The sequence below is a fragment of the Canis lupus genome, chromosome 15 (assembly GCF_011100685.1).
Source record: "Canis lupus familiaris isolate Mischka breed German Shepherd chromosome 15, alternate assembly UU_Cfam_GSD_1.0, whole genome shotgun sequence".
In the NCBI taxonomy this organism is placed as follows: domain Eukaryota; kingdom Metazoa; phylum Chordata; class Mammalia; order Carnivora; family Canidae; genus Canis; species Canis lupus.
Genome location: NC_049236.1, coordinates 4,818,825 through 4,957,850, shown reverse-complemented (window position 1 = coordinate 4,957,850; position 139,026 = coordinate 4,818,825). Strand labels below are relative to the sequence as shown.

The 139,026-nt window shown below is 54.8% G+C and overlaps 4 protein-coding genes and 2 long non-coding RNA genes across 7 annotated transcripts; 3 read left to right on the top strand and 3 right to left on the bottom strand.

Annotated features, from left to right (window-relative positions):
* Window positions 1–5,931: 5,931 nt before the first annotated feature.
* Window positions 5,932–18,509, bottom strand: RSPO1 (R-spondin 1). Its single transcript, NM_001130838.1, has 5 exons — window positions 18,416–18,509; window positions 9,465–9,656; window positions 7,304–7,453; window positions 6,837–7,025; window positions 5,932–6,098 (listed from the first exon to the last, which is right to left on the bottom strand). The coding sequence occupies exons 1-5, from the start codon at window positions 18,507–18,509 to the stop codon at window positions 5,932–5,934; spliced, it is 792 nt and encodes a 263-aa protein (NP_001124310.1).
* Window positions 18,510–58,624: 40,115 nt separating this feature from the next.
* Window positions 58,625–61,097, top strand: LOC111098954. Its single transcript, XR_005369893.1, has 3 exons — window positions 58,625–58,891; window positions 59,477–59,684; window positions 60,573–61,097. It is a non-coding gene; the product is annotated as an uncharacterized LOC111098954 (long non-coding RNA).
* A 3,748-nt stretch (window positions 61,098–64,845) lies between these two features.
* On the bottom strand, window positions 64,846–71,033 carry C15H1orf109 (chromosome 15 C1orf109 homolog). Its single transcript, XM_038557852.1, has 4 exons — window positions 70,470–71,033; window positions 68,469–68,648; window positions 66,559–66,677; window positions 64,846–66,365 (listed from the first exon to the last, which is right to left on the bottom strand). Exons 1-4 carry the CDS (start codon window positions 70,742–70,744, stop codon window positions 66,328–66,330), a joined length of 612 nt encoding a protein of 203 aa, XP_038413780.1. The 5' UTR covers window positions 70,745–71,033; the 3' UTR covers window positions 64,846–66,327.
* Window positions 71,034–71,181: 148 nt separating this feature from the next.
* On the top strand, window positions 71,182–84,117 carry CDCA8 (cell division cycle associated 8). The gene is made up of 10 exons (XM_038557851.1): window positions 71,182–71,536; window positions 71,620–71,748; window positions 73,724–73,764; window positions 76,934–77,006; window positions 78,042–78,118; window positions 79,411–79,475; window positions 80,284–80,379; window positions 81,473–81,599; window positions 82,210–82,296; window positions 82,856–84,117. The coding sequence occupies exons 1-10, from the start codon at window positions 71,440–71,442 to the stop codon at window positions 82,898–82,900; spliced, it is 837 nt and encodes a 278-aa protein (XP_038413779.1). The 5' UTR covers window positions 71,182–71,439; the 3' UTR covers window positions 82,901–84,117.
* Window positions 84,118–89,062: 4,945 nt separating this feature from the next.
* Window positions 89,063–130,480, bottom strand: EPHA10 (EPH receptor A10). Of its 2 annotated transcripts, none has more exons than XM_038557849.1 (17): window positions 130,333–130,480; window positions 128,265–128,329; window positions 126,857–127,535; window positions 119,987–120,142; window positions 118,959–119,309; window positions 105,732–105,865; window positions 103,132–103,303; window positions 99,213–99,321; window positions 95,628–95,689; window positions 95,388–95,513; window positions 94,544–94,729; window positions 94,051–94,112; window positions 93,632–93,835; window positions 93,296–93,445; window positions 92,902–93,095; window positions 91,764–91,919; window positions 89,063–91,642 (listed from the first exon to the last, which is right to left on the bottom strand). In XM_038557849.1, exons 1-17 carry the CDS (start codon window positions 130,436–130,438, stop codon window positions 91,528–91,530), a joined length of 3,027 nt encoding a protein of 1,008 aa, XP_038413777.1. In that variant the 5' UTR covers window positions 130,439–130,480; the 3' UTR covers window positions 89,063–91,527. The 2 variants fall into 2 exon arrangements, with proteins under 2 accessions (XP_038413777.1, XP_038413778.1); XM_038557850.1 differs by having other exon boundaries at window positions 103,132–103,210.
* Window positions 130,481–130,714: 234 nt separating this feature from the next.
* Window positions 130,715–135,777, top strand: LOC106559786. Its single transcript, XR_005369892.1, has 3 exons — window positions 130,715–131,665; window positions 133,692–133,825; window positions 135,581–135,777. It is a non-coding gene; the product is annotated as an uncharacterized LOC106559786 (long non-coding RNA).
* The last annotated feature ends 3,249 nt before the right edge of the window (window positions 135,778–139,026 follow it).

The window sequence follows — 139,026 nt, the reverse complement described above, 5'->3', positions numbered from 1 at the left end:
GGGGCCTTGGAACTGCCAAAATGCCTCCCATTTTATGGATAGGCCTGGCTCGACCTGAAGACATTCCAAGTATTTAATCAGCAGCCCATGGTACATATTGGGTTGCAGAGGGAGCCCTCAGAAGCCAGGCTTTTCGGCCAGAGGAAGGAGCTGGCCTTCTCCTTGGGCCAGGCTGATGCTCAACAGATGGAAAAAGCACATCCCCAATCACCATAATCAATAATCAAAGGCTGGAAGCTGGTGTGGCCTGGCCTGAGGGGCCCTCAGGGGGCTTGGCTCTACCCTCTTTCCCACACCAGCCCGAGTCTGGCCAGGAATCCATCTCACCCACCTCCCTGCACCAAGCTCCGGGAGAGCGAACAGGCGAGGGAGGAGCCATATTTCACATACTTTCTCTTTCAAAATGTAGCTCAGTTTCGCAATTTCCTACTTAAGTTCTGGAAGGGCTCGAGGATAGGACCCAAGCCACCTTCCCTAGCCACTGGCCCGGGTCTCTTACCCTTCTCACCACCAACCTGGAAGGCTAGGGGTGCCAGAGAAAGGGGTTTCGTGGCTCGCCTGCCATCCCCATCAGCGGCTGCACGTCCAGGGTGTCTGTGATGCTGAAGGAGCTTCAACCAACCCTCCAGCCAAAACCTGTTTATTCTTCACCCCATGTGGGTTCTTTCCCTTGGGAGAGCCAGGAGGTACACCACACCAAAGCGGGTGCACCCAGCTCTGGTATGCTCGGCCTCAGCAACCCTAGAGGCAACTAGTCTTTAGATCTCCTCTATTCCCCCTAGAACAAGGCTTTGGCTCCTGCTCACTTTTCCTGGCCAGACAGTACTCCTCCAACCCCTTCGCAACGGATCTCTTTAGTCCTCCAACATGGAACTTGCGCTCACTGGTTGCTTTTCCCTTTCCTTACCACCTTTCACTAGGGTTTTCACCTGCTGCCTATTTCAGTCTGGTCTGGACTACAACTGGAGGCGTCAAGGCATAAAAGCCAGTACCTCAATTACTGGCCCCGGGTCAAAGACTTGAAACAGGGCCCGGGAAGCTGACCGTTTTCCTAAATTCCCTCTCAAGTGCTTCTAAACCCAACCAAACCAAACAAACCAGAGAGGAGGAGAACCACTTAAAAAAAAAAAAAAAAAAAAACAGAAAACAACTCCATCACTCAAAATACTGAAGTGGAAAACAAATCCATTCTCTAGAGACGTGGGCTGACACATACCAGGGCTGGCACCGGGTCAGGTGGCCAGACATGTATTAGTCTGGGCACATCCTCGACCCTGTAGAGGGAAGAGCTAACACTTCCCAAATGACAGTGTGGACACACCTAACAGCCACAAGGAAATCAGGCGCTGTTTTTGCCTGAACCCGGGAGAGGGTTAGGAACCTTGCCAGGATTCCTCTCTCCAGCACCTGCTCGCTCTGAAAGCCACCAGGTGTCAGGACGTCTGGCCAGTCCTCACGGTCTCCAGCCTCAGGTGGGCTGCTCCTAGGGCCATGCGCAGGTAACTGCTCCCCGTCGTGAAACCCACACACCCCACCACCAGCTCAGAAAACCACTCTTAGTCTTGAAAGGGTAAGAGTGAGACAGGTGTGAGAGGCATCCAGGAGGACCTGGGGTCCCGCCTGGGAGAACCCAGCATATTGGTATCAGGAGAATTCCCTCCCACCAGGAATTCTGCAGGTGTGGAAGCTCAGGACCCAGGGACACCCACATTATATTCCCTTCCATAGCGGCCGAGAGCTTCAGGAGCAGCTGTAGGGAGGCCACATCCAAGGGGGGATGCAGAGGAGCGGGATGCCTCAGGGCACCACCAGGGTGACACCAAGGTGACATACAGGAGGGTTCAGACCATTCCATGCTGCTAAGATCCCAATTTTTGTTTTTATGTTGTTTTCCAGGAAAGCTAAAGGCAATGCACCCCAAATGTTGGATGCGCACGCGGTGATCTGGGAATCTAAGGCAGATTCGGAGTCTTCAGGTCTAGGAGGGGAGTGGGATTCCGCAGGTTTCGGCTCCGGGGTTGCTGACCCACGGCCCCACGCTGAGGGCCGAGGACCAAGGGGATCTGGGACATTAGGACAAAGCTGAGCTGGAGACAGCTGGGACACGGACAGGTCAGGGGAGAGGCAGAGGAGCAGAGAGAAACAGCGGGGTGCCCACCTAGACTCAGAGGCCAAGGCAGGAAAAGGGAAAGACACGGTGACCCAAAGGGGGGACAGAGGACTGAGCCAGAGATGCAGGGAGGGGCAGAGGCAGAGACCCAACCCAGAGACGGAAGACGGAGAAGCAGAGAGATGTCAAAGACAGCGCCGGGGTCAGAGACGGGAGGCCCGGGGCAGCTGGACCCCCCAGCCCCCCACCCCCCATCCCAGGCCCCAGCTCAGGCTCCAAGTCCTGGCCGGCGGTGAGGGGGCTCTCCGGCATGGGTGGGAAGAGCCCCACGCGTGTCAGGGGCACACACCTGAGATCCCCCACCTGCCACGCCCCAGCCCTCCCTCCCCTGCTCCAGCCTCTCTTGCATGGCTCCCGTCGGGCCCTTCCCTGGGCTGGGAACCTCCCGGCACTAATCTCCCCCTTTGCTCTCCCTCGGATTCAACCTCTTTCTCTAAACTGGACACTTCCCGGGGGGCTTAAACATTTTCAAGCCTTTTCCACCTTAGAGAGAGAGAGAAGAAAAGAGAAAAAAGGCCCTCTCCGGCCCCTGTCTCTTTCCAGTGCCATCGGGCTGCTTGGCTTTTCTCAGCTGAACTTCCCGAAGCAACTGTGGCCCCGATCCCTGTCCCCTTGAGTGGCTGCGAGTGGCTCCTGCCGAGGCTGCCAGGGCACAGGTGTTGTAAGTCCCACGGGCGTCTCCCCGCTGGAGCCCCTCAGGTCCTCGCTCATCACCTCTCTCCTGCTTCGAGGCTCCCTGGCTCCCTCTTGTCTGCTGCCGTCCTGCACCCCCTGCCCATTGATCCCCATTACACGACCTTTCATGCCTGCAGGGCCACCCCGCTGAGTCCTGAGCCCCCCCCCAACCTGTTCTCTTCTGAACCCACAGCCTTAACGACCTTCTCTAACACCCAGTTCCTGCTCCAGCTCAGACCTGCCCTGCGCACGCTACCTCTGCATCTGCATCGACGCGCCATCGCCTCGCCACGGTCCCCGGGACGTCCCAAAGTCTCCTCGCGCTCCACATGAACCAAACCTTGTCCTTCCAGACTGGTCTTCCTCACCCGCTCCCCGCCTCAGAACACTACACCATCACCCTGCAGGTGTTCCAGCCAGAAACGGGGGGGGGGGGGGGGGGGGACTCTGTCCTTGACGCCTCCTCTCCCTCTCTCCCCATCTTCCACATCCCGGTTATCCCCCAACTCTGCCAACTTTATTCTCCGAATGCCTTTTGTGTTTATCCACTTCTCTCCGTTTTCACTCCAATCCGTGTCTCCAACACTTCTCACCTGGATGACAGCAACAGCCCCCTATGCAGCTTCTCTCCAACGTGTTTTGTACACAACAGCCACCAGGATCTTTGCATGATACAAATCTGGCCCTGTTGGCTTGCTGCTTAAAAGCCTTTAGCAGTTTCCCCTGGCTCTGAGAATAAAGACCCAACTCCGGGAGACCTTTCTAGAATCATCTCCCCTCTCTTGCCCTCCAGGCCTTCCAGCTGCATTGGCCTTCTTTCAGTTTCTTAAATACCGTGCTCCTTTCTGCCACAGGACATTTGCATGTGCAATGCTCACTATACAGAACTCTTCTGTCCAACACAGTCACCACTAGCCATGTGTAGCCGGTGAGTGCTTGAAACACAGCTGGTACGACCGAAGAACCGAATCGTTAATGTTACCTAATTTCAGTTATTAAATTTAGAATTTAAGGGGTGCCTGGATGGCTCAGTCAGTGAAGCGTCTGCCATCGGCTCAGGTCATGATCCCAGGGTCCTGGAGTCAAGTCCTGCATCTGCATCAGGGTCTCTGCTCAAAGGAGAACCTGCTCCTCCCTCTCCCTCTGCCTGCTGTTTGGCCTACTTGTGCTCATGCTCTCACTCTCTCTCTGTCAAATAAATAAATAAAATATTTAAAAATAAATAAATAAAATGTAACACATAGTCAATTCAATCGTTGGAAAACTGTGAACTATTCCTGAAGCAGGAATTCAGTGTGTGGAAAGCAAACTTTTCAGTTTGTATGAAATCTAAATATGAGCATTTCCGGTGACAATTTCGTATCCAAATTAAGATATGCTCTGAAGCATAAAAATACCTGGAATGTAACTAAAGAGCTAGGGAAAAAAATAAAAAGGAGTGTAATAGATGTTGTTAATAATTTTTTATATTGATTGCATGTTAAAAAGATAACATTTTAGCACACATGTGGTTTAATGAAAGCTATAATTAAAATTTACTTCACCTGTTTCTTCTTACCTGTTAAATGTAACTAGAAAAAAATTTTAAATTACATAAGTGGCTCATCTGGTATTTCTATCAGACAGCACTTGTCTAGAACATCGTTCCCTCTGTCTTGACTCCTACTCATCCTTCAGAGCTCGGCTCAAGTGCCACCTCCTCTGAAAAGGTTCCCTGAGATAAAGCCTTATTTTGGTTCACTTTTATAGCTCTGTGTATGTGCCAGGGGTTGCCTGGCCTTCCCCCCCTACCCCCACCCGTTTGCAGCGACACATTTATTGGAACGATCACCTGATTCATGCCTGTCACCTCTACCAACTTCTAATTCCACGACAGCAAGGTCTTTGCCTGGCTCCCCCTGGCAAACCACGCAGCCCAGGGCCTGGTGCACGTGTGGCCACCAGTGGACACTTCAGATGTGGCACAAAGGGTCATGCTATCTGTTGTCCTGCCTTTGGATCCAGTGGCCCCCAACCATCCCAGACAGCCTGAGTGCCCCGTTCCCCTACGGCACCACCATAGAGCTCTAGGATTCGGAGTCTGCCTCTCGTGGATGGGACGTCCTCCTCTACAGCCCACCAGATCCCCCCTGTGGCAGGCTGGCCAGGATCTTCGTTCCACCCGCAGTGCTTCTTAAACTGGATCATGCACGTCAGTCACCTGGGACCTTTGCTACAATGCAGCCTCGGGCTCATCAGGTCTGGGATGGGACCCACGACCCGCCCTCCTAACAAGCTGCCCGGTGATAACGGTGATGCTGGCCACCGACCACACTCAGAGCAGCGAGGCTGTAGAGGAGCTGGTAGTCACCCTCAGAGTATCCCTGAGGTTTCCTTCCCGCGCCAGGCCCTCCGTCCAGGAGGCCACGGGGAGAGGGAGGCCCCTGGCAACTCAGCCCTGTGCCTTCCCGCACCCGCGTACCCCGCCAATCCCTGCGCCCCCTGTAAAGGAATGTGGTGCCTGTGGCTACTGTCGTCGTTTGGTTTTGTTTTTAATTTGAAATAAACCTGTAAGCAGTTTTCAGAGTCGGGGCAGCCCTGATACGGATCATGGGTGTGTAACAATACTCTCCAATGATAAAGTCACACAGCTGGAAACGCTGAACAGTCCTCAAGCTTTGGTTCCTGTAGCCACTCTGGGCCGATCCTATCAGCTCCTCCAGAAGCCTCCACTCTATTTGGGCTCGGACGCTGGGAAACCAGGCTCTCTGGTGTGTCCCTTGGGAGCATCGCAACCCAAGCTCGTGCCGCTGGGCCCTCGGCCAGGCGAGGGTGACCCCTCCACCTCCCCACCCTGTTCACACGGTGATGTCCGAGAGATAGAAGCGTCTTCCGTGGCCTGGATGGTGTGTCTGTGTGTCTGTGCACGCGCGCTTGTATGTTGGCTGCATGTTGGGACATGGGTCCTGTGTGTGTGTGTGTCTGTGTGTCCGTATACGTATGGAGAGTGTGTGCACGCTTCACCCCCAGCGCTCCAGTTCCGTAAAGCTTCCATCACACAGAGCAGCGCTGGACTCCTTCCGCGGGGCCTGCAGGTGCGAACGTCCCTAGGTGGGCCCCGCGGGCGTGACCGGCCCCGCTGTCCCCTGGTGCTGCGGCTGGTGCTGGCCCTTGCGTCTCCGGGAGCCGGCGCCCGCCTCCTTGCCCTCCTTCCGGCTGGGGTTCCTGTTGGCGCTCTCACGGCGGCCCTGGCCCCCTTTCCTCCTCTTCTGCCCTGCAACCCCAAGAGCAGGAAGAGTCAACAAAGGATGTCCTGCAGCTAGTGAGGAGGCCCCAGGCATGGCCCAGGGCTCTAGGAGCGGGTGGAGAGAAAGCCGGGAGGGGGACAGGAGGGGGGCTGGAGCCACTGCCCTTACACAGTCTCAGGGTCCCCTGCCAGGCCTCTTCTGACCAGCAGCCACTTCAGAGGACCCTGCAACATGGGCATGGAGACGGGGGTCCCAGGAGCCTCTCTCCCTCTGTCTCTCGATGAACCAGACACCCTCCTCTTCCCGTGTCTTCTTCAGACCTTGGATCCCAATGGGCCAGGATGTTCGGTGCAGCTCTCAGGACAAGCAAGTCCCCTGCCCCGCTCCACTGCCTCTGGGGGCAGCAGCCACATCATTGCCAGCTACAGGCTGTGTGACCTTGGTCACATGGCTACACCTCTCTGGGTCTCAGCACCCCCTTCCGTGGCCCCCTGTGACTTCTGAGGATCCTCCCAATGCCAACATCTGCTGGTTCAGAAGACATGGGGAAACCCTGGGACATGGACACTGAGGCTTCAGCTGCCATCACACCGGGTCCTGGGGCTGTTGTCTGCCAGCGTCTGGCACTGGATCCCCCCGCACGGCACCCTGTGCCAGGGTCCCCATGTGGCCCTTTCCCGGGGGCCTGGCAGGAGGCAAAAGTGGTCAGACCTCCACGGCTGGCCCTGACCCCCAGCCCTGGGGAGGCAGAGGCCGCAGCTCACCCTCGGGACAGGGTGTCCTCCGCACCGTGCACTTGCGGGTCTCCTTGGTGTCGGAGCAGACAGCGTGGTCCCCACCAGGGGCATGGAGCACCCTGCGTGTCCGCTCCTCGGAGCCCCTCCGGAAGCCACAGAGCCTCTTCTTCTTGGAGCACGGCCCCCACAGGGACCACTCACTCATTTCACATTGTGCTGGCAGGAAGGGGGGGAGGAGGGAGAGAAAAAGGGAGGAGGGGGTCACAGCTGAGCACCCCAGAATACCCCAAGGGGGCCTCTGCCACCTGCCCTCTGGCTGAGCCTGATGCTGGAGGCAGTGTCAGTCCAGGGGCAGAAAAGCTCGGAGACAAACCCCACAGGGTGGTCAGGGGAGGGGGAGCGGGTGGGGGCTAAGCTTTCCCTGCACAGCCCCCAGCCCAGGCTCTCCCCGCCCCTCCCCGGCCCCCTCAGCCCGCAGCTCCCCACAAACTCACCAGGACTGCTGCACTCCATGGTGCCGTTGGCCACTGCGGAGCCCTCGGGACAGGCCGGATAGCAGCGGCCCTTGTGCAGGTACAAGCTCTCCTTGCACTTGGTGCAGAAGTTGTGGCTGAAGCAGGCCTCACAGTGCTCAATCTTGCACTCTGAGGAGAGAGCCGGATTGGGGGCCTCTGGCTCATCCCAGTCCCCAATGCCCCCCAACCCAGAGGGCAGCCCCACACACACCCCGACCTCGAGGGCAGAACCATGGCCTGGACCTGCCATGGCTGCAGAAGAGTCCTGGGAGGGAGGGAGACAAGGACAGGCTGGGTAGAGGAGGCCCGAGTGACCACACTTCAGGGCTGGCTGGGACAGTCAGCTCACTCCTCCCCAAACCCAGTCAAGGCCCTGGAACCACCTTGCGAGACCCCGGGGAGCTGGTTTCAGGGGAGGAGGGGGGTGGGACCCTCTGGGATTCATGGGGGTGAGAGAGAAGGGTCCCAGTGCGTCCTGGCACCCCAGAGGGCCACCTAATCAGATTTGAACTGAGGGATGCAATGACCCCCGCTCGAGGCTGTGTGGTTTCTGCTCCCCCATTGCTGGGCATCTGCAACACCCCAAACCCCAGTTCCCCTCCTGCCCTGTGAAAAGAATCTGCTCCGAGCGGGGAGGAGAAATCCCAGGGCAAATTCCTCACCCTCTGCAAGGCCCAGTTCCAGGAACCACCTTGGTTGGACTCCTGGGTCCCTCCCTGAGCCCCTCCCGCCAGCTCTCCCCGCTCTGGGGAAGTGGGGGGAGGGAGGGTCACAGGGCCCCCGGCTGGAGGCAGGCAGAGTCTTTCACAACCTCTCCCTTCCCAGACCGTGGGCAGGGCTGACTTCCTCCCAGGCTCTGGCACCTGAAGCTTGGGCTGCCAGTTTCCCGGGAGCTGGTGCAGCCAGGAACTCCTACCCCAAATACCCTGAGGACCGAGAGGGCAGCCCCAGGGTCCCCCCTCCATCCATCACAAGCTCCCCACCCCACTGCACCCTACCCCTCCTCTGTGCCCCCTGGGCTCTGCGGCTTCGCCTCCTCCACTCCCTCCTCTCTTGCTTGGATCCCCGGGTTTGGTTGCAGGTGACACACAGTAAGAATGGCCACTACTGTGCGTCCAGCGCGGGACACTCAGGGCTTTCCATATGCCTCTGGCGACCGCCCTAGGGGTGAAAACGAGCACCCTCATTTTAAAGATGATATTGTGCGAGGCTGCAACACGCCCACCCAATGTTATATAAAGAATAAGAAGCAGAGTTGAGATTAGAACCCAGGGCCGATCGCGGGTCAGCCATTTCCCCTGCAGGCCTCCCTGTTATTAGCCCCCCAAAAAGGAACACCTGTCACTTAGGTCCCATCTCCCTCCGAAGGCCATTGGGAGGCTCAACTGAAATGCATCTCATCTCCAAGGCTTCTGCACCAACGGGAGGGGCACTGGCATTGTTCACCCGAGTGTGTTCCCTGTCTGTTCCCCCAGAATGTCACAGGGAGCCTAACCTAACAGAGGTGGGACTGCGCGTGCCCTGGGCACAGGCACCGCAGCTGTCGTGGGGTGCGAAGCCCGGGCCGCAAGAAGCCTTGGGCGCGGGGTGGGGAGCGGACGGGCTGACAGTTCCCCGCAGTCAGTGGAGCCGGTCGGTCCCCGAGCAGAAGTGTGATGGGACAGGACACATGTCTCGGGAGCATCTTTCTGGCTGCAGTGCAGAGGGAGGGTGGAAGGGACCCACGTGAGTGTTGAACAGAGAAGCAGCCTACTGGGACGGTCCCCGAGAGGGGCGCCGGGAGCCCCGGCGAGACGATGGCAAGTGAGGATGGGAAGGAGGCAGCAGGTGCGCTGTGGGAGATGACACGAGTGACAGGCTGGCTCTCAGGTCAATGGCCCGGGTGGCCCGGGACACTGCGGGTGGGAGCAGGTCTGGAGGGAGGAGGTAGGGTCCCTCTACGGCCACAGTGGGGTGGAGAGGTGGATGGACTCTCGGGCCTGTCTGGCTCGCAGCTGGATACTTGAATCAGGAGCCTCGTCTCCCATCCTCGGTGTCCCCTCTACTCTTCTTGCCGCCACCAATGGGTCAAAGCACTCTCCCCTGGTGTCCACAGCCTTCTCTGCCACCCCGTCCCCCCAACACGCACACACACACTTACTGATGCACTTGTTCATGTCGGGGTTGCGGGCATCGAAGTATCCAGGCGGGCAGGAAGGCAAGCAGACGCCCACCTGGCGAATGTCGTTCCTCTCCAGCAGGATGAACAGCTTGGGCGAGCACTTGAGGCAGCCGTTGACCTCAGAGCAGAGCTCACAACCTTTGGCACAGGCCTGGCTCCCCTCAGCACTGACTGCAAGAGTGGGACAGGGGTAAGAGGGCGGCTATTGGGGAGCCCTCCGTCCTTCCCGGGCTCCCACCAGGGTGGGGAGTGGGTAGACTGGAGTTTCTTCCTACAAGACTAACGTGAACGTGCTTCTCAGAAAGCACAGGCCAGGATGGCAGCTCCCTGCAAGGCTGGCTGCTTTACAAACCTCCCAGCATCATCTCTCAGGGGGACTAGCGCCAGGGGGGCCTGACGCATGCATCCCCATGCCTCCCCAGGTCCAGGCTCAGCAGAGACCCACTCTCCGGGCTTGCTCTTTCCAGGAACCTCCCCATCCCTCCCCAGAGGAAGAAAAATTCAGCCTCAAATGTGGACGGAGGGGATTTTTTTTTTAACCTGGAGAAAGTTTTAAGGTCAAGAAGGACAATGGGTTAAACGATCTGAAAAATAAGTCATCTTCTCAGAGACTAGAAAACAATGCAAGAACTTATGTCTAGAACAGTGGCCTCAACAAGAGATGATTTGGCTCCCAGGGGATGTTTGACGATGTCCAGAGACATTTCTGATTGTCACACTGGGGAGGGGGGTAGGCGACGCACCAGGGGTGCCACTAAACATCCTACAAGGCCCAGGGTCGCAGGGGGAGGTGGGGGGGTGCCCACAACAAGTTGTCTGGTTCAAAATGTCAGTGATGCTGAGGTTGGGAAATGCTGGCCATCCTGGGGGCAGTGTGATCTCTAAGTCCAGCATGAGCTCTCAAACCTTTGATGTCACTCCCTTACCTACTCCTGTAGCAACACCCCCCGAGCCCCTCCAAGTACCCTGTGCCGCGTGAGTGCTGGGGACACGGAGGGAGGCTCGCCTGACCACCCCAAGCTGACCTCTCAGTGGTGCAGACAGACCTGCAAACAAATGTTGACAACCGCAAGGCCTAGCGAGAGTGAACCCAAAAAAGAAGAGGGAAGGACGGGAACCTGGGGGGCTCAGTGGTTGAGCATCTGCCTTCGGCTCAGGGTGTGACCCCAGGGTCCTGGGATTGAGTCCCACATCTGGCTCCCCGCTGGGAGCCTGCTTCTCCCTCAGCCTGGGTCTCTGCCTCTGTGTGTGTGTTTCTTATGAATAAATAAAGTCTTTAAAAGAAGAAGAAAAAAAAAGAGAGGGAAGGAGTCATAGAGGAGGTGCCATTTGGGCCAACTCTTGAAGAATTAGTAGAGATTGGTCCATCAGGAAGTTGAGATAAGGGTCCTCCAGGAGCAAGGACCACAGAGGTAGGAAAGAACCCAAAGGAAATTGCAGATGATTTGGGTGCAGGAGGGGAGTGGCGGGGAGTGGTGAAAGATAATCATGCTAAGGAACTCAAACCCGATCCTGCCAGGCAGCGTGTCCCAAAGAGCACTCCGGGGGACACGCTCTCCCCTAGATGTTCACTGGAGGCTGTAGAGAACAGGCCAGGGCGTCAGGCAAGACTGTGAACCACCGGGTCTGAGGGGTCTAAACAAGATTCTTTACTGTAGGGCTTCTTTGACCCTTTATTATGCTCCTGTGCACAGTGACTCCCTCAGAGGGGGAATGGAGGAACCTTTATTTTCCAAGCATTTTGACCAAAGAACGGCTGTTTTGCAGATTTTTCCCCAGAACTTTTCTCAGAACTGATTAGACAGTAGGAAGAAGCTATGGGCACAGTGCAGGATCCGAGCTGATTTACACATTGGGAGGTTCCTGGATGGAGACCAGAGACTCAAGGACCATTTGAAAGGAAGCTGACCAGGGCGCCCGGGTGGCTCGGTCAGGCAGGCCTTTGGCTCAGGTCATGGTCCCAGGATCCTGGGATCGAGTCCTGCTCAGCAGGGAGCCTGCTTCTCCCTCTCCCTCTCCCCCTCCCCCTGCTCGTGTTCTCTCTCTCTCTCAAATAAATAAACAAAATATTAAAAAAAAAAAAAAAAAGGAAAGGAAGAAAGCTAACTAGATCATCCAGGAGGAAAATATGAGAATGTCATCAAAAAATTCTGCGCAGCTGGATATGGACAGCAAAAGATTTGAGAGAAGTGTAGGCGATATAGTGACAGTCCGGAGGCCGAGGTGACCGGCAGGAGGGAGCAGCCTGGGCTGAGAGCTAGGGTATGTGGGGGAACAGTGGGCCGGTCCCTAAACGAGGCCCACCCCACGGGAAGAGAAGCACGTGGAGAAGGGAACGCAGAGTGGTGGTGAGCTGCGTGGGAGCAAGCACGCGGAGAGGAGCTGGAGATGCAGGCTGGGGACAGAGCGCCGGGGGCGGGGGGATCAGAAGAGATGGCAGGAGATGGTGCAACGTAGTGGGCCCCGACCTCAGGCTTCCAAGTCGGGGGACCTGGAGCCAAATCCCCAGCCCGTGACCCCAGGGGAGCAAAACACAGGGTCTCACGTGCCTCCCTTCCCACCACTGGAAACGGACAGTGAGGATGTCCACTCTGGGGGGGGCCTGCTTGGAGGAGCATCTGCCGCGGGGGTTACCCTGATTCCAGAACAGGAGAGAATGTGTCAGAGTTAAGGTGAGCAGAAGGGGCGTCCAGGGGGCTCAGGGGTTGAGCATCTGCCTTCAGGGTGTGACCCCAGGGTCCTGGGATTGAGTCCTGCATTGGGCTCCTCGCAGGAAACCTGCTTCTACCTCTGCCTGTGTCTCTGCCTCTCTCTCTCTCTCTCTCTATGTGTGTCTCTCATGAATAAATAAAATCATTTAAAAAAATTAAAAAAAAATTAAAAAGAAGCTTAGCGGAAGGGGCAATAACAAGCACAACCACGTAACACCGCTGTGACCACAGTAGTGGGTGCTGGCTCCTCCGTGTGGCACCTGACTCCGCTCCCAGGGCTCATCAAGCATTCACTTATTCAATCCTTACACCCCACAAAGCAGGTGCCATTATTAATTTGTAAGCCTCCTTTTTTTTTTTTTTTTCCTAACAGAGGAGGACATGGAGAAGTTAAATGACTTGAATGAGGCTTCGCAGCCAGCAGGTGTTCCAGGCAGAGGGAATGGAATTTAGGAAGGCCACGGGCAGGACTCCACAAGCTGATGCGGAGACTGGAAGTACAGGGAGATGGATTTTTTTTTTTTTTTTGTAAATATAGAACTGATCTGTATATAGAGCTGATGTTACTGAATCAATACATTTAAAAATTAATATTGTTCTTCGTTTAGTTCTAAGAGCAAAGATACTCAAATGTTCCATTGGCGTCATGAGGGAGCCCTTGGGTTTATTTTTCCACTTTGGGCCTTTATCTGGCTGTATTACAAATTAATAAGTTACTGTGGATTTTAGGTACTGCTTCTGCTTCAGAGATATTGTAGCCTCTATCATTCAAGGTTTTTACTGAATTCATTGCTGAAATGAATGTTCCTTTTACTCTTACCTTGGTTTCAGTAACTGAAGTGATCCCAGGGTCCCATTTACCGGCCATCTAGCTCTGTTCCCGTGCTCATTTATCCCATCCTTGTCACTTTTGTTAAAGACAGATTTGCAAAAGGCCTTCTCCGAATCCTGCCGCCCACCTCCCATCCAACTAACAGCACGTCTCTGTGCGCATTTCTCTGGATCTCTCAGTGACATAGCAAGAGAAAGCATGGAGCACTCGGGGTCTGAAATCAGCACCGGGCGTGGGGTGCTGGAGGGTGTGGAGGGAGCTGCTGGGCATGAAGCTGGGGAGGGAGGCATGGCCAAGATGAGGAAGGGTCTTGAATCTCTCCAAAGGAGTTTGGACATTGTCCTAAAGGCAGAGAAGAATTGCTGGAGGCTTTAAAATCAGAGACCTGGCCAGGATGGCTCCGTGATATGGAGAATGGGCTGTAGGGGCTGCAAGACACGGAGCTGAACCGAGAAGACGTGGAGTGGACACAGGGATGACACTCAGGTGGGAGAAGCAACAGGCCCAGGGGATGGGCTGGACACGGGGAAGGCGCAAGCCGAAGGTGACCCCGAGGTGATTCCAAGGGCTGGTGTGACAGGGTGGCCCTTGGCCCTTCCCTGGGGCCACAGGAGGAGGAGGAGGAGGAGCAGGTTTGGGTGGGGAAATGATGAGCGGTCAGCTCTTAGATGTGTTGAGGCTGTGGCTTCTGTGGGAATCCGGGGGAAGGTGCCTATTAGGCAGTAGAACCTGTGGGTCTGGAACCCAAGAGAAACTTTTTGGCTGGAGACTGTGGGTGCGGAGTCCTTAACGTGAGAACAGTCGTAAAGGCATGGGGGTCCACCAGATGGTCAGGGCAGCGGGTGGAGAGATGAGAAAAGGAACTAGGACTTCAAGGGAAGGGCAGAAATAAAGAAAGGCCACTCACAAGCATGGCGTATATGGAAGCCAAGAGAGGAGGACACTGGGCAGGGCAGGGGGGCATCACCGTGCCAATGCCACCGGGGTGTCAGGTAAGGAGGCAGGAAGGTACAGGTGTCGGCGCCCCGGGTGGGGGCAGGAGGCAGAGGGTAGTGGTCCAGGAGGAGAGGAAGGAGAGCCACTGCATTCAAGCAATCAGCTGTGGAGCAGAGGCAGGACCCCAGGGATCCATCCATGGAAGCCGTGGTCATCGGTGGTCCGGTCATGGGAGTTGGGAGTCATCCCGAGGCAGAGGCTGAGCAGCGGGTGGGGGCAACACTCACTCAGCAGGGCGAGCTGAGGGTGAGGGGCTCAGAGAGAAGCGGAAAAGGAATCCTGGGTGGGGGTGGGCTCACTGAGGGAGAGTGGGCCCAGGAACCAAGTTCAAAAGGGGAGGGGGGCAGGGACAGCTGGGGGAGGCCAGGGCCACAGGCGCTCCGGGAGGTGACTGGCTGGCTGGCTGACCCCCCACCACCAGGAACGGTGTGGTGGCTCGAGAGGGACAGGAAGTGAGTGGGAGGGGTGGAAGTGGGGGTAAAGGGAGGAGGGAGCCAGAGAGCAGAGAGGGGAGACCAGCTGTGAGCAGGGGCTGGGATCCTGAGACCCCGAGGCTGAGTGAATTGATGGAGTGAGGACCCAAAGACCCCAGGATGTGGCCTTGCGGTCCGAGGTGGGGGATCAGGGACAAGGACAGAGGGAGCTGATCCTCATGAAATGTGGGGGCTCAGGGAGGGGGAGGAGAGCCTATGAAGGGGGAGAGGGGCTCGGTGATGGGCAGGGGTCAGGTCAATGAGGAAAGGGATGCTGGTCAAGGACAGGAAACCAAGGGTGTTCTCAGCTTGGTGAGACAGATGCATGGGCAGTGGGGTGCTGACAGCCCTGGGAGGGCGGTTCTGTGTCGGAGGGGGAGGAAAGGGGGCCCCAGGGAGACGGTGGGCGTTGGGGGGTGTCCAATGATTCCAGGGGAAAAGTGAGGCTCATGCACTCAGTAGACATTCACTGCACACCTAGCACGTGCCCAGAAGTGCTGGGAGCTGGTGGCTTGGACGGATAAACCCAGGCCCACCCAGGATGCCCAAGCCAGGGCTGGCTAGTCCCTGCGCCGCGTGAGTGGATGAGCAAGGGCAGGCCCTCCCTCACCAGCCGGCGAGGTGACGGGGGAGGGCCACATCGGAGGAACAGCCTGTGCAAAGGCTCTGAGGCACCGAACACCCTAGTGCATTCACAGAATGGGAGACAGGGCTTTCTCCTGTCGGCAGGGAAGGGGCCCTGGAAGGGCAAGGCCACATTCACCGTATGAAAGATTCCTGTGCCTATGCCCGGGCGAGGCATGCAGGGGAGGCAGCCTTGGAGGCTTGCAGCCTCGCTGGGGAGGCTGGGTGGGCTGGGCGAGGTGGACGGCACCCGGAGAGGGGCCGGAGCCTGCATCCCAACCTCTTCCCCAAACCCCATCACACAGCTCTGCCTCCCCCGGTGGAGCCCAGTTCCCCAGGCCAGGAGGGCAAGGCCGGTACCCTCCGTGCCCTGGGGCTTCTCTGGCTCCTTCACCCATCCTTGCAAACTGACGTTCCTAAAACCAAAACCTAAAATCCACAGTGGCTCCCTATCGCCAGCAGGACTAAGGCCCATCAGGTCTTACTAACTTCTCCACCTAGCCTCAAAGGCCTCCGTGAGCCGATCCTGCGCGCCTCGCCTGTCAACACTACCCTCAGCCACGTACAACTATTTCTGCTTGTGGGTCTGGGCGCATCGCACGATCACACACCTCTGTGCCTCTGCCCGGGTTGGTCCTTCTGCCTGGGACCCTCTCCGCCACCTTCCCGAGCCTGGCTCACCCCTTCAAGACTCAGAACTAAAGTCGAGTCCTCTGGGAAGTCTCCTGGCGATCTCACTTGCCCACCACGTCTAGATGGGGTCGGGGCCGAGGGGAGTAAGGCCTCAGGGAAGGGATGAGGGCTTCACGGGGGCAGGGGACTGAGTAGGGCCCAGGAACCAGACCGAAGAAGCGTGTGGGCAAAAGGGACTGAGTAGTGAGTAAAAGTGGGTAGTACAAGGGGCGGGAAATCCAGGGCGGAAGGCATCAAGGAGAGGGTGAGGCCAGGGAGGAGACAGGAGGCCGACGAGGGGGCTCGGGGAGGGGACGGGGTGGCCCCGCCAGGTTCATGACTCACACCCGCAGCCTGGTTCACTCAGTTCCCCGCTCTCCGTGCAGGGGGTACCATCACCCAGGCCTGGGATCACCCATTTCTGGACTCAAGACTTCCATGTGCCTCTTGATCATAGCCCAGCCAGGGGTCCTCTGACAGCCCTCCCGACACGCAGGGACGGACAGGACGGGCGGCACGCAGAGGCCACAGGCCCCGGCTCCTCCGCTGGCTATCGCTGCCACCCCCACCAGTGGCTGCAAGCTCACCCCGCATCTTGCTCCCCTTCCTTCCCTCCCCACTCCCCGGGAACCCTAAGAGCAAAAGGTCCACACGTTGTTCGTTGTTCATGTAACAGCAACGTGCACCCCGATGTCTACACAGAGCTTGATATTTTACAAAGGGTTCCCAACCAACACCTACATGCAAACAAAACCTCACGTAGGCTTTGCTATATCCCCTTAGAGTTGCCCTTGCGGCTCTGTGGTTTCTGTTCCACGAGCACCGTCTAGCAACATCTACCCTCGTATCCCTCTCTGGATCCTTCAGTGTGGACGCTCGCTGCACCCTGAGTCGCTCCCCACGCCTCCCGCCACCCTCACACGGCTGGGGACTAGGGACGGGGCTGCGGCCGGGGGCTCTGTCGAAGGTGGACCCGTCTAACTGCTGCGTTTGGCTGCCTGTTGCGGGGACCCGGCCTCTCTGCCGCTCAGGCCAGGACTCTGTTTTGGTTTTATCAGCTCAAGAGACTTGAACCCAGGTCTCAGGCCCCCGGCTTAGGGAGGGGGTGTGTGTGGCTCTGCATGTGAGCTGGCGTGCGTCCCAAGAGCACGACTGGCCACTCTTGCTCGCTCTCTCTCTCATCTCGGAAACACAGGAGACTGGTTCTAAACCGCTAAACCGCATCTGGCCTGTGGAGTCCAAAATACGGGCCACAACAGATGAGGAGGGAGGAAAATCAAGGCGTCGCTGCTGATGAAACCTAACTGTCCCTAACTGTTTGTTAAGCCAGGGATTTTCAGCGTCACCAATTCTCCGAGCTCCTCTCCCCGGGGCCGGGTCTGCCCTTGGCCTCGGAGACCCAACAGAACTCGGCCGCCTGCGTGGCGACCTTTCCTGGTGGGGAAGCAAGAGGTGGAGGAGCCTCGGCCTGTGGGACTGACATCCCTTACAGGGGACGTTGAAAGACAGAGAGGCCTTGGGGTCTGTAGGGTAGGCCTCCTCCCTACTCACTAGCCTGTCCTTCGGGTCCCCAGAGGCCCTGGGAGTGGCCGAGCACTGGGCAGGTACATACATCCCCATCCCCCACGGCAGGAGCCAGGCCGAGGCCCCAGGGCCACGGGGGATGGGATTCTGTGGGGGCAGGTTAATCCTGAACTGCATCAAGCTCTGTTTTTAGGAAGACGGGGGGTTCGTGGGAATTGGGTCCCAGGATCGGCCAACCGGGTGTCCCTAGGCCTATCTGTACCATAAGAGAATCTCTCTTTCTTTCTTTCTTTCTTTCTTTCTTTCTTTCTTTCTTTCTTTCTTTCTTTCTTTCTTTCTTTCTTTCTTTCTTTCTTTCTTTCCTTCCTTCCTTCCTTCCTTCCTTCCTTCCTTCCTTCCTTCCTTCCTTCCTTCCTTCTTTTTTTAACTGTGAGAACCCTCCTTCCAGTGACATCTTACATGGAATTTTACGGAAAGCAGGGAAGTGCGAGGCATTCTGGTTGGCCAGGGCCATGGGGCCAGACTCCTTCGGCCCCCAGTGCAGCCCCCCGAATCCCACTGCGCAGAGTTCATAATAACGACGGGAGTGGCCAGTGTCATGAGCCTCCCAACTCCGCTGCAGGGGAAGCTGTTGCCCAAGCTGAGGGGAGTTCCTGGCCCGAGATCCCTGAGACCCTGAAGAAAAGAGCCGTGAACTCCCTGGGGCAGTGAGGAGGGGACCGAGCACCCTGGGGCCGGGGCCACAGCAGGGGCCACATCTCCATGGATACCGCACAAAGCTGGTGTTATGTCAAAGGGCATAATCCACACAACTGGATCCTCACAAGAGAGGGGTTAATCTAGAAAGCGGAGTCTACAGAGGGGAAAACAGACAAAGTGGGTAATCTCCAGAGTGGGTCATCTCAACAAATTAATCCACAAACCGGATCATCCACAGGCAGGCTAATCTACTGAGCGATCCGCACGGCTGTCAGGGGCAAAGGAGAATCTGCAACGGTCATCACGGGACGAAACCACCACCGATGGCCCTCGGGTCCCCAGGCGGCCCCCTCCCGCTCCCACGGCCAGGGGTGGTCCAGCCCCCCCTCCATTACTCACTCCGCCTCTGCCTCTTCCCCTTGATCCCCCGGCTGCCCGCAGCGAGATGCATCCAGCTCAGAACCAGGGCCACCACACACAGCCCAAGCCGCATAGTCACTTGCCAGCTCCAGGCCCCTGGTCGGAGGGGTGGTCTCTGGGTGGGGAGGGGGAGGTGGACAGCGCAGGGCTCTTGCTAACGCCTGCGGGGCTGGGTCAGCAGCAGGAGGCCCAGGCCTGGGCCATATCCCAAATCCACCATAATCTCAGCTGGGGACAGAGAGGGTGTGGGGAGTCCACTTCTTCATCAGCCCATAGGGAGGTCCAGAGAGCTTTCCCCAAAGGCACCTCGGGGTGTCACATGGGAGAACTCTTTGTCGCTTCAGCAGGGACACCTCCAAAAACCAACCTGTTGGGGGAGGAGAGAGAAAGGTTAATTCTGGGGAACCATGGGGTCCCCCCAATGTTCGCCTCCTACCCTCCCACGGGGCCTCCTACACCGAAGACCGACCGTGAGGACCCAGAGAGGTGAGTATTACAAGTTACCCACCTGACGCCCCCGTAGAAATCTGCTCCTTTTCCCAGGAATTTGGCAGAACCCCCCTAACCTGGGACTGGAGCCGGCTACCCAAGCAGCTGGAATATGATAGACACAAAAATCAAATCTGTGGGTCACTGGGAGCCAGCTGGCCCCACCCCTGCCCAATACTGGGCAGCTCTAACTGGAAGTCCTTCGTTGCATCTACCCTCCAGACCTCATGCTGCAGTCACAGCCCGTCTCTGGAAGAGGAGCTCTCTCTGCCCTTCTGTGAGTGACCCCTCAGCCCTCCCTTCCCAGTGCTGAGTCACCCCTGTGCCTTTCACCTGTGGAGCTAGGGCAGTGGCCCCCGACACGCTGGCAGACTCTGCGTGGCCCTCTGGGCTTGGCGGGAGAAAAGGAAGTAAGGCTTCCCCCGGCCACAGAAACTCTGACACAGCAGGCCCTGCGGGCCTGGCCTTTGTGAGAGGATAAAAGAGGCAGCGATGCCCGCCCTGGCCAGAGACACAGAGAATGGGGATAATCCCCCAGCCCAGCGAGAGCCAGGTCTCTGGACCCGCTGGCCGGGTGATGGGGGCAGGGGGAGCTGGTCCCTCCCCGGTGAAATGTGTCTGGAGCCCCATCTGGGAGTCCGGGCCCCAAAAGCCCCGCTTCACACTCTGGGATCACGCACTCCCGCCCCTTCTCCCAGCTGAGGCCACCCATGCACCGCCCCCAACACTTGGCTGCAGACCCCCCCCACGGGCGCCCCGGGAGAGAAGGAGGCAGGCAGGCTTCAGGAGGCCTTGTAGTGCCAGGGAGGCCTCGCCTTCCCACCCACTGCTTGGATGCCTCTGGCCCAGCCCCTCAGCCTCCCTGAACGTCAGTCTCTCCATCTATAAAATGGGGCTAAAGATGCCCGTTTCAGGGGCTTTGCTCTGAGAGTTGGCTGAGTTTCGGCTTACTAATGAGAAATCCGAAATGCTGGAGTGGCACTGCCCCTCCCACCACAGCCCAATCCCTTTCCCCTGGCCTCTGGGGGAGGCCCCAGGGAGCCCAACTGCGCGGGAGATAAATCATTAGCCCTCTAGGGAGTTCAGCACTTCCCTGCCTGGCCTCTCCCACCAGCTTTGAAGGCCAGTCACACTCAAGTGGTTAAGCTGCCCTGTGAGAAGTGTTTACATGAGGCTGACGGGTCCCACCTGGTGCTGCAGCCCAGCCGAGCAGGGCAGGGATGCCCCCAGCCACCCCCAAACGCCAGCCCCTCCAGGCCCCTCCAGTCCTCCCTGCCCAACTGCCCGAGCCTTCCGTCCTCCCCAGCCCCCACCCCACACTTCCATCGCCCCCAGTCTGCGGTGGTCTCGCTGACCTTATCAAACTGGGGTCCGCAGCCAGAGGCCGGCCGGAGAGCCTGATGGTTAAGGGCAGGAGCAGTGTGCTTGCCTTCCCATGTTGGCAGCCCTAACGTACTAACTCTCACCCTGGCCTGGATGCTTAGCTGACCAGAGCCTCAGTTTCCTTATCTGCAAGACGTTGGTTTTTTTTTTTTTGTTTTTTTTTTTTAATTTTTATTTATTTATGATAGTCACAGAGAGAGAGAGAGGCAGAGACACAGGCAGAGGGAGAAGCAGGCTCCATGCACCGGGAGCCCGATGTGGGATTCGATTCCGGGTCTCCAGGATCGCGCCCTGGGCCAAAGGCAGGCGCCAAACCGCTGCGCCACCCAGGGATCCCCTGGTTGTTTTTTATAGTTTAAATGAGCTAATACATGACACCGCTTGGGATGGCGCCCGGCCCATCATGGGGACTCACTAATAATTGCATCCTTTACGACCAAGAAGACACAATTTTGTGCCTACACGCCAATGGTTATCTAAAAAGCAATACAGGTGTTCTGTTTCGCTTTGGTATCATCTGGATACCAGCCTTAATACCGAGCACTGTTATGCAATTTCCATATTGGCATTTATCCCGGCGCGATCACTCCATATGGCAGAGTTAGCATTTAATTGAGGCATTTGTGAAACTGAGGTCTGAAGACTCTTGGCAGATACATTCCCAGGGTGCCATGAGCCCTCGCGCTGGCCAAACACCGGCGGAGGAGGCCGCACCAGACAAACGTGGTGCTAAATCTCGGGTCTATGAGAATTTGGCCTCACTGTGTGATCAGTATCAATGGGCTCCTAGAGGCGGAAAAGATCACCTTTGCATCATCTCCTGCACCGGCCCGGGTCGGTGCCTGGCACACCAGGCTGGGTGCTCAACAAATGTCAACTGCCCCTTGCCTTCCCCTCTATTCCACCCTCCTACGTCTTTGCTTTCAGCCTGGCTCTTGCCATGCTCGTCCTTCCGGTCCTGACCCACTCCCACACCAGTCACTATGGGACCCTGGTCTCAGCTGGGAAATGGACAGGAGGATCCAGGTCTAAATTTTATTGGAGCAGCTGACTCTGGCTTCCCTCACCTGTCACTGGATGGGAAGAGCTTCAGGCACTTTTAAAACATATGTAGGTATAGAATCAATTCTGAGAAGGAGCTAAGAGTTCATTATGCCCAGGGTATGAGCAACAGATAGGGGACCAGCTGGCTTTGGAGGGGGTGCCCTGGACGGCAAATATCCCATCTAATGGGAGCAGGTGCTAGTCAATTCCAGGTGACTGTCGATAGGCAGAAATAATGATTTAATATTGTCAGATCTTCTGATTTTTTTTAAAGAGAAGTTGAAAACTCAGAAGTTTGTATGAAAATCCAATTTTAAAAGATGGACATGTCTGAGACTAAGAGCTGCAGTAGCAAGCCCCAGAAGATCACAGGTCCCTGCATCCATCTCCCTCCAGCCAGTCCCTGCCCCCCTCACCCGGTCCCCCACCCCATTCAAGCACAGTGGGCACACGCAAGCGACCCTGGGCTTGGCGGCCCAGGGCAGGCAGAGCCAGCGATGGGAACAGCTGGCAGTCACCAAGGTCTCAGGCATCTGTGGGGGACAGAAGCACATTTTGTCTCTGCCAGGGTCGGGGTGCAGAGCTCCCATCCATGAGGTGCCTATCCCACCTGCCATGTGTTAGGGCCTCAGTACAATTCTAGGAAGGAAGTAGAATTATTCCCATTCTATGGGCAACCAGGGGTTAAGGGTCTCGGGGTGACACGCCTAGTCCAGTGATCCCCTAGTGGGGTTTGTTGCTCAGGACTGGGTGTCTGGAGGGGAGCTGACCTCGGAGGTGGGGAAGGAACTGGCAGCAGAGGCAGAGCTGGGGTGGGAGACCTGAGGGAGAGGCCGTGCACAGGCTAGGTGGTCTGGGAAGGGGGGGACGCAGGCTGCCAAGAGGAACCCCGCGGGTGGGTGGGGGGTGGAGCTGAGGGCGGGGATTCATGCCCCCACAAAGCTGCAGTTAACTTTCACCCTCTTGCCTGTAACACTTTCAGGATAAATTGGTACTCCGTCCGGGGCCGGATACAGACCCAAAAATGTAAACCATCCCGATAATTTCTCATTAACCCTCCCGGGGACCGGCTCCGGATGGCAGCGGGCGGGGGCCGACGTTGTGCTGGGCGAGGGGGTAGGACCAAGGACGTGCCTGCCCGACCTGTCGGGATTAGCCTGTCGCCGGAGCCAAGCCAGGTGCTGGGGTTCCCCCCCCCCCCCCCCCCGCACCCCTCCAACACCAACTGGCAGCGGCGGCGGGAAAGGCTCCTTCACGTCCCTGCAGCTCTGCCCCACGCACCCAAACTCTTCTTCCCTCCCCACTACCCTGGAGAGGCCCGGCAGGTGCAGGGGGAGGCGAGGCGGACCTGAAGTCCCTCGGACTGTCCCCTCCCAAACCCAAGAAAAGTCTCCAAGTCCAGGAGGCCAGTCTGGCCACTAAGCCCCTTCCCTCAAGTGCCCGCACCCAGAGTGGGTCTCAGACGTCCTCTGAACCCCGGGGTGGCGGTGCTGGTGCTGGTGCTGGTGCTGGTGGTGGTGGTGCTGCTGGTGGTGGTGGAGACACATCCTCCAGCTCTCCCCAGCCCAGCCCGGCCCAGCCCAGCCCAGCCCAGCGGCACCATCGTCCCTCTGGGCGCCTGACCTGGGCCAGGGAGTCGCGCCACCTCGCAGCTCACTGGGGGCCGTGGTGCCAGCAGCCTGCCACGTCGGACCTGACCGGGCTGCGGGTCTGCGGTGGGAGGGACCCGGGGTCATGGGACTGGGAATCCGAGGCGATGACACCAGGGATCCAGAGCGCGTTGGGGAGGGGGGGGGGGGATAGGGCTGATGGGCTTGGGGGAGTCCGGAACCACCAGTTGCCATCAGTTCACTCAGGGTCGGAGATCAGATGGGAGTGGGGACGGCGGCCAGGACCAGCGGACAGGCTCCCGGGTGCGCCCTCGCGCGCTCCGACCCCGCAGCAGCCCCAGGCCCCTTCCCCTCGCTGTCGGCCCCCCAGGCCCCCCGCCCTCGGCTCGGCCGGGCCCCGACGGGAGGGCCTGGGTCAGGGGGCGCTGGGGGGGACGGGGCGGCTCGGGGGCACTCACCTCGGCGCTGCGGGCCGCGGCGGGGGCAGGCCCGGGAGGGGCTTGGGCGCGCCGCTCCCCGCTCCCCGCCGCCGCAGGACTGTCCGGGCGCCCGGCTCGCCCGCGCTCCGCCCGCGCGTTCCTAAGTTGCTCAATCTGCGGGCGGCTCACGCCCTCCGGGGCAGCGCCCCACCCGGCGCATCGGTCCTCTGGGGCGGCCCGCTCCGGCCCCCGCGCGCCCGGGGTCCGCGCCCCGCTCCGCGCCCCGCGCCCGCGCTCCCCGTCGCGCTCCGCTCGCCCGAGCTCCGGGCCCGGAGAGGGGCCAGGGCTGCGCTCGCACGAGGGAGGGAATCCCCCCTCCCTTTGCAGTCCCACCCCCCGAGCCGGCCCCCCTTGCCGGGATCCGCAGCAAAAAACGGACTGGAGTGCCAGGCCCCGGAGTCCGCAGCCCCCTCCCGCAAGCCCTTGCCCGCAGCCGGGGCGCTGCGCTCGGAGCTGCGCGGGGAGCGCGGGGCTGCAGAAGCCGCTCCCGCCCTGGGGCCCTGGGGCCCTGGGCGCCCACCCCGGGGGACCCCACGCAGCCCCAGCTGCAGCTGCAGGCAGCTCGGGCGTCAGAATGGGGTCTGAGCGCCCTGCCGAACCTCAGTTTCCCCGCGGAGACTCTAGAAAGTGACCAAGGCACCGCGCTCACCAGGGCCTGGCCACACCCTCCTCCTCTGGGGGTCAAGTCTACAGAGCATCTTCCCCGTTCAAGGGAAATACAAGGCCGCAGGCTCCTGGGAATCCGGGAGAGCTGCTGCAGAAGGGTGAGGGGAATGTTGAAATGAGCCCCTAGATTCGAATCCCTGCTCCGCCGCGGCTTGCAAGCTGTGTGGCCCCACCTAAGTTCCTTAACCTCTCTGAGCCTCAGTCTGTTCTGAGGGTTCAGGGGGGAAAGGAAAGCTTCCAACAGCCTGGGAAATGGGGAGGAGTGGGGGTGGGGGCTCCGTGAATGTGTGCAGAAGCAGACACCTGCAGTGATGCGGGAGCTGTTGAAGTCAAGCCTGAGGAAGGGAGGAAGACCCTTCTCCAGGGCGGCAGACAGCTGTTCTCGAGCTTCATTTCAGATCTGGGTAAAGGGAGATGGGCTAAAACTGTAGTTCGCAGGAGTTAGTTAAGTTAGAGCAGAAAAGCTATACCAATGGGGGGGGGGGGTGGCTGGTGCGGAGAGGGGTGGTGAGTAATCAAGACAGGCTGTGGAATCTCCTGAGGAGGGGAGGCGGGAGCCCTAACTCTTGAGACAAGGGTGCGGGGTGCTTTACAGTGACAGGGGACAGATGGAGTGACCCCTGGGGTGTCCTGATGGCCGGGGAACAGGGACGCTGAGCGGCCAGAGAGTGTGGAGCCATTGGGCATCCAATGCCCAGTGTCTGGGTTCATTCAGCCGCAGCCTTGCCAAGTGTGCAGGAGGATCACAGCCACTTCCAAGTGGCTTTGGCGCCCACCCCCAACTCCCTCTGGAGCGCAGCTCCCCTCTCCCCTAGGCCCTGAGCTCTCCCTACGTCTCACCGGCCCTTGGCTCCGCTCTGCGCCTAATCAAACAACCCCGAATGCCGAAAACTCAATGTTTATTTTATTTTATTTTTTTGCACACTTGCATAACTCCCTGACAAGCCACGCCAGGCGTTGGGCTTTTTGTTTGGTTTTATTTTGTTGCATTTAGGGGAAACGAGAGAGAGAGAGAGAGAGAGAGAGAGAGAGAGAGAGAGAGAGAGAGAGAGAGAGAGAGAGAGTCACACAAACCACCCAGCCCTAGAAGATGTCTTTGGCCTGACCGTGGGCTCGGGTTTCCTGCCTGAGGAAAAGTCTGCGGGAGTTGGGGGGCCTCACCACTAGGCTGAGGAATGAGTAAGGGAAGAAAGCCACCTGGGTCAAGGAAGATAATGAATTAGAACCATGTGACAATAATAAAGGGCATTTCTTGTGCACCTACTATATGCCAAGCCCTGGGCTTTGCATCTATGTTCTGTTGCCTAATTTCGCAAGCCCCTTTACTGTCTTCCTTTTCTCCTTTTCTTATAAATGTGAATTCTGAGCCTCAGAAACATCAAGCAATTTGCTCAGAGACATATGACCTGTAAGTGGCCAGCCCGGTTCCCATTATGCTAAATGACTTGTAATTTCCCTGAGAGAGCCTGAGCTGCCCTGAGTTTGCATATGTTGTTCATTCTGCCAAGAAATGCCTTTTTCTCTGACCCTTCTCCAATCATCCTTCAAAATGCCTACAGGGAGTCTCACCCGGCCACCTTGCACATCGGGCCCTGGACCTTGTGTGGACCTGTCCTGCACTCATCACTGGCCTGTGATTGCCTGTCCTGCTGCGCTGCGAGCCTCTCATGGGTGAAAAGTGTGTCTGATTCATCCCTGCGATTCCCAGCACCATGGACGTACCTAACTGATGTGGGGTGAGCTGAAGCCCCAGGTGGTTGTGACTGTACCTTTTGTAGATCCTGATCAGCTCACTCAGATGATGTCACAGGTCATTGTCATTCCTTACCTAAACCAAGGTCACCATGAGAAGACCTAAGGTCAGTGGATCCAAGCCTGCGCAGTGGTTCCTAGAGAAGAGCTAAATTCCTTATGGTGTATGTCATCCTTTTCCAGGTGAGACCTATTCTCCCACTTGGGTTGTCATTTGACCAGTATACTTCCAGCGACAAGTAGTAGGAGACTAGCTCCAGATAGCTTAGACGGCAGGGTGGTTTGTTATCTCACGTACCAGGAAGGGCAGAGATAGGAATGATCCAGCAGCTCAGCAACCATATCGAGAATCAGAGTCTCGGGCACCTGGGTGGCTCAGCAATTGAGCGTCTGCCTTTGGCTCAGGGCATGATCCCGGGGGCCCTGGATGGAGTCCCACGTCGGGCTCCCTGCATGGAGCCTGCTTCTCCCTCTGCCTGTGTCTCTGCCTCTCTCTCCATGCATCTCTCATAAATAGATACATAAAATCTTAAAAAAAAAAAATCAGATTCTCTCCTATATTCTCATTCTACCATCCTCAATCTCCCAGCTACTGCCCTCCCGATCGCAAGGTGGCTGCAGCTGCTCTGGGCTCTGCATCTTCACCGAACAGGTCTGGCAGTCTCCTTTTTTAAAGAGTTAATTGGCATTTAAAAATGGTTAAGGTGCTAAATTCTGTTATAGATATCTGCCACAATTAAAAAAAATTTTTTTAAGAAGCTCACAGCATCACATGAATGAATGAATGTGGTGAATGAATCAATTGCAGACAAGAAGGATGCTGCGGCTAGGATTAGTGTGCACCAGTCACAATTACACGGGGAAGAGCGTTCAGAGATAAAAGCAGGGCTCTGCTGCCCTGAGGAAGGGAAAGTGGGCTTTGGGGTGGGCAAAGTGGGCTTTGGAATGATCATCACTGTCACTCAAAAAAAAAAAAAAAAAAGCTGACTTTGTTATCGTCAGTTTATCGCAGAGTCCCCTGCACCCTAGTCTCCTTGATTGTGTTATTCTCTGAGACCTTGTCATACTCTTCCATGGAGCAATATAGGATAAAGGCTGATGGCACGGACACTGGCGTTAGCCCTGAGTTCCAAGGTCATTTCTACCTCCCAGCTAGCTCAGTGCCCTTGGGAAAATCGCTTTACCTCCCTGAGGCTCAGTTCCTTTATCTGTCAAATGGGTATAGGAGCAATATCGACACCAGCCTTCTCATGGGGATAGCATAGGGCGAGGCATTCAGGGAGCATCACACGGTGCCGGGGACCACAGTACTTAGTACGAGCTGGCTCTTAAAATGAGCTAGACATTTGTCCTTTCCTTCATTAAATATTAACTGAGTATGATCTGTATCCCAGGGGCCAGGCTGGGAACAAAGGGCAGAGAAATGAACAGCACATTGTCTGTCTTCCTAGGAGCTGCAGGTCTCGGGGAGAGACGGGGCGTATAGGACGAGGAGGGTGGGCCCAGAGGCTTGATGCGCTGCAGTGCCCTTGGAGGCCCCAAGTGGTTCTGCTGTGCAGAGATTTAGGATGAGAGGGGTGGGAGCAGGGCAGTACAGGAGATCTTTCCAGAAGAGCCTTGTGTGTCAAGCCAAAGAGCAGGGACTTTACCTCGAGGGCAGCGCACAGGCCCTAGGGTTTGTGACCTGCGTGAGAGGCAGGTTCGGGGCTGCCCGGCAGCTCTGTGAGGGCTGAGATTGAAGGGGGGGATGAGAGGGGATCGTTGCAAAGAGCATGAGGCTGCTTTGCTCCCCGGTCCCCCTCAACGTCCCTTCCAGAGGGCGGCCTATGTCCCCCAGGAGCTGGGACACCAGAAGCGCACCTTCTCTGATGCTCCACCTCGTGTGGCAGAGATGGGGCTCCCCTCACACACGCCTGGGACATGCAGCCCCCATCCCGCTGGGCCTGGAAAAACCACTCATTCTTCCCCGGGAGGAGTGGGGAGCCTATGCCATTGCCTCCCTCCCCCACCCCGATCTTCCTTCCACATCCCTCACAACGCCCCCCAATCTTTCTACCTCCCTCCTCTCCTCACCTAAGGCACCTGCCGCACACCTTGTGGGGCCTGCTTCGCTCACACAGGACGTGGACAGCAGGCTCCAGGTCCTCCTCTCCATAGCATCACCCCCGGGGCCTCCTTGTCCATGTCAGAGCCACTTTCACCCCCTGGCCCGTGGGGACAGCACTGGTCTTGCCCACTCCACTCCAGCCTCCCACTCACACGGCCGATCCCTCTTGGCCTCCAACGGCTCCATCGCTGAGACCACAGACTCTAAGACCCCCAGACCCCCGCCACCACCGCCTTCTGCTCCAGACCTCTCGCTCCCTTCCTCCTAATTCAGGTCCTCGACACTTGGCCCACTCAGTAATGACTTTGGGCGCTGGCCTTGCCCCTGAGTCTCAAAAGCGTAGCAAACCCCCTGCCTCTCCCCGTGGAGCTCCGCAGGACAATCCCCCAACTCCCTGGGGTGGTGTCGCTGCAGATCCACAGCCAGGCTCCACTGGGCCTCGGCCACTGGTGTTGACCCCTCAAAGCCCCCCAAGGCCCCTCCCTCATCAAGACAGCTGGGACAAGCCAGGGGACTCCTTCGATTTCCTTCTGCTGACACTAAACTCGTGATCCCTGCTCAGAACCTCTTTCTCCCCAGATTCCCCCTTCGTGGTAAACAGCAGTGAACCTGATAAACAGGAAACTGGGGTTTGTTTTCCTGCTCACCCCTCTCCCCTCCCACACCCACTCCATTGGCAAATCCTGTTGGATCTACCTCTGGACCATCCCCAATCCGGGGTCCTGCTCACCTCGCTGCGCTGCTTACCTGGACGATGGGCAGCACCCCCAACTGTCTCCCCTGCTTCTGCTCCCCCCACCTCCCCCACCAGCCCAGGCTTCGCACAGTAGCCAGAGAAAAATCTTAAAAATTATCAGGCAGATCCCATCACTCACAACCCTGCTTAAACCTTCCAGTGATTTTCCATTGTCCTTGGAATCAAATCCAAACACCATCCCTTATAAGGCCGCATCCCTCCGGCTTCATCTGTCTCCTCTCTCGGCTCCAGCCTCACTGGGCTTCTTTCAAGTCTTTGACCACTTCCTCGTCTCAGGGCCTTTGCACAGCTCTTCAGATGGGCAGCTTCAGCATCCCTTTGTCGGAAGGGCCACCCTGACCTCTCCATCTCAGGAGCTCCCCCGTCCTTCCTGACCACGGCCTCCTTTCGGTTCTGTTGGGTCAGTGTGTTGGGTAATTATCTCCCCGCTGGCTCCCCTCCCAGCCTCGAGTTCCAAATACCCGGTGCCTGCGTGTGATAGACCCTCCTCGCCCTGCAGGACCCTCTGCTAAGGTCACCAACAAGCTCTGAGTCGCCACATTCTGCAACTCCTTTGTCTTCCTTCTTCTCCAGGTCTCTGCAACTCTTGACATCCCCCCCCTTCTTGGAATGTTTCTCTCCACCATCCTGGTTCCAGTTCCTTGTCCCTCTGCCCACCTCCCCTCCAGGCCCTAACCGTCAGCAGGTGCACGGTTACTCCTGGCCCTCTGCCCTTCCCTTCAACCATGCATAATACAGATAAAAAGCACAATAGCCAACAGTAAGAGAAGCAAATGTGATGGTCAAGTTTATACGTCAACTTGGGCAGGCCGTTACAGACATCCTTCTAGATGCTTCTGGGAAGGTAGTTTTTAGATGAGATTAACATTTGAAAAAAAAATTTTGAGTCTATGGACCCTGAGTAAAGCAGATGACCCTCCATGGTGTGGGTGGACCTCAACCAATCAGTTGAAGGCCACCAGGGAACCAAGACTGACGTCCTCTGAACATGAAAAATTCTTCCAGCAGATGCCCTTTGGACTCCTACTGCAGCCCCAGGTCTTCCTCAGATCTCCAACCCTACCCTACAGATTTTGGACTTGCTAAACCTCCACAGTCATAAGACAAGTCCTACACACACACACTCCTGGTTCTATCTCTGGGAGCTCGAATACAGTAAGTAATAACTAAATGTAACTAACACCCTCCTAAACTCCTCCCCTGGACGAGGTTACTCTCATAGGTCCAAGCCCGTTGGGCCTGAGAGTCCAGATACCCAGGTCTTAGTCTGGAGTCTGGGGGGATGATCCCATCCAAGACCCCGTCTTGCTCATGTCAATAAACAGCAGCTCCAACTGCCCAACTGTACCACGTAAACCCCCAGAGGCTTGGCTGGCATCTCCTTTACTCCCCAGGTCTGAACCATCAGCAAGCGGCTTCCCTGCCACCTCCAGAGGGTCTCCCGGATGCACATGTTGGGCGCCATGTGCTCTGCCAACACCCTGCTCCAGCCGCAGCCAAGGTCACCGCCTGCTGGTGCTGTCTCCCACCTTCCCTCCTGCCCCCCAATCCTCCCCGTGGCATCTGTGTTATGCTAAATCGAATCATAGCACTCGCTGTAGTTTCTAGGGCTGCTGTTAGAATCGCCACCAACTCAGTGGCTCCAGACACACTCATGTCTCATCCTACAGCGCTAGAGGTCAGAAGTCTGAGGTGGGTTATGGGGGCTGCGTGCCTCTTCCACCTTCCAGAGGCCACCCACATGCCGGGCTCGTGGGTCCTCCTTGCGTCCCTTTGACCTTCGCTCCAGTCATCACCTCTCCATCCTCCCCCCTCCCATGTATAAGGACCCTTGTGATTATTCGGGCCCACCTGGATGCCCCAGGAGACTGTCCCTCTCTCAAGATCCTTAACATATGTGCAGGTTTTGGGGATTCAGATACAGACATCTTGGGGGGGTGTCTAGGACAGCTCCTAAATCCTCCCAATGGGTCCTCGCTGCACGTAGAGTTAGAGGCGAACATCCTTACCCCTGCACTTCACAAACCCTCCCAGGGCCCATCCCTTACTCACCTACTCTGCCGTGGCAGCCACATCACTGTCCCCTGTGGGGGCCGGACACACTTTCCCTTCTTCCTGCAATGTTCTTCAGCTCCTCTCATCATTCAGGCCTCTGCCCAAATGTCATCTCTTCAGAGAGCCTTTCTCTAGTCCAAAGTAGATGAATTCGAATTCATCATGTTGAATTATTTTTCCTCATCGCCCTCAATCTCTGCCTGATGTTCTCTTGTCGATGATTTATTTGTTGGCTGTTCATCTCTCCCATTTGAACGCAGACATCCTCACAGCTAGGGCCCTGTCGCGCCAGGGTCACTGGCTCTGTAACTCAACTAGTATTCATGAGCCTTGGTCTCCTCATTTTCCCAATAATCATACTTTCAGTCTCATCAGCTTCTTTTTTTTAAGATTTTATTTATTTATTTATTTATTTATTTATTTATTTATTTATTTATTTATTTATTTGAAAGAGAGAAAGAAGAGAGGCAGAGGAAGAGGAAGAGAGGATCCTCAAACAGACTCCCTGCTGAGCCCAGAGCCTGATGTGGGGCTCCATCCCACCACCTCGAGATCATGACCTGAGCTGAAATCAAGAGTTGGACACTTAACCTCTTAAGCCACCCAGGCGCCACATCGTCACCTTGTTTTGAGAAGTAAATGGGGTAATGGTAGCTGCCACGTTTTGCTGCCTCTAATGAGTCAAGCCCTGCCCTGGGAACTTTACGCATAACACAGAACGTGCATGTCTTAGTTCAAGGCCATCGGCAGCGAGCCAGCTCAGGGAAAAGGAGGTTTATCGTAAGGCTGCAACCCATGATCTGCAAGCATCCAAAGAGAAGAAACAAAAATAAGAGAGTCGGGCTGCTTCCCGGGGACCAAAGAGGCTATCGTGCCCCATGGCTCCCTCTATGAGGCCGCTGGTCCATCGTCACCGATCTGTCCATGCAACTGTGCCTTCTCTTGGAAGACCAGCTCCTTCTGCGTACATGTGGCCACTCGCAGCACAACACAGCCTCAACTCCTTGCTGCCTCCCAGAGCAGCTGCCCAGGACCTGTTCTGTCTCCCAGGGCCCCCAGGCCATTCGGGGGCATCCGACTGCCCTGAAGAGAGTCCATCATCAGGCCTTGTGCCGTCACCTGTAGACGGGATGATGCGGTCCTGCGGCTGGGCTGAGTGACTGTGGATGATGGCCTCTCCTAAAGAAAGAAGAATCGTCACTAGGCAGGCACCCCCAAAACACAGCTGCCGGGACGCAGAGCACCTGTCACATTGCAGCATGCAGTGCGTCCTCTTCCAGAACTCTCCCCTTCCCACCTCCCTTCCATTAGCCGGGCCCATCGTTCCCGGGCTTCCTAATACATCTGTCTCCAGCCTGGTTCTCTTATCTTCACTCCCGTCACTACCAGAAGCTGCCCGCCTTGTCTTCAAATTCAGCTTGGAGAAAGCCACATTCCTCTTCCCCCCAAACTGGCTCGTGTCCCCAGTTCTCTAGTCCCTGACCCAGCCCGACTCTAAACCCTGCATCTCCCTTCGCCCATCTCAGGGTCTCGGAAGGAGCGCCTGCCTTCCTGCCCCCAGCCCCAGGCGCAGAGCCGGCTCCTCCTGACCCCTGGTCTTCATCACCCCAGACTGAGTGTCCACAGTGACCCATGGCTGGGGAGCGCAAGGTGGCGAAGCCCGGTGCCCTGGAGCCAGACAGGTCCGGGCTCAAGTGCCGGCGCTGCTTGTCCATTTTGTCTCTTAAACTTGACAAATTCGGTTTCCTTATGCGTAAAATGCTAATAATTATAGTTCTCGCCTTATAGGGTCATTGTGAGGACTGATACAATTCACGTAAAGCAGGCATATGCGTATTTTCTCAGTGATTGATTAGATTCTAGCAATGTGCCAGGAATACGACGATAAGTAGGACGCAGTCCCTGGATTTAAGAAACCTGAAGTTTCCTGCGTCACTCACGACAATAGCTTTTTGACTTCCTGCCGATCTGTCCATGCAATTGTGCCTTCTGGCCCTCCTGGCAATACACGAGCCGTTCATTATGCTGTATAACATTAGTTATACTTAACTGGTCCCAATTATAAGAGCAATGATGATTATTTAGAAAACATATAGGAGAATTAGAATGGCCCTTAATCCCCTCTTTGTGGTAGAACTTGGTCCTTCCGGGTGTGCTGTTTTGCTACAATTATGTCACTCATCACATACACTTTGTATCGATTGTCATTTTGCAAGTATTGGGCTAGGCCATTAAAGGTCCTTTGAAATATCATTTTGAACAGAGTCTGTAGGAGGGACGCCCGGGTGGCTCAGCGGTTGATCATCTGCCTTCGGCTCAGAATGTGATCCTGGGGGTCCCGGGATCGAGTCCCACATCGGGCTCCCCGCATGGAGCCTGGGTCTCCCTCCCTCTCTGTGTCTCTCATAAATAAATAAAATCTTAAAAAAAAAAAAAAAGAATCTGTAGGCAAAGCTATGAATGTAACGACACATACTTGCCCCTCTTCCACTGTTAGCCACTTGGGAGGGTTTTGCCCCCGTGACAAATAATGCACAACGGAGAGGTTACTCCACAGGCTCTGCCGCAGGAGGCCGGGTGTTTTATTCCTGCGATTCCCTTCATGCTCACGACAATGCTGGGAGGAGATATTATTATCCTCACTGGAAAGGTCAAGGAAACTGGGTTTGATCATCCCGGCTGCGACCCGGAGGTGCCCCAGCTGCTGATGACACACCCTAGGTTTGGATCCGCAACTGTGTGTGTGTAGACGACCACCCAGCTCCACCCTATCAGTACCATAGACGTGTCCTCCTCCTTCTCCTTCTCCTTCTCCTTCTCCTTCTCCTTCTCCTTCTTCTTCTTTCATTGCTGGCATGAGTGCTTTGAAGGCTCTCCATCCGTATTGCCAACGCACTTTCCAGCACCAGGCTGTGCCTATCACATAGCAGGTGCCTGGGACATACTGAACTGACAAAGGAAAAGGTGGCAAGTGTTTGTCTTTCTCATCATATCACCTACACTAGGTATTCTCTTTAAAGAAAAAAAACGGGCAGCCCAGGTGGCTCAGCGGTTTAGCACCGCCTTCAGCCCAGGGTGTGATCCTAGAGACCTGGGATCGAGTCCCATGTCGGGCTCCCTGCATGGAGCCTGCTTCTCCCTCTGCCTGTGTCTCTGCCTCTCTCTCTCTGTGTGTCTCTTATGAATAAATAAATAAAATCTTTAAAAAATAAAGAAAGAAAAAAATAAAGAAAAAAAAACTTAGCCAATTCGACAGTCAGAAATGCTATCACTGCTTTAACTTGCATTTCTTTGATGAAAGTCTCTTATTTCTCTCCTGTGAATTTTGTATGTGTATCCTTTCCCCATTAATCTACTGGGATCTTTGCAGAGGTTCCTCCCCCAGCCCCATTAAGTATGTTTAAGACTGTTATATGGCAAGAGTATCAATTATCTGCTTATCTTAGTCATTGCAACTATTTCCCTCCGCCTCTTACTGGCCCTTCACCTCAGATTATGGTATTTTGGTCCTGCGTGTGCATCCCTTTGCTTGGTTAGGCCGTGAGTCTCGAAAAGCAGCCACCAACTGCACCTCAAACTTTTCCTGTACCTCTCAGATCCTTGTCAGGAGCCTGAGCACAAAGCAGGTCTCTAATAAATCATTCTTCAGGGTCACATGACATGCCGTGTGCTTTGTGGACACTCTCACTTCTTTGGATCAAAGGCTCCCCGCCCAGGGAAGGGATTACCATTTCCATTTCGCTGATGAGGCACAGAGAGGCTAAGTGACCTGCCCATGAGCGTGTCGATGGTCAGTGGCCAGGCCTGGACCTGAATTCAAGCCGCCCATCCCTACATCCATGCTTCCTGGAAAGCCCAAAGCAACAACTTCAACAACTGGCAGCTGGTCCGGGCCCCCCAATCCCTTTTTCTTGCAAGTTAGACTCACAGCTTCAGCTCTGTTGTTTCTCCCAGTGTGCATGACTCGTGTGTGCGTGTGTGTTTGGCGCATGGGATGAGGGGAAGGAATGAAGCGAGGAAGAGAACTGAGCCGAGAATGGATCGTGGAATGCCAAACCAGAGAGTCAGACTTTGTCCTGTCGACGAAGGGATGCTCAGATTCTCCACCCACGTCCCCACCCCTCCCAGAAAGCAAGGGCCAGCCCCACCCAGACCCCAGGGCCCCCCAGTCCAGAGGCCTGAGACCTTGGGCATGTGAGGTAGCAGAGCTGGACCAACCTCAGGACCACCTCGTCATCAGTGCTCCTCCACTGCACAGAGGAGGGAAACGAGCCCAGCAAGAGCAGGTGACTTGCCCAAGGTCACACTGCAGCTTACAGACCGGAGGCCAGGCATCCCAACCCCGAGCCGGAGCCCCCATCTCCTACTCACTCAGCGTCTCCAAGCAAAAGCAGGGTGTCTGTAAGGAGCCGGGGTAAAGCTCTCACTCGTCTCTCACTCATTTCATTTACTCTACTCGTGTGTACGAAGCACTTACTATCTACCAACTTCTGATCTAAAACCGAACAAAACTAGACAACAATGGCAAACAAAACAGACTTGGTCCCTGCCCTTGAGGGCAATCGGGAGGAGGAGAGGGACCAGTAGTGTAGCGGGTCCAATTCAGGGGAGTGAAGCTCCCTTGGGGATGAATCGGAGGTAGGGTAGACAAGCCATTGAGGTTCCTGAAGAAAGTGACCCTCAGCTGGGACCAGAGAGCACAAGCTGGAGAGGCCAAGAGTAGAAGGGGAAGGTCTACATCGAGGGCAAGAGCCCGGGGGAGGTCCTGGGGCTGAAGGTAAGTTATCATCAGAGACCCCCAACAAGAGGCAGATGCCTGAGCGTACGCCCAAGGGGGAGCAACAAGAGATGATGCTGTAGGGGTGCCTGGGTGCCTCAGGTCACGATCCCAAGATTCTGGGATTGAGCCCCATGTTGGGCTCTCTGCTCCACGGAGAGCCTGCTTCTCCCTCTCCATCTGCTCCTCTTCTCCCACCCACCTGTGCTCTGTCTCAAATAAATAAATAAAATATTTAAGAGAGAGAGAGAGAGATGCTGGGGGGACGGGCAGGTGGCCCGAGTCTGGGTGCATGAAGGCTTATGCCTGCCCCTCCTCCTGGCAGGGGTCACCCAGAGCAGGCCACACAGCTCATTGGGTTCAGATGCTGTGGCCCCTGGACCCTGGAGAGGGGACCACAGACAGCCCTCACCCTCCCACGGAGTGAGCCCTCGGTTCAGTTCAGTCAAGCCCCCCCAGGGCAGTTCAAGGCCTGAGCAAGCTCAGGTTTGGGGGAAAAGGGTGTTGGTGGAGGCAGAGGCTGGATGGGGCAGGTGTGGGAGTTGGGGGGAGCTCCTCCGAGGAGAATGAACCTGTCCGATGTGACATGCATGTCTGGATCTGCATGCTTGTCGCTGGGGCGTTGGGGAGGGGTGTCCACCTGATGTCTGCGACAGGACTGCAGCCGTGCGGATGTGAACCTGTGTCAGTGTGTCCCTGCACATTTGCCATGGGAACCACATGTGTGTGTTTATACACATGGGAATCAATGGCTATGGGCACCGTGCTTGCACCAGCGTGCGTGTATGTGTGTGACTGTGTATGTTTGACTGCGTGCGTGCTCTCACTTAACTCTACATCTGACGTCGCCCCTCTTCATCTGGGAGTGGGGGCGAGGGTTAGGATTTGCTAAGTCCCAGCCCAAGCACCACTCCCTGGCCCTGGTGCCCGGCCCCAGCTGCCCGCTCTGTGTGGCACTCCTACCCGGTGGCACCAGGCCTAAAGCTGACCCCTCCAGGCTCCTTCGTGCAGCCTTCCCAGGACCCTGTTTAGCCTGCAAAGAGTTGGGCCTTGACGCAGAAGCAACTCAGGCTCACGTACACACACATACATACATACCCAACACACACACAGGCACGTGCACACATGCATGAGTGCAAATATCCACATGCATGCATGCCCTCTGGACGCTGGTCAGAGAGACAGAAAGAACCAGCCAGGTCACAGTGTGCCCCCCGAGGCCCCGGCCTGCGTCCTGCAGCCGGCACCCCACGTGCAGCCCATATGCAGCGGGTGCCCAGGTAAGCTGGAGCTGGGGTTGGGAGAGGCCCAGCTTTCTGGATGCAGAGCATACGTGGAAGCCCTCACAGGGACACTGAGGCACGAGAACACGTGAGGATTTCTACGCGTGTCCGTGAGACACGGCCCTGTCATCTGACACACCCGGGATGGGGGCACCCAACCCGCCCAGAATAGCCGTGGTCCCCTGGGCCTGCTTAACCGTGAAGCGGACAGAGCAAGGGCTTTGCAGCCAGACAGGCCCAGCTCTGCTGCGTGACCTCGGGAGAGCCACGTAACCTCTCTGAGCTTCAGGGGAGGATGGTCATTGTACCCACCTCACAGAGTTAGGAGCCGATCACAGGTCCAAATGTGTTTATTCCACGTGTATTTCCGAGCACCTGCCATGTGCCGGGCACCGCGATAGGCACTGGGGGTTACTGACCAAATCCCGAGAGAAATCTCAGCCCTCGTGGGGTTAGGTTCCAGTGTGTACAGAGTGACACGTGCATCGTCCCGAAGCAATGCCTGGCACACAGTGGGGACTCGATAGACGCTTCCTTCTCGCCCTTTCCTCCGACCTGCTATTATTTCCGAGGTGAGGAGCAAGGCAGGAGCCCCTCTCGCTCTGTCTCCTCCCTTGGCCATTCTTGGCTCCAGTGCACACTCCTGCAGAAGCCTTCTTCAAGGGCAGGAATGGGGTGGGAAGGGCTGTGGACCTTGCAGGTGTGCAGGAGTTAAAAGCACAGTGGTTGCCGGGGCTGCCCTTGGCCTTGGGGTGGGGAGTGGGAGAAGGGTTCTGTCCTGGCTGCCCCCAGCCCCCATGGCCGGGAGGAGAGGTCCCCATCACGGGCCTCTGGGCAGCTCCAAGCATCACCAGCACCCCTGGCCACCCAGCAGCACCCCTCTTTTCCCAGGGGCCTATGGTCCCTAGGGTTCAGGGGATCGACAGGAAAACCGTAAGAGCCAGAAAAGGCTCCTTGAGAGACATGCTGCCCCTCCTCCCCCAAGCAGGACGCTGCCCTCCTGAGGAGAAGGCCCAAATGGGAGTGGTTGCCAAAGCAGAGAATTCCCAAGGTCACAGCCTGCCCTGGAGTGGGCTCGGGTCACCTGGTTTCAGGATTGAGTCAACAAGCTTTTACTGAGCACCTACTTAGGAGCAGGTGCTTGGGTGGCCACGTCCTCAGAGGGTCCCCTCTACAAAGCCTATATCATGCCCGTCCTGCAAGGAGAGTTGGAATGTTTGGCCCCATAACACAGAGCAAGTCAGTGGCTGAGAGGATGGGACCCTGGGTCTGTTCGAACTCCAGGGACAGAGGAGAGGGGAAGGCGGAGGCCTCGGTTGGCCTAAAAGCCCAGAGTATGAGCAGGGAAGGGAGGGCCTCCAAGTTGGGGCCCCCAACGATCATGTGTGCTGAGCTCGCTGCTGGGAAAGGGGGTCCCCACGGCTCTGGGTCCATAGAGATCTAACAAGGAAAATCCACCTGCTTTGGAGGTCTGGGCTGGGGGAGCGGGGTCAGCTCAGGGGAAGCCGAGGGGTCCGGTGGGCCCTGGAGACCCCCGCTCCTTGCTCTCCGGTCCTCGGAGCTCCTCAGCCCCACCGCAGCCCACCACGACGCCGATGCCTGCCCACCCAGGAGCCTGGGGAGCCTGGTGGAGAGCCCCAACTGGAGCTATCTGGTTTGGTCTGACTGAGCCATGATGGAAGCCACCTGTGGTTGGGCAGGAACTGGGGTGGGTGGGAGGGCAGTGGGGGTGGGGGGAGACTCCCGTTTCCAAGTTCATGGCTCAGACCTGGGAACTAAGGTTGGTGGGCAGGAGGAGCCAACCCGTGGACTATTGGGGCAGGGGAGTCGTCACCCTGACCTTTCACCCTACTGGATCACCCCTCCCCCCACAGAGCCTCCCTTTCACCTGGAGCTTCTGGAGGGTTCTCTTGGGATGTGTGTGCATGTGTGTGTGCGTGTGTGTGTGTGTGTGTGTGTGACTCAGGTGAGCCCTGCCAGGCATTGGGGGAGATGTTTATCATCTCCCACCCCGCCTGCCCTGGGGCCCCCAGAGGCAGGTGGGGCTGGTCCCCCTATTGTAATGTTCCCAGCCTGCGCAGAAGCAGGGGAGCCATTGATTCCTCCCATGGCCCCCAACCCAGCAAGTCCACCTCTGGGCTTAGGAACCCAGCCACCCCCCCACCCATTTAGCCCCCAGGCCCACCCTGGGCCCTCCCAGCAAATGGAGTTGGGTGGGAATGTGGGAATGAGCTGAGCGTGCAAGCATGCACTACGGCGTGCATGAGCGTGTAGATAATTGGGGGGGGTGTTAAGGAGTGTGGGTGTGGGAGGTTTCGCTCCCTCGTGCCCGTGTGTGTGTGTGTTGTGGGGGGACGGGGGTGCTGAGCTCACATGCATGAGGAGCTCAGATAGTGGAGGACCTGGGGCGATGTGCATGGAAGGCCCCCAGAGGAGACAGGTGCCGGGACCCCGCAGGCGTGAAGCTGTGCACACCGGGCCGTGCGTGGGTGGGCTCACAACCATCTGTGGCAGGTGTGCACACCCACACGTGGAGGAGTGGGAGTGAACAGACCCGAGTGCGGGGAGGGTCGGGGGGTGCACCCGAAGGTCTGGGTCGGCGGGACAGGGAAGAGGAGGGGGGAGGGAGGAGAGGGACGTGCGAGTCCATGTGTGTTTGACGGAGGGTGTGTGAAGCTCCAGTTTTCCTTTCTTCTCTCTTCACTGACTTCAACCAGGAACAGATGTCTGAGAGGCTAACGAATTGGAAACATCTGAAACAACTGTCCGAGCTGAAGGATAATAAATAGACCTTTCATCACGTTCCCTGGAAGGGGGTCGCTGGGGACAGGCTCCAGGGAGCACCCAGAGGGGCTGGGAGTCGAGAGCAGCCGGAGGATGGGCCTGGAAGGACAGACAGGCTGGCCTCTCCCGGGAGGGAACGGCTGTCCCAGGAGGATGGGAAGGCGGACCTGCCCCAGGCCCTCCGAGCAACCACAGGCCTTGGGTTTTCTATCTGCCTAGTGGGCTCGCTCTTAGCTCTGGGGCCTGACACCGGCTCCCTGAGGAAGAGACATTTTTAGCTTGTTTTTTTTTGTTGTTGTTGTTGTTTTTCTTTTTTTTCTTTTCTTTTCTTTTTTTTTTTTAATTCATGAGAGACACAGAGAGAGAGAGGTAGAGACACAGGCAGAGCGAGAAGCAGGCTCCATGCAGGCAGCCCGATGCGGAACTCGATCCCGGGACCCCAGGATGATGCCCTGAGCTGAAGGCAGATGCTAAACCGCTGAGCCCCCCGGGCTGCCCACATTTTTAACTTGGACTCAGGGGGTCGGTTGGCCACACGTGGTGCTTCCGTGCCTTCAGGCTGTAAGCCGCTCTGAGCAGCCCTGCAGACACTTCGATGCCCTCACTGTGCCCCTACCCGGCCCTGAGCTCCTGGGGCCTGGCTCCTGCACCCCCTAGGATGCTCCCCGCGGCCTCCTCCCGGACTTGAGCTCTCCAGAGGGAGGTGCCCCCGGCTGTATCGGTGTGAAGGGTCTGGTGAGAGAGCTGCAGAGGCTGGGGCTGGTGGGGGGGGCAGGGGCCTGGAGACGGGTGCCCACCACGGGGGGTCCTGGCGGGCCTCACCCCAGGCCCACGTCTGCCACCGCGGCAGACACACGTTCCTGAGAACAGGCTGGCCCGGAGGCCTCGACCTGACAGGAGCTGGAGGCCGCCCCCAGGAATTCCGGGTAGAGGTGGGCCCAGGCCGCGTGTGGGAGGAGGTCATACCACGGGCTGAGGATGGACAAAGGCCTCTGAGAAATCTCAGCCCTGGGGAACTCGTCCCAGAAAGGCCCGGGGCTGCATCTCCAAGCGGCCGGTCCCCACTGCAAGCCTGGGTCCTGGTTCGGGGGTCTCTACAGTAGCAGCAGAGAAACGTTCCCCTGATCAGCCAAAGCCAAATACAAGGGAAGGTAAAGGGTCCTGGCTGCACCGGTCACCCACTAGCTGGGTGACCGTGACCACATCTGGAGGTTGCTGGGCCTCGGCGTGTCTCTGCGAGGTAGGGGCACATCAGCCCTGCCTCACAGGCTTGCTACAAAGACCCTACAGGATGGGATGTGTGCGCCCACCCTAGTTGCCGGGCGAGGATGAGCGTTCCATCCAACAGCCGTTGCCCGAGGCTTTACTCTGGGCCAGGCTCCGGACTATTCTAAGGCTCCTGACAGTGACCTAGGCATCCTGCCCCTGGGCCTTTGCACATGCTGCTCCTTCTGTCCTTTCCTCACCTGGCTGCTCCTACTCACCCTGCAGGCCCCACCTTGAACATTCCTGCCTCCTGAGACCCCTCCCCGAGCCAGTACCCAGGTTAGGACCCCTGGGCTCTGTGCTCCCCTAGAACCGTGCCTTTACCCGCCATAGCAGCCCGTTAGGGGAATGAGGTGATAGAGGACTACACCCCATTCTATTCCCTAGCCCCTGGGACTCTGAGCTCACTGAGGGCAAACACTGCATCCACCTTACTCCCTGGGGCACCCCCAGCACCCATCGGGGTCGGGCATGCAGTTGTCAAGCTTTTTAAACTAACGGATAGCCGGCACCAACTTCGTGCCGGCTGCTGTGCTGAGTTTACACACGGTAACTCCTTCAGTCTTGGTCCTTGAGGGGGGTCCTCTCACCATCTATCTTTTAGAGGAAATAACGAACGACCCACATTAGGCAGCTAATGCGAATGAGTGAGTAGGGACACCCAGGTGGCTCAACGGTGGAGCGTCTGCCTTGGGCCCAGGGCGTGATCCCGGGGTCCTAGGATCGAGTCCCACATCAGGCTCCCCGCATGGAGCCTGCTTCTCCCTCTGCTTCTCTCTCTGTCTCATGAATAAATTAAAAAAAAAAAAAAAGAATGAGTAAATAAGTGATTGAGCCCCAGAAGCCATTCCCCTTCCCTCCCCCCTAGAAGACTCTCCCCCAGGAATGAATGAATGGAGCCTGGGCGACCTGGCTCCTTGAGCCTTAGGCCCAGTAGAGGCAAGTCCTATTACAGCTCATTCTCAAGGCACTCGTTCAGGTCCCTTTGGCCCCACAGGGTGGGGCACCTCCTCCTCTTCACAAGACCCTCATCCTGGTCTCGGTCGGTCCTCTCCTCTACCTGAAAGCCCAGGCCCCTGCCACCTCCCTGCTGAGCCCCTGCCCAGAGTAAGGGAGGGTGGCAAATCAGCTATCCTGCTCAGCCTTCCTGACTCACCCCGCTTTGGTCCTCACCACTACATTTTCCGGGTCTGCCGAGGGCATCGGCCATGGCCATCATGGGGACAGAGGCCCGAGCCTCTCGTTCCTCCTACTTTGTTTAACCAAACACATACGCCGAATGTTCTCAGCTTGGACTGGACAAGGTGTCCTCCCTAATCCAAACCAGTGCTTCTCTTTGGCAAGGGCTCCCTGTGAATCTTCCTACCCGCCCCTCCGGAGCCCCATCTCTTTGAAAGCCAGCCTCGGGCTCTCGCACCTGAGGTTTTGAGTCACTGGAGGTGGTTCCCAAAGGACCAGAGCAATGAGATCCATCTGACCAAAGCCAGATGCCATGAGAAGTCCTTGGCCTTGGAGCCAGCGCCCAGAGCGGGTGTCTCCCCGGGTGATTCGGCAGCAGCTGGGCAGGGGCTGGGTGACACACTTCCAGGGTCCCTTCCAGCGCTAGGGTTCCTCGCATGTGACCTTGCCTAAGAATGAGGATGTGCCCGAGTGACAGCAGCATGAGCGTCTCTGAGTGTGCCTGCGTGTGCACGCCTGAGCATGTGCCCCCACGAGCGTGTTTGTGTACGTGACTCGAAGTGTCCACCTAGGGTGGCCGTCTGTTAGCACACGGCATTGTGAGTGTGACCCGAAGTACAGACGTCTGCGTGTGCGCGTAAGCAGGAGTGGGGGCTTGCATGGGTCTCCGTGTGCCCACGCGGCTGTGACCGGGCGCGCGCGTGTGCAGCGGGGAGGGGTAAGGAATTCCAGCAGCCCGACGTTCACACCCTGCCCTGTTGCGGTGGCCTCGGCCCTGCCGGGAGCCTGGCTGGGACTCAGAGGATTTTGGACCCTTTGAAAAGGCGGCATCCCGGCCCCTTGTAGTCACCCAGACAGACCCGCCGGGTGGGGAAGAAACCCGAGCCTTCGGAGGCTCCTGTGGGCCTAACTCGGTTACACGCTCATTACGCAGCTTCTCCGCTGTGGGGGCGGGGCAGGAGGCCGGTGTCCCCCACCGCTTCCAGTCCTGCAGCCACTGCCCCCCCACCCAGTGTCCTCCTTCAGGGTGTGGGGAAAGGCTGAGGGAGGGAGCCTCAGTCCCGGAGGGGGAGGAGGGCCCTAATCAGAGGGAGGGCACTGGAGGGAGATGCCTGTGGCTGGGTGTTTCCTCCGTCCCCCCAAAGGACGGGGATGAAGGCAGCGTGGCCCGCTCTCAGCCCCCACCAGCCCCACGCTTCGGGAGGCCAGAGAGGCCGGGCGGGCCCTCCTCGAGGGCTGGGGGCACAGCTCAGAGCCGCTCTGGGAAGTGGGAGAGGCCTGGCCGCTCTCCCCTCACACGAGATGCACAGTTACTCACACCCCCAAACCTTCACAATTAGACGTGTGGTTTGCAAAACCCAACGCCAGCCTAATGAGAAGCACATTGTCTCCCAGAGGAAGCTGGAGGGAGAGGAGAGGGCAGCTCCGCACCCTGCTGCCCTGGGGAGGGCCTCCAAGCCCGAGGGATGAAGGGGAGGCCAGCCAGTCCCTCTGCCCTTCCCCTCCACCCCCTACCTCACCCCCTCCCCCCGCAACAGGGTCCCCAGGCCTTCGCCTTCCCTCCTGGGGGGTCATTTGGGAGCCAGATGTGGAGCTCTGGCCTCCGCGAGGGAGGGGAGCAGAGGGAGCAAGACGGGGAAGGGCCTTTGGAAGCAAACAGATGTATACACTGCAGTTGGGCTCCGCCACTTGCACATGAGCTGTGCGATCTTGGGCAAGTTTCCGGACCCTTCCGAGCCTCCTCCGTGCCAACACCCCCATGCCCAGGGGTTGCCCGAGGATTGAAGTAGATCCTTAACTCAAGTATGAAGCGGTGCCCGAGGCAGGAGGCGCTTCACACTTGGACACTCCTCAGGGAGCAGAGCACGGGAGAGACAGACACAGGGTGTGTGTCAGGGCGGGGCGGGGCGGGGGGGGGGGGGTACTTTTTAGCTAATGAGGCAGCAGGCCGGCGGGTGGAGGCCAGGGCTGGGTGCTCAGACAGGAGGCCTCTGGGAAATCCCGCTGTGCCCCCCAGGCTCCCTCAGGGCGGCGGGCAGGTGCTGGCCCCCCTACCGGGGATCCTGGAGGAGAGACCCCCCAGGCTCACTCCCTGCTCCGTGATTTACCAGGTGTGACCAGGACCAGCCGGTCCCCTCCCCAAGCCACGATTTCCTCCTCTGTAAAGCAGCCAGGATCCGGGTCCTACCTCTCCCAGAGCTACGACAGTCCTACCTCTCCCAGAGCGGCGACGGGAGGAGGACCATAAAGGGCTCCCGAAGGTGCCTGGGTAAGCCTGCAAAGAAATTCCTCTCTCTCTCTCGCTTAATCTATTTAAAATTATCTGATATCCCGACACCTGAGTAGTTCAGTGGTTGAGTATCTGCCTTCAGCTCAGGGTGGGATCCGGGGGTCCTGGGATCGAGTCCTGCATTAGGCTCTCCTCGATGAGCCTGCTTCTCCCTCTGCCTCTCTCTCTGTGTCTCTCACGAATAAATAAGTAAAACTAAATAATAATAAAATGATCTGATATTTACTGATCTAATCCCTTTACATACCGTATGGTGTTTAACCCTTAAAATACCCTAGGGGCAACCCAAACGTCCGTCAGCCGGTCGATGGACAGACCTACGGTTCACCTGTAGGCAGGGTAGTCAGCACGGGAAACAGGGAGGGCTGTCACCAGCCACTGAGACCACACAGCGGATGTGCCCGCGGACAGGAATCCTCCAGAAATGCAAGTCTAGAGAGACAGGAAGCAGATGAGTAGCTGCCTGGGGTTCGGGATGGGAACAGGGAGGGACGACAAATGGGTAGGAGGGGTATTTTGGGGGTTGATGGAAACATTCTGAATTCGGACTGTGGTGCTGGTCGCACAGCTCTGTGCATTCACCGAAGACCATGGGATCCGACACCTAAAGCGACTGGGGTTTACAAGCGAATTTTCTACCTCGGCAAAGCCATTTAAAGGACAACCTATAAGATGAACATTATTATCTGTTTCGTGCTCAAAAAAAAAAAATCCACAGGCAATTTCTGGAATTCACTGCCAGGTCTATTTACTTCGAAAGCCCAGTATCCAAGTCCTTTCATTTGGGAGATTAAAACAAAAAACAAAAAAAACCCCAAACCAGACAAACAACCTGAGGTGGACGTTCTGAGTCCCGTTTGCTTTCCGCTCAGTAGTCAAGGATTGACACACGGAGGTGAGGTGAGGAGCGAGGAGCGGGCACCGGGCCCCAGAGACTGTCCTTCCCTGCCCCGGGGTGGGGGCAGTGGAGGGGTCCCCAGGCACCCGCCCCCACCCCCATCCCCACCCCCCACACAGGCGGTATGGACCATCCATTCATTTATTTTTCACCCAATATACTGTACGTTTAAAGCCGTGTTCTGAGCGCCTATCAAATTCCAGGCTTTGCACGCAGTATCCTACAGACGTATTTCTGTATTTCACGATGATGCCACGAAGTAAGAACTGTCATTTCCAGCTTGCAGATGAGGAAACAGAGACTCAAGCGGATGCAGGAGCTTGGACAAGGCCACACGACCGCTCACCAGGTGGGCCTCCAGAAGCAGGTGCACGTCCAAAGCCGCCTCCTACTTCCCACTTGGCCAAGCTACCTCCACTCGCCTCCCCCCCCAGCTCTTTCTCCCTGTCTCTCGAAGTCTCTACGTCTACCTCTTTCCGTCTGTCTTCCCAGCTCCCTCTTCTATCTGCCTTTCTTTGTCTCTCTTTGCTTGCCTCTGTCTCTCTCTCTGTCTCTGTGTGTGTGTCTCTGGCTCATTTATTTTTTAATAACCACAATAATGAGAAAAGCTCCTTTCCGACCCTCCTGGGGAGGGAGACAAAAGGAGGGGAGTTCAGGAAAGAAGGGGAGGGATAACCTCCCCTCTTGCTCCTGAGAAATTTAATAAAGGGCCTGAGAAAGTGCTGGGCTCCCCCAGCCAGTACCCTGGGAAAGGGGGCGGCCCCCCTCCCCCACTGCAGACACCAGCTCTGCACGGGCCCGGGGGTCAGGGGAGGGAATGTCTCCGTGCTGGGCCCCCTTCTCCAGCTCACAGGCTTTATCTCTCCCCTCCCTGCTGGTGGGAGCAGTTCCCCCTGCTAATCCGCCCCTGAATATGGTCCATACCAGACTCCCTCCCCTTGACCCAGACCTGCCTGCTTTCCCAGGAGAGCTGCTCAGAGGGGAGAATCACTCATGAATTGTAGCCTCTGGACTCACAGGAGGTCAGGCGGTCCAGCCCCTCCCTGCCATGTCCAGGCCAGCTCCCCACAAAGCTGTGCCCAGCCCCCCACCAATGTCTGGCAAGAGGGGGCTGGGCCCACCCACCCCCATCCCAGCCTGCCAGGAACACCATGCCAAAGTGCTCAGCTGACTCCAAGACCCTCCCCACATATGCCCTGGCACCCCCTGGCACCCCCCTGCAGCAGAGAGCCCCAGATCCTGGAGATCCTGGGAGGGAGAAGCCTCAACCCTCGCTTCTGCCCCCTTGAGGACCAGCATGGGCGAGATAAGGTCATAGGCCTCACCCTCCAAGGGTGACTGGGCAAGCGGCCCAGCAGGTCAGAGGGGGAAGCAGCCCCGGGGCCAGTCTCAGGGTACGGGAGGCCAGGTGTGGGCCTGCAGCCAACGTGGAGGAGCCGTGGGATGGGTAAGAGGAGGCCAATTCAGCAGACAGAACGACGGTGCAGGTGGGCACGTCCCGCTCGCCAGCCAGGAACCCGCTCCAGGGCAGCCGGGGGCCCCGAGGCCACCCCGGCATCACCATCCTGCTGCTCCCAGGTGTCTGGGTGGCCCTTCGTCCATCAGGAAACCGCAGTTTGGCAAAGCTGACAGCGTCTCCCACCTGCCCAGGAACCGGAAGAAGGGGCGGCCAGGGCTCCTGGGCCGGAGAGGGGGGTGGACCCCAGGACTGAGCATGTATTCACACAGTCGTTGGCTCACTCCACGATTCCTGCTGCTGAGCCCCGGGGGTGGAGAACACTACCGGCTTCTCCTCAGGAGGCCCGCCAAGCACCAGGTGCTGCGTTAGCACATGGTCTCACTAGACTCTCACGGCAAGGCCACACGCTATCTGCTCTTCAAAGATGAGGAAATCGGGGGTCCAGAGAAGTTAGGTGGCTTGCCTAAGGTTACACAGCCAATCCAGAAGAGTGACAATTCGGGGCGCCTGGGTGGCGCAGTCGGCTGAGCGCCCGGCTCTTGATTTTGGCTCAGGTCGTGGATCTCTCAGTTGTGGGATCAAGCCCCACGTCAGGCTCTGTGCTCAGTGCAGAGGCTGCTTCAGGTTCTCTCCCTCTCCTTCCCTCTGCCTCTCACTCATGCTATCAAATAAACAAAATCTTAAAAAAAAAACAAAAACAAAAACAGACACCTTGGGGGCTCAGTGGTTGAGCGTCTGCCTTTGGCTCAGGGCATGATCCTGGGGTCCTAGGATCGAGTCCTACATCAGGCTCCCTGCATGGAGCCTGCTTCTCCCTCTGCCTGTGTCTCTCATGAATAAATACATAAGATCTAAATAAATAAATAAATAAATAAATAGATAAATAAATAAATAAATAAATAAATAAATAAATAAATAAATAAGAGTCCCAGTTCAAGCTTGGCACTGAATGGCTGGGAGGGGCACGTGGGTGGGAGCCACGATAGTGCAAGAGGGTGGCAGGGATGGCTTCCCCTGGGGCTCAGGCCTCCTTCAGTAGGACCTGGAAGGCAGAGCGGTGACCTCACAGGCTCTGTCGAAAGATCCCGGCTGCTGACAGGCTCTGCTCGGACTAATAGAGCTGCCTGTCCACCCGATCGCATCTGGGGGCGGGGGGGGGGGGGTGGGGGCGGGGGGTAGCTGGCCACAGCCCTCACCCCCGCACACCTGGGCGCCTCACCTGGGGCCACGGGCAGGGGAAGGGAGGAACGGCCAAGAGATGGAAGGGGAGACAAGCACACCAGCGGCTCCCAGCCTGCCTCTGCGCTGTGCCACAGCCTGCGGGGGTACCGAGGAGGCCGCTGGGCAGCTCCCCGCCCCACCTAGGGAGCCAACAATCTGGCATTCTAGAGCCTTCTCAGGGAGCTGTGGCCATGAGAAGTGGAGGTGGGCACTGAGTGCAAGGCAGACAGGCCAACAAAGAGTATCTGAGCTTCACCGGCCCCTCCCTTGGGCTGTCAGACAGACAGCATGCGAAGGGAAGGCCTGGCTGATTCCTTTTCTTTTTTCTTTTTTAAAGATTTTATTTATTTATTCATGAGAGACACAGAGAGAGGCAGAGACACAGGCAGAGGAGAAGCAGGCTCCATGCAGGGAGCCCGACATGGGACTCAATCCCAGGACCCCAGGGTCATGACCTGGGCCCAAGGCAGATGCTCAACCATGGAGCCGCCAGGCGTCCCTGATTCCTTTTCTAAATCCGCAGGAGCAGGGGCACCTGGGTGGCTCAGTCGGTTAAGCATCTGGCTTTGGCTCAGGTCATGATCTCAGGGTCGTGGGACGGGGGAGCTCTGTTCCCAGCAGGCAGTCTGCTTGTCCCTCTGCCCCTCCCCCTGCTCGTTCTCTCTCTCTCTCTCTCTCTCTCAAAGATGAATAAAATGTTTTTTAAAAATTTTGCAGGAGCAAAAGCCAGAAAAGAAAAATATTTCCCAAACACCCACCCACCCCACCCCCGGGCAAAGCACTATGTGCCTAAATTTTAAGACCCTTCCTTCTTCTCTCGGATGATTCCGATCCTCCAATCCTCCAGGACTGGAATGATAACTTGCATTTTAAAAAAGACTCTCAGGCCCAGAGAGGCAAGGAGCGTTGCCTGAAGTCACACAGCAGGTAAGGGGTAAGGAGCACCGTGCAGAGGCTGCTATGCCCCGGCTCCTGGTCTGGGGCGTGGAGGCCCGGCCCGCCCCCCCCCCCCTGTGTATGCAGGTGTTGGCAAAACTCGTGGGGCACCGGGTGGGTTGGGCACCCCTCTCCCCCCAGGGGCAGCTCCTACCTGGAGTTCAGCGCCTGCCCCACGGCGGCCGGCGGGCAACGGAGACTCTTCAGGACACGTGTTTCTACTTTCACTGGAGTTGGGAACTAATAGCAGAAAAAAAAAAAAAAAACCTGTGAAGCCGCTAATGGGATAATGGAGAAAGTATTTATTTATTTTTCGAAGGAGGCCTGTGTGGACCGGGGCAGGCTCAACGTGAGGCCACGGAGGCAGGAGGTCAGCCTGCTGTTAACTGGGATTAGGGGGATAGTGCGGAATGAGGGGGTTTCCAGGGCAGAGGCTGGAGGCTGGAGGCTGGAGGCGGGGGCTGGCCTGGCGCTTTCGACCTTGGCTCCCCCGCGACGGAGCAGACAGGCTGGGCACGAAGGCTCAGGGTGCTCCAAGGCAGGGGGAGTTCGTGCTCCCAGCTTCCCTCCACTCCCCCCTGCAGGCCCCCAGAGGCCATTGGGCCGCTCCACCCCTGGGCACGGTGCCCCCGGAGCCCCCCAAGGGAAGGCCAGGTCTCCCCCACCCCACGCACAGCTCCAGGCACAGGTTACACTGCTCCTCCTGGGGACCGTCCCCGGGAACCTGGTTCCGCTTGGTACGCGTCCTCTTCGAGAGCCAGCCACCAGCAGCCTCTGTCCCCAGTCCTCAACTGGCTGTGGACATCGGTCCAGCCGGTCCAGCCGAGGGCGCTCGCCGAGGGCGCTCGCTGCTCTCGGACCTTGGGTCCTAACCTGCTTAGGATCCCCGCGGTGCTTGAGCTCAACAGGTGCCGGGGGGCGGGGGGCGGGGGGCAGCCCGGGGCTTCCAGCCGTGATGTGGGGCAGGTGCTCAGAGGCACAGGGCGCAGTGTGACCCCAGGCCCTCCCGCACTGCGACCCCTGCCGCCCTGTCACTCTCTGACTTGCAGACATTCTGACTCGCATTTCTCCCGGAATACTGCAGTGTCCTCCACGGTAAAAACCAAAAAGCACTTCAAGGTCCCTGCTGTCACCCACTCTGTGCAACTGGGATAACCCAGGGCCCAGGGAGAAGAGACTTGTCCAGGGTCACCCAGCCTGGAGGCTCACTGACTGCAAGTTCCTTGCCTCCTGGTCCGGAGCTTTCCCACCCCCCACCCCGCCCCCGCCTGAGCACTCACCATGTCCCACCCCCCACCCCCTGGCAGAGCAGCCACCATGACTTCAGGAAAACCAGAGAGGTCACAAAGGTCCCTTCCAGCAGGGAGGAGGTGGGAAGGAGAGCATGGTTTGCAGCTCCCCACCCCGCGAAGCTGCTGCTTCCCCTGGGCCACCCCAAGGCCTGCGCACAGGGGGTGACAGTGGACACCACAGGGGGCATAGGGAGCCTGGTGGCGGCCCGTCCACAGTCCAGCTGTAGTGGGGGCCGCTCCTGCCCAAGGCCCCTGCTTCCGGCCTTTGGAGGGTGAGCAGTCCAGGCCCAGGTTCTGGGGTGTTCCGTGCAGGCCAGGCTGCCCTCATTTCAGCGCCAGCCTGGGAAGGCCAAGGCTCTGGGGCCCCCGGCAGGCATCCCGGGACCCCGCCGCCTCACACCGTGCACCCACAAGCACCTGCCACGCTGGGAAGGCCTGGCTGCCGCAGCTTGAGGGCTCCCCCCCTTACCGATGCCTCTCCCCCAGGGATGCTCTTAAGGCTCTGGTCAGAGGCAGCCCTGCCTGGCCAAGCCCCACTCACCACAACTACATTCTATTTCCTCAGGAACATGTGCTTGACATTTGTCGGTTCCTTTTCCAACCCGCCCCCCCACCCCCACTTGCTATCCTGCCCTGGTCCCTGGTGCCGTCTTTGCCTTGGGGAAGTGAGGAGAGGTGTTTGGGGAGGGCGCCCGCCTGCCTCCATGCTGCCTGGCTCTGGGACAACAGGCTTAAGTTATTCTTGGAGGTTTAGGCAGACATGGCAAAGAACTTCCTGACCAACGGGGGCTTCAAAACTGGAACAGAAGCCAGAGGATGATGGTGAGATCACGGGCCCTGGAGACAGTCCACGCGGGCTGGGTGTGGGTGCAGGCAGAGGGGCTGTCCAAGGCGGAGGTAGGTTACCACTTAGGGGCCCCCAGCCTACACCTGCCCACAGGCCCAAAGTCTGCGTTTCACCCCTTTGACAAAGGGCATCTGTGGGGCATCTACTCTGTGCTGGGCACCCACCAGGTTCTGGAGAAGAGCAGAGAACGAGAGACGGGGAGCCTGCCCATCCTAGGTCATGGACAAGGAACCGGGCGACTTTGAGATACGTGTCGTAAGTGACAGGGAATCAGTAGCTGATGACAGAACACGTGAGCCAGCTGAGAGGGAAAAGGGGAGGACTTCCTGGAGGAAGAGAGAGTGGACTAGAAAAAAAGAAGGAAGGCCCCAAACAGAGGAAGAACCTAAAACGATGTGCCTGCGCCCTGCTGAGATACACCCGGAAGCTCAGCTGGGCTGGTGTCAGGGAATCTTGGCCCTTTCATGGCGGATTTTTTTTTTAAAAAATGGATGGCCCAGCAGAGAGAAAAATAAAGTCACCGGATCACCTGAGTGACAGACCTGGATCGACGTCCCTATCAACTGTACGTTTGTAGCCTAGCGCTTGCAGGGTGTCAGGCATACTTGGTTGGGGCCTTTCGTTCTTAGGACAATTAAGAGAAGCAGGTGAACATCCCCCTTTACAAACGGGAAAACCAAAGCTCTGAGAGCCAAGTAGCTTACCCAGCCTGGAATGCTGCTCCTCGGCTGGCGATACAGCGCTCTCTCCTCTGCACCCCATGTGTTCCCCGGGGCCTGCCCCAAACCGGGGCGCTGGGGTGCAAACAGCTGCCCGGGCGAGCTCTGGGAACGAAGCCGCTCCGGGAGGGGAACAGTGACTCGCCAGCAGGATTTATGTCCCGTCCGGGGTGGACAGTTTGGCTGCTGTATGAAAGGCTGAGCAGAGCTCAAAGATGGAACTTGTTCCCATTAAACGATTGCAAATGTCAGGCAGCACGGCCGGGGAGCTCCTTGCGCACGCACCCAGGCGGCTGGAGGCCAGGCCGCCCGGGACGAGCATGCCCGCTGACCTCATGGTTCCCCCTAATGCAATTAGAGCCCGCTGGGAGACAGCGGTTCCGACGCGGAGCCTGAGCATCGTGCTCTCCGGGGGACGCGGGGCCCCTCCCTGCCCAGAGATGGCGCTGGGACAGAGGGTGTTGTTCTAATTAATTGACTGCAATCCGTGCCAATGCAGATGGATGCAGAAATTACCTGCAGATGTGACTGTGCACAACCATTGTAACTGTCTGGGCTGTCACGCAGGCTGGGGAGCCAGGGCCTCTCGAGCAGGGTTCATTCCGAGCAGCCCCCTGCCTCCGGGCAGGGCAGACTGGTGCCAGCCTGAGCTGAGGACCGTAGGGCCTCCTGGCCTCCCCACCGGCACTCCCTGGGCCTGCGGGTCCAAAGGCCTAGCTGGCAGGGTGGGACTCCCCAGTGGTGCTGGCTGACGGCCTCGTGGAGGGTTCTGCAGGGGCACCTGCAAGCAGGGTGCTGTGCTGTGTGCACCCTCCTGCCCCGGGAGCCCAGTCCTCCCCCTCGCGTGCTGCAGAGCCCCTTCCCTGGGTCTTTGCATCCCTACGCGTTTTTGGAGCGTGTGAAACCAGATGACACAGTTTGGGGTTTTCCCTTCTATATGTAAAGACAAGCGATGGCCGTACTTCCCACGCTGATGACACAAGATCCCCGAGAACACTGATTGATCGATTCATTCATTCCGGTGCCCGTGAGGCTCCCGACTCTGTTCCTCTTGCTGGGACGTAACAGGCTCAGCCCTGGCCCCTGTTCCGGAGGAGCTCACAGCCCAGGAGAGGAGATGGATGTACAAATAGCCGGTTGCCGCAGAGCGGGATGGGCTCTTCCCCCGGAGGGTGTGATACTGGGGGGACTGAGATGAGGGAGGCGGCATGGCTTGGTGGTCAAGGAGGCTTCAGGGAGGAGGTGATGTTTCAACTGAGCCACAGAGGCAAATAGAACCTCCCCAGGGGGACACAGGGAGAAGGACTTCCCAACAGAAGCCCCCAACCCTCCCATCCCCCACCCAGCAGAGCCCAGGAGAGGCCTGAACAAAGGGGCCTGGGGGAGGGGGGACCTCAAGAGTGCGTTGAGACATTAACAGGGGTTGGGGGGTCAGCAGGCTAATGAGGGGCCATGAAGATCACGCTGGTCTCATCAAGAGTTTGGGTTTCTACCTGGACACCCTGGGAGTCTGAAAGACGCCAGGGGTAGGAGGACCACATGGTTAGAGCTCTAGTTTATTTGAATTAAATTTTTTTTTTTTTTTAGATTTTATCCATTTACTCATGAGAGACACAGAGAGAGGCAAAGACACAGGCAGAGGGAGAAGCAGGCTCCCAGCGGGGACCCCGATGCGGGACTCGATCCCAGGACCCCAGGGTCACGCCCTGAGCCAGAGGGAGACGCTCCACCGCTGAGCCACCCGGGCGTCCCAAGGGCTCTGTTGTAGAGCGACTGTCTTGGCAGAGGGTGGACTGGCAGGACGGAGCCCGGGGGCAGAGACAGCAGGAAAGGAAAGACAGATCTGTGAGGGGTGGACAGGGCCGCCACCCTGGGACCACGCTGCAGCGGGGTGGGGGTGCAGAGTGGGGAGCAGGTAAGAGGAGTCCAGGCGGTGAACCTGGAGCCTGGAGGAGGGGGAGGAGGGAGAGGGATTGTGCCGAAGGCGCCCCCTACCCCCCCTCCTCTGCGGTCCCCACTGGGGAGCCCGGACGGCTGCTTTAGGAGTTCAGGAGTAGGGTGAGGGCTTCCCTTCCCCCAGCATCCATTTCCCCACACCAAGTGGGACGTTAATTCTCACCCTAGTCCCTCTTCCATCCATTCCCTCCCAGTGAGGACAAGACAACTGGGAAAAACTTTCAGGGAAGGTACTAGAAGCTCTTTGAAGGGAAGCACTTCTTAAGTCAGTGTGCCGTGTTTTCTGAGCAACCTCCCCCCCCTCCAGAGGCCACTCTGGGTGCGGGGGCAGGGAGGTCCCCAGCCAGGTTTGCCGTGAGACCAGCCTCCTTGGTGGCCATCCACACCTCCCTCTCTCTTCAAGCCCCCACGGGCTGATCGCCCACAGCACACCACCTTGCTCCTACCTGCCACCCAGAGGGTGCCCCCTCTACTCCCTGTGCTCCCCCCGAACCCCTGTGACTGCCTGGCCGGGTCCTGAGCTCCGGGGCTCCGTGTCACCAACCATCCACACAAACGGTTCCCATGTCCCCCGCCCACCCCCACCCCCCCCGCGCTAAAAGACCCTCTGCATCTCCTTCAAGCTGTCTTCTCCCGTCCCTTCTTGAAAGCCTGCGTCCTGCCCCCCAGTCACCCCTCAGCCCTGGTGAGCTAGCTCGCCCACAGGCCCAGGACCTCTCTTACAGAGGTCAGAGGTCACAGCCTGCACTGCTCGCCCTCCGTGACCCCTCCGCACCCTTAGCGGCCCAGACCTTCCTGTCTTCCTGGTCCCCCTCCTTCCTTGGCTCCTGGCCCCCGGGACCTTCCGGTTCACGTCATACAGGATGAGAGACCCCAGAAGGTCTGTCCGATGTCTCTTCTGGTCTTTGCACACATCCTCCCAAAGCTTCATCGCTCCAGTGCTGACCACCTAGGGCAACATCCAAAGCCATCTGGCCAGAAACCGGCTGGATGTCCCCCTCCCCCGACACTACTCTTATTCTGTCCCCCAGCAGCCACCCCAGAACTCCTGCAGCTCCCGCGCCCCCTACCCTGGTGCGTGGCTAGCGACTTGAAGCCAGTCTCTCTCTACATTTATTACCGGTTTGGTTGACCCCGCCTTCCAAATCTCTCTGGAATGCTCTTCCCTCTGTCTCCCCCACTGGAGCCCTGGGTGGTTTTTGACCTCATACCCGGAGAGCCTCTCCGTCCTCCTCTGCCTGGGGTAGTCCTCTCTCCAGGTCCCTGCATGCCTGGCTTCGACCTTCCCCTTCACCTCCCACCTCATCGGCCACTGACACTTTCTCTCTTCCATCCGGTCACCTGGCCTTCCTGCTCCTGGTGCCACCTCAGGACCTTCTGGAAGCCTTTTCCACCAGAGCAGCAGTTCTCAAGCTTTCTGGTCTCATGACCCCATTAGGTTCTTAAAATTGAGGCCCTGAGGGGCACCTGGGTGGCTCAGTCGGTTGGGCATCAGCTCAAGTCATGATCTCAGGGTCCTGGAATCGAGCCTGGCATCGGGCTCCCTGCTAGGTGGCGACGGCGGCAGGGGTGGGGTGGGGTGGGGTGGGGTCTGCTTGAGATTCCCTCCCTCTCCTTCCACCCCTCCCCTACGTGTCTAAACTAAATGAATAAATCTTTTTAAAAATGTGTAAGGACCCCAAAGAGCTTCTGTTTGTGTTCCCATGAGTTCTATCTATCGGTATTTACCAATATGGACATTAAATCTAAGAATGTTTTAAAACCTGAGCCTACACAAGCACATGTCCAATCAGCAGTCGGAGCAATGATGTCATGGGGGAAACCCTCGTATGCTCCTGAGAGGCGACCAGTAGAAGGAGCACGTAGTGTCTTGGCGGTGTTTCCACCTGCAGGGTGGGAAGGAAGGGTCTCCAAATCCCCAGACGACACCCTGAGAACTGCTGCACCACCTAATACCCATCTGTCCCTTTCCCGTCATTTCGGTCTTGGTGCACACATCACCTGCTCGGAAAACCTTCTCTGCCCCTCTTGTTCCCTCCCCAAATCAGTCTACCCTGGTACCGTGACCATCGGAAATTATCCATTTTCTTGCTTCCTTCGTGGCTCTGCACTACAATGCCAGCCCTGTGCAGGTCGAGGGCCAGACTCCTGTTCAGCTCGGCGCAGCCCAGCCTGACACACAGGAGACATTCAAAATAAGTAGAAAAAAAAAGATTTTTATTATTTTTTAAAAGATTTTATTTATTTATGAGACACACAGGGAGAGAGAGAGAGGCAGAGACACAGGCAGAGGGAGAAGCAGGCTCCATGCAAGGAGCCCGACACGGGACTTGATCCCGGGTCTCCAGGATCACGCCCTGGGCTGAAGGCGGTGCTAAACCGCTGAGCCACCCAGGGATCCCCAAAGAGAGAGAGATTTTTATTTTTATTTTTATTTTTTTTGAGAGAGAGATTTTTAAATAATTGAGTTGTTTTCCAGCCTTTGCTGCATACCGAAGTCACGGGACGGGGTGGGGGGGGGTAGGGGTAGGGGAGGGTGTTGTAAGACGCCTGCATCCCACCATACAAATCAGCATCCGGGGGCGAATGTAGACATTGGTGCTTCTTCCTAAGGCTCCCCCAAGCGACTCCAGTGTGCAGCCAAGACGAACCATGGGCCTAAATTCTTAAATTGTCACTGACGGAGAGACCGTGGCTTCCTCCCTGGGTCCGAGTTACACAGGGTCTATGAGGGCCGCTCCCCATCTTGCCTGTCTCTCTCCGGACTGGGCAGCCGGGCGTCAGGGCAGTGGGTTGGAGGAAGCTATTAGGCCAGAGCCCTCCAGGGGTTGGGGAGGGCCCTCCTCGGACCCGATCCGGGGCCTTGGACTAAAGCGATGGGGTCCGCATGTTGTGAGCCCACAAACATCCGCAGGGCCCCCTGTAGTGGGCGCACGTCCCTCCCCATGCAGCCTGTGGGCAGCTGGTGCTTTGGTGACTCAGGGAGTGTGACGGTGACTTCAGCGGGGAGACGGAGAAATGAGGCAGGTCCCCAGATTACCCTGGGCCTGGGGATGTCTCCCACCCGCCGCCCTCGCCTCTGAAGTGCAGCCACGTGTAGCCAGGAAATGACACACCTTTAGGCTCCTGTGGCCTAGGTGAGCAACGCTCCCCTCGCTGAGCGGTCCCCAAGACCCCCGCCTGCTTCAGGGACCCTGAGGCCTGTGCCGGGCACCCCTGCTCGGGGCTGGAGTCAGCCACCACCTGGCCCCGAGCAGCTCGAAGCTGGAGCTGCTAGTGAGTTTGTCGCCGCGGTTGTCAAAGAGAGATCACACTCTCCATTGCACGAGGGGGGACACTGAGGCACAGAGAGGTGTCGATGACTTGACTAGAGGCACCTCGCTGGGTCTGTTTCAGACGACTATGTAGTAGATTGGGACGCGGAGCTCTCGAGGATTAAAACCTCAGAACAGCTGTGTGACCCTGGAAACGTCGAGCGACCCTCCTACATCCGGCTCCTTGACTCACAGGGCTGACATAATGGATGCAAAAGCTCTAGATGTGAGCATGAGGCTGAGAAATTGCTCAATAAATACTAATTACATTATCATTCTTATTGGTTCCCAAAGCCTTCTTTCCATTACAGCCTGGCGCTTCCCAGAGGAAAATCACTTGCACGCAATTTTAAGTCCTTTCACACGTATCAACCCATTTGCCTTCTGCGGTGGCCCCAAGAAGTTGAATCGTCCGTGTACCCCACTTTGTTTTTGCTTTTTGATGAAGACAGTGGGGTCCAGAGAGGCCAAGGCACCTGCTCAGGTCCCACAGGGGTGAATGGTAGATGTCCCAACCCCCCAGTCTAGAACCTTCTCCCTCCCCGCCTCCAAAGCAGCAGCAGCGGCAAAGGCCCATGACAGACCCTGGCCCGGAGCAGAGGTTACACCCTGGGTTCTCGGTGAGGAGAGAGGCGGGGAAGCCCGAGGTGGGAGGGGGTGCAGAGGGGAGGGTGGGGCTGCGTCCTTGATGTGGTGGCTGGGCCCTGTCGGGGTTGTGGCCACAGTCCTAGGGTTTGGCTAGGACGGCAACCGCCATTTCCGCTGGTGTGGCAATGCCGGGTGGGTCTGCAAACCCACGCCAGGCGGGGCTGGGGAAGGGAGGATGCTCTGCTTGGCCTGGTCCGTGGCTCTTTGTCTGGGGTGGGGGTCCGTCCCTGCCCGGTTTGGCTTCCACCCCCCGGCCCAGCTCCTAGACCCCGGCTTCCTCCTGGTGGATGGCATTAACCCCAAGTCTTTTCTGAGAGGTGATAACGGGTCGGGACTGGGAGGCACCTCTTCAGGCCCTTTAGAGAACATGATCGTGTGACAGCGATTGCCTGTGTCCGGAAGGCTGGGTCTCAGGAGCCTTTGGGGGCAGAGCAAGGCCAGATTCCGCACCCCCCAGCAAGGAGGCGGGAGGAGAGGGGGTCTGTCCATGGCTCTGGGGTAGCTGCTTGCCGTAGGTCCAGAAGGAAGCTGGGCAGGACCAGAGACACATTTTGCAGGGCCCAGTGCAAAATGGAAATCTCCCCTCTGCTTCCAAAACTATTAAGAATGTCAAGGGGGTGATACCAGCCAGGCCGGGTTGACCCTTCTAAGCACAGGTCACAGGCCCGTGAAGCTGCCTTGAAGTGGGACCTAGAGAAAGTGGATACAGGATGAGGTCGCATGAATAGGGCGGCCACAGGGGTCTTCTCCTGGCCCCCGGGGTCTCCTGACCCAAATGAGGAGACCCTGTAAACACAGGGATGGACAGTTTAGGGGCCGCGCTCAACAGTTTCTAGCCGGACTCCGCGCTCCACCGAGGCATTTGTAACTCCCCCAAGTCACCAGTGCATCTCAGCCAACCAGCACCCGCAGGGAGTCCACGTCCTGCCTTATTTGGAGGAGGGAGGGCGTTCAACTTCCATCCCTGTCTTGGGGGAGTTCGGAGTGCTGGGAAAAGATGTCATGCTTGGAGCCCATCTGGGAAAAAGGCATCTGGAGCTGTTCCTTTAGTTTACGGAACTGACTACGGAGGATGGCAAGTACAGAGGGTGACGGCCCAGAAAAGGGTCAAAGTACTAACAACGGGCTTGGTCGGCTCTGGCCCTCCAGGCCCCCCTCTCCGGGGCTTCGCGTGGCCGGGAAGCCTGATGTCCCTGGTTCGGCAGTGGGATCGGGACCAGTTTTCAGAGCAACATAAGCCAGGGGTAATTTTTAGCACAGACTTCACTTTCTAGTTCTTTTTCCCTACCCCTCATTTTTCAGTTGCCTTTAAAGAGGCCACAGAGAGCTGAAAAACAAATCCAAGTTTAAAGAGACAAGTGCAAAAATGCAAACCGGGCAAGGGGACAGAGCCACCAGCTGGACTAAATGTGTCTGGAGAAGCGCGTCCTCTGCTTGGCAGGTGCTGGGGATTTATGGTCGAGTTTTGTAGACATTTCACCACGTTATGAGCCAGCTCAGGAGACCCTCATAAAACTCTGCTTATATGAAAGAACAAACTAGCTGATAAAAGTCAGCTGCTGCCTATAAACGCGCTGTGGGGATCGCAATTGAGTGGTGGATTTATTAGTCTGGGCTCTTTGTGCAAATTAAGAACGAGTGCGCAGGTCTGAAGGAGGGGGGGCTGCAGAGAGCCTGAGGGCGCTGAGGGTTGCTCCCCTCCCTGCTCACATGACGGCACCCCTCCCCCGTTCCTTTCTCCAGTAGAGGGCAGAGGGAAGATTCTCGATGGAATTCGTTGCTGGGGATCTGCTCTTACATTCCCCTTCCTGCCCCCCCCCAACCCACAGGAAGAACCCGTCGGCCCCCATCCCCTGCATACCCCACACATCCTGTATGACAGCGGTTCGAAACCTGGGCTTATGTGTCCGTGGACGTCTCTAATGCGTCTCCGCGGCCCCGGTTCTGCATGCGGCGCGCGGGGAGCCCTCCAAATGAGTGAATACGGATGTGGGAGCCTGCACGGTGCCATCTACGGAACTTACTACGCTCCAAACGGTACATAGGGGTTGAGGGCAGAGGGCCGAGCAGGTGCCCTGAAGCCACCAGGGAAGACAGGTTGCAATCGGGAAGTGAGGAAGGCTCAGCTTCTTCCCCAGAGAAGGGGGATCTCTGTGGCTACTCTCCCCAGCTCCCTCGCCACTGTTTTTTGTTTGTTTGTTTGTTTGTTTTTGGTTTTTTAGGATTAACGCTCTTTCTGAAAGAATGAGGCTGCAACAGAATGAGGGTCCTTGATAAGAAGGCAGGTAGCCAGCCCCTCCTTGCACATGCCAGATCAGGACGTCCAGGCTGGAGCCTCAAATGCTGTACCAGGCACCCGTCTCAGAAAAAATGGCTTTCCTTTGCACCCTGTAGGGACGGAGGAGGGTGCCAGGAACGAGGTGGAGGGAGAGTGCCCGGAAGAGGCACCGCTGTCATTCCTTAAGGACTGGCTACCTCCTCCCAGCCCAGGCATTAAGGGGCAAAAGTGTCCAGCCCTCTCAGTCTGGGACCGAGGGAGGCTCACCAGCAGGGTTGCAGCTGCCCTGAGAGAGGCCTGGGTGCCTCTGTGTTCGGAGGAACCCTGCACCGTGTAGGACTGGGTGTTCAGGAAACCCAGCTGTCAGTTGAGTGGGTGTCGGGGGTGCTCCTGCCTTCTGCAGCAGGGAGGAAACTGGTGAAGGGGAAAGACTCCTTCCATCAGAACCAAAAAAACCCTGGTGCAGACTGTGGCGACGTCACTGCCAGGCGGTGGGCGCTTAGGAAACTCCGGGGGGTTGAGGGTTGGAGATGCTCAAGAGCACCGCAGAGCTGCCCACTTAGTGGGTGGCTAATCAGTCCGGAGTAAATGTCAACCACCCCTTCCATGTTGCTCAATGTATCCCAACCCTTCCTATCTCCTCTCAGCTAAACCTTCCAATCGTGTAAGGAATAGATCGTCAGCTCCATCATACCGAAGAAGAAACTGGAACTGAGAGGGAAGACGGCTTAGCCGAGGTCACTCAGCTGGTAAGACGGTGAGCTGAGATGCGAACTCGGGTCTGGGCCACTTGCAGTTCAGCAGGCTTCCCCAAGCTCCTTCCCCTTCTCCTCCAAACGTGCACCGTCCCGCACCAAGTGTGCAGAGAGGAGGCACTCTGGGCAGCTGAATCCCTCAACAGCTGGAGCTGGCACCCCGTTGTCCAGATCCAAGTCAGACACTGCACAATCCGGACTCCTCTGGCCAGCTGAAGTCCTCCTCTTAGGAGCCTAGGATCCTGCTGGCTTTGAAAAACTGCTACTCTGCCAAGAGACTGTTGAGGTCAAGTTCGTTCTTTCTTTCTTTTCTTTTCTTTCTTTCTTTCTTTCTTTCTTTCTTTCTTTCTTTCTTTCTTTTTCTTTCTTTTCTTTTTTTTTAGATTTTTTTTTTTATTCATGAGACACACAGAGAGAGAAGCAGAGATACAGGCAGAGGGAGAAGCAGGATCCCTGCAGGAGCCCAATGGGGGACTCGATCCCGGGACCCCAGGATCACACCCTGAGCTGAAGGGAGACGCTCAGCCACTGAGCCACCCGGGCGTTCCTGTTGAGGTCAATTTCTAAACATGCGTGGGGTAGAGACAGGAATGAAAGAGACCTAAGTTCTTCATTTCACCCCAACAGATTGTCTCATCGACAGGGAAGGGGTTCTGACCATCAAGAGTCTACTCCCCCCAACTGAGGGAAAACAGAAAAGAGCTCACATCTACTATCTCAACCCATAAGCTAGGATATGCTTTGAGAGGGAGCATGGTGGGGCGGAGGGGGGTGGGTAGCCTGGGTGGCTCAGTTGGTTGCACATCCGACTCTTGATTTAGGCTCAAGTCATGACCTCAGGGTGGTGAGATGGAGCCCTGCATCAGGCTCCATGCTCAGCAGGGAGTCTGCTTGCGATTCTCTCCTGCCTCTCCCTAGCTTGCTTGTTTGCTGACAAAATCTTTAACAAAAAAGGAGGGCAGCTCGGGTGGCTCAGCGGTTTAGCACCGCCATCAGCCCAAGGCCTGATCCCGGAGACCCGGGATCGAGTCCTACATAGGGCTCGCTGCATGGAGGCTGCCGCTCTCTATGTATCTCTCATGAATAAATAAATAAAATCTTAAAAATATAAAAAGGAGCCCTGGAATTATACCCACTATGAGGATTCTCCTTACTTTATAAATTAAAAATGAACCCAGGAAAAATGCCAACAGAGTCCTTTCTTCATTGGGGGTTAGTGGTGGGGGTGGGGTGGGGTATGTGGTATGATTAGCTAACCGAAAAATCCCAGGGAAAACGGGCATAATGAACAGGGGTGGGAGTATAAGAAGGCTGCAGAGACTGGTAAGGCACTAAGACTTTGGAAACCTAATGTCCATCAGCAAGGAGCTAAATAAACTATGGTATGCCCAAACAATGGAAATATATGCCACTGTTTTAGAAAAAGTTAAGGAAGCTCTATGGATTCACATAGAATAGTCTCCAAGATACAGTAATTGGGGGGGGGGGGGGGGGTGCAAAGCTGCCTATGTAGCATGCTATTATTCGTTCACAGTTAGGGAGAAAAAACATTTGCTTGTAGTAGTTATCTTTTGCTGTGGGACAAAGTACCCCAAAACTTAATGATTTAAAACAAACATTTAGGGCAGTCCCAGTGGCTCAGAGGTTTAGCACCACCTTTGGCTCAGGGCGCGATCCTGGAGACCTTGGGATTGAGTCCCGTGTCGGGCTCCCTGCATGGAGTCTGCTTCTCCCTCTGCCTCTGTGTGTGTGTCTCTAATAAGTAAACAAAATAAAATCTTTAAAAATAAATAAATAAAAATAAAACAAACATTTATTGTGTTTCCATGGGTCAGGAACCTGGGCATGGCCTCTCTGGCTGCCGTTGTCTTTGGTCCCCGTGAAGTTGTAGCTGGGCGGTTAGCTGGGGCTGTGGTCTCAACTGAAGGCTCAACTGGGCGGGGTGGCGGGGTGGGCAGCTGCTTCCAAGTTCAGTCACGGGCTTGCTGGCAGGCTTCGGTCTCTTACATGAGTGCTCCACGGGGCCGCCCTGGAGCCTTGCAGCTCACCTCCCCGAGGGCGAGGGATCAGAGAGCAAGCGATAGACCCATGCGGGAAGCTTCGGGCTTTTTTCATCGGTTAGTTTCAGTAACTCCCACCACTTCTGCAGGGTTCCGTTCCTAGAAGCAAATCTGTAGGCCCAGCCACACCGAAGGGGGCGGGGGGTAGGATACACCAGGACATGAATACCGGAGGTGGGACCCTTGAGGGCTATCTAAGAGGCTGCCAACCACTGCACGGATATGGGCAGAGAGTGTTTTTGGAAGAATACATCAGAAACATTTCATGCTCATTGCCTCCAGGGAAAGGGAAGTGAGTAACTGGGAGATGAGAACTTTTCACTGAATGTGCTCTTGTACCCTCTGAATTTTGCATGATGTGAATGTGTCGCTTATTCAAAAGATAAACTTATTTCAAATTTAAAAAGGACAATTAAAAAGATAGCATCTTAATCGTAAAAAAAAAGCTAAGGAACAAGATAAAAAGTCATACTTATGTGATACATAGTTATTATTAAGCACCATAAAACACCTTATCTATTTATGGCCAGGATTTTTTTTTAATTTATTCATGAGAGACACAGAGAAAGAGAGGCAGAGACATAGGCAGAAGGAAAAGCAGGCTCCATGCAGGGAGCCTGACGTGGGACTCGATCCTGAGTCTCCAGCATCAGGCCCTGAACCAAAGGCAGATGCTCAACTGCTGAGCCACCCAGGTGCCCCTATGGCCAGGATTTTAAAAGCTCTGTGCCACACACACACACACACACACACACACACACACACAGACACACACACACACAACAACTCCAACTTGCAGAACAAAACACACACTCTGGAAGCAGGCCTTCAGGGCTCCTCACAATCGGGCTCCAGTCTACCCTTACGGGGCCATTCCTCCATCCGTGAACCCTAGTGACTCGCTCTGTGGAACTACCATTTGCCAGTTCTAGGAGGTAAAAGCAATAAGCACAACGCCTGGCACACCGCACTTTCGATCCGTGCTGGATTCCAGTCTTTCTCAAACACTCCCTTTGCTTATTAGACTGCCCCCCTCCACACGCAACACCCCGTGCTCCTCTCCATCCCCGAGTCCTAACTCAGATGTCACTGTCACTATCAAGTATCCCAGTGAGCAGCGGGTTATCACCTCTCTTCTGCTTTTGTGTCAGATACCCGCTTTTATTATCTTATTTCCTCACAACTTACTTATACCTAGAGGTTTGTACCCTTTAATCCCCTTCGCCTATTTTGTCCATCCTCCAACCTCCCCCCAAAATGCTTTTATTATTGTTTTATAATTTAAGTGTGTTCGATTCAGGCTGGTCCCTGGATTGTCAGCTTCAATAGTACCTGAGACCATGTGAGAAATACAGAATCTAGGACGCTGCCACCCCAGGCCTGCAGAATCCAAATCTAAATTTTACCAAGAGCCCAGTGATTTCTATACACGTTAAACCTTGAGAGACGCTGGTTTCAAGCTTTCCCTGGTTGGACTATAAATCTTTCTAGGGATCTCTTTCATCTGCCCCCAGAGTGTATCTTATGGCCTGATACCCAAATGTCTTTTGAGTTAAGTTTTATTTACAATTATTACATATGTGATACGTTTTTTAAATTCCTGGAGGAATGTCTACCATATTGTTAAAAACAGAAGACACCATGTGTTTTCACTTTCTGTGATATTTCTGTTTTTCGCAACCAGAATGTGAGATCTTTACAGGCACAAACACATGAAGGTTTGGAAAAGTAGAAAATCTAATACGTTCACAAAATGGTATATGATGTGTGTAATAGTATCTACTGTAATTGTGTTGAGCTATTTTTACAGATACGAAAAGATGGGCAAACTATGTTTTTTGAACAAGATTAAATAACCCTAAAAAAAAAAAAAGATTAAATAACCCTATAGATAGATCAATGACGCTATATTTGGGTTTGGTTTCTTTGTGTGTGTGAATATGGACACCGTAAGGGTCTATATATCAAAATATCACTGATGGAGCTTTATTTGTACTTTTCTACACTTAAGAATTTTTTGACATTTCTATGATTTTTTTTCATTTCTATGATTTAAAAAAAAAATATATATATATATATCACTTTTGTAGTAAGGAAAAAAGTCATTTTCATTTTAAAAATATCTATACTCTTTATTAAGCCTCTTTACATTCAGTGACCCAGATTTTTCCACAACCCCCGAAGCTGATAGGTCTGGAAATACCCGACCATTTTACAGATGAAGGCAATGGGCTTCAGAAATGTAACCCCCAGGGCCTGATTCGGGGAGGTCTTCTCCCACCGTGGAGCTACTCTCAGATCAAAACAATGTGGTGAATCAGGCGCCAGCTTTGGTCAAAACCCCTGTCATTGTAACCATCTTGCTCTCCCCAGCTACTAACTGGGACAGGGGGACAAGAGAACTCCTCAAAGTCGGAGCCCTGAGCATAATTCATGCTGCACCACCTCCCCCTGGTGGTGGCTCTAGAAACTGGAGCTGTCCGGACAGTGAGGAGCTACAGCAGTTAGGGAACAGGGACACTCTGGGAGGTACGACGCTTTGACTTGCGGTTTTTCGACTCTTACGATGGGATGGTGCAAAACGCCACACGTGTCCACCAGAAACCGTCCTACACATTTTGAATGTGGCTCTCTCCCTGGGCTGGCAACTTGCGGCATGCTTGTGATGCTGGGCGGCGGCAGCATGCCACAGCTCAGTCAGCCCAGAGATCACAGGGGCAAACAACCTACAGCCATTCTGTGCCCGTACAGCTATTCTGTTTTTCAACCAATTACAGAAGATATTCAACATTTCATTGTAAGTTTGTGGTAGATGATTTTTGCCCAACTGTAGGCTAGTGTGAGTGCTTGGGCACCGGTTTGGTAGGTTAGGTGTATTAAGAGCATTTCTGACTTCCGATATTTTCAACTTATGATGGGATTATCAGGAGGTAACCCATCGAGAAAGATCTGTACTGTCTTCCATCAATATCACCTTTACTTCTTTAAATCAAGAAGAATCCTGTTCCATCAAGGAATCAGGTACTGACCCAAATACACGGAACAGGGCCAGGTGTCAACCAAGCTCAGAGCTTTGGATGATGCCGAGGGCGAGGCCACACTCCCTCCCCTCTCCCTCCCCACTGCTTCTGTGGCAGCGGCTCCTGCCCCAGTGTTCTGCACTGCTTTCCCCCATTCTCTCTGCCTCCTTCCATTCCCAAGCTTATGAAAGGCCAAGCGGTGGCCCATGTGCCCTCAGCCATGATGTCGCAGGGAGAGGTCCCAACATCAGAAGCCTGTCCTCAGGCTCTAGGCACTGATTTTTCTTTTCTTTTTTTAAGGCTTTATTTATTTATTCATGAGAGACACAGAGAAAGAGGCAGAGATACAGGCAGAGGGAGAAGCAGGCTCCCTACAGGGAGCCCGATGTGGGACTGGAACCCGGGTCTCCAGGATCACGCCCTGGGCTGAAGGTGCTGCTAAACCGCTGAGCCATTCGGGCTGCCCTAGGCACTGATTTTTCAAGTATGTCAGGTCACCACACTAGAAAGCACCAATGTCAGTCTTCAGCTGCGTCCCCCTTGTCTGCTGATAAACACACAGCTTTCTTACTCTTCCAGGAAAAAGGAAACATTCAACAGGGTATCTGGAATAGGAGGAGAGAAAAACTGTAGCATATCACCCTCTCCAGAGAATGCAAAACATCAGATTTATAAGAAACACAGACGCACTGCAAGGGCATCTCTGTAATGCTTCCAAAGAAGTGAGAGACACACACACACACACACACACACACACACACACAGAGCAGACATGAAGTAATAAATGAAAACCAGCACCTTGTACAAGGCTTTGGTGCTCATCTTCTGAAATTTGGTCCCAGGCCTTGGGCAAAGCTTGGATGTTTGCCAAGTCTCCCCACTGGATCGAGGACAGAAGGTACTTTCTCTTCAGGTAACTTCCTGGAAGTTAAGGACTACCCAAAAAGCAAATGAAATATGTTGAAGGGGAAGGGATCCCTGGGTGGCTCAGCGGTTTGGCACCTGCCTTTGGCCCAGGGCATGATCCTGGAGTCCTGGGATCGAGTCCCACATCAGGCTCCCGGCGTGGAGCCTGCTTCTCCCCCTGCCTGTGTCTCTGCCTCCCTCTCTCTCTCTCTCTCTCTCATAAATAAATAAATAAATCTTTAAAAAAAGAAAGAAGGAAGGAAGGAAGGAAGGAAGGAAGGAAGGAAGGAAGGAAGGAAGGAGAAAGAAAGAAAGAAAGAAAGAAAGAAAGAAAGAAAGAAAGAAAGAAAAGAAAAGAAAAGAAAAGAAAAGAAAAGAAAAGAAAAGAAAAGAAAAGAAAAGAAAAGAAAAGAAAAGAAAAGAAAAGAAAAGAAAAGAAAAGAAAAGAAAAGAAAAGAAAAGAAAGATGTTGAAGGGGAAAAATGCCCAGGGGAGAGCGACCGGGAGCCAGAAGAGTGAAAGGGTGGCCTATCTTTCCATTTACCAGGTGGCAGGACTCACCAACGCTACCGATCTTTACCGAGCACCTCCTCACTCACAGAGCTACAAGGCCAGAGGGATGAAATGTTACCCCAACAACCTAGGATCTCACCATAAAAAAAAAAAAAAAGCAAGCCAGGAACTGAAAAGATACAATCTCAGTGACGTTAAAGGGGAAACTGTATAGCAGTTCCGAGGATGAAAACCTCCCTTGGCTGGGGGGGATGGCGGGGCGGGTGGCAGCAGAAGGATTCCAGCTGGCAGGAAAGGCGTAAGCAAAGGCACAGAAGTGGAGAAGCACGGACTGGTTTCAGGGCCTAGTAAATCCTCCCATCTGGCCAGCAAGGAACATTAGCAGGGAAGGTGGCTGAGAAGGCAGGTCGAGCCAGAACATAAAGAGCACTGAAGACCACCATGGGGATTCCGGTCCGTGAGCAATGGAAGCTGCTCAAAACTCCAATGTTGGCAACGGGCAGAACAAAGACATCTTCAGAAGGAAGTGAGGTCACAGCGGCTGGAGCCAGCTTAGAGGGAAAGAAGCCAGAGGTGGAGAAACCTATCAAGAGGCTGCATAGACCAGGGGCCACACGAGAGGCAAGAAACTACGGAAGAGGCAGTGCAGATACAGAAGGAAGATACGAGGGCCCAGGGAACAGAATCAAAGCACCTGCCAAGGGGTCGTGTGGACTTTCTCAGAACAGTACCTGGCACGTCATCAGTGCTCAGTACTGCTGGCTGAGGCTCCATCAAAAACACAGGCTGATTGTTACCTTCTTCTCAAAACCTTTGAATAGCTTCCCGTCGAAGCCAAGATCCTTTCAAAGACCTCCGAGGCTCTGCAAGGTCCGGCCCGGTCTCTCGGAATCCGTCTCCTATCGGGCTCCCCTTCCTCACTCCAGTCTAGCAACACTGGCATCCGTGCTACTTTCTGAACATATCAGGCCTGCTCTTACCTCAGGGCCTTTGCACTTGACATTTCTTCTACCTGGGACACCCTCTCCCCGAGTATCAACTGGTTCTCTCCCTCATCTTCCTTAGGTCTTTTCTCAAATGTCACTATCTCAGTGAGGCCTCTCCTGACTACCATGTTTAAGATCACAGCCCCACCCTCGCCCTTCGCTTGCCCCGTTTCATTTTTCCCCAAGTTCAAAGACAATGAGAACTGACCTGCACTCTATAGTCGTATGCTCTCGTGAAAACTGAAATGAAAAACTTCCTGAGACAGCTCTGGATGCTGTCTGAAACATATTCGCAAAGGATACGCATTTCGATAGTGTCTCTCAATATCCTGCAACCACTCCAACATGTCAGCCACAGAGGGGCTCACCGCTGAAGCCCGCTGGACAGCATCAATGCCAATCGCGTCTGCGTGCTGCTCATAGACCTCAAACACTTGTTCCACGTGCCTGCTGACAACGTCACGCACCTTGAGGAGGGTAGCTCTGGGGGGAAAAGTCTCACATTAGGCAATACCACGAGAGGACCCTAAGGCAGGGGTCCTCAACCTCAGCACATGCACATTTCAATTTGGACGGTCCCTTGTGGTGGAGAGTTGTTGTCCTGTGCGTGTTAGGATGCTGAGCAGTATCCTCGGCCTCTACCCGCTAGATGAGAGGAGCAAACCACGTCAGGACAATCAATCGGGTCTCCAGACACTGCCAAACGTCCCAGTGGGAAAAACTGCTCTGGGTGCACAGAGAGAGACTACTGCAGATAGGAGAAGTTACTTAACGCTCAATCATGTATAAAAATGGTGTTGCTCACTGCACACCCTAAGTGCTCACAACCCTGAGACTGGCACGTAGAATGACAAACACTTGTTCAATGAATGAATGGAGTGAAACGGTTCTTGGGAGGATCAAATGCAATAATGCTTATAAAGTGCTTAGGGAAGTGCCCAGCTCACAGTGAGCATAATAGTAATAATATTCTTATTATTCCAGGGCGTGATCCTGGAGACCTGGGATCGAGTCCCACATCAGGCCCCCTGCATGGAGCCTGCTTCTCCCTCCGCCTGTGTCTCTGCCTCTCTCTTTGTGTGTCTCATGGATAAATAAATAAAATCTTAAAAAAAGGGGTATCCCTGGGAGGCTCAGTGGTTTAGTGCCTGCCTTCGGCCCAGGTCGTGACCCTGGAGTCCCGGGATCGAGTCCCACGTCGGGCTCCCGGCATGGAGCCTGCTTCTCCCTCTGCCTGTGTCTCTACCTCTCTTTCTCTATGTCTATCATAAATAAATGAATAAATCTTTAAAAAAAATCTTAAAAAAAAAAAACTCTCTCTCTTCTAATCTACAAAGAAACCAAGCCTGGTTCATTGCTATATTCCCACCACCTTGTGCGTGGCTTAATTACAGGTGCTCAGCTCTCTTGTACAAATGACTACAAAGAAGATCCCTGTACTCGACCTGTTCCCGTTAGCCTAGGGCACAGACCGTATACACTGGACACTTATTTTGCTCTAGTCGAGAAAAGGCCTATCCGCGCGGGGTGCCTTTGTCAGGGATGCATTCCCTTGCGATTCTGGCTCAGGTCATGTTGTCATGACGGATCGTGACATGGGAGCCCTGCATGGGGCTCTGCGCCCAGCTGGGAGTCTCCTTGAAATGCTCTCTCTCCCTCTGCCCCTTTCCCCACTTATCCCCTCTCTCTAAAAGGGAAGGGAAGGGAAGAAGGAAGGGAAGGGAGGAAGGAAGGAAAGTAAGGAAGGGAAGGGAAGGAAGGGAAGGAAGGGAAGGGAAGGGAGGAAGTGAGGGAGGAAGGAAAGGAAGGGAAGGGAGGAAGGAAGGGAGGAAGGGAAGGAAGGAGGGCAGACTGCACACTGAGTGCAGAGCCCCAGCGCCGGGCTTGACCTCACCACCTGAGAGCACGACCTGAGCCAAAACCACAGAGCCCAAAGCCCGACTGACCACGCCAGCCAGGTGCCCCTGTAAAACGACTTTGTGACAAGAGGTCCCATTGCGGGGAACCCCCGGGTGGCTCAGCGGGTGAGCATCTGCCTGCAGCCCAGGGCGTGACCCTAGAGACCCAGGATAGAGTCCCACGTCGGGCTCCCTGCGTGGAGCCTGCATCTCCCTCTGCCTGCGTCCCATGCATAAAATCAATCAATCAATCAATCAATCAATAAATCCCATTGCAACAAATGGAGAAGAGGCGAGGCTGCGACACCTCCTTCCCTTCCAGGGAAGGGGAAACCCCCTCTCCGACTGATCCTAGCTGCTTAGGGAGCCCCCGCGTCTCCACCCTCCCGCGCGGAGCTCTTCTTACAGCGTCTCCCCTAGCTTGTCCAACACGTCGTCGCCAGCCTCCAGCTGCTTGCGCCGCAGCCGCTCCCGCAGGCCCGGGAAGGCCCGAAGCGGGGGCGCGTCGTCCAGCCGCGCGACCTGAGCCGCCTGCAGCTGCTCCGCCAGGCTGCCGAGCGCGGCCAGCAGGGGCTGGCAGTCCCCGAGCGCGCCCCGCCAGCGGCGCTGCTGCTCCTGCACGGCGGGGAAGCAGCCCCTCAGGGCCTCCCGCACGGCGAGCAGAGGCTGGTCCTGCGCCATCACCTGCCGGACAAGCCCAGGCCGGCGGGCAGCGCCAGGCGGCCCAGGTGCGAGGGTTCCCGTGCGCAAGCGCCGTGTACCCCCTCCGACCCGGGGGCGGCCCCGCTTTCAGGTCGCAGCGCTGTCCCGAAACCCGGGCCTTGAGCCCGAGTTCTGTCTCCTCCCCTGGCAGCTCCGGTCGCCTTCCCCGAACCGGCGGGAGCCCTGGAAGCCCGCGGCGGCTAAGCGGGGGCGCCCACCGGGGCACCCACGCCCGGCGCTCCCTCGCCGCCTCTCCGCGCATGCTCCAGCGCGGCCGCCGCGGCGCAAACGGAGGTCGCAACGCGCGATGCCTTCTGGGGGCTGTAGTCCTACGGGCGGAGCGTCCTTGTGATTGGATGTTGCGGGAGCCTCCCAAGACGGCGACTTCTGATTCGTCAGCCGGTGGCGGTTTGAATTCGGCGGCGGCGGCTGCACGTCGGGTTCTGCAAGGAGCTGCTCCGTCCTTGCGGCTGCGGAGGCGGGGGTTCTCTTGGACGCTTTCGGCGACCCGCATGTACGTGCCCCGCGCCTCGTTTAAGCTCGGGCCTCCCCGGGGCAGCCTGTGCCCCCCGCTCGCCCCTTAGGGCGCCCGCCCGGCCTCTCCCGCGACCTCGGCCGCTGACCGCCCCCCCCCCCCACGCCCCGGGGGCGCCCGCAGCCTCCACCCAAGCGCCATGGCTCCGGCTAGGAAGGGCGGCAGTCGGGTGGCCAAGACCAGCTCCTTGCGGAGCCGGAAGCTCGCCTCCTTTCTTCGGGACTTCGACCGGGAAGGTAGGGGGCGCAGCCGGGGTGCGGGCGGGGTGGGGTGCGGGGCCCCGGGCCCCGGTTCACCCGCCCGTGTGCCCTGCCCGCAGTGCAAATACGGTCCAAGCAGATCCAGTCGGACACACAGAACCTCCTCAAGGAGATGGACAACCTGTACAACATCGAGATCCTGCGGCTCCCCAAGGCGCTGCGCGAGATGAACTGGCTCGACTACTTCGGTAAGAGCCGCTCGCGTCCCCAGGCCTCGGCCGGCGGTGATCACCCCCGCCCCCCGCCCCCCTGCGCTGCTTATTGCACTTCCCTGCTTCACCTGTCTGCACAGGACTCTGACGTCATCTGCCCCGCAGGTAGGCAGGCAGGCAGGCAGGCAGGCAGGCAGGCATCCATCCCCTCTAAAGGACCCCATACTGAATTCTTGAAGCTTTGCAGCTACTCAATTCAAGCTGTTCTAGGCCCAAAACTGCTGGATTGAACAGGTGCATGTATGTGTTCCAGGAAAACGTTACTTAGGGACGCACAGAAATGTGAAATTTGTGTGCATTTTTTGTGTCACAAAACGCTCTCTCTCACTTGCTCGCTCTCTCTCTCTTTTTTTTTTTTTTTTGGATAGTTTATCCAGTCGCTTAAAAACGGATACCTGAATAACTTGGTTCGTTAACCAGAGCTCAGATGGTTGGAGAACCCTAAGCCGTACTTTCTGCATCTCATGGAAACCGTCAGTTAAAAAAAAAAAAAGGGCAAATCAGATTGTGAAGCGCAAGGACTCAAGTTTTTCTGGCCAGCAGAAAACTGCAGCCTGTTCTCTGGCCCCCATGTTAAATGCCCAAGGACATGCGACAGGCTCTCGTTTCTGCTCTGGGGTGCCCTTACTTTTCCTCGTTTCTTTATTATTAGCTATTATGTAGGTTCCGTCCTGCATAGAAAAGCACGTTGTGTTCAAATTGTGGTTACTTAATGACCCTTTTGACTTGCACGTTTCTACAAATACTCATGGAGCGTGCCTCTGTCCCAGTGCTAAGGGGTGAAAATGCTTTGGGAAATAACAACAGACGTTGTCCCTACCCTCAGGAGCTTACAAGTTAGTAGAAGAGGATCGTTTTAAAAATGCACACATGGGCAGCCCGGGTGGCTCAGTGGTTTAGCACCACCTTCAGCCCAGGGCCTGATCCTGGAGACCTGGGATTGAGTCCCACATCGGGCTCCCTGCATGGAGCCTGCTTCTCCCTCTCCCTGTGTCTCTGCCTTTCTCTCTTTCTTTGTGTCTCTCATGAATAAATAAATAAAATCTTTTAAAAAAATAAAAATGCACACATGATTATATAGCTAAAATTATAAGTATCAGAAAAAGGGTAGAGTAGTGGTTGGTAGGTCCATTTATATAGTGCTTCCCGTGCTAGGTGGGCAGGCATTGTATTGAGTGTACTACGTAAGTTAACTAATTTTATCTTCATAGCAAAAGTGTTCATTGTTAATATTGCTCCTATTTTATAAATGACAAAATTAAGGCACAGAGAGGTTGTTTACTTTGCTCAACGTCTCATAGGCTAGTTAGTAGCAAAGTATACTTATTTAAATCCAGGCATTCTGGTTCAAAGCATGAATTTCTAACAGTTCTACAGGACTCTATGAGAGTTTCTAGAAGAAGGATTAACCTAACTTTACATCTAAATCTTGTGCAGACCTCTTTGTTCAGCACACATTGGCTATACACCTACCCCATGCCATATTTTCGCCCGAAATTGTTTTCTAGGAATTCAGGTGAACATTTACACAGCTTTGAGTAATTGTTGGGTATGATGAGGCTGAGCATCTAACTCAGCACTTCGCAGGGATCTGTTGTGATAGAACAGTAAAGAGCCTTGGATTGGAACTGAGTTTTGAAAGACGAATTAGAAACTTGTTGGGCGCAGAGGAGCATTTCCGATAGAGGGAATAATACGTACGTGCCAAGGCACGGAGTCATGAGAGACAGCGACACATTTGGGAAATAAGGACTTCCAGTGTGGTGGAACCTAGAATATGCATAATGGGGTCAGTCAGATATGGAGAAAAATTAAACGAGGTTGTAAAGATCCTTGAATGTTGAAGCCAGGGTTTAATCTGACCCATTTTTAGGCAGATAATGGGATATATCAGGGAGGATGGTTTATCATTAAGATCTGCTAGTAACTAAATAAAATGTTCTTTTTAAAGCCCTTGGAGGAAACAAACAGGCCCTGGAAGAGGCAGCCACAGTAAGTGACCTGTCCTATTTTGGAACTGTGCTTAGTTTTTAAGTTTAATCTTGTCACAAAATCCAACCAGGGGGTGCTTACTACGGAGGAGGTTTTGTAGGGGACGTATCCTGTTTATGCCAACTGGAAAATTACGATTGTCAAATGCTGAGTCTATGAAGCTCAAATACCGTCAAGTTCTACAGAGGGAGGCCATTCTGTTTTGGGCAGGTTCTTTGCAACTCTCTGCCCTGACCTCTCAGGCAAAGCAGAAGCCTCAAGCCCAAGTCCCTCTAAGCCCCTGGGTCATTACCTAATGGCCTGGGCTGCTAAGTGCCAAAGAGACTTGTTTTATTTTTATTTTATTTTATTTTTTTAGAAATTTTATTTGAGAGAGAGGGAAAGGGAGAGAGGGGCAGAGGGAGAAAAAAAACTCAAGCAGACTCTGCACTGAGCACAAAGCCCAACATGGGGCTTAACTTCACAACCCTAAGATCACAACCCAAGACATATTCAAGAGTTGGACACTCAACCGACTGTGCCACCCAGGTGTCCCGAGACTGTTGTTTTATCATGTCCTACTGTAGAAGCTACACTCTTACTTGGGATTCTCAGGATTCCTCATCCCCTCTCACCTCCTCTATCCTAGCATCAGGATCAGGAAGAGAGTAAGATGAGGAAGCAAAATAAACAGGTTAGATCTTAGATCTGTAGTGTCCAGTGCAATAGCTACCAGCCACAAGTAGCTATTTTAATCAATTAAAATTAATAAAATTAAAACTTCAGTCCCTCAGAGACACTAGCCACTTTTCAGATGTTCAGTAGCCACACATGACTAGTGACTACATATTGGTAGCTCAGAAATAGAGCATTTCTATTGTTGCAGAAAGCCCTGTTTTACAGTGACAAGAACTGGTCCATAAATGGGTCTTCATGGAGACCTTAGGCATTGTACACAAAATCGTACATAAGCAATGTGTGTATAGATACGCATTTGTCATTTTTCTGGGGAGAATGTTTATTATAACCTTCATCAGGTTTACAAAGTGAACCCAAAAGTCTACATCCTACTACACATTATTAGAATTACTTGGAATCCTAGGTTTTGAAGGGATCTGACTGCAAACGGTGCATAGTAGCATTGAATAGCAGGTTTACAGCAGCCTCAGAAGTTAAAGATATTTCAGAGCCAGTTGTTCAGTCAGGAAAAAACTAATTAGAGAGTTTGGGGGTGAATATTGTAGAAGAAAGGGGATAGCTGAAAAATAAAATCAGGAGCTAGTAAAACATTCTTCGTTCTGGCTTTCTCTTTCTTTCTAATATGTTCTTGCCTCCACACACCCAGATATAATGTTTCAAAAGACTTAACCTCTGAGATGAATTATACTCATTAGCTAATGCATCACTTGTTAATTAATCAGACTCTAGAGCTAAAGTCAGGGAGCTTCTAGCGTAATATGAAATAGCCAGCGTCTTCACACCAAGTCAAGAGAATTGTAGCCTTAGTTAATATGACTTAAAACTCAGGGAAGGAATGATACTTTGGTACAGAAGTTCATAATAATTAGGTATGTGGGCATCTCTCAAGTTTTCACTTCTAGGAAACCTCACAGGGCTCTGATATGGTCATACTCATGGTTATGATTCTTTACAGTGAAAGGATCTAAAGCAAAATCAACAAAGGGAAGAGACATGTGCGCCAAAGTCCAGAGGAAACCAGGCACAAGCTCCCAAGAGTCCTCTCCTAATGGAGTCACATAGGACACCATAATTCATCACTTGTAAAATGTTGTCTACCAGAAAACATTTTTGAGACTCAATGCCTAGGATTTTTACTGGGGGCTGGTCGCATCGGCATCTTCTGTACCTAGCATGTACCAAAATTTCAGACTTCCAGGAAGAGAGCCAGTATGCGGCATAAGCCATGTTGTTTATTCAAAGCTTAGGATCAGAGAACCATTCTAACCAGGGAATGGTGGGAACCCTGAAATCCGGGTTCTTACACAAGCCACCAGCCAGCCGTGCAAACAGGCCTTTCAGGTCTTAGGCCTGTTAACTCTTCTGCTTAAAGCTGCTCGGTGGCCTGCCACCACAGAGACCTTCATAACATGCCAGATGTTTTTAGAGATGGCAGATATTTGGCCACTATCTATTCCATCAACCATTTCAGACGTCACTAATCTACAGCACTATTTCTTGCTAAGATTGGACAGCCTCAGAATGCTCCTCAGCACTCCACGGAGTCCCTACCAATCTGGAGATGTAACTTGCCATCCCTAGTCCGTAACAGCTCTTCTGATACTTCCACACGCCGTGCAAGGAAAGCCATAGAATCATACCTGCTCGTGGCTATTCTCATTCCCATAAGTAGTCAACCACTGGGAAAACATTTAATTAGAATGACAGTGATTAGAAGCCTTCTTGAAGGGCCCGTAAGTGCAACAGAAAACCGTGTGGACGCTCCAGACTTAAAAAAGAGAGAGAGAGAGAGAGAGAGGAGAAAGAGAAAAGTCAAATACAGCACCAAGTATAGAGAATGTGAGTCATTAGGAACTTGTATTGTTTGCCAGTGGGATGTAATCAAGTGCAACCGCTTTGGAAAATGTTTCGGTATAATATCAAGGCTGAACATTTGTGTAGCTACAACCGTCCCGTGCCCCACCCCTAGTATACAGCCAAGAGAGAAGTTGGACACATGCATCAGACACATTATGAGATGGATCAGAGTAGCGGTGTTGGTTAATAGCAAAAAGACTGATGACAGGAGATTGGACAAACTCACTGTGATAGAGTCCCACAGTGCGATGTTACGTGGCAGGGAGAACAGATGAATTACAACAAACAGTGGTCAGAAGTGAAACCAAGTAAAATATTACGTAAGCACATATATATTTATAAAAAAACAAAAACAAAAAACCACGCTTTTAAGCAAATGGGATGATGGTGGCACCTCTGGGGGAAAATGAGAAAATAGACCAGGGAAGAATGTAGAGTTAGAAGCAAGTTATCAGCAACATTTTAGCTCTTGGGCTATATTTATGAGAGTTCACTCTATCGTGTTATAAGTAATACGTTACAATCTTTGGTCCATAACAAGTAATGTGTTTTTTAAGTTAATCGTGTTGAGTCTTAAAATATTCCCCATATTTGATGAAATATGCCTGGTGTTTTCTGGCTGTATTCATCACAGGCTGACCTGGATATCACAGAAATAAACAAACTAACAGCAGAAGCTATTCAGACACCCTTGAAATCTGCCAAAAGTGAGTACTTGTTGAAACCCCTCGTTGAACTGAGAATGGAGGCCAGGCGGTTGGCTGGTTGCTCACAGAGGCCTCGGTCGTGGAGCCTCTTCCTCAGATGCCTGGTCCTCAGGCTTATGAATCCAATCATGTGATTCTGGCCGCTGCACCGAGTTAATAGTGTGCAGGACTAATAGTGAGCAAACTCCTGGGCCATGTGGAGCGAGAGTGAGAGTGGCTTGTGGTTGTACATGTTTAGCAATGAGACACTAACTTGTATCACTCGACCGCTGCGATGCTGAGAAAGTTTTTTCTAACCTGCATAAATAACAATATTTTGCTGTAATAAATAATACTTCTATGACATGTGTCCAGTACTGTCCAAAGGCCTTTCCGTCATTCATTCAGCCGGCACAATCCTAGGGTTTGGGGAAACAGGAACGAAAGTAACAGACCCTGTTCTTGTGGAGAACATCCAGGTCTCATCTTACCCCTGTGAGGTGACTACTCCCCTTTATGGATGACGTGCTGAGGGAGCACAGCGAGGGCCCCGTGACCTGGGCAGTGCTGGGACCGGCCTCATGCTCAAGCCTGGCTGAGTCCAGCGTCTGCACTCTTACCAGAATGCTGGGCAGCATGTGGGCTTTCTTGACCAGTCTGGGTAGTTTCTTCTGTCTAAACCCCCTTTTTTTTTTTTTTTAAAGCCACCTTATTTATATTCAAAATCTGTTTCTTTCTTTTTTTTTTTTTTTTTTTTTTTAAGAAGATCTTATTTAGCAGAGAGCATAAGCAGGGAGAGCAGCAGGCAGAGGGAGGGGGAGAAAAGCAGACTTCCCTCTGAGCAGGGAGCCCAATGTGAGGCTGGATACCAGAGCCCTGGGATCATGACCTGAGCCAGAGGCAGACGCTTAACCAACTGAGCCACCCAGGTGCCCCTCAAAGTCTGTTTCTTGATTACAGCCTAAGATTACATAAGTTTTATTTCCTCTAGAAACAGGACTGCATGAAAATATATTCCTATGAGCATATCAGTTTGTTAAAACTATTTTCTTATAGCACGAAAGATAATAAAAGTGGATGAAATGATAGTGGAAGAAGAAGAAGAAAATAAGAAGAATCTTCGAACTTCCAGAGTAAGTAGGCACTCGGGTCTGGGGCTGAGAGCCTACGAGAGACAGGGAAATAACAAAAATACAGAACATCCCGTTGCCCCATCCCCACCTGCCAGGGTTCACAGTGTAGCAGAGAAGAACGCACTTAAATGGCTCATAACAGAAGCGACCATAGAAGTGTGTATAGAACGCAGAAGAGGAAGCTGTCACGTTTTACCTCCCCAGTTAGGATACACCCAGGCCTTTAAAAGTGAGGGAGATTTCACTAGCTGTGAAGAAAGAGAAGGGAACCCCGGGAGGAGGTGAGAAAGTCCCTTCAAGTTCCATTTAAGGAACAGGAAGCAGTTTGGAAGCAGTTTGGGCTGACAGGGATGTAGGCTGTGGGTGATCTGTGTACAGTAGGGCCGGACAGTGAAGGGCCTTGTATGCCGAGCTCAGGAGCTCCCATCTCAGCAGGTTGGTTATGGTAAGTGACGCTGCCAGATTGGTATTTCAGAACAATGTTTGGGACAAATGGGGGAAGAGAAAAAACGGGAGACAAGGAAACCAGTTGGGAGGCTATTCTAAATCTTAAACTGAGCCGGTGACCCTATATAGAGACCAGGGATGGTTCTGACCAAGCAAGACTGGTGGAGGCAGAGAGGAAGCAGGGATGACTTGAAGAGCCTTTATCTTGGGCAGCGGAAGGTGGCACAGAGTGGGAAGAGCAGGGCTGGGTTCGGGTAAAGGGGAGCACCCGGTTGTGCCGGTGGTTTGATGCATCAGGTGTTCCATTCTCTTCTGAAATTTCAGCCTGGAGCTCAGGGAGGAGTGGGAGATGGAGGGGCATGCTGACTCCCAGTGTGGGTGTCGACGAGGTTGTGCCAGGGGGGGCACGGAGGGGGCGGCTGAGCACGGGTACTGGAGGGACGCTAGAAAGAGGAGCTCAGGAGGCAGCCAGCGCTGAGGGGAGGATGGGGTGGGGGAGATTGGGCACCCGGGACGGCCCCGGTGACCTTCACAGCATTCCGTCGGGGAGTGGGGGGCCAGCCAGGCTGCAGTGAGTGTAAAGGAGATTTACCTTTAATAGTGGCCAGAACCCTCTACTTTGAAAATCCAGACAGTAAAAGTCCTGAGTTGATCAGTCGTCTTCCATGTTACTTAAGCCACTTCCCTCGGGACATCGACCTCCTGTTCAGCCTCCGTTTCCTTTTCCAGAGCTGATCCACCCCCCTTTCCCGCCCCTCCTTTTCTTACCCTTTTCTTACCCTCCCTCACCTTCCCCCTTTTTGGGGGCTTTTAATAACCACAGTGTCATTCGATTGTGAATCCAGGTCAAAAGGTGTCCTCCGTCCAAGAAGAGAGCCCCATCCGTACAAGGAAAAGGCAGAAGGAAAAGGTGATGGGTTTTCCAAACCTTGGTGTGTGTTTTGGTTTTACTGGCGAGCCCCGTCCGTCGTGGCAGAAATGGGGAAATGGGGGAAGGGCTCCCGTGGCTTGTGCTCAGGGAGAGCTTGGGTCTCCAAGCTGGAGGCGCCTGGAGAAAGGATCTGACCCAGCACGCTCTACGGTTCTGCCCACGTTCTCTCTTCTCCCTGTTTTTGTGTTAACGCTGTCGGGGAACGCGAGGCCCGGGAACCTGTAATAGGCACTGCACGTTATGTTCACGTGCCTGACAGTCCCCGTGCAGAGCTCCCCCGTGGCCGGTCACAACGTGGCTGTCACCACCCTTCTTGACATGTTCCCCGTGGTCCTAGTAAGAATTGCCGGGGACCTGATTGTGCTGGGCCCTGCTGAACATTTGGGACGGGGCACAGGGGCCACCTCTTAAGGAGCTTAGCACATTGCAGCAGGGACGTGTGTCTGTGAAGGAGGAGACTCCCTGAGCAGTGGTAGGTGCCCGGCCAGAGGACAGGAACTCCGGCTGAGGGGCCTGCAAGGTACTGAGGGGCCAGACTCGAGGCTGACGGACGGCTTGGCTTCAGAGGTCTGGTTCTACCCTGACCGGCTTGTGATCTTGGCCACGTTGCTCCCCTCAGTGCGCTCAGGTTCCCGTGGCCATAAATGAGGCTGACAGCCAGCGTCCGGGGTTGTTGGGAGGGCTGCGCCAGTCGGTGCATGGAGGCACTGGGGATGGTACCCACGTGGTCACTGCCCTCCGCGTGTGACCCATGCACCTCATGGCCACCCCTTACCTGCCATTACAGGTCGAGCCATTACAGCACCGTCACCCCAGCTGTGAGCCGGCTGGAGTTGTCTCTGGTGAAACCAACTCCAGGCCTGACCCCCAGGTTTGACTCAAGGTGAGTAACGGGGGAGGGCAGCGCCTACATCTGGGTGGGAGCCCCCAGGAAAACACTTGACCCCTCAGCCTGGCACGCCCTCTCGGAAGAGGGTAACTGTCCGGGCTTCTGAGCGTCTGCCTCTCCCCTGAGAGCTGGTTCACCTGCTTTCAGCGTCAAAATGAGTCTTTATTTGATGACAGGAGAACACGCTGCCTCTGAGGACTAGGGGGCCGCTAGTGACTCTTGCTCGGCCTTTTCTGTTTCTGATCAACAAAAGTGTTCTTTGAATGGGCAGGTGCTCTCCCGCACCCTCGGTTAGAGTGCGAGGGCATCCCGTCACACCGGGGAGGCCAAGGTGACCCAGGCGGGAAGCTAATCTCTTCCATGGGGCCGCTCAGCTGGTCAGGAGACGCTCCGTAGCCATTAAAGAAGCGGATCCATATGTGCTGGAGGAACAGCGTCGTGATGACGGGCGTCTCCAAGCATGTTGCACAACGGGGTGCCCTGGATGAGCCCCATTTGTGTTTATATTCAGAGGACGTTTCTGGAAGGCATGAGGAGTTGAAAGTGGGGCTCTCTGGGGCGAGGAGAGGGAGGAAGACTTCTTTGAATTCCCGCTTCTGAACTGCTTTTTCACATGCACATACAGCAGAGGGCATTTAGAGGAAAACAGAATTTCAACTGTCTTGAGAAAGTTTGTTTAGGAATTAGTATAATGCTAGAATCTCCGAATCCTCCTCTTCTGACCCTGGAAAATTCCTCCTGCTAGAAGCACTTAGCCACTCTTGGAAGTGCATTAACCATAGTTTATTTCTGGCTTTGTGGATGGCTGGATGGCTGGTGTCCACGCAGAGCCTGGGACCTAAGCTTTCCGTGGATAAGAACTGACTTTGGCTAGATGGAGGTTTGATCATTACAAGCTCCCTTCTCCAGCTGTGTGTAGTCATTACTGTTTAAAAAGACTTTTTGCCCTAAATTTAGAACTCGCCTTCTTAGAAATGCAGGGTTTGAAAACTACAGCTTGAGGCCAGATGGGGGTTGGAAGGGCTCACGGCGCCTCGTGTCACTTTCTGTGCCAAGCCATCTTGACGGAGATCTCCCCACTTCACAGGGTCTTCAAGACCCCGGGCCTGCGTACCCCAGCAGCCAGAGAGCGGATCTACAACATCTCCGTGAACGGCAGCCCTCTCGCCGACAGCAGAGAGATTTTCCTCACGGTGCCGGTGGGCGGTGGCGAGGTGAGCGTCTCACGGGGAGGCCGGGCTGGCATCCGTGCCCGGCTCCGTGTTCCGTTTGTTCATCAGCTGACATTTGCCCACCTGCCAGGTGGTAGGCCCAAGATGTAGAGGACATGATTCCTGCCCTCGAGAAGCCTTCAGTAGTTGAGATAGGTGCCCAGTGCCCTCTAGTGTCACGGGACGTGTGCAGTTGGGGGAGATCCTGCAGGGAGTACAGAGGAAGGCAGCATCCGGGTTATGTGCCCTAGAAAGGGGAACGTGAGCTGGGTCTCCCGCACTGGACGACTCTGAGGGGTTCTGAAGCGGGCTGAGCCCACTTGCCCTGGGCTGAGTAGAGCAGAGCCTCAGCTCCTGGGAGCAGGGAAGGCGAATCTGCGGGGCGTCCTTGCCGTTATTCCCCGGGTGAGCCAACCATGGTCCAGGGTCAAACGCCAAGGTCATCAGCTCCTTGGGGGCAAACTCCTCTCCTAATGGCCTTGCCCCTCCCCCTTCCCGCTCCCCTTGCCCAAAGTGCAGGATATCCGGGGGCCCCCTGGGGCACAGTAGGGCACGGGTGCAGGGTCCTGCCCCAAGGGACGTGGCCACTGAACCCACTCTGCTCTCCACACAGAGCATGCGATTACTGGCCAGCGACTTGCAGAGGATGGACATCGCACAGCTGGACCCAGAGGCCTTGGGAAACATTAAGAAACTCTCCGTGAGTCTTGTAACTGTCCGCACGCGGGCTGCCTCTGGCAGCTGGCTTAGTTGAGCTGCACGTAGGATTGTCTGCTCCATCTGGCCCGCATACTCAGCGTGAGATGAGAGATGACCTCCACGGGGCCCGGGGTTCCACCTCCGTTCTCCCTCCACACTGGCTTGCGTGTGGCCTCGGGCAGCCCCGCTCCCAACTCCGACTTCGCTGCTCTAATGCTCAGCATTGACCGTCCAGCTTCTTGTCTCCCCTTAAATTCTCAGGAGGGAAATTAAGTTGGTTCAGCTTTGGTCACACGGGCCTCCGGGTCCAGTCAGCACAATCCCCGGGGGTGGATGGGAGCTCTCGGCCCAAACAGGGCTGCCCCAGGTGCCCCCTTCCTGGGTGCCTGTGAGGGGGACATCCAGGGAAGGGGCGAGGGCGGAGCTGCCTTCCCAGCCAGGTTCCCCCAAGGGACCTCCGTCCTCTAGAGGAGATCCACTGAGACCTGGCCACCCCAGCCTGAGGTGACAGGCAGGGCCGCTGTCCTGCTCTCCGCTGACCCGCCTCCTTCCCTCCGTAGAGCCGCCTCGCCCAGATCTGCAGCAGCATACGGACTCACAAATGAGGTTGCTGTTCCAAGAAGCCCCGCTGGACAGGACGGACCTCCAGCGGGCACGTCGGGGACCCTGACGCCACCTCTTCCCTTCAGGCTTATTGTTTGTTTAAGTGTGCAGCTCCAGAGCAGGGAGCGGTGTTCCTCAGGGAGAACCGGGGAAGCGGGGACACTGCTCCCCCATCGGTTAATACAGCTTAGCTCCTCACGCCTCCCCGCCCGCCGCCTGCCACCTGCCGCCTCCCGCCTCCATGCAGTCGAGACGTCCTGTCCTTCCTGTAGGATTCTCCTTCCTGCTCTCAGGGCTGCCGCTCCTGCCTCCCGCAACCACATCCTCTCTGCCTTGCCTCCTTCCATGGAGGTGGCCTGCAGGAACCTCCTGCTCCCTCTTACCCAGCACCCTCCGTGCCCGGCGTTTCTGTGTTGCTTGAGGCCGGGAGCTTTAGGCTCAGAGAAGTGAGGGCCGGGGCCATGGGAGGAAGATCGGATGCTAGGAGGAGCCGTACAGCAGAGCGAGGCCTGTCCAGCAGGGACGCAGCAGGCGCATCGGCCTGGCCCCGCTTCCTCCCGAGGCGGACCCAAGTGGCCCTTCAGGATCTCCTGCCCGCCCTGCCCAGTAGTTTTTCCCAAGCTGACCATGGAACAGTGGTTTGTACTTCTCCCTTGACCGAAGACCAAAAATTAGTTTGGAGGCAGCTTCCTTGTCTGGCACCTCTACCTCTCTACTTGGTAGGGATTTGGATAAGAGAATTCTAGAGCTTAGCGTAGTCGAGGGCTTCGTGGGACCAGCTGCAGAGGGGTGGTCTCTGAGCTCTCCGTGCCAGGTCCACAGACTGCAGAGAGCACTTCCTGTCATGGGGTTCGTCGGGGGCAGGTGTGAACTGCCTGGTGGCCTCACTCCACATGTCTGGCCTGTGCTCCGGGCATCGGCTCAGTGTTCAGAGCCCACACCCCGCCCCAACGAGTCCTGCAGTGTGGTCCAAAACTGCGGGCCCTGGGGCCCTGTGTCCTCTGCGGCCCTGTGTCACACTCGGCGTCACCCGGCCAGGTAACCCTCCTGGCAGTCCAGTCCCGTTGCAGCCATATCCCCTTCAACTTGTTTTATTCTCCTTTTCCTGATACTTCTGTGCGTATCGTGTTCCCAAGCATCTCTTATTAAACTCTTGTAATTAGGGCTATTGAAAGGTATCTGTTTTCAATAAATTGTGGGTTGGTTTGTTTTTAATCCATATTCAGCCTGCCTGTCTCTGAGCGGTGCTCCCTGGACTAGAGGCTGTTTGGGGACCGAAGCTGTTGCGGGGGGGGGGGTGGGGGGAGGCTCTGAGCGGCTGTTTTCCTCAGGAGACACGGAAACCTTTCCTTTAGACAGAATCTGATACCTGGAAAGGGGGCCCTTTCCCCAATGTGCAGGTAACCCACCCCCAGTAGGCTTCCCCCAACGCCTGTTCGTGAGCAAGAAGTTCATACTGGGGAGGACAAAACCTCGGCCATCTACGGTTCACCCGAGCGCAGGCTTGTTGACGGGAACAGCGGGGGCACAGGGAACGCAGCCACCACACTTCTCCAGGCCCAGAGTTTCAGGGCCCTGGCAGGTGTGCCTTCCTGAACTCGTTCTGCACTGAAAACCATCCCGCTTGGACCCGACGGCAGAAGAGAAGAACGGGCCGTCATCGAGCCCGGCCACCTGGCTCTGACCACGATGGGCAGGGACCCTGTGGTCAGCGGCAGCATTTGGAATAAAGGTTCCTCCTTTCAAGCAATTCAGTCACCAAACCCGAGGCATCTACCTTTTCCTTCACCTGGTGCAGTGTCCAGAGGAGCCGGGCACCAAGGACACCCTTAGGACCCAACACGCTCGGCCCAGAGCTGTCCTCGCCCTATTTCGTTCCACTGGCACCACCGGCTGAGTGAACGCAGGGGTAGGAAACGTGCGGCGCGGAGCAGGTGCCTAACAGATGCCAGTCACGTGAAGAAGACAGAGCCGTCCTTCATCCCGCATCAGGGGCGGACTGAGGGTAATGAGCTCCCCATCCCAGGGTTTAAAGCACAGCTTGGGATTTTACAAAGGAAATTTAAATCCTACTGCCAGCCCACAAACCAAACAGACTGACTTTCACTGGATTTTAGTTTTTGTTTGTTTTTTTTTTGTTGTTGTTGTTGTTCTTCCAGCTTCGTTCCTAACAATTTAAAAATTGTGAGATTTCATAAAAATGATTGCTAGCTTCAAAAAAAAAAAAAAAAAGATTTGGCAACACCACCAGCTGGAGCTGAGAGCAGCTTTCCTTAGAGCATCCTCTCCCCATTCAAAGCAACCCCTGCTAGATCACTCCCCTCTGTTCCGTGCCTCCCCCTGGTCGGCAGTTTACCTTGTACCCGCTGCTGTGGGGTTGAAGCGAATAAAGGCACAGCTGCGCTGGCTCGAGGGGAGCATGGGCCCCAAGTCCTCCCCTTCCCCAGGGTACTGGAGGCAGCGCCAAGAGGACCTAGAGTTCCAGTAAACACTAGGTTCCTTCTTTGCCCTGCAGGCTTCCTGCTATTTCCAGAAGCCCTCCTTTGTGATTCCTGTTGGAAGAACAAATGTATGGCCTTTTGGAGAGTTAGGTCCCATTACTCCTACGAAGAGCTACTTCTTGGGATGTGCATGGTAGGACCTCCCCCAAGCGTCGCTCATTCACGTGTCGCCCATTCACCGCGTCAGACACGCTTTGTCGCTCAAAGGAACCACGGTGCCCACTCCCACCGAGGGGTGTGCGTGCAACGGAAGACCGTGTGTCCACGTCCACATGGGCACCAGCTCTGGGACGCGTTTTCCCGACTTCACACGCTGCCAGCTGTTGACCCACACCTAAGACGCAGCATGACACGTGCTGAAGATTTTACTAGTAGGCGCCTCCCGAGGCCTCAAATGGGTCCGTTTGCTCAGAACTGGGGCCCACGCGGGGCTCTGCACTCCACGGGAGCCTGGAATCCAGTCTGCTCTGGCTCGGGTGCCTCCTGCCTTCACAGGATGAGGCCTTTCCCCAGGCCCGCCTGCCCCGCCGAGGCACCTCCCTCGGGTTAAACGAGCCCCTCCCCCTTCATTTGCCTTCCACACTCTGCCATCGTCTTTCCCTTCGACGACATCAGGGTCTATGTAGTTGGCATCTTCCGATGATGCCTCAGATGATGCATATGGTGGAGAACATAGCACAACCCTTGGCACTGAGATACTGGGAAGAGCCCAGCTCCCCGTCTGCAGATTTTCAGGGCCATGTGTCACCATGTGCCATCGGGTGGAGGCTGAGGGCACCCTCCATGGATACACCCCTGCAAATCCTGTCTCTCAATATTTCACCGTGCCCCAGCCGACTGTTGGGGATGCATGCAGTGGGCGAGGGAGGAGAAGGGCCCGGAGACAACATATCTGGGAGGGGGTGTAAGGTGCTTGCGGTGGGGAAACCTCCTTTTGGTTTCCTAGTTCTCTTGAACCTCCTCAAGCAGTCTTAGTCAAAGCACATTCCTTGGAGTCAGACGTGAGAACCATAATCTGCCCACAAGGTGCTGGTAGGCACCACGAGGTCATCTATGAATCCGTTTCTGACTCTTCTCTGCTGCCCCAAGGCCCCAGGGGGCCCGGCTACTAAAATGGGCTGTGAGGCACCCTGGGGAGATTAGCCAGGGTTTGTTTGTTTGTTTGTTTGTTTGTTTGTTTGTTTGTTTGTTTGTTTCAAGATGCTGGCAGAAGGGGGAGTCTAGATGGCCAAGGGTAGGTACCAAGAGGTTTAAAGAGAAGGCGCCATACAGCGAGGAGGCCTTGAGTCCCGAGCCATGTGAAGGGGGAGGTGGGAGGACCCGAGTCCAGAATTCAGCTGTGGTTTTGTAAGGGCAGTGAAGGCGCTACATGGTCCCCCTGCGTCCCCCCCGCTCCCCGGGCCCTCCTGCATCTCTCCAGGGACGAGGTCAGGTGGAAGGTCACTGGACTCCCAGGACACCTAGCATTTATCCCTACTGCTCTGCCTTTCGTGCTCTTGACTTAACACTCCCCCATCAGGCAGTGAGGTCCTAACTTCCTAGTGTCTGCCCCCCACCCCGTGGGAGCTGGGTTCACTGAGTGACCCAATAGCTGGTCACGCCGCGTCAGCAGCCTTGCTGCCCAGACATGAGCATTTCGATCCCCAAGCACATGCGCATGTCGACCCGTTGCCTTACGCCTTGCTAACAGTGACATTTAGTGAGCGCTTACAGTGTGCGGGGAGTGTGAAGTGTCGGAGGGGGTCCCCCCATTCTTCAGCTCCATGCCTCTACTGAGGCAGACGTCGTCAGTGGAGCAACACTGCTGACGCCCCCACCTCCTCCCTCCCCACTGCCCCGGGGAGAAGAAGCCACTTAACTGAATGGAGTAAGCTAAGCTGCTTGAGCTGGCGCCACCTGGCCTGTCCCCCAGGTCGGCCTGTTCACAAGCAGGGTGCACACTGGTCTCCCCACCCTGCAGGAAGTTGGGGAGAGGGGCAAAGCTGCCCGTGCAGAGGAGGCTTGCAGCTTCCTGGCTCAGCCTGGGACTGGGACTGGGTGGGTGTAATTCGGGGAAAGGCACCTTGTCCTGATACAGCACGACTCAGTCACCGAAGATGTACGTTTTATACATTTGAACATCTCCGAAATTGGGACGCAGCTTCCAAGCAGATGGCACGACACAGTCGAATTGGCTCTGATGTTTTCCTAGTGGTACATCTCACACTCGGTGACGGCATCTTAGATTCGAAGAAACATGGTAAAGCAACAGCCCGCAGTCAGCCTTATCAAGGAGCTGCTGCCTTGGGCTCCGTCTGCCCCCGCGAGTGGCGCTCAACTGGTTCTGAGCACAGGAACGGAGGAAAGGGGGCTTATTTCCCACCACCCCACCATCCCAGCACCCCGGCACCCCAGCCCGAAGCACTTCCCGCAGCCTGACGAGGCAAGAAAATAAGACACCTTCTCCAAGCCGGGAACACGCACAGCCCGGTCCAGGGAGCGCAGAGGCTCTAGCAAGCCGGAAAAGGCAAGGGCTCACGTGGTACGTGTGCGTGTGTGCACACATGCGAGCACTCAGCCCGCATCCCCGCTTGGCTCTGATCACTGTCTCATCCCACCTTCCTCCCTTGTGGCACACCCCAAAAGATTCCCCAACCCCCCTCCTCCATCCTCTCACCCGGCTCTGTCCCCCACAATTAAGGCCACTACTAGGGGTTGAATTATGTCCCCTCAAAATCCGTATGTGGAAGTCCTAACCCCGGGACCACAGAAAGGGACTATTCAGGGACAGGTCTTTACAGGGTCATCAGGTTAGAGTGGGGTCACTAGGATGGGCCAGGCTAGGACCCCTGGTGCGCCTCTGAAAGGGGAAATCTGGACGTGGAAGGCGGGGTGCAGACGCAGGGAGAAGCAGAAAGGCCTGGGACGGGTCCTCCCGAGTCCTTGGGAAGAGCCCACCCTGCCGACACCTTGATGTGGGCCTTCCAGCCCTGCACCCCAATCCCGGGCCTGCTGGATGACCAGCTCTGTCGTGCAGGCTGCGGCCTGGGAACGAGCACCGCCCTCCCACACCTGCTGCTCACGTGGCTTCTCCACGCTGCACATCACACTCACGGCTCCTCCCCTCCATGGCTCACTGCTCCCCGCGGGCTCTGTCCCCGGCTGTCTCCCCAGAGCTCCCTCGGCTCCCCCCTGCTAGGCCCTGGCTTTGCCCCTTGCCCCCACCCCCAGGAACCACGGCCCTCAAAGCTCCACCTCTAGCCCGCGTCTGTGCCAAGCTCCAGACCCGGCACCCAGCCACCTCCTAGGCACCCCCACCTGCACAACCCACAAGACCCCAAACACATCCAAACCAAGCGTGTCATTTGCCGCCTCACGCCCCCGACGCCTCCCCACCTGCTCCCCTCCCCGTGTATCCCGTGCATCTCAGAAAAGGGCCCCCACCCGGGTATTGCCGGGGGAAGCCTTCCTGGCTTTACTACTCCGAGACCAGGTGACATCCTTCTCCACGCTCCCAGGCCACCCTCCCTAGACTGAGAGACCTATCATGGCAAGGGCCATTCAATTCGTCTCTCCACAGAGGGACCTCAGTCCTACACTCTGGCGACACCGCAGGGCGGGTCGGGACGATAGAAACCCTCCCACATAAGCTCTTAAAGGTCAAGCAACTGTCACTGAAAGAGGTACCTTATCACAGACAAGTTTTTATTACTTTGTCCTGCATATAGAACCCACGAAATATAAAAACATCTCCGGAGTTAAAGGAAACACCCCTCCCCGCCATGCTGCCACCAGCCCCTTCCCTCCCTGGACGGGCTCAGATGGGGGAGCTGGAGGGTTGCAGGCCACCTCCCTCTGTCCAGTGAACAAGTTCCATATAAAAATAGATCTGTTGAGGGCTCCCAGGGAGCCATCAGCCCGCATCTGTGCAGGGCAGAGGTCTGGGACCCCTCAGGATTGTGGGACCTCACTCCTCAGGGGAGGGGAGGTCTACCCTGGACACCGAAGTCCTGCCAACACAGCCAGGGGGCCCCTCCGCAGCACAGCCAGGGGATGGGGAGGGGCCCTGGACCTTTAGAGCATGACTGCTGCAGCTGGAGATGGGGATGAGGCCCCCTCCACCCAAGGCGGGGCCCCTGGTCCTCTCGCCAGGTCCTTTCCAAGCTTGTGGGGGGAGGGGGCAAGCCCAGAGGGGAGCTGGCAAAGGGACCGGACCCTCCAGCCCCATCAAAGGTGGAAGCATTATCTCAAGCTCCCCCTTCCCACCTCATTCCCTCAACATCACTGGCTAGGGCAGGTGCTTGGAGGGGGGGTGCAGAGGGAGGGGCCCCAAGGAGAGAAGAGCTGCTGCTGGCAGGGTGAGGCCAAAGGCACTGCTGTGAGGCACTGTCCCCCACCGTGGGCGCTCCCCAAAAATCCGCTGCATCTTCCCGCCCCCAGGCTCCTTCTCATGCTAGTCCCTCTGCCTGGAGGCCTCCTGTCCTAGGCCCTGCGTCTCTCGGCCTGCACAAAACTCCACCCTGCCCTCAGGAGGGACACCCCCACCCCCACCTCCAAAGCCTCCTTCAACTTCTGCATCAGCCTCTCAGCCGAGAAGCCTTTCCAGACACAGGTGCACGTGTGCGAATCACGAGGGTGTCCATCTGCCCTCGGGCCCACCGGCCCACTGACCCCGAGGTCTCCCATGGGGCCCGGGGCACTTCTGGAAGGTGCCCTTGCCCCACCCCCGTACTTCTCAGTGCCTGAGCTTCTCCGCCCACCTAGGCTGAGCCCTCCACGGGCCAGCTCGATGATCTGTTCACCCCCTACTTCTCCCCCTGTGGCTCCTCCTTCCCACCCATCCCACCCCCACCCACACGCAGCCAAGTCCAGGGTCGGCATAGGTCAGGGGTGACTGGGACCAACCCAGCCCCTGGAATCCCAGCCAGATCCAGCAGCCTTCCTGCCGTCCTATGAGAGCCCTGGCCTCATGATCTCCACCACCTCGGGGAAGCCCTTCTGGGTCAGGAACTCTGGGGTTAGCCCAGGGTGGCCACTCCTGCCAGAGTCCCCCAGAAGCTGGAGGGAGAGGGTGCTGCACAGGAGGCTGAGTGGTGCCCAGGAGACAACTTGCGAGAGGCGGCCACCTCAGAGTACCCCTGGGCTACCTCGGGGAAGGGAGTTGGCATCACAAGGTAGGACCAAGGACTCTCTCTCTCTCCAGAGCCAGGCCCAGGCCCGGACTGGGAGTCGGGGGCATGGGTTCTGACCGCCCTGCCCCTTTCCTATCTGCACAGTGTGGCTCGGAGCCTGTCAGAGAGAGAAGGTCCACCTCTGAGGGTCTCTTCACCATCCCCTGAGGCTGGAGAGCAAAGCTCACAGGTTCTCCAGGGAGAAAACATCTCCCCTCATGCTCCTCTCAGATGTCCCCCCTCCCCCCACCCCGACCAGTTGAATTTATAAAAGGAATGCACAGGGGAGGCCTAGCTGGGTCTCAGGGGAGCACCAGAACCTCATGATGGCCTAGCCAGGACCCTCACCCTCACCCTGAGCTGTCGGCCCAAGGACAAGGGAAGCAGAAATCAGCTCCTGAGTCTAGGGCCTTTGGGGTCCAGCCCCTGAGCTCAGCACCACCTTCTTGGCCTGGGCCTTACCACCAGTGTGCAGACAGGGCCAAGCCCAAGCACAGGGAGCGGAGGACCTTGCCCCTCCAGGCCCTTCAGGATGGGCCGCCAGGCAGCTCTGGTCCCTGCTGGGTCTCATGGGAGCATGTTAGGGACCCATGCTGCCAATAGGCTGAGAGGTCTGTGTGGAAAAAGGGGCACCCCCTGGGGTGGGCCCCAGGACCCAGTGGGTGTGGAAGACAGAAAAACACGAACCAGGTGATTTAAAGCTACGTCTTCCCTCCCCGTCCTGTCCCCCTTGGTCCCTGAGGCCCGGCATCTCCTCCTGCTAGTAGCTCAGGGGTTCTCCCCAGGGATTTAACCCTTCTGGCCAAGGTGTTCAGACTGGGGCAAATGGGAGGACTAGGCAGTGAAATGAGGGGAACCGTGGTCCCGAACAAGCTCTGGGCCGCAGTGCAGGGAGAGCGTGCTCACTTCCACACCGCTGGGGCCCAGCCTGCCGGGGTCCGAGTCAGGGCAGGGGTCCTGGCTGCAAGGACGCACTGTTCACACCTGCACCCCCTGGCCTTGCAGCTGGAGCACCCGTGCCCGCAGGGCGCTGATCCCACTGAGGAGGGCCTCTCGATGTTCCGCCGACGAGATGCCCAGGTTCAGCAGGTCCCTGAAAGAAGGGCCGCTCAGACCCAGCTGGCTGAAACCCCCCTCTGCTCTCTGCCCCCGACCGCCAGGACAGGGAAGGACTCCCAGGCAGGTAGGGGCAGGGCCCCGGGCTCCTGACTCACTGGGCAGCCATCGCAGCCACGGCCTCCAGGCTCCCGTAGCCACCTGCAGCGAAGCTGTCCTTGTAGCGGCCCAGGTCCAGGGCGTCCAGCCACGCGCCCACGGAACCGAAGGAGGGAAAGGTGGAGAAGGCACGGTCCGCCAGTGGGGTGGGAGGCCTGGGGAGCAGAGGAGCTGCAGTCAGTCCGCAGCAAGGATGGGTGCCCAGACTTGGTCGCTCTGCTGAGGAGAGGCCAGCTGAGAAAGGATGGGCGACCGAGCCCCCGGGCAGACCTGGCTCCACGGGGTGCGAGGCATCACCAGAGCAGGTGAGGGCTGCAAGATACCTGGGCAGGTAGGTAGAGAGAAGGTTGCACCTGAGCCCTGTAAAGGTCCTGGGCGTATATGGACCAGCCTGGGTAGGGTAGGACATTCCTAGGATGCTTTGGGAGGTGACCCATGTTATATTTGGGACAACTAATGCTCATTCCACTCATTTTATAGTCGGTGGTCACTGTACGGGACGTGTGAGGCAAAACCCAGGACAAGTAGAGTGACTAAGAAGGATAAAAATTTACATGTGTCTGAGGCAAGCAGAATATCAGATTTATCTAGGGCAACTGGGTAAGCAGTCATACCTGGACAGGTGTGGTAGGCTGGGGTGGGGTAGGAGGTGGGGTAGGACTGGTGGGGTAGACGAGGTAGGGTCGGACAGGTGGGGTAGACCAGGTGGGGTAGGCTGGGGTGGGGTAGGCCAGGTGAGGTAGACGAGGTGGGATAGGACAGGTGGGGTAAATGAGGTGGGATAGGACATGTGGGGTAGGACAGCTGGGGTAGGACAGGTGAGGTAGGCCACATGGGGTAGGCCAGGGTGGGGTAGAGTAGGTGGGGTAGGCCACGTGGGGTAGATGAGGTGAGATAGGACAGGTAGGGTAGGACAGGTGAGATAAGAGAGGTGGGGTAGACGAGGTGGGATAGGATGTGTAGACGAGGTGGGGTAGGCCAGGTGGGGTTGACCAGTGGGGTAGGCCAGGTGGGGTAGGGGGTGGTTGTACCCTGGCCATGCAGGGAGGCCACCCATGGAGAGGTGAGAGGTCGGCCGTATCTGGTGGTTGGGGATAGACGGGAGTGTACCTGGGACAAATGAGGCTTCAGCTGTACCTGGGAGAGGTGGCCGTGGCACACTTTGGGGGTTCTGGGTCCTGCACCATCTTGCTCAGGATACTGTGGATCTGGGAGAACCTGGGCCGCTCGCCCGGGTCCTTCTGCCAGCAGTCGAGCATCAGTCGGTGTAGCAGGGAGGGGCAGTGCCTGGGGGGTGGCAGCCGGAAGCCGTCCTCCACTGCCTTGATCACCTGCGCCGCGGAGGTGGAGGTGAGGGGCAGACAGGAAGCTTGAAGTCCCTCTAGCACAGGCACACAGCCCATCCGAGGGAGCCCAGGCAGGGACCGGGCAGGACCGGAAGCAAGTGGATGGACAGCGAAGAGGGGCCTGGGGCCCAGAGGTCAAAGGGCAAGGGGCAGAGGATGGGGGGGTGGGCCCTGAGGTCACTCACGTCTTGGCCAGACATGTCCCAGTAGGGCCGCTCCCCAAAGGCCATCACCTCCCACATGACGACACCAAAGCTCCACACGTCACTAGCAGAACTGAAGTGTCCAAACTGAAGCGTCTCGGGGGCGGCCCACAGCGCGGGGCTCCGGCCACTCTGCGGGCGGGGGGCAAGTCAGGGCCAGCAAGGGACGGGCCCGCACACCCAGGGGCCCACCTCACGGAGCCCCAGATCCAGCCCCACCTGCCACCCTCCCAGCTGCATCTCCAGGGAAGGCACCCCGTGGTGTCCACACTGGCACTTATTTGGGGCCAACTGGGTGGAGGGGCAGGGACGCCTCACCATGGTGGTGTAGACAGCCTCTGCGCGGTCCCGGGGGCCCCGTCCAAAGCCGGAGATCTTGCAGATAAGGCCGCTGGTGACCAGCACCCGGCGGGCTGCCAGGCCCCGGTGGACGTAGCCCATTTCCGACAGATACTTCATGGCTGACGCCAGCCCGGGCAGCAGGCCCAACAGCTGCCCAGCCGCCAGCTGGCCTTCGTGCCGCTGCAGGCGGAAGGGCCACACATTCAGTCCCCTGGGGCTGCGTGACCCCGGGAAGCCAGCTGGCCCTCCCTGGCTCTGCCCCGGGGCCACCAGCTCGGCCTGGCCAGCGGGCAGCTTTTTGGGGAATGATGCCGAGTGCCAGTCCCCCCAAGGAGAAAAGTGAGGGACGAAGCACAACAGGGTCAGCGGTCGCCCCTGGGGCCCAGGCCACTCACCCGCAGGAAGCCGTCCAGGGCCCCATGGCTCATGTACTCGGTGACAATCATCAAGGTGCTTCCTGTGCCCAGGGATAGGGAAGGCGCACTCTAAGTTGCCTGCTCCCCTCTGCGCGCACACATGCACCCTCCCACCCCCTACCCCTCCCACCTGCCCGCTCCCCCGCTACCCGCCCCCCTCCCCGCCGGCGACCGGCCAGCCTCCCACATGCCCCAGGATCCCCTAGGCCAAAGAACAGAAGAGGGGACATCTGGAGGAGGACAGGGGCCAAGGTCGAGGAGCTGCAATAAGTCCGCTAGGAAAGGTCACCCGAGGTCCAAGCGACACATTCCCACAGCGTCACTGCAGGGCGGAAAGGTCGTTCAAGGTCAGAAGGGCTGAGTCAGTGAAAGAAAGCTGCAGCCTTGTCTGCACACTGGGCAGCTTAGGGGCTGGGGAAAGGGCCTAGGGGCCCCCCTGCCACCCCCAGGCTTCCGGAGCACGCAGTCCTACCTCGGGTGATGACACCCTCCAGCCGCACCACGTGGCTGTGGTCGAACTGACCCAGGGTGAGGGCCTCGGCCAGGAAGCTGAGCCTCTGAGAGTCGGAGCAGCCGTCCCTCAGCGTGTGCACGGCCACGGGCAGCTCCTGGCGGCCGGGGAGCTGCAGGCAGCCGAAGGACAGCTCCCCGAAGCGCCCTGTGGGGAAAGAGCACCTCAGACAGTCCCCTGGAGCTCACTCACCCCCCCCCCCCCCCCCCCGCCGCCCCGCCAACCCAGGCAGGGCGAGCAGCTTCTGGATCATGCGGGCGGTTCGTGGCCTGGGGCTCAGAGCCCCCGAGTTCAAACCTAGTGAACTGAGTACCAGCCATGTGACGCGGGCTTCGAAGTCGCCACCTCGGCTCTGCACGAGGCAGCTGTCGTGCCCGTTTTACAGACAAGGAACGGGTTCAGAGCATCGAGGCATGCACCCTTGGTCACACAGCTGGGCAGTGTAGACCAGGACTAGCACTCAGGTGTGTCTGGTCCCCAAGTTTGCAAATGCTCCTCCCCAAGCCACAAAGGCCTGGGACCACACCTCTGCCAGTGGCAGCCTGCAGAGGCTGGCCGGGACAGGGCTAGAGTGACAGGGGCACGGGGGCACCAGGAGAGGGCAGGAAGGCAGGATCGCAGACCCCTCCGCCATCCCCTTCCCCGTAACCTGGTGGCTGCGGGTCCCGTTTGGTGCGGAGCTGGCCCTCCTGGGCAGGCTGGGACTGGGGTGAAGGCAATGAGGGAGGGCCTGGGGGCAGAGGTGGGGTCGGGGGGCAGGTGGGGGCTCTTGGGATGGACAAGGCTTCCTGGCTGCCCGGCTTGCCTGCTCCTAGGCTTTTCTCCAGTGTGACGGTTTTTGCATCCAGCTCCTTGGCGAACAGATGAACGGCCTGCAGCGGGTCCCCACAGCTCTGGGGGTCTAAGAACGTGCGGCGGGTGGGGACTTTGACTGGAATGCAGGGAGAGACAAGGGTGGGCTGGAGGAAGGGGGTCGGCCGGGGGCGGGAGGGGTTATAAAGGGCGGCAAGGAAGAGGGCCACGAAAGGGCCAGGCGACAACTCACAGTGGAAATACAGCTCCTCCTCGTCATGGGCGTCCTGACCTCCTTTGCCGTAGGGGCAGGGCCTGGGGAGGTGCAGAGTCATGCTTTGAGCCACGCGGCCCCAGCCCTTCCCCTCTCACCAGCGCCCAGGGTGGCAGCGCCTTATCCCTCCAAGACCCTTAAGGTCTGTGCCCTCGCGGAGGGACCTTCTTGTCTTATTTTGAAAGCTCCTCCCCGCAGTTGACAGACAATGCCAGCCCCAGACCTAACTCCTCACCCCCATCAACACTCCTAATTAGTTGCACTCAGAGCCACAATTGCACACTCTTGCAACTCCCGAAGCGCCCGAATCCATACCCCCTGACCTTGAACCCAAGCCGCCTGCCTGAGAACAGGTGAGCAATCGGGCGGCCCTGGCACTCATGGGCAGCCACGGTCTAGCCAGGGAAACAGGCCCTGAGGGTCAGTGGCAAGCCCGCTCACAGGTCCAAGTGGAAAAGAAGGGCGATGTGCTGGGGGGACACATAGCAGATGGGCCTGACTCGTCCCAGAGCATCCAGGATGGCTTTCCGAGGCAGAGGTGGCCATGGACCAACGGACTGCGTCACCATCAACAGAGCCACCGGCTGGCATCAGGGGCTGCTGAGCAGGGCCTCGCTGGCCCAGAGGAGAGCCCCCGGGGGCGCTGAGCAGGTGAGCACCGTGACTCAATCTGCACTGTAGGAAGACCACGCTGGCGTAGCTGTTGTCCCTGCAGGACCTGGCAGTGGGTCGGCCTACAGCGTGAGCATGGGCTCAAGTGATGCGTAGGTGCTGGGGCCGCAGGGCTGCGAGCCTGCTAGGAGGCAGAAAGGAGGAGGGAGGGAGAAGGTAGGCATGGCTCTGGTGTTCTGGGTTGCCTGACAGTTGGCGGTGGGGCCATTTATGGGGACGGGGAGAGGAAAAACTCGAGCCCAGCCTATGGGAGTCTGCAGAGCCCACGGAATAAGAAGGGAGGGGTGCAGGGTAGGGAGTTAGACGTGAAGGTCGGGGGGGGGGGTGGTGCTGGAGGAGAGGTCTGCTCTGGAGCTCCAGTGCGGGAGCTGGGGCATCGTCCAGGAAGAGGACAGAGCCTGGGAAGTGGGACTGTGAACAAGTCTGCGGATCCCGACGTTTAGAGGCCGGGTGGAGAGGAGGAAGAGGCCATGGAGGAGGTCACAAAAGACCCACCAGACAAGTGGAAGGGAAACAGAAGGCAAATCAGGGGTGGCGACGGACGTCACAGGAGCGAAGGAAAGAAAAAGTGGAGCAGGGGAGGGAGATGGCGAGAGGGCCATGTTTCTAGACAGATGGGAAAGGGGGCAAAGGCTGTCATTTAGGATCAAGTGGTCACGATGGTGGTCAGCAGCACGGGCTCTGGGGCCTCACGCAGGGACAGGCTTCCCAGATCCCCCCACTCGGTAGCTGCAGGACTGGGTGGCTCAGATTTCTCTTTAATAAAATCGGGATAAAGACAGCCCCGCCTGACACAGCACAGGTGTGCGGAGCTTACTAAGCACTCCATAAGTGTCCGCTGTTATGTGGGGCAGAGGGGGACATTAGAAATAGTAGGGGATCCCTGGGTGGCTCGGGGGTTTAGCACCTGCCTTCAGCCCAGGGCATGATACTGGAGTCTCGGGATCGAGTCCCACGTCAGGCTCCCCACATGGAGCCTGCTTCTCCCTCTGCCTGTGTTCTCGCTGCCTCTCTCTCTCGAATAAATAAATAAAATCTTAAAAAAAAAAAAAAAGGAACATAGGATGCCTGCGATGGAGAGAAGGGGTGGGCTTCAGAACACAGCAGGGAGGGCTAAGAGGAAGGCACTTTCCCTCGAGCAAAGGGAGCGGATGGGCGCAGAGACAGCTGCGTGTGCGGACCTGGGGACCAGGAGCCAGGCGGCCCATGATGCAGCGAAGGAGCAGGTGCAGCAGATATGGCTGAGGGGGCAAGTGGAAAGGACAGGCCACCTGCGGCGCATAAGCGGATGGGCCAGACGCAGTACCCGGGGTGATGGCCGGGTCCGTGGCAGGAAATGGGAGAGGAAGGTGGAGGTGGAACGAAGACAAGGTCCTTGGGAATGAGGAAGCCAAAGAACTGAGAAGCCAGGGGGTGGGACGGGTCGTCTAGGGGCCACTGAAGTCCCCAGAGTGGTGGCGGGACCTCCACGAAGGAGGAGAGCATCCAGGAAAGGCGGGTGGGGAGGAGGGGGCAAGGCTGAGCCAATGGAGGAGTCGCAGAGGACCCGAGAAGCTTCCCCTGGACAGCACCCTCTGGCGAGAAGTGGGATGAGCCAGCGTGGAGCAGGGAGGGGAGGCGGAGAGGAGGACACCCGGCACACAGCCCGTACTGCAGGGACTCAGAGATGTCAGCCCGAGCGGCGCAGGACCGCCACCTGTGCCCATCAGCACCTGACCCGCAGATCCTGCCCATTTCTGTGCCATTGGATTTCGAGCAGGTGTGGAGACCGACCCCCGGCTTATGCTATCTGCCTGAGCACACCTGTCTCCCAGGTGCTCGTGGGCAGCTGTCCTGCACTGTCCCTGCCCGGAGGGGTGTGAGGAGCCTCCTCCTGCACCCCCTGAGCCCCTGAGCCCCTGAGCCCCCAGCCAGGACAAGAGGCTCTCAGCTCCTGTCCATTCCTGCTTTTCCAACAGGCCCAATACGGGTGTCTAAGCCCCAGAAAGGAGCTCCCTATTCCTGCCCTGCCCCCCTGACTGTCCTGGCCCCAGGCAGAGGGGCTCCTGCACCGCCGGTCAAGGCGCTCCCCTCCTCGGTCACTTTCAGCGCTTCACCGGAGGCGAAGCTGCCCCTGCAGCCCACCCACAGGCAGTGAGACGCTGAGGGGAGGAGAGGGCTCCCCAGCAGCCATCCTCTCCTCTGCTGCCCGCCCTCGCTCCAGCCCATCACATGCAGACCTTCCGGCCCCCAAGTCTGCTGACCTCAGCCCCAGCCGGGCACCTCTGTGCGGGACCACGTGTGGCCCCGGGGAGGAGGCAGGTATACATGCCATGAGGTTTCCGCTGCGTGCAAAAGGACTGGAATCTTCTCTGAACCAAACTCAAGCTCCCCACCCTTCCCCCTCCTCCCATCCCCCTTCTCTGCCCACTCTCCTGCAGGCTTCCTTCTGCAGGGGGTGGTGGTGGGGGGCTGGTGTATGAGTTCCCCTCCTGTCCTCCCCCCTCCCACACACACAATTTCTGCCTTTCTTCCCTCTGCCTGTGTTCAAGGGCCTCGAGATCCCTTGCGGGCAGGGGCTGGGGGCCTCTGAGCGCCTCTGGAGAATCCTAATCGCACTGGAGCAGCCGGAGCTGGATTCCATCCTCAGTGATGCCTTCTGACATTTAATGAGTTAAGGAGCTAAATCCCCTTCATCCCAGAGCGGCTGAGGCTGAGCAAGCTGCAGTGGCTGCCGCAGGAGCAGGGAGTGGGGGAGGGGCCTGGATCTGCACCGCAGCATGCTGGCGTGTGCAAATCTGCACGTGTGCAAACGCAGGTACAGGCCGCGGGGCCGTGAGCACACGTCCGTCCGTGGGCACGGGGACCCCACCCACCGGGAGTCAGCCAGGCACGCGGGGACCAGCCACCTACCTTCTCCACATGGCCAGCACGCTCATCACGGAGCCCAGGACCAGGAGGGCTGAGACGGTCACCACGGTGACAACGACCGCAGGGTTGTGGTCCCTGGGCCCGGAGGTGGCTGGGGGTAAAGCAGGAGGCTGAGGCAGGCAGAGGGCCAGGCTCCTGGGGGCGCCCCGGGGCCCAGGGAGCTTCCTCCTCTCCCAGGCTCGGGCGCCTCCACTGCGCTCCAGCTGTGCGACAGAGGACCCCAGGGTCCGGACAGGCAGGCCTGGGCCTCCCTTGTCGCCTTTCAGTTGGACACCGTAGCTCTGCAGGGGGAGCGGCCACTCACGGAGCTCCCAGCCGCAGGCAGTTACAGTAAGAGTTAACATTTAAGGTCCTGTGCCCCGGGGCCTTAACTAAACCATCCCGTTGCACCTGCACCGTCGCACCTGCACCGTCACAACAAGCCAGGCAGGCCGTGTTGTCTCCATTTCACAGCTGGGTTGACCGACATTGATATAAGTCACCTGCTTTGTCCGAGGCCCCACGACTAATAAATGGTGAACCTAAGACTTGAACCTGATTCCAAAAGCCTCTACGGTGAACTATTTCCCCAAGAGAGGGGCCCCGAAGACCCCAGGCTCTCAAGCCCATCTATCTATCCCTCCATCCCTCTATTCATCCATCCAACATGTGGATGACAGGCTGGCGCCAGCCCTCGGGACACAGTGATGAATGGCCCAGAATCCCTGCCCCAGAGGAGTGCTCAGACCAGGGAGGGAGACAAAGTCCTCGCTGCAGAATGAACAGACACAGAGAGCTGAGCAGAGGCTCACCCGTGTCTTCCTGAAGCCTGAGAGGAAGGATTCGCAGATAAGGTGGGGCATCTGCCCTGGGCCTGGGAGCCCGGAAGGGTTTGGTGGTGCTGGGGCGCCCACGCTAGGTCTGGGAAACACAGAGCCTCCCCGTGGCGCTGGGAAAACAGGCTGCGTGGGGGCCCAGAGCGGCCAGATGTGAGGCTGGACAGGGGAAGGAGAAAGGGAACCAGGGGGGCAAGACAGCATCTGAAGGGCCTGGGATGCCAGGCCAGGGAGCCGGGACACCATCCTGAGGGTGACGGGGAGCCAGGGAGCCACAGACAGAGTTCCTGGCCCAGGGGAACAGGATGATGCTATCTGCTGGTGGGTGGGCAGCAAGGATGGGCAGGAGGGGCCCAGGAGGGGTCCCGGTTTGGGAAAACTATTGAGGATGGGGAAGATGTTGCGTAGCCCTGAAGACTCCATTGAGACCAGATGAGACGTGGGACACAGGACTCGGGCCAGCTCCGGGCTCCAGGCTCAGGGACAAGGAGGGCGGGTGCAGCGCAGCGTCCAGGGAGCGAGGGTCAACAGGGGGAGGGGAGGGGTATTTCCTAGGGGAGGATCCGCAGGGGCTGGGTGGCTGGGCCACAGGGGGCGGGGAGGGGGCTCACAGCTGGGAGATGAGGTCAGATCCCCACGGCTGTTAGGAGGATGTCACAGCCACGTGACAAGGGACAGAAGAGGAAGGGAGGGTCAGAGACCAACAAGGCCAAGGTCAGTGAGGGGATCGTAGAGCCCACGGTTGCAGAGGTGTGGACGGGACCCGGGGTCTGGCCGGGCCCGAGGTGGGTGGAGCTGCCAAGAACTGTTTGAGATGCAGTGTCCACGGGGACAGGCCTCTGAGACGCGCCCAGGGATTCCCCACCTCTTGGTATTCAGTCCCTCAAGGGTGGGTTTGACATAGTGACTTGTTTCTAATGAATAGAAGGCAGCCAAAGGGATAGGATGTCACCTCCAAGATGAGGCGACAAGAGAGATGGTGGTTTGGCTTAAGAAACCCCCACCCCGGGGCAGCCCAGGTGGCGCAGCGGTTTAGCGCCGCCTGCAGCCTGGGGTGTGATCCTGGGGACCTGGATCGAGTCCCACATCAGGCTCCCTGCATGGAGCCTGCTTCTCCCTCTGGCTGTGCCTCTGCCTCCTCCGCCGCCCCTCTCTTTCTGTCTCTACAAATAAATAAATAAAATCTTTAAAAAAAAAAAAAAAAAAAGAAACCCCCACCCCTTGGGATCCCTGGGTGGCGCAGTGGTTTGGCGCCTGCCTTTGGCCCAGGGCGCGATCCTGGAGACCCAGGATCGAATCCCACGTCCGGCTCCCGGTGCATGGAGCCTGCTTCTCCCTCTGCCTGTGTCTCTGACTCTCTCTCTCTCTCTCTCTCTGTGTGACTGTCATAAGTAAATAAAAAAAAAAATTAAAAAAAAAGAAACCCCCACCCCAGTCCCTCACTCGCAGTCTCTGAAAGAATCGAGTTGCTGTGTGATGAGGAGCCCTAGGGAGAAGCCCAAGGGGCGGAGAACTGCGTGCATCGAGCAAAAAACAGCCTGTGAGAACCCGAGCCTTGAGATGACCACAGCACGAGGGGCCCTGAGCCAGTGGCGCCCCGTTAAGCTGCACCCAGAGAGGCCTGGCCTGCAAAAACCACCAGAGAACAAATGTCTGCGGTTTGCAGCCCCTCGCCTTGGGGTAACTCGTTATGCAGCAGTGGGTAGCTGATACGGTCCTTCATCGTGCTCCTGCGTTAGGGTCCCGGCTCACTGGGGGAAGGGCTCTGCAGACCGGGAGACCTATTCCCCCAGAGCCAGGGCCACAGCACAGGAGGCCGGGGGTCCGAGCAGTGTCTACTCACCGAGAAGCACCAGGTGAACGGAAATCTTCAGCCCTTTCCAGCTAACAGCCCCCAGCTCCCGCCTCGACCTCCCTCACTCCAGCCAAACCTGGGCGCCTCTGCTCGCATGGGATTCCTCTACCCAAAATGTTTTCCCTGCCCACCTCCACACGTCGAATGCTCCCCAGCCTTCAAGACGGGGCTCTAATCTCCCCCTGCCCGCACCTGGCCGAGGTCTGGCACAGACAGGCGTTCGAGCAAGAAGTGCTGTCTCTCTTCCCAGAACCCAAACTCCCTCAACATTTTATCTCCACCTCCCTTTGGGCTCAGAGCTCTTCCTATCTTGGATTAGACTCATGTAGCAGGTTGGAAAGAATTATTATCTTGACAGCTGGTGTCAGAATGCCTCTTAGGGGGAACTGCCTTTGCCCAGGAAAATACTTTCATGAACTGCTCGAGGCAGATAGAGGTGAGACCCTGAGGGCAGGGTTAGCAGCAGGCAAAACCGCCAAAGCCACAGCTAAGCAGCTCATCTCTCCCCATGAAAGGGGATTTGGGGGTGGCTGGGGGAGAATAGGAGCCAGGGGACGGAGGTGAAGGGACCAAGCAGGTAGCACAGGGTATCTGATGTTCAGCTTTTGTTCTGTCATGTGTCCAGGTAACAGCACTATTGGAGAAATTATTCGCGTACCATACAACTCCCCCCATGGAACGCAGGCAATCCTCGCTTTGTGTTGTTTTGTTTATGGCTGTAGCACAACCCCTTTGTGTCCCCAACCTTCAGTGACGTGTGCTTCTCACTCCAAGGCCCAGTGGGGAAAGGGGTGGCATCCCACAGTTGAGTCTATGTCACGGCAGAGAGGGACAAGCAGAACGGGAAAGAATCTAGCCGTCAGAGCAAGAAGGGACCACGAGGCTAAACCTCCTCCCAAGAAAATAGCAAGAATCTTGGAGAGGGCACGGGATGTTTGTAGAAGACATGGGAGGTCCTGAGAGGCTGGGAGACCACAGCTGAGACATGGCTTCTGCAGCCCCTACTCCGTGAGCTCCCCAAGGACAGGCCCCCCATTTAATTCACGGCATGAATAGGCCCTAGTGGGTGGATTCGAAATTCATTAATTATTTAGGCTGTCATTAAACCGTTCTGCAGGCTCCCTTAATTGCACAGATAACCACCCCCTCCCCAGGCTGTGTCCCCACCCCAGCCCCATCCGGGGAAGAGTTTTCCCTGCCCAGACCCTGCCCACTCACGCACACCACTTACCCTCCCCTGGGGTCTGCACTTCAATGGAGGGATTGAAGCTCTGGGTCTCCCAGGAGGGTCCCGGGGAAGCCGCCCGGATCTGAAAGACGTAGCGGGTAGCCGGCTTCAGGTTGGTGACAGTGACCGCAGGTGCCCCTGTCTTCACCGTGGAGTAAGTCTGTTCACTCTGACCCTGAGGAAGGACCAAGATGTGAGGCCTGGATCCAGGGCCAGACCCGAGCTGCTTGGAGAATGATGGGGGCGTGGGGCGGGCGAGGGGTGGAGAAGTGCCTTTAGTCCTTAGTTGAGCTCACAGCAGGACCCTCCACAGTCTGGGGAGGGTCCCCACAGGTTTCTTCCGTAGGCTCCCCAACCCCTCTCTCCATCCAGGCTCCCACCTGCAGTCAACAGTCCCTGAGGCTAAGAGCAGTAAGAGAAACTTTAGAGAAGACACTAGACCCCCTTCTTGGGGACGGACATCAGGCACTGGCGGTCCAGAGGCTGAGTTGGGCCTGATGCCTCAGAGGAATGAGAAAAGGCCTGACACCTGCCCGGCCCCTGTCGGCTCACAAAAGCTTTTCCTTCTCTTTGTCATCTGGTTTTCACAAGGTCCTGCAAGTCACGAATTCACAGACAAGGAATCCGGCACAGAAAGGTAGAGAGCCCGCCTGAGGCCCCCACTGGACAGTGGGGACAGTGACAACTGTCACGGAGTGAGTGTCAGCTCACTGCCAGCTGCTATGCTAGGCTCTTTAGAGGCCTGGCTACGTACAGCGCTCGCAACAGCAATTCTTTCGTCTTTGGTAGGTGACAGTCACATCAAGGAAGGGTCAGAATGACACCGTCTTGATGCCTTCAGGTTGCGTGCTCTATCTCTATATCACACGGCCGCCGGCGCGTCTGATGCTGTGTCCTGGAGACGCAGCCATCATTTTGTCTCTGCCCGCCGCCCTCCCACCTTATTAGAGCCCCTGCCACTCCCACGGCCCCCTGTCATCACATGGCCCAGTTCTGTGGCCACCGTATTCAGGCTTGGGGCAGAAACTGGGCCAATCAGCATCTCCCTTCCAGGTATCTGAATGGCCATGGAAAGATAGTGAGACAGTGGCTGCAGGTGGGACCTCTGAGACTGGCGAGGGGGGTGGGAGTGGGCGGAGCAAAGAGGCAAGGCTGCCAACCCGGGCAGCTGTCACGTGCCCTGAGCAAGCCCCCGGGCAGAGGACGCAGGACTGGTGTGCACACAGAAGTGCAGGTGAGGAGCCGCCTCCGACACCTGTGGTCCCTGGGTTCCGGGCGATGCCCCTGCAGCCCTTGAAACAGAGCTCCTGTTGTACAGACTCTGCTTTTCTTTTCAAGGGTTTTTGTTCCCTCAAATTCACACCCCCTTAGGGCCTGGAGCACCCAGCCAGCTCAGCTTCGGGACTCTGTCTCTATGCCCTGACAACCCCACCCCCAGTGTCGGTTCAGCTCCCAGCCCTATGCTGAAAGGCCCCACCTCTCCTTCTCCCAGGACAGGCCTCTGCCTCGAGCTGCAGACCCACAAAGCCCACCCAGAGGTGCCAACACTGCCGCGGCCAACCCAAGCTCACCCTCTTAACCCAGACCTGCTCCTCCTCCTCAGCTGGTGGCACCTTTGCCCCCTAGATCATCCAGCAGTGACTCAGGAGTCCCTCCTCCTTCGTGTTTGCGCCCCACCCCCCAACTCACAGCTCTCAGTAGACTTCCAGTATTCAAAAACTATTATCTGATTCAGCCAAGAAGTCCCCGGAGTCACTAAGGGGTGAGTGAAGTTCTGACACATGAAATGCTGAAGATGAAAGCAAGGTTTCGCTTGGATGAATAAAATTTGCACCAAGGTGAGAAACTCTTAACTCTACATATCACATTTAGAGACAATAAATGTATGGGGCAAAGAGATAGTGGGTCGGGACATAGCTCCATTTGTCAAGTCGAGGCTGAACTGCAACCACAGATTTGACAACAGAGATACAAGAAGTCAGCAGAAATGGGGAAAAGCATTCTATAAGGACCCACTGGCTGTATAAGGAGCACCGTGTATCTTTTCTTCTCATTTGTAAAACGATGTATGACACACCCTGTGTATCAGTAAAATTGTAATAAGAATTCATCATTCATTCATTGCTCTGGAGGCCAGGGTGTTAGACATTCACCAGCAGCAGCACACCCGCCAAGTTCTAGGGGACGCCTCCCCTTGGTCATACATTTTCGTGAATTTTGAAACAATATGGTATTTCTGCATTCTTTCTCTAAATAGGGTTGCAAAAAATAAAAAATAAAATAGGGTTTCAAAATTGCACGTATGGGGTCTGGCCACGGGAGACCTGCATCGGCCTCCAAGGGAAGGTTCTCAGGGGGCTGCAAACAGCAGGCAAAGCGGTGACGATGGAGGTTGCAGAGTGGTGAGGAGCGAGGGGGGACCAGCAGGTGGGCGGCCGCGCCCTGCACCCAGCGGGAGGCCACCTAGGAGGCCGGGGATTTGCTCACGACGGAAGGTAAGGAGGCTTTTGCAGAGAGAAGGTAGGGAAGGAAGCAGAGGCGCCGAGGGGACCGACCTCAGCCCCCGAAGGCAGCCCCAGGTCCCGCCCCAGACCCCGCCTCACCTTCTCGTAGTATCGGATCTCGTACTCGGTGCCGTTAGCCCCCGGGGCTCCGGCGGGGACGGGCTCCCGCCACGACAGGGACACGCTCTGGGGCTCCACTCGGTCCCTGCGGATCTCATCCTCCTCCCAGGGCGCTGAAAGTAAGGAAGGCGGGGGGGGTCTCCGCGGGATCCCACCGCTGGATGCCACCGCGGGACAGGGGCAGGGGCAGGGGCAGGGGCAGGAAGGGCGGGGCCAAGGGGCGGGGCTGCGGACAGGGGCGGGGCCAAGGGGCGGGGGCTGCAGGCAGGGGGCGGGCCCAAGGGGCGGGGCTGCGGGCAGGGGCGGGGCCAGGGCGGAGCGTGTGGGTAGGGGCGGGGCCAAGGGGCGGGGTATGCACGCGAGGGGCGGGGCGTGCGTGTGGTGGGCGGGGCCAGAGGCTCCTGGGGCGTGGCCTCCGCTGTCCAGTCCTGAAACCGGAGGCAAGGGAGGCTGCTCACCCCCCAGCTCTCAGCTCGCCCTGTTTCTGCTTCTGGGAGGAGGGGGGGGACGCGGGCAAGCCACCTGCTGCCTGCCCACCCCCTGCCCTCCAGCAGCCCTAGTGGCGGCTGGTTCTAACTCTCCAGGTTCTTTCTACACTTTCTGTGGTTTGGAGACATTAAAGAGCACAGGAGGCAGATAAACAACCTCCTTAGCTCTTCTAACAGTCTGGTCAAGAGGCAATACACTGGGCGCACTAGGGACCGCAGGAAACTACCTCGTCATAATAGAGACCATATATGAAAAGCCACAATGAACATGCTCAAAGGTGGTAAACTGAAAGCCTTCCCTTGAAGATCAGGACCGAGGCAAGGATGTCCACGCTTGCACTTCTATTTAACATAGTACCGAAGTCCTAGCCAGAGAGCTTCGGCAAGAGAAAGAAACCAAAGGCACTGAGATTGGAAAGAAAGAAGTAAAGTTATTTCAGTCCGCGGGTGACATAATCTTGTACATAGAGAAAATCCATAATCTTGTATGTAGAGAAAATCCTAAGAATTCCACAAAAGCACTGTTAGAAATAAGTGAATACAGCAAAGTTGCAGGATACAAAGCCAACACGCAAAAATCAGTGGTGTTTCCACACACTAACAATGAATGATCTGAAAAGGAAATGAAAAAAAAATCTCGCTTATAATTGCAGCAAAAAGAATAAAATACTTAGGAATAAACTACACAAAAAATGAGCAAACATTGCTGAAAGAAATTAAAGAAGAATAAATGGAAAGACATCGTGTTTATGGAGTGGAACACTTAATATTGTTACAATATCCTTGTTACCCAAAATGACCTACAAATTCAGTTCAGGTCCTATCAAAACCTCAAAGGTGTTTTCTGCAGAAATAGAAAAGAAATCCTAAAATTCATATAGAAAATCAAAGGACTATGAATAGCACTATGATCTTGAGAAAGAAAAACAAGGCTAGAGGCCTTGCACTTTTTGACTTCAAAAACATTGCAAGGCCACCATAATCAAAACAGTTTGTCACTGTGTATTAAAACAGAAATACAGACCAACTGAACAGGTTAGAGAGCCCAGAAATGAGCCTTCACATATACAGTCAAATGATTTTTGATAAGAGTGCCAAGCCTACAGTGGGGAAAGGACATTCTTTTTAAGAAACCATGCTGGGAAAACTGATTATCCACATGCAAGAGAATGAAGTGGACCCTTACCTCACACCACATATAAAATCTAGAATGAAATGAATTATAGACCTAAATGTACAACCTGTAACTATAAAAGTCCTAGAACAAGAAAATAAGTAAAATTTGTCATATAGAAAATGAGAGGGGCGCCTGGGTGGTTGAGTGCCTGCCTTTGGCTTAGGGCGTGGTCCTGGGGTCCTGGGACCCAGTCCCACCTCGGGTTCCCTGCAGGGAGCCTGATTCTCCCTCTACCTGTGTCTCTGCCTCTCTGTGTGTCTCTCATGAATAGATAAAATCTATAAATAAATAAATAAATAAATAAATAAATAAATAAATAAATAAATCTATCTCCTGGAGAAAATATAGAGGGGTGCCTGGGTGACTCAGTCAGTTAAGAGTCTGACTTTTTTTTAAGATTTATTTATTTATTTTAGAGGGAGAGTGAGAGAGTGAGAGCAAGTGGAGAGGCAGAGGGTGAGGTGGGGAGAAGGAGAGAGAGAGAGAATCCCCAACCAGACTCCCTGCTAAGCTCAGAGCCCTGATGCAGGACTCAGTCTCACAACCCTGAGATCATGACCTGAAGCAAAATCAAGAGTCGGACACTCAACTGACTGAGCCACTCAGGTGCCCCTGTGTCCAAATTTTGAACTCAGGTCTTCATCTCAGGGTCATGAGTTCAAGTCCTGTGCTGAGCTCCGGGCCAGACTTGGAGCCTACTTAAAATAAAATAAAAAAATATTTATGGGGCACCTAAATTGCTCAGTCAGTTACACATCTGACTCCTGATTTCTGCTCAGGTCATGAAACTGCTCAGTGGGCAGTCTGCTTCCCCCCTCCCTCTGTCCCACTGCTGAGTATATATCCCAAGAAAATGAAATCACTACCTTAAAGAGATATGTTCACTCTCATGTTCATTGTAGTATCATTCACAAGAGCCAAGATATGGAAATTACTTCAGTATCTGCTGATGGATGAATGTATAAAGAAAAGAAAATGATATGTGCAAAAAAAAATGCTATTCAGCCATAAAAAAAAAAAGAAAGAAATCCTGCCATCATCAAGAACATGGATGAACCTTGAGGGCATTATGCTAAGTGAAATAAGAAAGACAGAGACAAATACTGCACGGTTTCACTTATATGTGGAATCTAAAAATAAAACCAAACTCATAGAAACAGAGAGTAGATTGGTGGCTGCCGAGGGCTAGGGGCTGGGAGAAATGGGAGATATTGGTCAAAGGGCACAAACTTCCAGTTAGAAGATGAGTAAGTTCTAAGGATCTAATAATGTACAGCAGGGTGACTCGAGTCAACAGTACTCTATTGTATAATTGAAAATTGCTAAGAGAGATCTTAAATGCTTTCACCACACACACACACACACACACACACACGGTAACTACAAGAGGTGATGGATGTGTTAACTGTTTCATGGTAGTTATTCTACAATATATACACATACTGAATCATCTCACATGGTACACCATGAACACTAACAAGTTATGTGTCAATTATATCTCTATAAAGCTGGAGAAAAAAAAGAAAATGTGATATAGGCATACAACGGAATATCATTCAGCAAAAAAAAAAGAATAAAAAAAAGAAAGAAAGAAAGAAAGAAAGAAAGAAAGAAGGAAATCCTGTCACAGGCTAGGACATAAATGAACTTGGAGGACATGAAGCCAAATGAAATAAGCCAGTCACAAAAAGACAAATACTGCATGACTCCACTTATATGAGGTATCTAAAGTAATTAAGCTTAGAGGGGATCCCTGGGTGGCTCAGCAGTTTGGCACCTGCCTTTGGCCCAGGGTGCGATCCTGGTGACCCGGGATCGAATCCCACGTCGGGCTCCCTGCATGGAGCCTGCTTCTCCCTCTGCCTGTGTCTCTGCCTCTCTCTATGTCTATCACAAATAAATAAATCTTTTTAAAATGTTTTAAAAATAAAATAATTAAGCTTAGAAACAGAAAATAGAATGGTGGTTTCCAGGGGCCCCGGGGGGAAGAGGGCGAAGAGATGTTTTTGTTCAACAGGTACAGAGTATGAGTTTTGCAAGATGAAAGAGTTCAGAGGTCTGTTGCACAATGATGTGCATATAGGTAACACTACTGCATACTATACACTTAAAAATGGTAAAGTTGGTAAATTGTATATATTTCTTTCCCCAACAATAAAAAAAAATATTGGTGCCTGGGTCACACAACCCAAAACAATTAAATCATCTTTGTAGAGGGGGACTCACGCATTAGCATCTTTTTCTTTTTAATCTTCTCAGTGATTCTGATGTGCAGATAGCATTGAGAATCATTAGTCTAGATAATGTTGGATGGACAGTACTTTAAAAAAAGGTAATAATGCCTGATCTAAGGCAAGGACTGCCAAGTTACTGGGAGGTAAGATCATAGCCTCCTTTTAGGTGTGTTGAGCAGAGGGGTTTCCAAGAGAAAATACTGGATAGGTGGTTTGGGGGCTCACAAAAGCCATCTGGGAGTGAGATGGAGATCCAAGAGCCATCACAGGGTGATGGGATGAAGCTGCCCAGGAGGACGCAGAGAAAGAGAAGCTTTTAGGAAACAAGAATTTAATTTAAGAGTCAAGTAAAGGAGAAGGAGCTCAAAAATGAGGAGCCAGAGAGGTAGCAGGAAAACCAGGAGCAAATGAGATCACAGAAGCCCATGGAGGAGAGCATCTAGGAAGGTTCCCTTCTGACTCTTCCGGTTATTAGCTAGTGGTCCATGAGCAAGAGTCTCTGTTTCCTCACATGTAGAATGGAAAGAATAATGATTTTCCTAGGCTCACTATGAGAATTTTATGAAGTAATGTATATGAAGAGCTTAGGTTGGCAAGCTCTCTTCCAAGAGAAGCCCATGGTTGGCAGTGTCATATGCTGAGAAGAGACAGGGTAAGACTCTGATTCAAAGTGTCCTCTGGGTTTAACAATGTGGAGGCTCCTGGTGACTTTAGGGGATTGAGGGAAGCAGATACCAGGTGGCAACAGGGCAAGGAAGTGGAGACAGGGCATATACAGCTCACTCTTTGAAAAGTGCATGATTATGGCTTCTAGTTTTAAATGGTAACCATCTAGCAGCCTCCACCTCCAGTCTCTCCCAAATTCCGATTAAAACAAAGGTACAGAAACAGTTGGAAACCCAGAACACCACCATAAACTAGTCTTGACAGCTGATTGCCAGAATTGGGGGTGGGGGGGGTAGAGTGGCATGTCTCCACCTAGGAGAAAGCCAGTGCAGCCAATGCAACCAGATTGAAAGTGCAATTGTAGTGAGCCCCCAGGCTATGCTGCCCACAGAGTGACACAGCCTCCCATCCTAAAAATAACTTGAAAGACCTTTTATCCCTCCTCCCACTGTCTGACCCTTAAAAAAAAGGCAAGGTCTTTGTCAACTGGACAATGCTCAGCCATCACTCTCCTGCATGGTTGCTCTGGAGGAAAAGTGTCTTTCCTCTATCCCCTAGGAGGGTCTCTAAGCCTAAGTCCACCTGGAGATGGTAGCTCTCAGAAAAGACGTGAGTCCAAGGTGGGAGGAGTGAGGAGGCATCCGAGGAGGAGGCACAGCCCCCTGCAGATACAGATGGACAGCCCAGGTAGGAAGAGGCTAGGAACGTCATTTTCCTTTGGAACTGCATCTGTTGAAAGCATCAGATGGCCAGTGTACAGAGGCAGGAGAAGGTTCCATTTCAACCCCACAGAGATACGTTAGATGAAAGCCTGATCAATCCTGAGGATGGAGCTGAAAACCGAGCCCAAGCACCTGCTCTCCTGCTGCAGGTCAATGATGAAACTCGGCCAGCGCCCAAGAGGGACCAAGAGCACAGCAGACGCTACCAGAAAACTATCCAACAGCCACGTCCCCCCACCCTGCCTGTGGAGCCCAATGTTTGATTTGGGGTCTACTGTCTCCCCCCGATGTAACTCGAGTTCATTCTGATCATCCTAAGATAATCTGTGCGCACTCATGTCCTGTGCCAATGGTTGGGGTCGGGCTCGTAACCCAGGTCTGGCCAACCACAAGGGGAAGTCAGCAAAGGGGAGGACAGATTCTGGGAAAGGTTTCTTGCTCTTTAAATAATACCTACAGAGAAGAAACAGTTCTTTTTCTGCGCTGGAGGGTGAGGATGTGATGTCTGCTGCATCCAACTTGCCACCTTAAAGGAGCCCGGCTAACGTGATAAGGATGGTGCAGTAGGAAGACAGAAAGAACCTGGATCCTTGAGGACCCTGAGGAGCTGCTGGAGTAGCCATGGTCTACCTCCACCCTTGGGTAAGCTAAGAAATAATTTTTAGGAGCGCCTGGGTGGCTCAGCCAACTGTCTAACTCTTGATTTCGGCTCAGGTCATGATCTCAGGGTCATGAGATTGAGCCCCATGTGGGGCTCTGCGCTCAGCATGGAGCCTGCCTGGATTCTCTCCCTCTCCCTCTGCCCCTCCCCTTGCTCTCTCTAGCTCTCTCTCTCTTAATAAATAAATAAAATCTTTCTTAAAGGGCAGCCCAGGTGGCTCAGCGGTTTAGCACCGCCTTCAGCCTAGGGTGTAGATCCTGGGGACCCGGGATAGAGTCCCACATCCAGCTCCTATATGGAGCCTGCTTCTCCCTCTGCCTGTGTCTCTGTCTCTCTCTCTCATGAATAAATAAAATTTTAAAGAATCTTTTTTAAAAATCACTTTTAGTTAAACATCAGCTGGATTGAGGTTTATTTTACTTGCAGCTGAAAGCCTTACAAACCAACCCAGAGGACAATTCACACATTGGGTTTTTTTGTTTTGTTTGTTTGGTTGTTTTTTGTTTTTTTTTTGTTTTTGTTTTTCTTTTTTTTGGCAAACACCAGCTATCTCCTTGTTTAAGAACAAGGAAACAGAAAACACCAAGAAATCGGGCTCATGAGAAAAAGCTTTCAGAATAAATGAACAGTAAAGTTATTCTGAAGCTCCAGGACGAGCAGCTTCTTCAGAAGGATTTAGTGTGATGGAGAAACAAGTGAGCCAACTGTCTCGCATCTGCAAGGAGATGAGAGAAACCCCAGTTCCACGAAGTGGGGGCAGAAGGCCATGAAGGGACAACAGGGAGAGAGGAAAAAGAGGATGGGGTCAGGTAAAAGTGGAGAGGATGAGAGAGGCCCGTGGGGAAGCTACATGTGCATTAGCAAAACTGAAACATTTAAAAGAAAATGCACCGTAAACAGAAGGAATTTTGACAGACTCACACTCAGGATGAGAACATCAAGTAGACAAGAAGAAGGCAAGAGGATTGTTTATATTTAACTTCTACATGCAGAAAGCTGGGGGGAAACTGCAGTACGAAAACAATACATTACTTTAAAGTAGCCATAAAATAATTAAAATATTTACCCTATCTTGCACAACAAAGAGGAACTCAGTGGTTCTTTTAAAAAAGGAAAAGCTGTACAAACCTCTTTCCCTTGAGCGTGGAGCAGTAAAATCGAAACAAAATAAAAGAAAATAATCCAGAAATTAAAAACACATCCTCTAAAATGAATTCAGGCAAACACTAGAAGAAGAACATAGGTCTAAATCTTCATGCCCTTGAACCAGACAGTGGTTTCTGAGATAGGAAACCAAAGGCACAGGCGACTCAAGACTTACATTTTATCAAAATGTAAAACTCAGAGGTTCAAAAGACACTACTCGGGATCCCTGGGTGGCGCAGCAGGTTAGCGCCTGCCTTTGGCCCAGGGGCGATCCTGGAGACCCGGGATCAAATCCCATGTCGGGCTCCCGGTGCATGGAGCCTGCTTCTCCCTCTGCCTATGTCTCTGTCTCTCTTTGTGTGTGTGACTATCATAAATAAATACAAATTAAAAAAAAAAGAAAATGAACATTCTTGGGCAGCCCAGGTGGCTCAGTGGTTTAGCACCTGCCTTCGGCTCAGGGTGTGATCCTGGAGACCCAGGATCGAATTCCGTGTATCGGGCTCCCTGCATGGAGCCTGCTTCTCCCTCTGCCTATGTCTCTGCCTCTGTGTGTGTGTGTGTGTGTGTGACTATCATAAATAAATAAAAAATAAAATAAAATAAAGACACTACTCAAAGTGAAAGACAGGTGTCTGGCAGAGGTATGACTGGGGGGTTAGGCAAGAATGGGGGAAGGTGGGCAAAAGGTACAGATGTCCAGTTATAAAATAAATAAGTCCTAGGGGTGCAATGTACAGTATGTGACTCTAGTTAACGGCACCATGCTGTGGGGCGCCTGGGTGGCTCAGTCAGCAAAGCATCTGCCTTTGGCTCAGGTTATGATCCTGGGGTCCTGGGGTGGAGCCCCACTTCTCAGGCTCCCTGCACAGTGAGGAGCCTGTTTCTCCCTCGCCCTGCTTGTACTCCCCCTTCCCCTCTCAAATAAATAAATCTTTTTTAAAAATACCATGTTGTATATCTGAAAGTTGCTAAGAGAGTAGACCCTAAAAGTTCTCATCACAATAAATGTGTAACTACGTGTGGTGATGGAAGTTAACTAGACGTCCCGTGGTGATCATTTTGCAACATATACAAATATCAAATCATTATGTTGCACCCAAAAGGAATATTATATGTCAATTATATCTCGAATGTTTAAAAAAGTGACTGGTAATCCACAGAGTAGGAGAAAGATTTTGTAAAGCATGTATCTGGCAAGGGTGGTTATGTGTTGTTGCATTGTGTCCCCCTCCTCCAAAAAAAAAAAAAAAGAAGATTGAAGTCCCAGCCCCTCTAGAATGTGACTTCCTCTGGAAATCGGGTCTTCTCGATAATCAAGTTGAAATCAGGTCGCTCAAGTGGGCCCTAATCCAATAAGATGATGTCCTTCTGAAAAGGGGAGATTTGGACACAGAGATGGGCACTCATAGAGGGGAGACAGTATGAAGACACACAGGGAGGGGAGGCCATGTGACTGGAAGATGGATCTGCACGCCAAGGAAGGGCAAGGACTGCCAGCAAACACCGGAGGCTGGAAGCAAGGACGGATCCTCCCCTAGAGCACCCAGAGAGGGCACGGCCCTGCTGACACCCTGACTTCAGTTCCCAGCTTCCAGAAGTGTGACACAATACATTTCTTTTGCTTTAAGCCATCTAATGTTTGGTACTTTGTTACAGCAGTCCTAGAAAACTAATACAAAGGCCAAATATCCAGAAAATAAATATTTTAAAAAGAGCTCATAACTCAATGACAAAAAAGAAAACCCAGTACATGAAAAGAGGTTCAACATCACTTAGTCATTAAAGAAATGCAAATCTAGGGGCACCTGGGTGGCTCAGTCGGTGAAGCATCTGCCTTGGGCCTTCGGCCTTCGGCCTTCCGCCTTCAGCTCAGGTCATGATCTCAGGGTCCTGGGATCAAGACCCCCTATTGGGCTCCCTGCTCAGTGGAGCCTGCCCCTCCCTCTCCCTCTGCCCCTCCCTCTCCTTGTGCACTCTTTCTCAAATAAATAAAAAAAAAAAAAGAAATGCAAATCCAAGCCACAGTGAGATCCCACTTCACACCCACTAGGATGGCTGTAACCAACAAAAACAAAAACCAGTTTCGGTGATGATGTTGAGAGACTGGAACCCTTGCACGTTGCTGGCGGGAATGTCAGATGGTGCAGCTGCCTTGGAAAATGGTTTGGCAATTCCTCAAAAAGTTCGTCGGTTTCTCAAAAAAAAAAAGATAAAAAGCTTCTCTAAGGGGTAGTGGAAAGAGAGGTGGGTGGGGGGTTGGGGTGACTGGGTGACGGGCGCTGAGAGGGGCACTTGATGGGATGAGCACTGGGTGATATGCTATATGTTGGCAAATTGAACTCCAAAAACATAAAAAAAAAGCTACTCTATGTTTTAGTCAGCTCAGGCGACCATAATGAGACACTACAGACTCCATGGCATAAGCAAAAAAAAGAATTTTTTTTGCACAGTTCTAGAGGCTAGAACTTGCAGATCAAGAGGTCTACAGATTCATATCCATAGTCTCCTGGGAAGGGTTTTCCCCCTGACCTGCAAACAACCGTTTCTTGCTGTGTCCTCTCTTGGCTATCCTCTCATGTACACACACACAGAGAGCAAGGGAGCTCTGGTGTCTCTTTCTCTTCTGTAAGGACACCAGTCCTATGGGATTAGGGCCCCATCCTTACCATCTCATTGACCTTACTTCCCTAACAGTCCCATCTCCAAATACAGTCACATTGGGGGTTAGGGTTTCAACCTATGAATTTGGAGGAGACACAACTCACTCTATAACATCACAGGACCTAGCAATTTCACTCCTACATATATACTCAAGAGAACTGAAAACATGTATCTACGGAAACGTGTACATGCAATTCATAGCAGCATTATTCATAATAGCCAAAAGGTAGAAAAACTGCCCATATGCTGATGACTGGATAAACAAACTGGTATACAATGGAATATTGCTCAGCCATATAAGGGGAGGATGTACTGATGCACGTTACAACATGGATAAACCTTGAAAACATGCTAAACAAACCAAAAAAGGGCAGACACAAAAGTCCACATATTGTCTAAATCTATATTTATGAAATGCCCAGAATAGACAAACCTATAGAGACAGAAAGTAGATTAGCAGTCACTAGAGGTGCCAGAGGGGTGGAAGGGCTGGGGAGTACCTATTAATGGGTTCCTTTTGGGGATGACGAGAATGTTCCGGAATTAGATGCTATGGGTTGCATAACCATGTGACTATATGAGAAAGCCCTGAACCGTACACTTTAAAAGGTATGTGAAATTGCAGGGTACATGACTAGCTCCAAAAAAAGTGACAATACTAAGGATGCAATATATTATGTGTAAAAACACATTGGATGTGACCAAAGTTATACTCAGAGGAAAATTCATAGGCTAAGCACTAAACTCTCCTAAAAAAAGACTTCAGGAAAGCAAGACAATGATATTAATGAAGGCAAAACCATAAAATAAATGAAAAAAGTACAAAACACTGGAATTAATAAATTTAAGAACTGATTCTTTGTCATAACCAGTAAAACAAACTGCCAGCAAGGATAATTACCTAAAATGAAATCTCAAGCTTACAACACGAAGAAAGGAAAAGCAGAGTTCACTGCAGATACCGAGGACAGTTTTAAAATGTACGTTTCTCGGCTACTGAATAAGAAAAAGATCATTGAAATATTTGCTACAAAAACACAAATTAACAATACTGACTCAAGAAGTATGGACAAGATTAAGAATACCATCGAACTTTCCCCCAGAGAAGATGCAGGGCCCCAAAAGCGGTTTTGCATGCCTTCAAAGAATGATCATTATATCATGTAAACTGTTACAGAGCAGAGAAAAAGAAGAGATTTTTCCCCCGAGGCCTTTCCCAAAGCCAGCAAAACTTGGCAAATGCTAAAACTTGACAAAGAACAATAAAAGAAAGAAGAAGAAAGAAAGAAAGAAAAAGAAAGAAAGAAAGAAAGAAAGAAAGAAAGAAAGAAAGAAAGAAAGAAAGAAAGAACTAATCTCTCTTGTAAATGCACATGGGAAAAAATGTTAAAATATAAGCAAATTAATTCAGCAAAATATTAAAAGAATAATACATTCATATCCAGTGGGGTATAATCTAGGAATGCAAAAAGAGCTCACACTGAAAAATCCACAAGTAGGATTCATCATGCCAATAGGTCCAAGGAGAAAAAAACATGCACTTATCTTGAAAGATGCTTAAGAGGCATTTTATAAAATTAACATCCATTCCCAATTTTTTTTAAAAGTTGAGTAAAAAGTGAAAGCATTATATGGCCAAGAGGCTAAAAGCATAGGGTGCGTACTTACTAGCTGGGTGACTTTGGACAATTTGCTTGTGCTCTCAGGTCTCAAATTCATTATTTGAAAGATGATTATCATTGCATTTAAAATGAATGAATGTAGGCTTCTCCCTCTGCCTGTGTCTCTGCCTCTCTCTCTCTCTCTCTCTATCATGAATAAATAAATAAATCTGAAAAAAAAGAATTAAAAAAAATGAATGAATGTAGAAAATCATATTGCACAGTGCCCGTGCCCAACAGAGAGCAGCACTCAATCAGTGGAAGCTTAGTTTTTTATTAGTAAAATAGAAAAGCATCTCCTCAACATGATTTTTAAATCCATCTATATCAAAACAGGACTGTTAATATGAAATACCAGATAAAAATCCCATACCTTATATATTATACAAAAGGGATTTTTATAGTAGACACTTCTAGATATGGATACAGAGATAGGAAAAAATATGGAAGGATATACCCCCAAGATATTAATAGTTGTATAGCTCTGGGAAATGGGATTATGGGTGGTTTTTTTCTTTTTCTATATTGAATTTTTAAAAAATGTAAATGCAATAGCAAATGTTAAGTCACAGTAGAGATATGGTAAAAAAAAAAAAAAAAAACAGAACAAAACTGTTATTCCAGAAAACCAGACCAATTGGAAATCTCTCCCAAAAGGCAGAGAAAATGGATTAAGAGCTAAAAATGATAAAGGGTGTGACAAGATTCGAGAATCAGAAAATGGATGTACAACCTCAGGCTTAGAGAGATTCTTCGAGAGATATTGGAGCTATCAGAAATTCTAGTCAAAGCAGTAACTGGAAGAAAAAAAAAGTTCTTTTCCAGGAATAAAAGCTGTGTGCAGATCAGAAAGTTTTACTACGAACCAGCCAAACTCAGTGAAAAGAGATCGATATTGGTTACATTTTATTTCCACTAGTAGGTGAAAGAATCACACAAGCACACATGCCCAAGCACGCTACTTGCACAAGAATAAAAATCACTCTGGTCTCTGACCTCTCTGCCACCCAGCTGCCTGGAGACAGGGAAGTAGAGTCACAGAGCCACCCCGTCTCAGAGATGAAAAGACCCAGAAACCACGCGTCTCACTTCTTCGTGCACAGGAAGGTGCCCCCCAGCTGGGGAAAGACAGGGGGAAAGCGAGTGTGGGGACGGGGGAAGGTGGAGCGCTAACCGAGGGTGGAGGTCTGAGTCTGGGGTCCCTATTCCAGACTCAGAAATGTGACCAGTGCCTTCTGCGGTCCCTGCACTGTGACCCTGCTGTGCCCTCTCCCCGGGACCAGAGAAGAGGGTGGCCGCTGGGCGGGGATGGAGGCTGCGGGACCCAGCCCTGTGTTCTGGGACAGGGGACGAGGAGGGACGATTCTGGTCCTCCAGGTGAAATTTTTGGACAGCGCGGGCGACAGGTTGCGGGGCGGGGCAGGGGGCTCCCCGCAGGCTGGGGAGCAGGGGTGCCCGCTGGCTCCCACAGGGCCCCCCCCCGACCCCCCGCGACCGCTCCGGCCCAGGCGCCCCAGGCCCTCGTGTGCTCAGTCCCTCCCGGGTGCGTGGGGTGGATGGGGGGGATGGAGGGATGGGGGATGGAGGGATGGGGGATGGGGATGGGGGATGGAGGATGGGGATGGGGGATGAAGGGATGGAGGGATGGGGGATGGAGGGATGGAGGGATGGGGGATGGAGGGATGGGGGATGGGGATGGGGGGATGGGGGATGGAGGGACGGGGGCCCCGCGCTCCGGGGTGTTTGCGGGGCACCTCGCCTCCCGGAGAGACGCGGGGCGGCCTTACCCCCGGGCCCGGTGGACACGGTGACCTGCGCGTACGTGGCTCCCGCGGCGGCCGCCGGGCCCGACACGCCGTTGAGCGCCGCCACCCGCACGGTGTAGCGCGCCCCGGGCCGCAGGTGGAGCAGCGTGGCGGCGCGCTCCCGCAGCCCGGCCTGGCGCGGCACGAAGGCCACCCGCGGCCCGCACGGCTCGCACGCGCCCCCCGGGCCCTCGCGGCCGCAGCGCAGGCACAGCAGCGAGTACGTGACGTCCGAGCGGCCCCCGGAGTCGGCGGGCGGCAGCCAGCGCAGCCTCAGCGCCAGCGGCGAGCGGCTCAGGCTGTACTGCAGGTCCCGCGGCGCCGACGGCGGCCCTGGGGGGGCGGGGGGGAGGGGAGGACGAGGGGGAGGAGAGGGAGGAGGGGGGGGATAGGGGGACGAGGGGGGGAGGCAAGGGGGGACAGGGAGGAGAGAGGGGAGGGAAAGGAGGAGGGAGGAGAGGGGGGATGAGGAGGGGGAGGAGAGGGGGAGGAGGAGGAGAAAGAAGGGAAGGGAGGAGGAGGGGGAGGGGAGAGGAGGGGGAGGAGAGGGGGGAGGAGGAGGAGGAGGGGGAGGAGGAGGGAGGGGGAGGACGAAGAGGAGGGAGGAGGAGGAGGGGGAGGGAAGAGGAGGGGGAGGGGGGAGGAGGAGGAGGGTACCGTCAGTGGGGGGTCTGGCGGGAGGGGGCATTGTGGGGACACCGAGGGGGGAGGGGCGGGGACCACAGGGAGGGCGGGGCCCAGGGCGGTGGGAGGAGGTTAGCAGCTTGGGGATGCAGGGCTGAGCACCAGGAGCCCCCCTCCTGGCGGGGGGCACAGGGCGGGAGGGGACCACCCACTCCGCCACCTGCCCTCATCCCTCCGTCGTCGTGGGTACTCTCGTCCATCCTGGTTCTTCCACCCCGAGGCCCCGGGGCCCGAGCCCCCACCCCAGGCTCCCCTCCCTCCACCCCAGCCCGCCATCTCCATGGGGTGGCTGCCCCCCCCACCCCCCCGCCGTCGGGGACACTCACGGGTGCAGGAGGCCGAGGGCGGGTCGGTGGGCGAGCGCGCGTAGCTGTCCTGGCACACGCAGAACGTGGAGGCGTTTTCCAGGGCGCGGCTGTGCTCGGGGCACGGGGAGCAGAGCGGCCGGCGCGAGGACAGCTTGTAGAAGCCTGGGGGACAGGCTGCGGGGGGGAAGCCACGTGAGAGGGGCCCTGTCCCCCACTTCCCTGCCTGCCTCCTGTCCTGGAACTGTGCAGGGCGGGGGGGGGGGGGGGGGGGGGGGGGGGGGGGGGGCTAGGAACCCACAGCCTAGGACTACAGAGCAGTCAGTAAGCACCTACTGTGTGCAGAACACTGTTTTACTCTAGTAATTCACTTACTCCTCACAACAGCCTGTGACGTATGTCCTTTATCCTCATTTTTTAAATGAGGAAATTAAGGCTCGGAGACTTGCCCAAAGTCCCACCGCCGGTAAACGGTGGGGTTCCAGCCCGAGCAGACACCATGCTGCCCCCATGCCTGTTGGGAGACAATCAGCTAAACTGTCCAGTCTTGATGTAAGGCCAGAAGAGAGGTGCCTGCAGGGGGTGTCCCCCGGCCCCCTAGGGACAGACACCCAGGCTCTCTAGCTGCACGCGCACACACTGCTGTTAGAGCCCATCCTCCCCCATGCATCGCACATCCTCAACTGACACACCCAGCTGCAGTTTGGAAGTGGAGCCAGCTGGGTGCAGGGGAATGGCAAGAAGGGGGTTCCGGTCTCGACACCCTGACACCCTCCCGGCGACTCTGCATCTCCCGCCTCACCCAGGGCACAGGTTCTGACAGCTGGTCAACCTGGGTTGGCCACGGAGCCCTACCACTTAGTTGCCGTTGGCCTCGGCAGAGAGGTTGACCTCTCCGAGCCTGGTGTGGAATTCGCACCTCAAAAGGGTTGTTGGGGGATTAAGTGAGCAAAGTGTAAGCCACTTAGCCCAGCACAGACGACAGGCACACAACAGTGGCAGTAATTACTGTTCCTCCATCGCAGGCCCGAAGTGGAAACTGCTAAACACCCACTTGAAAACCGTCGTCGCCAGCTGGGCCAGGCAGGAGTGGGGCAGCGGCTCCCCGCCCTCCTCTGGCAGTTGGGGTGGCCTCACCTTGCTCCCTGTTCCCGCCCACCCGACCTCCTTTCTAGGTTAGCAGTTTCTGGAAGGCAGGCTGCGCTCAGCCGGAGCAGACGAGGAGGAGTGGGCTGAGGGGGGCTGCGGGGCTCCATCTGGCGGAGGATGGGCAGCTTTGGGCAGGGCCTCTGAAGCCCAGGGGGCCTCGGGAGTATCTGCCTTCAGAACAGAGCCTGGGACTCATGGCCGTTGTGGTCTGGTGGCGGCAGCAGGGACTCAGGTGGCCTGGGCTCCAGTGTTAGCTCTGCTGCTCCCTATGCCTCTCTGGCCTCAAGAGGCCATCGGTCAAGTGGGGACAATAACCATGGCCCGCCAACCTCCGTTGCCAAGTCAGATCTGTTCAAGGGATCTCACTGAAGAGGGGAAAAAGGTACCAGAAGCTCCCTGTCTGCGGGCGTTTGTGACACCTGCTGTCCCAGAGCTGTGCGTCCCATCAGAGACAGCAGCGGTTATCTCTACTTTGATGGGCTCTGTTTCGAAGAGGTTTGTGTTAATGGCCAACAGACACATGAAAAGATGCTCCACATGGCCCGGCGCCCGGGAAGTACGAATCAAAGCCACAATGAGATGCCACCTCACGCCGGTCAGAGTGGCTAAAATGCACAAGTCAGGAAAGGACAGGTGTGGGCGAGGACGCAGAGAAAGGGGAGCTCTCGTGCACTGCTGGTGGGAATGCAAGCTGGGGCGGCCACCCTGGACAAGAGTTTGGAGGTTCCTCAAAAAGTTGAAAATAGAGCTACCCTACGAGCCAGCAATTGCACTTCTGGGGATTTACCCCCAAAAATACCAATGTAGGGATCCGAAGGGGAACCTGCACCCCGGTGTCCACAGCAGCAGTGTCCACAATAGCCAAGGGATGAAAGAGCCCAGATGTCCATCGACAGATAAATGGATAAAGATGTGGTCTCTCTATATATACAATGGACTACCAGTCAGCCATAAAAAAAAATGAAAATTAAAAATTAAAAAAAGTGAAATCTTGCCCTTTGCAATGACGTGGCCGGAACTAGAGGGTGTCATGTGCGCTAAGGGAAAGAGGTCAGTCAGAGAAAGACAATTATACGTGGAATTTAAGACACAAAACAGAGGATCGTGGGGCAAGAGAGGGAAAAATAAGACAGAAGCAGAGAGGGAGACCAACCATTAGAGACTCTTCATTACGGGAAACAAACTGAGGGTTGCTGGAGGGGAGGGGGGTGGGGATGGGGTACCCGGGGGACGGGCATTAAGGAGGGCCCGTGATGGGATGAGCCCTGGGTGCTATACAAGCCTGAGGGATCACTGACTTCTACCTCCGAAACTAATAATACATTATATGTCCATTCATTGAATTTAAATAAAATTTAAAACAAAAAAGAAGAGGTTTGTGTCGAGGGGCAGCCTCCTGGAGCCCACCCCTCTCTCTCTTCCTAAAGGTCAACCTAGGTCAACTCCGCTGGCCCCGTCCTCCAGTGGCTTTCCTAGCAGGGGCCACAGTCTTTGCTCAGAAATGGGGAGCCCACCTTCTTCTGAGGCTGTCGCGGGGGATCCTGTGTGCCCCGTGAAGCTTAGAGAGCACACCTGCTTGGGTCACTGTGCTCCGGGGCAGTGCGACAGCGATGTGAAGACACTTGTCGCTGGACACCCTGATTCCCCGACCCCACCCCCTGGGAAACCCCCAGTCTTGCATGTGCCTGGGAGACGGAAACGAAAGAGAGAAACAAGAGGGAGACCACGGTCGTTCTACCCCCTCTACTCCCCAGGCCCCCCCCCATAGCCACGCTAAGCTTTTCCTCTCTCGACTCTGGGTCTTGCCCTATAATGCCTGATGCTCCTCCTCTTGTTCTCTTGAAGTCCTCCCTGGCATCCTCCCCGGCTCCGTGCTCCCCACGGCAGAGCTGACGCTGCCATTACAAGTGGCTTTTGTCTAGTCTCAGCTTAAATCAGAAGCGGGACTGGGGTCCTGTGTGTGTGTGTGTGTGTGTGTGTGTGATTGTGTGTGTGTGATTGCGTGATCACCCACAATGTGTATCCCACCTCACCCCACCCCGACCCTGATCCATTCACTGAGTGATTTTTTTAGCATCTACTGTGAGCCAGGTGCTCTGGAGCTGGAGTCTGTAAGACAGATCAGGATCCTACTCACCGCTGGGCCAGATGCCCTCCTCCCACCTCACCGGGAGAAGAAAGGCTGTCAGTTGGTAATTCCCTCAAGGTCAGCCCATCGAACCCACAAACCTCCATCTACACCCACCTTCCCCCTCCTGCTCCCTTCTAGGCCTAGAGGAGGGGATGAGCCACCTCGCGTTGAAGGCCTCCAGCCCCTCCTCTTCACTCTGGGTCCTGCCCCGTGTCCTCCACCCAGACTATGTCCCATCAGTCATATGGCTCCTCATTCTCACATCACTCCTTCTCTACCAGCTCTTCCCAGGGACAGAACAAGGGAGCGGGGCAGGAAAAGCGGCCCGGTGAGGGTGTAGACACTAAGGGCATTATCTATAGAGTATAGAAAACCAATAAAACATGGCCTCATCTTTATCAGCAACAAGCATCAGCAAGGCTAAACCATGTCAGTAATAAAATACACCCCTCGGGCCAGGCTGCTCTCACCGCACCCCACTTGGTACCCCACTGGCTCCTTCCCTCAGCAGATAAACAAGGCTCCTACTTGCAGTCAAAACCTCTCTCAACGCAGCGTCCTCTTCTCCCCTTCCAAACCCAGCCTCCAGGACCTGTGGACATTCCCTGACCGTAGCTCCACGTCTTCCTTCACCCCAACCTACGCAGCCTGGTCTCTCTGTCTCTCTGTCTCTCTCTCTCCATTACTCAACAGAAACTGCTTTTGACAGGGCCACCAAACAGACACGGTCCACACCTCGCCCCACCTGGGTGCTCACCAACACCGGAAGCTGTTCCCTCCTGGACCCTTCCATCTCCCTGGGCTGCCACCAAATCACCGTCTCCTGGATCTTCTCCAACCTCTGATTCTCCCTCAAAGACCTTTTCTATGGGCTTCCATTCTTCTACAGCCCCTTAAATCCTGCTGTTGTGCAGGACCTCATCATTGGCCCTCTTGCTTCTTACCTCACCTTGGCCTGTCCCAACCATACCCACAGCTTCAAGTAGCACCTGTCTCTCTGCTGCTGTGCTCCAGACTCCCTTTCCAGCTACCTCCACTTGAACGCACCATCAGTTCCATGTCCATCAGTGTCCCGTGTCCTCTACCTCAGTGAATGATCCTCTGTCCATTCAGTCCTCTAGAAGCATACAAATCAAAAAAGACTCTTCTGTCCTCCCGTGTCACATGGTCACCAAGTGCTGTGTATGTGCCTCATTATCACATCCGTCCTCATGTCTCAATGATCTCTGCTACTGCCTTCCTTCGGACCTTGTGCTCTTTCTCCTGGACTACTGTAGCATCTTGTTCTGGCCTTTAATCCTCGAGTGATCTTTTGAAAATATATATCTGAACATTTCAGATCCCTGGGCACCTGGGTGGCTCAGTCGGTTAAGCGTCTGCCTTCGGCTCAAGTCATGATCTTGGGTCTTGGGATTGAGTCCCACATTGGGCTCCCTGCTCAGCGGGGAGTCTGCTTCTCCTTCTCTCTCTCCCTCTGCCCACCCCCCTGTTTGTGCTCTCTCTCTCATGCTCATTCTTTCTCCCCCAAATAAATAATTTTTAAAAAATTAACATGTCGGATCCCTGCTTCAAATCCTCCACACTGGTCTACAGCATAAAGTCTAAGCTCTTTATCCTAATGTTCAAGGCCCTTCAATGTATATACCTGCCCCTCTCTAGCCCCATCACTCCTCACACCCCCAAATGCCCTCTGCTCCCATAGCCCCAATCATGCTACATTCTCTCCTGCCTCCATGTTTCTGTAGACAACCTCTTAGGTAAGGATGCTTTTAGCTGCCTGGAAGAAAGGCCTTCTCATCATCTCTCTCCACCCTTAAAGTTGGCTTCTCCCTTCTCCAGGTTTCCTCAACTCTCTGTTGGTAGGGATCACACTCTATGGTGTGTGATCAGCCAGTACCCTTCCACTGGGCACCTACCATATCCTGTTTTGGACAGTGAGGCTGCTGAGACCAATACAACCATTGCCTGAGGCCAGTTCCTAGTCCAGTGCTGGAAACACAAACACACCTAAGTAGATCACTGCACGCCATGGGGTGAGTGCAGGAATAGAGGTTGCAGTCAACTACACCTCAGTTAAAAAAAAAAAAAAAGCAAGAAGTAGAGGTTGCAATGGGTGCTGGAGAGCAGAAGTGGATCCTAACCCCACTTGGAGGGTTCAGGAAGGTTCATGCCTCCAAGTCCCTTACTAATCCACAGGTTCCCCCAAGGAAGGAGACGGTGACATCATCTAAATACATATAACAAACCCTCCTAAACTAAATGCATTTGGTAAGTTCTCAATTCATATTGAATGGATGATTGAACAAAGGAAAGAGTAAGTTTAGTCATTTCCCCCTGTCTCCCCACCACTCTATTAATCCCTCCATGAGATTATTTATCACCTTGTTGTGATTTTTAAGTTTTTACATTTTTTCATCTGTAGAGCTTCTGAAGACTTGAGACTATGCCTGACTCATTTCTTTTGTCGGCACTTAGAAAAGGATGCAGCTTAGAAGAAGCATCCCTTGGTCTTTCTACATTCAGGGCACACATCCACGCCCCATCTGTACCCTCAGTCCTCAGAGCCCCAGATAGGGGGTGGGAGGAAGGAGAGGTCTGGTCCTGGTGCCCACACAGAACTTAGACCCCAATAGACCCCCCACTAAGGGGTCTCTCTCAGGTGACACAGTGACTCATGGTGCAGAGAGTCGGGTGGGATCTTAGTGGTCATCTAGTGCAACCTCTGGACTCTGCAGCTCAAGGACCCCCCCTGCCAGCCTCTGACCCGCATACTGCCAGTGAAAGGGCACCCACCGTTTATAAGGGGAGCAATCCCACCTGCCCATAGCCGGTGGAGGCGGGCTGCTCTAGCCTTCTTCCTCACGCCTAAGGAGGTGGCGCCATGTAATAGAAAGACCTTGACACTTGGGCAAATCCAGATTCAAACCCTGATTCCCCATTTACTAACTTTGCAAGTGAGGTGTTAATGTCTCTGAGCCTCAGTTTCCTCACCTGTGAAATAGGGATCCAGGTGATTGACTTTATTGCCGAGAATAAATGAGAGATCCTTTGTAAGGTGCTTATGGCAGTGCCCGAAATGCAAGCCCCTAAGGCCCCCTTAGGTGGAGTCACAGTCACCTCCTGGGAACTTCACCTAGTGGTCCCAGCTGGATTCCCCTCCTCGCCCAGAGCCCCGCGGGAGGTCAGGACTCCCGCTCCACCCCGCAGCCCCTCCATCCGCTCCCCCTCCTGCCTCCTTTGTCCAGGGCATACTCGCCCGATTGTCACCGTGCACGCTAGGCTCCCACGCACTCCCCCGCCATTGCCACCTGCACGCTAGGCTCCCACGCCCCCCCCCCGCGATTGCCACCTGCACGCTAGGCTCCCACGCCCCCCCCCCCGCGATTGCCACCTGAACGCTAGGCTCCCACGCCCCCCCACGATTGCCACCTGCACGCTAGGCTCCCACGCCCCCCCCCCGCGATTGTCACCTGCACGCTAGGCTCCCACGCCCCCCCCCCCGCGATTGCCACCTGAACGCTAGGCTCCCATGCCCCCCCCCCCCCGCGATTGCCACCTGAACGCTAGGCTCCGGCGCCCCCCACCCCCCCGCGCGTCAGCCCGCCCAATACCTTCACAGATGTCACCACGTTCCTGGAATCCCGCACTGCAGCTGCAGCGGCCCACGGGCACCAGCCACTCACCGTCGGCGCCACAGTGCATGCGCGGGGGGCTGCCCGGCTCGCCTTCCGAGTGCGCCACGCACGTTCCCGTCACCTCCACCAGCGTGGAGAAGGCGCTCTCGGCCGCGGTGGCTGGGAACGCCGCCAGGCCCCGCACCGTGGCGCGGCACTGCTTGTAGTAGACGCGCACCGAGACCAGCGCCACGCACGCGCCCACGTCCTGGAAGGCCAAGTGGAAACCCCGCCGGCTGAGCGGACCGACCTCGCGCACCTCGGTGTTCAGCTTCATCTTGCGCTCGCCCAGGTCGCCCTGCGTGAAGCTCTCGTCCGCCGCGATTGTGTCGATCTTGCGGGCCCGGCTGCCCCCGGGGCGAGGCCGCCCGCGGCCCAGGTCGGCCTCTGTCTCCAGGTAGTACACGTTGAAAGTCTCCTTGCAGGTGCCGGCGGCGCCCGGGATGCTGCTGCAGTCGCGCAGCGTGAACTGCAGCTCCACGAAGATGCGCTGCCCGCGGCCGCGGCTGATCCAGCCGGTTTGCAACCAGTTGTCCTGGTTGGGCTCCAGCACGTTGCACACCTGATACGTGCGGATGGGACGGTCATGCTCGTCCACGCCGCTGATCTCCTCCCACTGGGGAGGAGAACAAAGATGTGGGAAACTCAGAGCCAAGGCGCCCCCAGGAGGCCGGGCCCTGGAGGTGACTAAAGCCGAAAAGCCCCTTCCCCATCACCTGGCATGCTCCCTCCCCCCAGCCTCCGCCCCTGAAATTATAAGATGCAGAGCTGGGAGGAACGTTGGAGACAACCGAGTCCAATCCTTAATTTTATAGCTGGGTAAACTGAGGCTCCAGAGAGAGAGAGAGAGAGAGTGGTTTGACCGGATATGAACGTCGAGGTAGCAGCAGAGCTGGGAATGGTGCCTGAAGTCTCCTGGCTCTCAACCAGGTGCCCACTCAGGGACCGGGCTGCAGTCACATAGCCACATCTCCCCACCCCCACTCCTAGTTTTCAAGCCTCTTTTAGGATTTTAAATATTGCTCGTTCTATCCGTCCATCAGTCAACACTGCTTGGAGGATCTACTAACTGCAAGGCACTGCCCAGCGTTGGCTCATCTAGATGACACGTTTCTGTTGCTAGACACAGCCAGGTTCCCCCTCGCTATCTTTTTCTTTTCTTTTCTTCTGGGACTGACCAAAGACTCAACATTTTCTTATAGGCCACCCTGGCTTGAAGCCAGTGCTGCTGCAGACCATGTGCCTTGGGGAGCATTTTGTTCTGCTGTAACCACAAGGAGCCGAAGGATCTGGATCCCAGACCACCAGAAGATTCCTGGGACAGAGCGGGAAAGGCTACACTTACCCCGTTACTTGGCAGTGCAGTCCAGCCCAGCTCAGCCTGGGAAGCTTTGGAATCCAGGAGGATGACTAGGGAAAGGAGGGACAGAGATGTCAGAAAGCCAGAAGGTCAGGAAGGTGGGAGGGACCCCTGTGTGAGTTTACTGTAAGTTTGCTGAGGGGACAGAGGCAAGTTATTCCCAGTCCATACCTTCCCATGAGGGGGTGGGGCACAAAGTAGCTCAAGTCCAGAGAGAAGCAGCCACAAGAATTAGGGAAGGAGCCTGTAGTAGTTTCTTGTAGCTGCTATAACACATTATCATACATTCAGTGGCTTCAAATAACAGTAGCTTACAGTTTGGAGGTCAAGAGGTTGGAAATCAGTTTCACTGATCTAAAGTCGGGGTGTCAGAGGGGAGAATCTATTTCCATTAGAATTTTTCAGCTTCTAGAAACCACCTAGACTCCTTGGCTTGCGGCCCCCTCCTCCACCGTCAAGGTGCTTCTCTCCAATCTCCTTCTGTGATCAAGTTGCCTTCTCCTCTGGCTCTGACTCTTCCTGCATCCCTCTTATAGGGACTGTTGTGATTACATCGGGACTATCCAAATAACCCAGGATCATCTCTGTCTCAGGATCCCTACCCACATCTGCAAAGTCTTTTGCCATTTAGAATAACATTCACAGGTTCTGGGGATTAGGATGTGGACATATTTGGGGAGTCATTATTCAGCCTGCCACCGAATTCATGGAAGCACTCTAAGATTGGCCCTAAGATGGGGGGAGGTAGTGGTGTCAGTGAGTCCCCCTCCTGCTTTCCCAGGCTCCCTAAATTATAACTGAGCATCAAGAAGAGGGGAAAACGTGAGCGTATTACAGGATTTCTGCATACATCCTGAATTCGTTCATACCCAGGGGCTCTTCTAAGGTCTGAAGACCAGGGAGGGGATCCCTGGGTGGCTTAGCGGTTTGGCCCTGCCTTTGGCCCGGGGCGTGATCCTGGAGATCCAGGATCGAGTCCCGCATTGGGGTCCCTGCATGGAGCCTGCTTCTCCCCCTGCCTGTGTCTCTGCCTCTGTGTGTGTGTGTGTGTGTGTGTCTCATGAATAAATAAATAAAATCTTTTAAAAAAATGAAGTCACCAGGGATGGAAGAGACTTGAACCTCTTTAGTTGGACTCCCAGGGGCCGGGCAAACGAGTGGAGAGACTCTGCCAGCACAGCAGCAGGTGAAATAAAAATCTCTTCCCTCCTCTGCTGTCAGTATTGGGTCCCAAAGCAGTCCCTGTCTGGACGGCCCGGCTGCAGATCAGAGACAGCAGCCCAGGCTATCCTGAAGTCTTGGAAGATTACAAAGCTGGAGCCTTCAAGGAGGGGGGTGGGGCTCCAAGGTGAGGGTCTCTAAGAGGCTTGGCTCCAGAGGCATCGGCCGACAGCTTCCCGACTGGGGTATAACTGATAGCACATCGCAATTGCATATTGGAGAGCATCAGAGATCCGCCCCCGCCCCCCCCCCCCCCAATCAGCGCCTGAGATCCCGGCTCCTCGGGGTTCTGCACCTGGAAGTGACGCCTCTGGATTCGGCTGAGTGTGCAGCTCCCCCAAATCCACGACCGGAGGCCGGACGCGGGCAGCGGGGCCGCCGCGTGGGAGCGCGTCGGCTCCGGAGTCAGCACTGCGGACAGCTCCCGGCCCCGCCGCGCTCCCCGCCGCGCCCCCGCCCGCGCTCCGCTCCCTCCGCTCGCCCCGCACTCCGACCTCACCTGCACGGCTCGGGCTCCCCCGCGCTCACCCCCGCCCCCACGCCCCCCACCTGCAGCCGCTCAGCCCGTCCGCCTCTCCGGCCCCTGCACCGCCGCCTCTGGCTCCCCCGGCTCCCGGGCTGCTGCTTCCCCAGCCCCATCTCCCCAATGCTCCCCCCTTTTCCTTTGCTCCGCTACCTTTTTCTCTGTCTCTTGAGCTCTTCGCTGCCCGCTTGCTTCAAACCCCAATGCGGACTCCAGTCTCTCTCTCCGACTCCTTCCCGCCGAGCCCCAGTTCTCAGCCCCTTATCATCCGGCATCCCAAGCTCCAAGAACAGCCACCCGCGTCCTCACCTTCCTCGGCCGTCCCGGGCCTCCCCGGTCCCAAAAGCAACGCCAGACAGAGAGGCATCAGGCAGCCGAGCAGGCGCAGCGGCCGCGCGCCGGCGCCGGTGTCCATGGTCCGCAGCCCGAGCTGTCAGTGCGGCGGCGGCTCGAGCCGCGCCAGCCCCAGCGCCGCGGAGCTGCGCCCCCAGACCCCGGCGCCTGCCGGGGGCGGGATCTCGCTGGTTACGGTCATCCGCGGGGACCAATCGCCGGGCGCCGCCGCGGGACGTCCACCAACCCCCGCCAGCAGAGGGAAAGGGGTGGAGTTTCGGGGGCCGGGGGGCGGGGCAGCGAGGCGGAGACGCGGGGGGAAGGAAGGGGTCCCGCCGATCCCCCGGCGTGGGGGTGGGGCAGCGCCGAGCGAGGGCCTGGCTCCCGGGAGGAGGATGCGCCCGCGGCGAGGGCCCGGAGCGCCGACGCCGGGCCTCGGGCTCCCGAGAAGTAGACGGTGTGGGCGTGGTTAAGGAGCGCGTGAAGCTCGGGGAGGGCCGGGAGGCGGCGGCACCTGCAGCCCGGAGCCAGCCTGGAAGCTCCCCCGCTCCCAGGACTCGCAAGGGGCGGCGGAGCCTCGCGTCCTGACCCCACGCTCTGGGGAGCGCCTCCAGCTCCCAGCTCTGGGCCTCTCCTTGCGTCCGCGGCTCCCGGGGTCTCCCGGCTGGATCCCGCCCCCTGCTCTCCCCGCCCACGCTGGAGGAGGGGGCTAAGCCCGACCCCGGGAGCTCCTCGGGAAAGAGGAGCAAAGTGGGAGACGGAATCCCACCCTGCCAGCTGCGCCTGGGCGGTTGGGAAACCATGTGGACGCCAGGATGCGCTTGCCGGTAGACGTGGCGTGAACGATTGGCTCCCTAGGTTCTTGCTCTTGCTGCCAGGATGCAGGCAGCGCTCGGACCGACTACCTCCTCCCCAGTCTGCCCAGAGCCTGGAGTTCCCCCCCACCCCCACCGCTTTTGATCACCCCTCTCCGCCTATCCTGGGGGACTGGTGAGGAGCTCAGCGGTCCGGACGCCCAGGCGCCCGCGACGGAGGCGGAGAAGCCAGCGCTGGAGAAGCTGTAAGGAAACGAGGAACACGACCTCTATCTCGTGAAGGTCATTTATGTGCAAGCTGAGGGTTTAAGGCGTTGGTGGTGGGATGGGCTGAAGCCCTCCAGGACCCGGGAGGCGGCTATTGAGCGCCACCATCTGGGCTGAACTCGAGCAGAGAAGGCTCCACCCACCCTGTAGCTTTTCAGATCCTTCCTTGGGGGACCCGACCCCTCTGCTTTTGGCAGCGAAAGTAGCTGGAGAACCTTTGAAAACGAGTGAGTCCTGTGTCTCCATGACCTGCGTGGCTTGACTGTGCGTTTTGTAGCTTTGTGCTCCTTACCCTTCGAACCAACGCTCCCTAGTGCCATGCTCTGTGCTGAAAATACTGAGCGAGGGCAGCCTGGGTGGCTCGGCGGTGTAGCGCCTGCCTTCAGCCCAGGGCATGATCCTGGAGTCCAAGGATCAAGTCCCACGTCGGGCTCCCTGCGTGGAGCCTGCTTCTCCCTCTGCCTGTGTCTCTGCCTCTCTGTGTCTCTCATGAATAAATAAATAAAATCTTAAAAAAAAAAAGTATGCATGAAAATATTGGGTGAATCTGTGTCTGCCACAGTCCGGACCTCCTTGGGCACCAAAAATAATGAAAATTCGTGGCATCGTAGAATGCTGGTCACTTACAAGCCGCTTTCATGTGTCATTTGTGTGTGTGTGTGTGTGTGTGTGTGTGTGTGCACGAGCGTCTAGGATGTGTACACGCACACTTGCTCGCTCACACACATACTTGCTGGACAGCAGCAATAGGAGGAGTGGCTGGGAGGAGTTGGCCTCCTTTGCCGGTAGAAAGAAAGGTCACCAGGGGGGCGCTGGGGGCTCCGACACCGCAGGAGACTGAAGTCCACTGAGGAAGCATAAGGAGCTGTGGCTTCCCGCAGGTTCTTCGATGCAGGCGGGGCCTTTGAAATCAGATCTACCTGAAGAAGGGCTCCTATATCCGCACCTCGTTCCATCTTCATTCTTCTCACGCTTGGTTTTCCCCTCCCCCACTCCCACCCCCAGCGTTGGGAGTTGGTATTTTTAGAAGCTGCTTAGAGATCCAGGACTCCTTTCATTTCAAAATGAGTTCTCACTCCACTACCCCTACCCTTCTCTTCAAAACCGGGTCCCACCTCCTATGCAGACTTTAGGCACCAGTCATGGCTTCTCACCTGAGCTCCAGGGACTTCAATCCAGAGGTTTCGACCTGTGTGCTGACACAAAATGCAGACTCCCTCTGAACCTCGAAAGGATCATTCAGGAGGCAAGCAGATGGGGAAACTATCTGGGGAAAGCCCGAGAGGACGCACCAACAAGCCCCAGGCTGTCAGGAGTCTGATTCCACCCTCTCCCACTACACATTCGTGCAAGCTCCTTGGGCCTTGGGGAAATTGCCAGATAGAGACCCTAGCAATGGGGAAAAGAAGAATTGGAAAGAAGAGGGGGGAAATTGGAACAATCCTTTTCTTTCTTCCTCTGAACGATTCATTTATAAAACAAACAAACAAACAGAACAGAGAAGTCTCAGTGTATGAGGATGTATGCAAACCAGCAAGACCTTAAGAGCTACTCCAAGGGGGACTCCACTCCACCAAGTGACTGAGGAATAGACATCTAAGTGAACATATTCAAAAGGGCTTTAGAAGGAAACTCAGCCATGGTTTCCTATGAACTTTAAGTGCTGAGGACCAGTCAACCAATGGCCAGGTTCAATCTTTTCCAGGAAAAACCAGCACCGGAGTGGGGTGAGAGTAGATTTCTGGCTTGGTGCTGAGCTGTGAACCCCACAGGCCTGCTTCGGTCTTTTAAAATTTGTTGTCCATGCTGCTAAACCTGTCAAAGCCTGGACCCTCCATTTTCAACCGGACCTGGAACCTCTCCACTCTCTGGCTCCAATTCTCAGCCCAGGACTCGCTGCCTGTTCCTCCAGCCTATAACCTAGATCCAGCGATTTGACCTTCCAGAAGACAAGCAGCTTACTCCATGGAGTAGGAGTGGAGCGGCCGGGAACCCATCTGGAAACTCCTGTTTTCTCTTCTCTTCCTCCCAAACCCCATATGAGGTAGTTTAGAAAGGATCCTTCTCTCTATTTCTACCTCACTATCTGCAGAATGATGGGGAGAACATGGAGCTGAGCAGCTTAATTCAATGTCCAAATAATTAGAAGTGATCTTCCAGGGAGCAGGTCCAACTTCACTGCAACCTCTATCTCCAAGTTACTGAAAATTACAAATTTAGGGGCTGAAATTTTAATCTCTTCCTTTTGCACAGATCCAGAAAGTACATTTGACCTGACTGCACAGAGAAGGTGATCTCCTCCATGGAGAAGACTAAGATTGCTTCAGACAAATCAGGGCCAAACCCCATCCTCAGCAAAGAGAACAAGAAGGAAGCAAAGAGCACAGGTGAGCACGACTGCTCAAAGTGATATTTCCAATTTGTCTCTTTCCTCTTCCATTCTACCTGCTACTCCCCAGCTCAAGAAAAAATAAACACACCCAAGGTCAATTATTTTCCAGGATAATAAACTCACAGGCAAAAATGAAGCTCATATACAAATGCTTGAATTGTATTTTTCTAAGATAAAGGAAATATAAAACATTTAATTTATTGACTTTGAAAAGTAAGCAGCAAAAACGTTTCATTATCAAACGCAACTATTTCGATTTTATGATCCTCTGCTTTCTCCTCTGTGAAATAAGAATGAAAACATTTCAGAGTTGTGAGGTCAGAATATAATTTATATGTACGTACGGCCCAGCACATGGCACTTGGCACATAGTTCTGGTATATTTTATTATTCAACTTCATGGCTAATTAAGGTGAAAAACAGAAAGGAAAAAAAAGGAAAGGATAAAAGAAGGTTAGAATTAGGGAGACAGTCATAGAGGAAAAGACATAATGAGGGATAAAGAAGGAGACAGTCTGTTGAGATGAATGTGGCTAGAAAGCACAAGAGCCTGAAAGCAATGTGTTTGAAGAGACAGGAGTGTCACCAGGGCAGGCTGTTTGGCCAGCTGCCAAGTGGCCTTGGAGGTGACACTTACCTTAGTGAATTAATCATGGTCTAGGATCATAAACTTGACTTTAACAGCACTAAGAAAGAACCTATGTGTTGGAGGGTTGGAAAGTAGATCGTACAAACTCAGCTCCAATCCTGCTTATCTGAGCCAAAGAACCGATGAATTAATACACAATGAGAAATGGAACTGCCAAGGGAGCCAGAATTCTCACATTGCCATGTCCAGCAAATTCTTCCCTTGTAGGAAAATGTGCACAGGAAGCCAATTTATGATGTAAACGCTGCTTTGAGAGTGTAAGGGGAGGCAGTTGGATGGTTTAAATATTTGATGACATCAGGCTCTGGTAGCCTTGTGCCTCCAAATTCCCAGTGGGGACAAACCTGCCAGTGGCACCTCAGTGACTGTACTAAGGGCCAGGGCTTGGAATGGGATCTATCAACATATGCTTCTCTGACTTTAAAAAAAAAATCCTGATTTCATTTCTGAGGAGCTCATTTTAAGATTGGAGCATCCCTTTTAAATTTAAATGACCAGAGTAATATAAACGAATAAAAATGTTATCAGTAAAAAGTAAAGATATCCATAAAGATACCTAAAAATAAAGGTATATCACCCTCATATAATCCCATTTCACATTTTAAACCTGTTAACAGGTTGATATGTACCCTTCCTGATATTTTCTATAGGCACACACACACACACACACACAACTTTTACAGAAAATGAGTATATCTTAGTGAGGTAAACACCTTTGATTTCCCAATACTTTTCATATTTTTCATTCCTGAGAAACCCCCAATTTTGTTTGGATGTACATCCACTGTAGTCCTTTGCTCAGAGAAGATGGCCCTCTCCCCAAGTTCAGGGATGAATAAAGATTGTTATTGGTTAATCATCGTCATCCAATTCCATGTGTCAGGGTTAGCTTAAGCATGAGTATATGATACAACCCTGGCCTTCTGAATTAGGGATTCTAGAAAAGATTTTCTTTTTTTTATTTTATTTTATTTTATTTTATTTTATTTTATTTTATTTTATTATTTTTTTTTTTTAGAAAAGATTTTCTCTTCTAATAAAAAGAACTGCATAAAAGGCAATATTCTGCTTCTTTTCTGTATGTCATGTCCACATCTGAAGGTGCTGCAGCCATCTTGACATAATGAAGAGAGAGATCTCAACACTTTGTTAAGAGTTTTCAGTTGTGGGACCCCTGCATGGCTCAGTGGTTGAGCATCTGCCTTCTGCTCAGGTCGTGACCCCCAGGTCCTGGGATAGAGTCCTGCATCAGGCTCCCTGTGGGGACCTTGATTCTTCCTCTGCCTATGTCTCTGCCCCCTCTCTCTGTGTCTCTCATGAACAAATAAATAAGATCTTTTAAAAAATTTTTTTCAGTTGTATGTAATTGGAAATCTAACCAAAACTGGCTTAAACAAAAAATGATACTTTATTTAGTTTTATTTACACTATTAACTGAATTGAATTAACTGAATGGGGATGATCTGCATACAACAACAACGTTTAGCTTTGGGATTTTGTGGTAGAATATAAGCTAATCACCAAACTTAGTATATCCTAAATAGGAATGGAATTGAAATCCTAGAACAAAAAAATACAATAACTGTATGTAACACAATAGGTGGATAATCTAACATAGGATTAGACACAACTAATTCTAGGATTAATAAACTGGGAGATAGGTCAGTATAGAATATCCATATTGAAGTGTGTAGAGAGAGAAAAGAATAGAAAATATAGATAAGAGAGTAAGAGACATATGGGACATGGTGAATAAGCCTAAATGTATGGAATTAGAAAGAGAGAAGAGAGAGAATGGGAAAGAAGCAATATTTGAAAAGAGGGTAGTTGGAAAATTTCTAAAACCAATGAAAGACATCAAGACATATACTCAAGATGTGTCATCAATCCCAAGCAGAATTAATTCAAATTAAACAACACCTACACACCTCATAATAAAATTACTGAAAGCCAAAAACAAAATAAAACCTAAAAGCAATTAGAGTGAGAAAAAAGACATTACCTTCAAAGGAAGAAAATTAAAACTAACAACTAACTCCCCAACATAAATGATAAAGTCAAGAAAATGATGGAATAGCATCTTTAAAGTCTGAAAGAAAATATGGTTAATCTAAAATTCTATACCCAGTGAAAATATCCTTCAAAAACAAAAGAAAAATGCATGTTTTCAAACAATCAAAACCTGAGAAAATTTTTCCTCCATAGAGCCACACTAAAAGAAATACTAAAGGGACTTTTGCAAGCGGAATGAAAATAAACTAAAAGGAAGCATGAATATGCAGGAAGAAATAAAGAGCAACAGAAAGGATAAACATATGGGTAAAAGTAAATGAACGATGGCTGTATAAAGCAATAACATCTTGTAGAATTTTAAGCATATGTAAAATTAAACCACACCACAGAAATAGGACACACTGTGGGAGCAGGTGAGTAGAGTTAAAGTATTTTAAGATCCTTGCATTGTCCAAGAAAGGGCAAAAGAATTAATTTATATTCAACTTTAACAAATCAAGAATGCATGCTGTAATCACCATGGTAATCATGGAAAGATAGTAAATATATATATATATACACTAACAAGTTAATGTAGGAAAATAATGAAATAATAAAACCAATTTTAAAAAAAGGTTTAAAAGATGAGAGGAAAAAGGAACATAGAACATGTGGCAGAAGTAGAAAACAATTACTATGATATCTTGACACTCAAATGTATAAATAGATATTAAATATAAGTGAAATACCCTTAGTAGAGAACAAAAATTGTCAGCTTGGTTTTTAGAAGACAACTCTTTACTGCTTTAAAAATAAATATATACATAGGGGCGCCCGGGTAGCTCAGTCCATTGGGCATTGGACTCTTGATTTTGTCTTAGGTTATGATCTCAGGGTCATGAGATTGAGCCTCATTTCGGGCCCCTTGTGGGGGTTAAGATTCTCTCCCTCTCCTGCTCCCTCTGCCTCTACATACCCCCCTGTCTCTCCCACTCTAAAAAGAAAAGTCTTATACATAAGGATTTGGATAGGGCAACCTGGGTGGCTCAGCAGTTTAGCGCTGCCTTTGGCCCAGGGCGTGATCTTGGGGTCTCGGGATCGAGTCCCACATCAGGTTCCTTGCATGGAGCCTGCTTCTCCTTCTGCCTGTGTCTCTGCCTTTCTCTTTCTCTCTCTCTCTCTCAATGTGTCTCTCATAAATAAATAAATAAATAAAATCTTTAAAAATTTTTTAAAAAAGGATTTGGACATAGTGAATAAAATGGTTGTAAAAGATGCTATCCAGACAGTAACTAAAAGACAGTGAAGCAAAACTAATATTATACCAGTTAAATTTTAAGGCCAGAAGGATTACTAGATGCTGTGTAATGAATAAAATGTCAATGAAATAGGAAGATATAACAATTCTAAATTTGTATACACCTAGTAGCATAGCCTTAAAGTATATAAAACCACACCTGCACATCTACAGTGTAAAAACTAAGATTCCTGGAAATCCAAGAAAAGAGAATTTGGGCAAAAGAATGAACATGGAGGGGCGCCTGAGTGGCTCATTCAGTTAAGCACCTGCTTTCGACTCAGGTCATGATCTGGAGTCCTGAGATCAAACGCTGTGTCAGGTTCCCCCTCCCTTTGCCCCTCCCCCTGCTCTCTCTTACTGTCTCTCAGATATATTAATAATATCTTTTTAAAAGAATGAATGTGGAAGACAGAGTGTACTCAGTGATATGAACATAGCATAAGGATATCCCTTGGCATTGTCAACAATAGCCCAAACGTCCATCAACTGATGAGTGGGTAAAGATGGGTACACACACACACACACACACACACACACACCACACACACAACACACACACACACAATGGACTACTACTCAGCCATCAAAAAGAATAAAATCTTGCCATTTGCAACAACATGGGTGGAGGTAGAGTGTATTATGCCAAGTAAATACGCCAATCAGAGAAAGACAAATACCATATGATCACACTCATATGTGGAATTTAAGAAAGAAAACAGATGAATATTTGGGAAGGGGGGAAAGAAAAAAAAAGGAGAGAAGGAAACAAGCCTTAAGAGACTCTTTACTAGGGACGCCTGGATGGCTCAGTGGTTGAGCATCTGCCTTTGGCCCAGGGTGTGATCCTGGAGTCCTGGGATCGAGTCCCACGTCGGGCTCCCTGCACGGAGCCTGCTTCTCCCTCTGCCTGTGCCTCTGCCTCTCTCTCTATGTCTATCATGAATAAATAAATAAAATCTTAAAACAAACAGTGAGGAAAACTAACACATTATTAATTGATATTAAACATCACAGGCCATATGCCTGCATAAGGATGGGCCATCGGCTCCCACACAAGACTTGCACAAAGGGTTTGACTTGACAAATACGTAGGCGATGATGGCGATAATGACACAAAATCCAACACATGATTTCATCCCAAAAAGTCTATGACAAGAGGGAGAGAAAAGGTTCTCTCCTGTCATAAAGTTAATAGGTGTTCACACGGAGACACACACACACACACACACACACACACACACACATCCAACAGGTA

Bases quoted from the DNA above. Each gene is read 5' to 3' on its own strand.
- RSPO1 (NM_001130838.1), bottom strand. From the start codon at position 18,509: ATGCGGCTTGGGCTGTGTGTGGTGGCCCTGGTTCTGAGCTGGATGCAT. The intron at 9,657-18,415 runs GTGAGTAATGGA...CCACTCTTGCAG, and splicing joins GGGGAAGAGGCAGAGGCGGA to TCAGTGCTGAGGGGAGCCAG. The intron at 6,099-6,836 runs GTGAGCTGCGGC...TTGGGGTTGCAG, and splicing joins GAGGACACCCTGTCCCGAGG to GGCAGAAGAGGAGGAAAGGG.
- C15H1orf109 (XM_038557852.1), bottom strand. From the start codon at position 70,744: ATGGCGCAGGACCAGCCTCTGCTCGCCGTGCGGGAGGCCCTGAGGGGC. The intron at 68,649-70,469 runs GTAAGAAGAGCT...TTTTCCCCCCAG, and splicing joins GACAAGCTAGGGGAGACGCT to AGCTACCCTCCTCAAGGTGC. The intron at 66,366-66,558 runs GTGCTGGTTTTC...CTCCTATTCCAG, and splicing joins GCACCAAAGCCTTGTACAAG to ATACCCTGTTGAATGTTTCC.
- CDCA8 (XM_038557851.1), top strand. From the start codon at position 71,440: ATGGCTCCGGCTAGGAAGGGCGGCAGTCGGGTGGCCAAGACCAGCTCC. The intron at 79,476-80,283 runs GTGATGGGTTTT...CTGCCATTACAG, and splicing joins GGAAAAGGCAGAAGGAAAAG to GTCGAGCCATTACAGCACCG. The intron at 82,297-82,855 runs GTGAGTCTTGTA...TTCCCTCCGTAG, and splicing joins GAAACATTAAGAAACTCTCC to AGCCGCCTCGCCCAGATCTG.
- EPHA10 (XM_038557849.1), bottom strand. From the start codon at position 130,438: ATGGACACCGGCGCCGGCGCGCGGCCGCTGCGCCTGCTCGGCTGCCTG. The intron at 94,113-94,543 runs GTAGGACTGCGT...CCCTGGGCACAG, and splicing joins GGAGGGTGTCATCACCCGAG to GAAGCACCTTGATGATTGTC. The intron at 91,643-91,763 runs GTGAGTCAGGAG...CCCTTCTTTCAG, and splicing joins GTGGCTGCGATGGCTGCCCA to GGACCTGCTGAACCTGGGCA.